This window comes from Pelophylax lessonae (assembly GCF_965119305.1).
Source record: "Pelophylax lessonae genome assembly, chromosome: 4".
In the NCBI taxonomy this organism is placed as follows: Eukaryota; Metazoa; Chordata; class Amphibia; order Anura; family Ranidae; genus Pelophylax; species Pelophylax lessonae.
Window position 1 is genome coordinate 144402358 of NC_138771.1, and position 144179 is coordinate 144546536.

General features: G+C 44.1%; 1 protein-coding gene across 1 annotated transcript; it reads left to right on the plus strand.

Moving 5' to 3' along the window:
- Nucleotides 1-36099: 36099 nt before the first annotated feature.
- On the plus strand, nucleotides 36100-117260 carry LOC309553829 (TRPM8 channel-associated factor homolog; the record flags this gene model as incomplete). Its single annotated transcript, XM_082255283.1, has 7 exons — nucleotides 36100-36716; nucleotides 40571-41490; nucleotides 41569-41663; nucleotides 80535-80748; nucleotides 86736-86975; nucleotides 94926-95263; nucleotides 116947-117260. The coding sequence occupies 7 exons, from the start codon at nucleotides 36100-36102 to the stop codon at nucleotides 117184-117186; spliced, it is 2664 nt and encodes an 887-aa protein (XP_082111409.1). The 3' UTR covers nucleotides 117187-117260.
- Nucleotides 117261-144179: the final 26919 nt, after the last annotated feature.

Sequence of the window (144179 nt, forward strand, 5' to 3'; positions counted from 1 at the left end):
GGTCAAATAATGGTAAGGCTGATGCCTTATCACGGATGTTGTCGGGGCCTTTCCAGGAAAACAACTCTGAATGCACAATCCTGCCTCAAAAGAACTTCCTAGGTGCCACAGGTTCAAAGGCATTCGTGCTCACCCCCCACAGGCGGCTGAGCGAGTGACGTACCCCTACGTCACATTGCCCAGCAGCGGCTGCCTGCCGCAGTATATCTGAGGTGGGTGGTCGTTATGTGGTTAAACAATAGGTATCATCCAGTTTTTATTCCTGATCTCCCTATTTCAACTCCAATTCCTGTTCTAGCCAACAGATTAACTATGCTGCAAGAGATTCGGGAGAAATTGAGACTTTGAAGAAGGCTCAGGAATGTTACAAGAAGGCTGCTCATAGACATCGCCGATCACTTCCTACATTTCAAGTGGGTGACAAAGTTTGGTTATCAACCAAAAATGTGAAGGTCCATGTTCCTTCTTCAAAGTTTGGACAAAAGTTTGTGGGACCCTTCCAGATTTATGCTCAGATCAACTCAGTTACTTTTCATTAAAAACTTCCTGACAGTATGAAGATTCACCCAGTTTTTCTCGTAACGCTACTCAAACCATTTAAGGAAAATCCTTTTTCTGGAAGAATTCCTCCACCTCCTCCACCTGTTGACATACAGGGTGAAGAAGAATTTGTGGTGGAGAGAATTCTTAACTCCAGGATCTTTAGTAACAAATTACATTATCTGGTTCAATGGGAAGGATATGGTCCAGAAGAAAAATCTTGGGAGCCTGAAGAAAATGTTCATGCCCCTAGATTACCAAGGGAATTCCACCAGAGGTTTCCTCTTAAACCTGGTCCTAAGACATCCAGCGGATGTCCTGGGAGGAGGGGAGTACTGTCAGGACCCGAAAGAACCTGGGCCCTCCACTGTGTCTGGCAATGACTCTGCTTACTAAGCCACCTGGAATGCTGGACAGCTCTCTGGACAAATCCTTGAATGATCCTGCCTTGAATCTTAATCACCTTGAACCTTAAGCCCTTTGCTCCTCCCATGAACTTCCTGATTTAAGCCATGTCTCTGCACTTCCTGTTTGTGCCTTAACCAGCCAAAATCTCGCTTGTCTCTCCTGCATCCGTCCGTATCTTTGCTACCATTTGTTATCGCTATTTGGCTTGTTCCTGGCTTCTGCTTATCCCAACCTGCAACTGCTGATTACCGACCTTGGCTATTCCTTGACTACGCTTCTGCTTAATAGGGATCATCGAACTTTTCAAAAGTTCGGTTCGGCCAGAATATCCGAACTTCCCGAAAGTTCGGCCCGGATTTCAGAACCCCATTGAAATCAATGGGACCCGAACTTCGGTAATCAAAAAACACAATTTTGAAGCCCTAAAACCCAATAAATTCCCCTAAAAAGTGCCTAGGGTTCTGGGTCATACCCCAGGGACTATTAATCACACAAAAAAAGTTCTTAAAAATTGTCATTTTTGATAGAGAGCCAATTATTGAAAAAATTAAAAAAAAATAAAAAAATAAAACATTTCTTTGGATTTAGTATCTGGGGGGTCTAAAAAGTGTACCTGTGAAGTTTCAGCGCTGTAGCATGTCCAGAACCATAAAAAAAAGATCGTTTGTATTAGGTGACTTATAGAACAGGTTATTGGCTTCTCTCTTTTCACACCTTGCCGGTTTAGTAGCAAGCGTTTTTTTGGGCATTTTTTGGGGTCTTTTGAGGCAGGCAAAGCATCTGAACTTGTGTATGCGGGTATATATACACACATACTTATATGTATATATACACCTAGTCATATATAGGTGTGATAGTAGCAGAAATATATGCTTGCGCTAATTAAATCATTTACACTAATATGGCTCCGCTCCTATCACACCTATATATGTCTAAGTGTAAAATACATATAAGTATGTGTGTATATATATCACTATACACAAGTTCAGATGTTTTGCCTGCCTCAAAAGAACCCAAAAAAATGCCCAAAAAAACGCTAGCGCCAAAAAAAAAAAAAACGCCCAGGTGTGTTGTTGCAGGCATTTTTTGGGGGTTTTTGGAGGCAGGCAAAACATCTGAACTTGTGCATAGTGGTATATATACACACATACTTATATGTATATATACACCTAGACATATATAGGTGTGATAGTAGCAGAAATATATGCTTGCGCTAATGAATGTGTAAGTGTAAAATACATATAAGTATGTGTGTATACCACTATACACAAGTTCAGATGTTTTGCCTGCCTCCAAAAACCCCCATAAAAAGCCTGCAACAACACACCTGGGCGTTTTTTTTTTTTTTTTTTGACGCTAGCGTTTTTTTGGGCATTTTCTTGGGTTCTTTGGAGGCAGGCAAAACATCTGAACTTGTGTATAGTGGTATATATACACACATACATATATAGGTGTTATAGGAGCTTAACTATATTGGTGTTAATTATTTCATTAGCGCAAGTAGTGTTTTCTGCTCCTTTCACACCTATATATGTGCAGGTGTATATATACATACATGGGTGTGTATATATACCCCCCTATACACATGTTCAGATGTCATGCCTGACTCCAAACATGTGCTCAAAAAATCCCTATAGACGCCTGCAGCCAAAAAGCAAGCTGACAGGGGCAAAGCCTTATTACTGCAGCGAAAGTGACTTCAGAGAAACGATCTTTTCTCTATAGCGCTCACCCTGATATCGAAGGGTTTGGTCACCCTGCCATAGCAGTCAGTGTCAGTTCACCCTACACTACATTATGGTCACCCTGATATGGAAGGGTTTGGTCACCCTGCCATAGCAGTCAGTTCACCCTACACTACATTACGGTCACCCTGACACCTCACACTTTCCCTACAGAAACAAAATTTTTGCATCTAACTAAAGTGTAAAAGAGCACCCTAACTACACTAGATATCCCTTTCCTTACACTAATAAATGCTAAATGACACTTTTAAAGTAAAATTAACAGAACTGCTTCCACTCTCTTCCATGTCCCTGTATAACAATGCTAGGAATTTGGCGGGGGCTATCTTATATACTGGGGGGGCGTATTCACTAATGATTGGACTATGGACCCCCTAGTCACTCCAATCACATTCCTAGCATTCTCCTGCCCCCTCAATTGGCTTTTGCTAATGGTTCTGGTCCAATCACAGGCTTTTAAAGCCTATTTCCTGGCCCATTGCATTTTGGTCGGTTCTGGTTGCCGAATTCCGAACTTTTTCAGCAAAAAGTTCTAAATTCGGCGAACCTCGAACACCCAATGTTCGGGTCGAACCGATGGTCGACCCGAACCGTTCGATCATTCCTACTGCTTAATTCCTACCTGCTATATCTGCTATTGGACCCTGGCTTGCTCACCTCCTGGACCGTGATCTGGTGCTAACACGCAGCAAAATCCATCTCCACCATCAGGAGCTCTGGTGAACACCGGTTTGTACTTAGATTCTGAGCCTGCGTCATCTGCCAGAGTGACCTGCCTGTGTTCCTATCCTGCTGGTTCCTGCTATAGCTACTGGTCTTGGAGCCTGACCCCTGATCATGACACATAGTGATCCTTCCTTCCTGCCTTTCATGTGCCATAGTGATCCTTCCTGCCTTCCATGTACTGTAGTGATCCTTCCTTCCTGCTTTCCATGTGCTATAGTGATCCCTTCTTACTCTCTTCCATGTGTCATTGTGATCACTTCTTCCTGCCTTCCATGTGCCATAGTGATCCTTCTTTCCATATGCCATAGTTATCCTTCTTGCCTTTCATGTGTCATAGTGATCCTTCATTCCTGCCTTTCATGTGCCATAGCGATCCTTCCTGCCTTCCATGTACTGTAGTGATCCTTCCTTCTAGCTTTCCATGTGCCATTGTGATCCTCTCTTACTGCCTTCCATGTGCCATAGTGATCCCTTCTTCATGCCTTCCATGTGCCATAGTGATCCTTCCTGCATTCCATATGCCACATTGATCCTTCTTGCCTTCCATGGTCCTTCCATGTGCCATAGTGATCCTTCCTTTCTTACATATGCCATAGTGATCCTTCCTTCCTGCCTTTCATGTGCCATAGTGATCTTTCCTGCCTTGCATGTACCGTAGTGATCCTTCCTGCCTGCCTTGCTTATGCCATAGTGATCCTTCCTTCCTGGCTTCCATGTGCCATAGTGATCCCCTTCTTACTGCTTTCCATGTGCCATAATGATCCCTTCTTACTGTCTTCCATGTGCCATAGTGATCCTTCTTGCCTTCCATGTGTCATAGTGATCCTTCTTGCCTTCCATGTGCCATAGTGATCCTTACTGCTTTCCATGTACCATAGGCATCCTTCCTTTCTGATTTCCATGTGCCATAGTAATGCTTCATGCCTTCCATGTGCCATATTAAGCCTTCCTGCCTTCTATGTGTCATAGTGATCCTTCCTGCCTTCTATATGCCACAGTGATCCTTCCTGCCTTCCATGTACAATAGAGATCCTTCCATCCTGCTTTCCATTTGCCATAGTGATCCCCTTCTTACTGTCTTCCATGTGCCATAGTGATCCTTCTTGCCTTCCATGTGTCATAGTGATCCTTCTTGCCTTCCATGTGCCATAGTGATCCTCACTGCTTTCCATGTACCATAGGCATCCTTCCTTTCTGATTTCCATGTGCCATAGTAATGCTTCAAGCCTTCCATGTGCCATATTAAGCCTTCCTGCATTTCATGTGTCATAGTGTTCCTTCCTGCATTCTATATGCCACAGTGATCCTTCCTGCCTTCCATGTACCATAGAGATCCTTCCATCCTGCTTTCCATTTGCCATAGTGATCCTTTATTTCTGCCTTTCATTTGCCATAGTGATCCTTCCTTTCTGCCTTCCATGTGCCATAGTGATCCTTCCTTCCTGCCTTCCATATGCCATAGTGATCCTTCCTGCATTCCACGTGCCATAGTCAACCTTCCTTCCTGTCTTCCATGTATCGTAATTATCCTTTATGCCTTCCATAAGCCATAGTGATCTTTCTTGCCTTTCATGTACTGTAGTGATCTTTCCTGCCTTCAATGTGCTATAGCAATCCTTCCTGCCTTCTTTGTGCTTTAGTGATCCTTCTTGCCTTTCATATGCCATAAAAATCCTTCCTGGATTCCATATACCATAGTGATCCTTTCTGCCTTTCATATACCATAGTGATCCTTTCTGCCTTCCATGTACTGTAGTGATCCTTCCTTTCATGTGCAATAGTAATCCCTCCTACCTTCCACATGCCATAGTGATCCTTGCTTCCTGCTTTCCATATGCCATAGTGATCCTTCCTTCCTGCCTTCCATGTGGCATGGTTGAGCCACGGTTTTACTACCCCTACAACTACTAATGTGAATGAGCCGTAAGTGTTATGCTGCATAGTTCTAACATTTGAGATTATATTTCCTTCTGATGTTCATTTGTTCAAGCAATGCTGCACTGTATACAGAAACTAGGCTCTGCTTCTGTTTAATTATCCCTCTTAAAGCCACTTCCATTGTTAGGTGCAGCTTAATTATGACCCTCATTTGCTACTATGTGCTTCACATACTGCAGTTCTATTTTTTTGGCTCCATCCCAGGGTCCTATGGTCCTTTATATTCCTTTATTATAAGCTCTCTGTCTATTTTCATTATATACAAAACCAGACGTATTGGAATTCTTTTCCAAATGATTGTGTTGAGGTTTATCTGTATCCCTGAGACTCCAGCTTGTGGCACAGCAATCAAAGCATCTTTTATAGGTACAAGGAAGCCCAGGTTTTGTTTACCAATGCCATTAGGCTCCTCCCACTATCATGTTTGGACACACCCACTTTTTTGCTGCAGCTCCCTATGCATGCCCGCAGGTCACTGTCTCCCTGAAATATCCCTTATTCTTAAGTTCAAACATTGGGAGGTAAGCAATAAGGTATGGAAAGGAAAAAGATTGGATAGCTGCACACCCATTTGATGCATGAAAATCATCAATAAAAACAAGGCACAATGATGGTTTTGACAAAGCACGTCTAACGTGTGAAACGCATTAACCTTCCTTATTCCCTACTGATATGCCAATTGTGCCTTGTTTGTATTGATAATTTTTTAATACATTTTTGTAATGCATCATATGGGTGTGCAGTCGTCCAATCTTTTTCCTTTCTATATGTGTCAGCAGCAGTGACAGGGCATGCAACCCATACCACAGGCTTGGTAGTAGACACTACAGCTTTGATTGATTCACCTGGAGCAGCAGGACTTCTTCTCATAAGAAATAAGGTACTTTTTATTTTCTTCATAGCTTTCATAAAAAAATGACCATAGATGATTAGCATTTTTATTTTGTTCAGCCAGTGGGCTTAATGAAAAAAGCTAATGTTTTCTACCATCCACATAAACAAGGTGGATCGAGGAATGCCCCATGCTGGGACTTTGTATTCTGACAGCAGGACTCTAAGCTGTCAGAATACACTAATCAGTGGCTGCATATACAATAGCTGCAGCCATTGATCGACAAAAGATTCCAATATTCCCATTAAAAAAGTCCAGCAGAAATATTATCAAACAGGAACGGACACACAGATTGTGGATAAACATTCATTAGACACACGCTGTACACATATGTGGGGGTCAGCTTACAAGCAAAGCAACTTCAAAAATCCCCTTTTAAATCATTTAGTTTTACAAGCTCAAGATAAGGACAATCATATCTCTATGGTCAGGCCGGTGCTAGACTATTTTGCACCCTAGGCAAGCCTCCCCCGCCCCAACAAAAAAAAAAAATATATATGCCTGTGCAGGGATGCTTTCTCAACTCCTTGCCATCATTAGCTTACCGGGGAGCTGGGAGGAAGTGATATTGTGAAAAACACGGCTTGCGCAACACCTCATTGCCTGAATATCTCTACTTCACGGATTGGCTGAAGTTTGCAGAAGACAGCTTTGTCTCCAGCTAACATCATCCAATCCTGCAGTGGTATGTGGAACGTCAGCGCTGTGTGTGGTGAACAGGACAGCCATCAGAAACTTTGGGGCCCTTTACACAGCTTTAGGCCTTGGCCTCCCGGTCCTGACCCCCTATATCAGAGTTTACCCCTTTCATTAGGGTCCCCAAAGTTCCCCCTTCTTTCATTAGTATCCCCAAAGTCATGTTCCCTTACATTAGGGTCCCAAGAGTCCCCTCTCCTTAAATCAGGGTCCCCAGAGTTCGCCCCCTACATCAGAGACCCCACTTTCATTAGGGTACCAAAAGTCTTCCCCTTACATTAGGATCCAAAAGCCCCCTTTTACATAGGGGTCCCCATAGCTCCCCTTACATCAGGGTCCCCCAGGGTCCTAGCAACCCAACCCTATCACTGAGAACAGTGGGCTGTGGTGGCATTGGATGCTGTCAGCTGCTGTACATTTAGGGACAAATCTGATTGCTGCACAGCCTGCCTTGTTGCTGAGCGGCGTGGCTGTTGCAGCAAGGATGCTGACTAGGTGTTTGGGCAGGACGCTGTGGGAGATGTTTTGACCCAGCAAGTTGGTGCTAGTTGGTTGGGGCCAAGGCCCCTCTGGATGCCTGGGCCTACTACATGTGTATGGGCTAGCCACCCTGATGGCCGTCCTGGTGGGAAACATCGGCAGACCATTAGCCGTGGCTGTGCCCTAGGCAGCTGCCTAGTTCATGTAGCGGTAGCGCCAGCCCCGACTATGGTTAACAGCAACTAATAGCTTCATCTCTGTCCAATCATCATAAGTCAATGTCCACCAAATGTCTTCCAAGATAAGGCTCTCATCTTTTTGATGTTTCTGGAAATTTTCCTTATAACTCATAAACAAGTTCATAAGTAATGAGACCATGACTGCAGTATCCTCATAAAAAACATGTTAACAAGTATGAGACATGTCCAGACATAGAGTATACCTCTATTATGAGAGTATCCCTAAAATAGCTGACACTGTCACCAAATGGTAAAAAAATATAGGGAACACATTGTGTTCACAAAATAAAAGGTTGGGACTTTAAATGAGGTGTGGCCAGTACGCACATAATGATTATTTGATAGTACATATACTTTCGCTGGTAAGCATAAAAAGGCATATGATCAACATCATGTGTTTATTAACAAATAAAATAGCAGTTAGCATAGGTACAATAGATACAATCGGTCAGGGGGGACATAAACAGTATATAATTGGGTATTATTGTAAAACCATAATAAGTAGTAATACACAGCAACAAAACTAATAATAAACCAACAGACATATAATATAATCTATATATTGATTGTATGCATGCTGAAATGGATATTGGATATACGTGGCCTATAGAGCTCGACGTGTTTCGTGAAAGAATGTATTTCACTCATCAGAAGCAGGCAGATCTAAAAAAGTAATAGGACAAAAATGACATGGCATCCAATAAAAAATATATTAGAAAAATAAGTAGGGAAGATGACTTACAATGGAGTAATGATTATCAATGAGACTGTTGGTCACCCATAAATTCGTCTGAAAGGGAACTAAGGGAGCAAATAGTACTCCGCACAGAGCCAAAGGCACAAAGTCCACAAACATAGCGTGAGTTGTAATATTGGGTCACAATTGTGTCCCCCTCCCTTCCCCATGTTTTCCTTAAATTCCCAATTCAACATATAGTCACCAAATGGTAGGTGACCAGGTGATTCAGCAAGGATCATCCTAGCCTTTCATACACAATGCCAAATCCCATATTCATTTTCACATTTTTTCACATTTGCACAACTCTTACATACCACCCCCCTCTTAACACGTATCCTTTTTCTCAGGAAAAAAGTCTTATCATGCCACTCCCTTATGGATGCTATAAAATAACCACGTTTCCTTCTGTGGCAGATCGGTCTGCATCTTTGGTAGCTCCTGCTTGGTTCCTGCTTAAAATAGGTAATCAACAAAAAAATATTCTCTTCTACTGTATATGTACCTCTGTATTGTTTGTATGTAATGCAGGCCCTTGCCATATTACTTTCTTTATACATTTGCTTTTACAATATCAAGAAAGTTAAAATATATGTAATACCTTTTGTTAGCTAACCTAGTACATTTTGTAGTGCAAGCTTATGTGAGTACACAGTTCTAAGTACAATATGCAAGATATGTGATATTAACTGTGCAATATTTAATAATCAGTCCACTAAAACCTGATATTTCAGTTTCTGGTAGATGCTGCAGAGTTACAGTCATGTGCAAAAACACTGATGGTGAATCTGTGCTTGTGTTACTGGTTCTTTACTGCTGCTCTTTACATTGCATTTCTGCTGCAACTATATGTGATTATTAGAGATGAGCAAACTTCCATGTGTTTAGTTTGAGAAGGGTTTGGTGAATTACAAAGAAATTAAAGCTGAACCCGAACTTCCTTGAAATCAATAGGAACTGAATCGGTCAAATTCCAAATTCCCATTTTCTGGGTAATATAGGCAAGGAGTTGTCCTGCCTGTGAAGAGGTGCATCTCTGATGTACAGAAAGTCTTGCAGTAGTGCTGACATGTACAAAGGAAAAAGTAATTTAAATTTCCAGTTATTTTTTTTTTTTTAAACAGTACACAGACCCCTCCAAGGGTCTGCTATGTATTTCAGGGGACCTTTGTTTTTGATGGGGTCAGTGTTTTTTTTTTTTGTTTATTTGTTGTTTGTTTGTTTAAAATGTAAAAACTTTTATCTTTGTAAATGTCAGTTTTGCTGTAGCACATCCTACAGCAAGAATGAAAAACGAAATTGTGTAGTGTCCCTCTAAAAACACATATTAGATCTCTTTGACACTGGTATAAATTTTAACCACTTGCCAACCACATTATAGCCAAACGATGGCAACAGCATGGATGTCCAGTTCTAGAAGGGCATCTAATGACATCCTCCCAAAAATGTGCCCCCTTGGTGCCAGCTATGCCGCATACATGGCACGCTCTGGAATCGCTGTGTCCTTCGTACACAACTATTTACAGAACGGGGTAAAGAGCCAATCACAGCTGATCACGATGTAAACACACTTGCCAGTTATCAGTATTCCTTTTCCCACGCTTTCACAACGTGAGGAGAGGGCCGGTAACTGGCAAGTGGGAAAGGGAACATCTACACTGATAATCAGGGCACTAATAAACAGTGTTCTGTTGATCAATGCTGCCTATCAGTGCCCTATATCAGTGCCCACTATCAGTGCTGCCTGTCAGTGCCTTTTAGTCCAGCCTGTCAGTGTCGCATATAAGTGCAGGCTCATCAGTGCCCACCAGTGCTGCCTCATCAGTGCCCATCAGTGCAGCCTATCAGTGCCCATCAGTGCAGCCTATCAGTGCCCATCAGTGCAGCCTATCAGTGCCCATCAGTGCCGCCTAATTAGTGAACATCAGAGAGAAAAATTACCTGTTTGCAAAACAGAAACTACGAAAAACACTTTTTTTTTTTCAATCTCTTTGGTCTTTTTTTGTTTAGCAAAAAAAAACAATCCAATGGTAAATAAATATGACCAAAAAAAAACTATTTGTGTGAAAAAAATTATAAAAATGTCATATGGATACAGTGCTGCATGATGGTGCAATTGTCATTCAAAGTGCAACAGCATTGAAAGCTGAAAATTGACCTGGGCAGGAAGGAGGTGAAGGTGCCCAGTAGGCAAGTGGTTAAGCCGGTACGTTATGCAAAAAAAAACAAAAAGAAAAAAAATGTGAGGTCCACAAGGAAATTCATATTAGAAACTTCACAAATTTTAAAAGGGACACCATGGTTGATAACCCCAGAATAATTCATACCAGACTCCTAGAGCATGCTGAGCATGCTCTGAGCATGCAGGAAGGGGCTGGGGGAGGAGTATGTCAATGTCATTGTCCTAATATGGCCAGTGGTCATATTTGGGCAGTGATGTCACCACTATTCCCTCCAGTTTGAGAGAGGAGACAGTGGGGACAGTGACGGAGATTCTCATGGAAGGGTGGATTGGTAGCTGCATGTTTTACTCTTATAGTGGCTGGGACCCAAAGCTAGAGCCCGCTGCGTAGCTGAACTCCCCTATAGACTGGGGCTGGATCACAAGTGTGTGAGGCCTCGCCGGGTATACAGCAATTTTTCCTCTATGTCTTTGGGTTGAAGCAGGGCCACCTGTAAATTTAACAGTGGGGCCTGGGCAACTGACATTTAGAGGGTAGGGGATCCTGAACAGGAGGGGGTGATCGGTGTGGAGGAGGGAGCTTTTACCAGAACAGATCCCTGTAGTTTCCCCCTGCAGGAGCCAAAAGCTGGCTTCTTCTTCTCTCCCTTCTGCCAGCTTTACACTGTCTGTGTTTGGGGCAATAGACCTGCACAAACATTCCTGTTAAGTTAGGACCAGCAGCTGTGTTCTTACAGCCATAATGTTCCCACAGCACAACATAGGCTGCCTGCACACATCTCCAGTCACATAGAAAAAATAAAATAAAAAATAAACCAAAAAAACACTGATGTACACTGTACAGGCCACAGACCCCATGTGAATGAACCCCAAGACCTCAGTCACACACCACACATAGCTTTATTCATTAACTTTATACAGTTTTATCTTGGTTTAATGTTTGTTTGGTGTATCTTTAGTGAAAAAAATTATATTTTTTTGCTGGGGGGGGGGGGGGGGGCACATTTTTCCAGTCATGGAGGCCTTTAAAAGTATTTTAAGTCTCTAGGCATCCCAGTTTAAGGTTTGGTTCACATTACTGCGTGTCGAGGAATGCACACAAAATCTGAGAGAAATATGCTGCTCTTTAGCAGACACGCAGGAGTATCATTGACCACTTGCCGGCCGCTTACCGCATATTTACTGCGGCAGTGTGGCTCTCCCAGGCAAACCAATGTAGGTCTACGTGGGTCACCTGGTGGCAGCTAGGGGGCGTGCTCCTGATTCCATTCCCGATCGTCAGCAGGGAAGGCGCTGCAGCGGGCAGGCAGCTCCGATTGCTGCCTGACATCCGCGATCGCTCCCCGCTGGGAGAGAAGAACGATCAGCTGTTGTAAACAGAGCTGACCGTTCTTCTCCCTGGAATGATCATAGAGCCCATGTGATCCTTCTATATATAGGATTACAGGTCTCTATCGTCATTCCACAAGCCACACCCCCCCACAGTTACAAACACGCCCCTAGGTACACATTTAACCCCTTGATCACCTATACTGTTAACCCCTTCCCTGTCAGTGTTATTATTACAGTAACAGTGCATTTTTTTAGCACTGATTACTGTAGTAATGTCACTGGTCCCCCCAAAAGTGTCAAAAATGTCAGTTAGGTGTCCGATCTGTCTGCCGCAATGTCGCAGTCCTGCTAAAAATCGCAGATCGCCGCCATTACTAGTAAAAAAATCTGCAAACTGCAGTAAACTGCGGTAATTGGAGATATATTACTGTATATAGAGAAAAGATCCAGAATTTGTAATATTACTGTATATGAGACTGTACTGCCATCACATTCAATATTCCCAGCAGCAAAATCAGTTATAACAGATCAGAGAAAAAAATACATGCACAAGGATGGCAAGGCAAAAAAATAAAGAAAAAACTAAACAGTTTGATTAATCTTAAGGATGTTTTCTTTCACTGGTCTGAGAAAGTACCAAGACATGCAAAACCCTGCCTACTAGCGGCTGATGCCTGAGGGATGCACAATTTGTATGCAAGGGTCCCTAGTGGCCCTTGGTCTGCATGTTGAGCCAGATCCTAGTGTATATAGTGTGTTATATTAATGCAGGGCTGCTCTGCACCGCTCCTCACTAGCTCTGCAGGATCAAGTTAATAATTGCCCTTACAAAATACAACCTAGTGACAGAAGGCAGTGGTAATTCTAATTTTCAAAATAAATCTTAGCTTACCTTCTTATAGTAGGTCAGACTCTGTACTTCAGGTACTTTGTGTCCTCTCGCAGCCTCTTCTGTTTTGAGTCTAATGCGGTGGGCTAGGAAAGGGAGTGAGTTTGAGTGCTAATTGGCCAAGGACAAGGCAGGAGGAGGAGCAAATGTCTGTGCAGTGTATATGCCCCTTTATGAGGTGTGACAATTTAATTACTTTAATCGAGTGTATTCTGGCATGCTCTAACTTGGACTCACCTTGGTCGCAGACCAGTTGACTCAGTCTTCACAGAGTAGTAGAAGAAATAACAAGTGTGTGTGTGGTGCTCTTTTGGTGGAAAATGAGTGTTCGGAATCTGGAGCAGTGGATTAACATCAAATTTTGTGTGAAAATTGGCAAAAGTGCAAGTAAAACTTTAGCTCTGTTACAACAGGGTTATGAAAAATAAATGAAAGAAATCAAATAATCAATAATGTATGAAGTGCGCAGCCAAAAATGTAAAATACGGATGCAAATTTCGACAGGGTGCGAACCCTCTTACACTCATGCTGATGTGTTTTTTGATCACAAGGGGATAGTTTACTATGAGTTCACAAAACATGGTACCTTGGTTAACCAACATTGTTACTTGGAAATTCTGAAAAGGCTATGGGAATCTGTTTGGAGAAAAAGACTAGAACTCACGTATGTCCACAACGGACATTCACAGACAGCTGTAGAATCATGGATTCTACGAACTGTCCATGAATTAATCGACGGTTGGCAACTCTGCTCATTACCCTGAAACCCTGGGCCGAAAATACGAGTTAGACACGTGCCCCGGGCGCCGCATTGAGGGGGGCATCAATTGTCTCATCTGATCTTCTCCCCCTTCCACTTCCCCAGCACCCAATCTCCTCCTCATCACATGTGATAGAATTTCTGAAAAGATTCATGTAACTGCATAGCACTTGTGAACGTAGAGGCAGGGGGAGAAAATCAGGTGAGACAGCCTCTCACCTGCTGTGGAGCTTGTCCCAGTAGCCAGGGATTAGTGTTGGGCAACCTGTCTGGGCTGAGCATCAGTTCGGCCCCAAACAGTGCCCATTTGGGTGTTCATAGAACACCTGAATTTGCAGGGCGCTCGGCAGGATGTTCTCCCCCACAATGCATTGCACGCTGCACAGTACATTGTAACAGCCCTAATTGACTGGTCAGGTACAAGGCTTTGCCCAATTAGGGCAGAGTATTGTGAGCCCAGAGTGGACAAAGTCATGATGATTGTGTCAGCAGCAGTCCTCAATTGTACACAGTTTATAGTGCACCAAGCACCTTATTTCATTTGTTTATGTATTTTTTTTGCCGCTTTTTTTTTTTTTTTTTAATTATTGTTGTTGTTTCCCTACCCCCTTTTTTTAAATTGTCAGCCGCAGTTTCTTACTGAGACGCTGGTGCCCCCCCTTTTTTATTTTTATATATATATATATATATATATATATATATATTGTGATATTTGGGGGCGATAGCTCCAAGGAATCACGTGCACAAGCCAGGTAAACTTAAACAAAACGTGGTTTATTTTCTTCCACAACAGAAATAAAGCTTCCAGCAGCAAACAGTTCAGAAAACACGTATAACTTAAAAGTCCACTTAACTCCAGCATAAATGGTAAATGAAAATATGATACCGGCTTTTGGCAGGGGCTTGTACCCCAAGTATGCAGTCCCAAGCAGCAGTCAAGTCTCCAGCCACCATGCAGCAAACAAACACTTGTCTTGAGCAGTTCAGTCTCCCAGGTGTATCTCCAGCTCCTTACTCTCCCACACCCCACTGACACTACTTCCTGTCTTTAAGAGCTGTTCTCTCTGGGAGAGGGCTTAACCCTTGCCTTTCTGAGATCCCATACTTCCCTTACAGGGACCACAGTCCAAATATTGGTGCAATGTAACATCCATCCAGGACCCAACCTCTATGACCTCCACAATATATATATATATATATATATATATATATATATATTAGAAAAAAATATATATATGTATATATATATATATATATATATATATATATATATATATATATATATATATATATATGTATATACATTTATACATTATCTCACAAAAGTGAATACACCCCTCACATTTCAATATACACATTTTTTTATTAATGTTTTGGCATTGTTGGGCAAGGCAGTCAGCAGCAAGGTCCATGTTACTGTTGACACATGGTCCAACAAGCATGGTCAGGGATGATATATTTTTATATTTTGTTCACAGCGCACTGGGTAACTCTGCTTACAACTACGAAGGATGCAAGACAGGGCTCAGTGCTGGAGCTTGTTTTGCCACCACATCTTCATACAGCTGGTGGTGATTATGCAAAATCTGTTAGCTCCCTCCCCTCCTCCTCCTCAATGCCCCCTTCTGCTGAATTGTCCTATGAACCACCAGTACTCCCTTAACATTCAAGGGGCTATTCAATGAGTCAGGCTAAAAGATGCTATGCAGTGCTTCAGCTGGTCTGTCTAGGGGACAGGAGCCACACCAGAGCAGAAATTCTTTCAGCTCTGCAGGGGCAGGCCCAGAGGTGGTTAACGCCATGACAGCTTGAGCCAGGAACGGTGGTGGGTGATAATGGCACTAACCTTCTGTCCACCCTTCGACAGTTAAAGTTGACACATGTACCATGCCTGGCATATGTCCTCAATTGGGTGGTGCAGCCTTTCTTAAACAGGTAGTAAAACAAAACCTCCTGCGCTCAAGTGCTGTCTGATGGAGTAGAAAGAGGTGCACTACAAACTCAGATGTAGAGAGAGCTGTTTGGTCTTGCTGCCCCCTTCAGGATCAAGGGTATCCAGAACCACTGGTAGAAAAGACAAAACAGGTACCCAGGGTTGCAAGATCTTCTAAGGCAGGCCAAAATAGTCTTTAGCCATTTCAGGTGGTCATACACAGCAATGTTAATTTTGGCAGCAATTTTCAATTTAGTTTTAGTCTTAGGACTAAAATGGCATTTTAGTTTTAGTCCCATTTTAGTCTTCTGCAAGTGTTTTAGTTTTAGTCGTATTTAGTCGACTAAAACATCTTACATTTTAGTCGACTAAAACGTCCTACATTTTAGTCGACTAAAACTAATTTTAGTCATCTATAATCGAATGGGTGTAGTACATTTGTAATTTGTAATGCATTATTTAAGCATTTCTCTACAATTTTCAAACTCATTATATACTACTGCTGGTCCTGGAGTGAAAAATCGAATATGTTATTGTAACAGACCCTTACCTTTGACAGAGAATATTTGTGCTTACCTGGTTCATGTGTGTGAAGGATTTCCCAGCAACCATTCGGTTATGTACACTCCCTGCTATCATAACTCTCTTTGCACTGTGAGCCCCAGGAAGTGACTCCTTATATGGACATTCCATGAAGTCAAGGTACGGCCAGCCTAGAGACGGAATCTCTGCTAATTAACGATGCGCTTTTGTCTACATTATGTTGATTTGGGCTGAGGCAGCTTTTGTTAAGTGTGGTAATGACCTTACCTATTTGTCTGGGTGGATGTCGGGCCATTGTTTAAGGAGTGTCTGATATACTCCTCAGGTGTATAAAAGCCTGTATTCTTGTTTCAATAAAGTGTTGTTTTTCTTGACCCTTCAAACGTAGCTTCGTCTCGTTCCTGGAGGGGGATTTTACTGCATTATTACCCGGTCGTTCAACAGCTGAACCTGACTTTCCTCTTGGGTCTTATGGTTGTGATTATACTACTCCATTACTACACAGGGACTTGCCGGGAAAAAGGACGTCCCCAACGGCTGATACCCTCTCACCACCCGGGTAGCCGTTACATTTGGTGTCAGCGGTGGGATGGTCCTTTCATCCAAAGCGCACGCTAGACTGAAGAGAACCACACTAAAGGATTTATTGGAGAATTGTGGAAGGAGGGCCAGTAACAGACCTCGGAGAGAGCTGATAGATGACCTGCTGGAGCTGGATGAAATGGATAGATCCATGGAAGCAACCGAGCCCCTAGCGCCTGTCAGCGAGGAGGAGGAGGTTACCAACATTGTACAGAGGAGATTAGCCATGTACCCAGCAACATCAGTGGAACTGATGGAGCGTCTGTTCCTTGAAGTAAGAGCAGCGATTCGGGAGAAATGTAACGGCTACCCAGGTGGTGAGAGGGTATCAGCCGTTGGGGACGTCCTTTTTACAGGAGATAATCAAACTGTGGATGGATTACAGGAGATAGTCGGAGACTGTGGACGCATTACAGGAGATAATTGGAGACTGCGGACGGATTACAGGAGATAATCAGGGATTGTGGACGGATTATAGGAGATAATCAGAGACTGCGGATGGATTACAGGAAATAAACAGAGACTGCGGATGGATTACAGGAGATAATCAGAGACTGCTGATGGACTACCCTTATTTTAGGGGCCCTACTCCCCTTACATCAATGACCCACTGCAGATTCTTTTCAGCAGATGGTAGGGCAGTCTGTCTGTATCGTGGAGCTGTCATGCACTGACCTTAATTTTCTAGTGCAGTCCAGGGCACTGAGGGTAGGAATTGATCCTCTTTTCCTCCCGCTCCCCCTCCATGCAGTATGTTTGAAATTTGTAAAAAAGACTGTCCCCGCCCGAGGCATCAGCGGACCCCCCCCCCCCCTCTCTGCCCAAGCCGAGTGGAGCCGAGATGAGATGCCAGCAGACTGCCCCATCCACCAGCTGAACCGGCATGGGCCGAGCCAAGCCGATATCTAAAGCGGTGAGGATGAAAGTGGGGGAGCATGACAGCAGCAGCAGCTGAATCAATACAGGAGCTTATATCAATATAAAGACCAGCGCAGGATCAAATACGTAGCTGCTTGAAATAAAAGAAATAAAACAAATTCTTCAATAAAATAATAAATACCAAAAAATTGTTCTTAGAAACATAATGAAAAGTTATTAGTCCATAACTGATAGAGTCCTTAACCACTTAAGCCCCGGAGGATTTGGCTGCTAAACGACCAGGGGGTATTTTGCGATTCGGCACTGCGCGACTTTAACGGACAATTGCGCGGTCGTGCGATGCTGTACCTAAACAAATTTGACGTCCTTTTTTTCCCACAAACAGAGCTTTCTTTTGGGGGTATTTGATCACCTGTGCGCTTTTTACTTTTTGCGCTATAAACAAAAAAAGAGCGTAAATTTTGCAAAAATAACAATATTTTTCACATTTTTTTATATGAAATTCCCCCCAAAAAAATGTAAAAATCAAAATTTTTTAACATTTTCGGCCAATTTGTTTTATGCTACATATTTTTGGTAAAAAAAATCGCAAAAAGCGTATTTTTATTGGTTTGCGCAAAAGTTATCGCGTTTACTAACAAAGGGAAAGATTTTTGTCATTTTTGTTGTTTTTTTTTTTACTGCGTAATGGCGGCGATCTGCGATTTTTTTTGCGGTACTGTGACATTGGGGCGGACAGATCGGACCCTTGACTGACATTTTTGACACTTTTGGGGTTACCAGTGACATTTTTACCCAAATGAAATTGACGTCCTTTTTTTCCCACAAACAGAGCTTTCTTTTGGTGGTATTTGATCTCCTGTGCGATTTTTACTTTTTGCGCTATAAACAAAAAAAGAGCGACAATTTTGAAAAAATAACAATATTTTTCAAATTTTTTTATATGAAAGTCTCAAAAAAAAAATTTCAAAATCAAATTTTTTTAACGTTTTAGGCCAATTTGTTTTCTGCTACATATTTTTGGTAAAAAAAATCACAATAAGCGTATTTTGATTGGTTTGCGCAAAAGTTATTGCGTTTACTAACTACGGGAAAGACTGCGACATTGCGGTGGACAGATCGGTCCCCTGACTGACACTTTTGACACTTTTGGGGGTACCAGTTACATTACTACAGTAATCAGTAGGGATGCACCGAAATGAAATTCTTGGCCGAAGCCGAAGCCGAGTAATAATGAAATGCTTGGCCGAAGGCCGAATACCGAACGCGGTGTTTCACATTTTTTCCATTTATTTTGCCAATTTTTAGGGGGCACGCTGATGGGCACATTTTATGTTAGGGGGCACGCTGATGGGCACATTTTATGTTAGGGGCACTCTGATGGGCAAAACAAAACATTTAAATCAGCGTTGCTCTTAACATAAAATATGCCCATTAGCGTGCCCCTTAAAATAAAATATGCCCATCAGAGTGCCCCTTAACATAAAATATGCTCATCAGAGTGCCCCTTAACATCAAATATGCTCATCAGCATGTCCCTTAGCATAAAATAAGGGGCACGCTGATGGCCACATTTTATGTCAAGGGAGCACTCTGTTGGGCACATTTTTTTTCTTTTTTTTTTTTTAAGGGGCACTTTATAGGGCACACTAATGTAATGAGCATGGCAAGTGGCAACAACATATGGCAGTCTGCACACTAATGCTTGTGCAGCTGCCAGCTACCGTATTCTCCCCCAAATGTGCTCAGCTCCACATCACATACCTGAACTGCAGCCAGAGCCAAAAGCCGCGAACAGGGGGGCGGGGCGTGGACCTAGTGTGAAGGAGCCGCAGTCAGGAGCAGGGGGCGGGACGCGCGCGTGACGTCACACCCCCTACTCGCGGCTGGACAGGACACCGGCGGCGTGTGAGAAGGGAGCCGCGAGCCGCAATGAGGAAGGTGAGCGGTCAGGGCGGAAGCTGACATTGTTCGGCTCAAAATTATTCGGCCTTTTGACTTATTCGGCCGAACGCCGAAAGTGTTATTTTCTCTATTTTCGGCCGAATAATGTTCGGCCGCCGAATATTCGGTGCATCCCTAGTAATCAGTGCTATAAATATGCACTGTTACTGTAAAAATACACTGGTAGCGAAGGGGTTAACTTTATTTGAGAGGGAGGGGCTGTGTGGGTCCCTAGGGGAGTAATTCTTACTGTGATTGGCTGTGACTTGAGGTGTAAGGACACTGATCAACGGTTCTACATAGTAGAACCGTGTGATCAGTGTTTTTACACCGAGGAGAATGACAGGTGGCTTGTTTACACAAGCTGCCTGACTTTCTCCCTCTCCCCCGACGATCGTCGAGTGACCGGCGGACATCGAGTCCGCCGGTCACACGCGCGGGGGGGTCCGTGACTGCGCGGGAGCGGGAGCGCGCCTCCGGCTGCGCGCGCTCGCTCCCCAGACCCTCCCAGGCTAGTGACGTCACTTTGCCTGTGAGGGGCTGACTGCCGCAGTAAATATACTGTGAGCAGTCGGCAAGCGGTTAAAATTGGGTAAGTCACTCACCAAAGTACCTCCAATTTCAGAAGAAAATGGCACCTGGCGGATGCACAAAATAGAGTGTACGAAAGTGTCCGACTTAACTTCAGTCTCTCTCATAAGATGACACATGAGCAAGAAGCATAAAGAATGAACATCTCATGGTGTAGTATTTAAGGGTTAAAAACGTATGCAGCAAAGAAGGGAGATCACCCGTGGTGTAATAAGGAACACAGACTCCAGTGTTCAACTCCTGTCACCCCACATGCAATGCAAACTCACCAGATAGATAATTACAAGATTCTTATCACCATAGCCATAACTCCAAGCATCCTGTCATGCGAGCAACGATGAATAACACACCTCGTTCTCTCCATATAACCATCAGAATAGAACAAGACAATATGTCACGAAATCCATTTAATGAGTAACATCCAGGTTAAAACAGATTATTATATTAACCTGGATGTTACTCACTAAATGGATTTGCTGACATATTGTCTTGTTCTATTCTGATGGTTATATGGAGAGAATGAGGTGTGTGATTCATCGTTGCTTAGGACTCGTACAACATTGTTGAGAGAGGGTTCTGTTGTTGAGAGGCAGTATTTTGTTGCAAGCGGTCTATTGTTGCTGAGGGATCTGTTATTGTTGGAGGTGATTATTATTGTGTGGGTAATCTATTTTCGCTTGGGGGGCTATTGTTGCTGGCTAAAAGGGATCCATTTTACTGCTTTTGTTATTATAATTGCCAAATTCCATACATATTACTTAGCACCACAAAATGATAATTGGTTGTTTCTCTAAAAGAGGTTTTACTGGGAGGTGGATATGGGGTGGAAACAAGGGACGGTGCTTGAAGGTGGGTAGCGGGTGGAGACAAGGGTTGACTTGGTGGAGGGAGTTTCTGCACCTCTTCTCTGACAAAAAAAGCCCTAGATGTAAAAGCGGCAACCTCAGCCTGGACTCTAGCCAGGCCACTCCCCCAACACATTTCCCTCCGCCCCTCTACTGTCCCTGGTTTTGCCCTCTAAGCTTAGTTATGGGGATCCCGAAGCGAAACATGTGTGCCGCTTACATCTATTCCAGGGACATCAAAGATGTGCGGCGGCAGGGATTCTGTGCTGTGCATAGAAAAAGTAGCTGACTCACTCTCTTATCTACAATTATGTGTCTGCATGAGATTACAAACAACTTTCCCGTGTTATCCTCCCTGTCCTGCTGTTCATAATCTCTCCTTCCTAACTGTGCTGATAGTTAAGTTTACTTTTCTTTTATGGACTCCACCCAATGTAAATACGTTTTTCCTAGACATCCCCTTACTGGAAAGCTTAATCCGGACAAGGTTTGTTGGCAACACTCTGGATTGTCTGCTTCTGCGACAGGTATGTCTGCTCTTTGGTACATTGTCTTATTGTTTTTAATTCAAAATTCTTTCATCCAACTATCTACTCATTGTACGTTTATAGTAAATCAATCCAATGTTGCTTATTTATACATATATATATATATATATATATATATATATATATACATACACTGTGTATATATATATATATATATATATATATATATATATATATATATTAGGGATGCACCGAATATTCGGCGGCCGAACATTATTCGGCCGAAAATAGAGAAAAATAGCACTTTCGGCGTTCGGCCGAAAATAAGTCAAAAGGCCGAATAATTTTGAGACGAACAATGTCAGCTTCCGCCCTGACCGCTCACCTTCCTCATTGCGGCTCGCGGCTCCCTTCTCACACGCCGCCGGTGTCCTGTCCAGCAGCGAGTAGGGGGTGTGACGTCACGCGCGCGTCCCGCCCCCTGCTCCTGACTGCGGCTCCTTCACACTAGGTCCACACCCCGCCCCCCTGTTCGTGGCTTTTGGCTCTGGCTGCAGTTCAGGTATGTGATGTGGAGCTGAGCACATTTGGGGGAGAATACGGTAGCTGGCAGCTGCACAAGCATTAGTGTGCAGACTGCCATATGTTGTTGCCACTTGCCATGCTCATTACATTAGAGTGCCCTATAAAGTGCCCCTTAAAAAAAAAAAAAGAAAAAAAATGTGCCCAACAGAGTGCTCCCTTGACATAAAATGTGGCCATCAGCGTGCCCCTTATTTTATGCTAAGGGACATGCTGATGAGCATATTTTATGTTAAGGGGCACTCTGATGAGCATATTTTATGTTAAGGGGCACTCTGATGGGCATATTTTATTTTAAGGGGCACGCTAATGGGCATATTTTATGTTAAGAGCAACGCTGATTTAAATGTTTTGTTTTGCCCATCAGAGTGCCCCCTAACATAAAATGTGCCCATCAGCGTGCCCCCTAACATAAAATGTGCCCATCAGCGTGCCCCCTAAAAATTGGCAAAATAAATGGAAAAAATGCGAAACACCCCGTTCGGTATTCGGCCTTCGGCCTTCGGCCAAGCATTTCATTATTATTCGGCTTCGGCCAAGAATTTCATTTCAGTGCATCCCTAATATATATATATATGTATATATATATATATATATATATATATATATATATATATATACACTGTATATATATATATATATATATATATATATAAACAGTGTCTCACAAAAGTGAGTACACCCCTCACATTTTTGTAAATATTTTATTATATCTTTTCATGTGACAACACTGAAGAAATTACACTTTGCTACAATGTAAAGTAGTGAGTGCACAGCTTGTATAACAGTGTAAATTTGCTGTCCCCGCAAAATAACTCAACACACAGCCATGAATGTTTAAACCACTGGCAACAAAAGTGAGTACACCCCTAAGGGAAAATGTCCAAATTGGGACCAATTAGCAATTTTTTCTCCCCGATGTCATGTGACTCGCTAGTGTTACAAGGTCTCAGGTGTGAATGGGGAGCAGGTGTGTTAAATTTGGTGTTATCGCTCTCACTCTCTTATACTGGTCACTGGAAGTTCAACATGGCACCTTATGGCAAAGAACTCTCTGACGATCTGAAAAAAAGATATGTTTCTCTACATAAAGCTGACCTAGGCTTTAAGGAAGATTGCCATACGCCGCACACTGCATCAAATTGGTCTGCATGGCTGTCGTGCCAGAAGGAATCCTCTTCTAAAGATGATCCACAAGAAAGCCCGCAAACAGTTTGCTGAAGACAAGCAGACTAAGGACGTGGATTACTGGAACCATGTCCTGTGGTCTGATGAGACCAAGATAAACGTATTTGGTTCAGATGGTGCAAGCGTGTTTGGTGGCAACCAGGTGAGGAGTAAAAAGACAAGTGTGGTGGTGCGAGTGTCATGGTCTGGGGCTGCATGAGTGCTGCCGGCACTGGGGAGCTACAGTTCCAGATAGGAACCATGAATGCCAACATGTACTGTGACATGCTGAAGCAGAGCATGATCCCCTCCCTTCGGAGACTGGGCCGCAGGGCAATATTACAACATGATAACGACCCCAAAGACACCTATAAGAAGACCACTGCCTTGCTAAAGAAGCTGAGGGTAAAGGTGATGGACAGGCCAAGCATGTCTCCAGTTCTAAACCCTATTGAGCATCTGTGGGGCATCCTCAAATCAAAGGTGGAGGAGCGCAAGGTCTCTAACATCCACCAGCTACGTGATGTCATCATGGAGGAGTGAAAGAGAACTCCAGTGGCAACCTGTGAAGCTCTGGGAAAATCAATGCCTAATAGGGTTAGGCAGTGCTGGAAAATGGTGGCCACACAAAATATTGACACTTTTGCGTCCTCAGAAAGTGTAGAACACTACTGCCAATTGGAGCATCCATTCCGAACAATCAAACTGCACAGTTGTGACATCATCATGACTAATTGCCCAGAACGTTCAACACCTTTGACCGGATTGCTGAAGTCTTGCCCCAGACTTTTTAGCACCACTGGACTGGATTACACTGACTTTTCCATCTCCCATGATGTTCTTTAACAATCAACATCCGCCTTGACACATTCCATGATGATTCAATTAAGTACTGGAGGCCTTTAAGGGACCAGAGCCACTAGGATTAAGAGTACCTGAAGCAACAGTTGGAGGGTCCCTGGTTGACAGGAGGTCTGCAGATCAAGCATATGGATGATGGTTACCCTGTGCATATTATATGCAGGAAGGTGAGAGTTTAGTGAGCACAGAGGTGACACGAGTAGATTCACTCAGGAGCAATGAGACTGACTTAGAGGTGTGGGACCCAGAGAGCACTGAAGAAAATGTTATGTATTATGGACACTTGGTCACAGATTTATTTCACTAATTTCGAGGTTCCGATTTATGTACATGATTACTTTTGTAAAAACTATTTTTATTAATGAATAGAGGTTATTCACTTTGGATTTTTTCATGAGTTTCCCAACCAAATTTGGTGGTTGGCAGCTATATTTATTTACACTGCTTCTCTGAAGGTTGTACCTAGGTTTGGTACTAATATTTTTATCTTTGGCTTTGAAAGGCATTGAAAGGCAGTACAGCACACTCCAAACCATTAATTTCTGTTACACTGTGGGAACACGTTTGTGATTGCAGCAGCACCATATATTCATTTTGTAATTTATTGTTTATGGTGCATTTTCCCACCTTCTTATTTATTCATTTGTTTATGCACAGAAAACTAGGCAGCGCAGGAATTAACTTCCTCACAGATGATCGTTTAACCACTTCCAATCTGTGCCAATTCTGACATTTCTTTCCTACAAATAAAAGTTGTTGCTAGAAAATTACTTAGAACCCCCAAATATTTTTTTTTATTTAGCAGAGGCCTAAAGAATAGAGGGTGTTGCATATATTTATGTCACACGATATATGTGCATCATTTCTTCAAGCGCAATTTTTTTTGAAAAAATTACACTTTAATGAATTTGAATGCATAAAAACACAATATAAAACCTAATTGTTTGTTAAAATATAAAAGATCATGTTACACTGAGTAAATACATACCAAACATGTCACGTTTTAAAATTGCATACACCCATGGAACAGCGCCAAACTACAGTACCTAAAAATCTCCATAGGTGACATTTTAAAACCCTTTACAGGTTACCAGTTTAGAGTTGCACACCAGGTCTGGGGCTAGAATTATCTTTCTCGCTCAGACATTTGTGGCGATACCTCTATGTGTGGTGCGATTGCTATTTACATATGCATGCAGGACCAACACACACGTTTGCATTTGTGCATGAACACAGGGGCTTTTTTAAAAAAAAAATTATTTCATGTTTATTTTATTTAAAAAAAAAGTAACACTACCTTTATTTTTTTTTTCGATTAACTTGCAAGCGATGAACAACATCCTCTGTGATATCATGGGCTGTGACTGGTTCTCATTATGGAGAGATCTGGGGTCTATAATACCCTATATCCCTCCTCTGGCCTCCAAAACATCAGAGCAAACCAAGATCGGTTTGTTCTAATGCTTTCACAAGCCAGCAATGGCTTGTTTACATGAGACTGAAACTGGAAGTGACAAAATCCACGTCCAGTTTGTAATGTCACACAGTGGGAGGAACAACATCAGTTCCTCTCACTGTGTCCAGGGAACCAGATGCCGCCGGTCGCATCCTTACTGGGCTCCCTGATTGGACGAAAGGGCCAGGTAAATGCGGAGTTGTTGGCTGGAGGGGGACCCCTTCTGCCGCCTGTAAAAGTAATCCAGTGGCTGTATATTTTTTTACTAAAAAGAGAATCAGCTGCTGAAAATAAATGGATACTGGGATCATGACCTTAGCTGCATTCATGATCCCAGTATACCCACTTCACCCTGCCACCGTTTATAAATGGCAAAGAGATGGGAAGTGGTAATATTTTTCTTCTTTTCCTAATTTTTCCATAAACTTTCTCAATGTAATTTCATCCTGAATGATGAAGATGTCATCAATGAATCTTTTATTTAGTGTTAACTTAACTGGTCTTTGGTTAAGGACCTCTTCCAATTCCCATTGGGCCATAAAAATGTTTGCCACACTGGGTGTGGGAATGACCACTCTAATATACAGTATGTAAATATATGAACTTTAAAGTTTGAGATTTATTTGATGTCATTAGAATGATTATGGGATAGGGAATGATATTTGTGGAAAAGTGTTATTTACTTTTTTTGTACATACTGTATATATGAATGGTCACACTGTAGATACTTTTATTATATAAAATGGAATAGCTCACAATTAAGCACCTAAATAGTTTGTGAGGATTATAGTTGGACATATATACATAGAACTATTTTTTTTTTATTCTTTCAACAACTATAAAATGTAGCATCTGTTTATAATTAGTAGATCCAATGTTGCCTATTTATGGGAACCTGCCAATATTGTATACAGTATCTCACAAAAGTGAGTACACCCTTCACATTTTTGTAAATATTTTATTATATCTTTTTATTTGACAACACTGAAGAAATGACACTTTGCTACAATGTAAAGTAGTGAGTGTACAGCTTGTATAACAGTGTAAATTTGCTGTCCCCTCAAAATAACTCAACACACAACCATTATTGTCTAAACCGCTGGCAACATAAGTGAGTACACCCCTAAGTGAAAATGTGTTCAAATTGGGCCCAAAGTGTCAATATTTTGTGTGGCCACCATTACTTTCCAGCAATGTCTTGGGCCTGGAGTTCACAAGAGCATCACAGGTTGCCATCGGAGTCCTCTTCCACTCCGCCATGATGACATCACGAAGCTGGTGGATGTTGGAGACCTTGCGCTCCTCCGCTTTCCATTTGAGGATGCCCAACAGATGTTCAATAAGGTTTAGGTCTGGAGATATGCTTGGCCAATCCATCACCTGTACCCTCAGCTTCTTCAGCAACACAGTGGTCATCTTGGAGGTGTGTTTGGGGTAATTATCATGGTGGAATACTGCCCTGTGGCCCAGTTTAGAAAGGGAGGGGATTATGCTCTGCTTTAATATGTCACAGTACATGTTGGCATTCATGATTCCCTCAATGAACTGTAGCTCCCCAGTGCTGGCAGCACTCATGCAGCCCCAAACCATGACACTCCCACCACCATGCTTGACTGTAGGCAAGACACACTTGTCTTTGTACTCCTCACCTGGTTGCCACCACACATGCTTGGCACCATCTGAACCAAATACGTTTATTTCAATATTTCTTTATGATTTTCAAAAATGACAATACAAAAATAACATAAAAAATAATTCATATATAATAACATCAATAATAATAACAGCATATATAGGACCAAAAGACCATAAGTCCACATAGAACTTCGATTACCCCTATAGGGGCATTAATACCATAGACTTCACTTATCGGTACCTATAGTCCATTATTGAAAATTAACATCAAAAAGACTTCCCACAATGTCTGCTTAAGTACTACAAAAACCAAACCAACAAAAAAAATAAAGGGGGGGGGTAAAGGGAAAGAGGGGAGGGAAGGAAGGGGGGGGGCAAGGATACTTCCCGTCCGAATTATCTCACCAGCAGTAAAAACCAATCACATATATTCAATCTTCGCACATAAAATAAGGTTCCTAATTTCACTTTTCCATCAATACTGTACATCTGGAATGCTTCAGCCAGGTGCTCCATCTAATATTAAATACTTTCTTTATCGAGCTTATAGTAGCCACATTTTTTTCCATCTCACACTGTTGGTTAAGCAACATAACAGTGTCAGATGGAGACGGAACATTCTGTAATTTCCATTGTCTAGTGATTGAGAGCTTTGCCGCCAACAAGAGGTATTTTATCACTACTTGAAAATTAAATGGAATCTCATCTATATTTAAATGTAATATAGCCAATTCAGGATTAGGAGCAATACCATATCCCACGATCTCTGAGATCATTGAAAATATTTTATTCCAAAACTAACTAATTGATTTACATAACCACATTATATGAAACAGTGTACCATGTTCACCACAGTTCCTCCAGCATAATGCTAAACGGGAAGGGTAAAATTTGGATAATTTAAAAGGAGTTAAAGTGGTAGTATACTCCACTTTTTACATTTTTATCTACAGGTAAGCCTATAATAAGGCTTACCTGTAGGTATAATTAATATCTCCTAAACCTGCAAGGTTTAGGAGATATTCGTCCTGCATGCAGCCGCTGAAACCAGTGGCGCATGCGCTCTGAAGGTCCGGCGGATGGCCTATCTCATTTCTTGAGGCCCTGAAATGTCAGGACAGTACAAATACCCCCCATATGACCCCTATTTGGAAAGTAGATATTCCAGGGTATTTAGTAAGAGGCATGGTGAGTTTTTTGAACTTGTAATTCTTTCCCACCATTCTTTGGAAAATAAGGAAATTATTATTATTTTTTTTTTTTACACAAAATTGTCATAATAACAGGTTATTTCTCACACACAGTATATGCATACTTGCAATTACACCCCAAAATACATTCTGCTATTGCTCCTAAGTATTACAATACCACATGGGTGAGACTTTTACACAGCCTGGCCACATACAGAGGCCCAACATGCAAGGAGCACCGTCAGGACAAGGGAATTACCCACAAAATGACCGCATTTTGAAAAGCAAACACCCCAACTATGAGGCATAATGAGTTTTTTGAACATGTCATTTTTTTCCACAAGTTTTTGGAAAATGTGGAAAGAAAATGAAAACGTATTTTTTTTTTTTTACACAAAGTTGTCAATTTATAAGATATTTCTAACACATAGCATGTACATAGCAAAAATTACACCCCAAAATACATTCTGCTACTCTTTCTGAGTATGGCGATACCACATATGTGAGACTGTGTCACGGGCAGCATATCCACATACAGAGACCCAACATGCAAGGAACACACCGTCAGGTGTTCTAGGAGCATAAATTACACATATAATTTCATTACAACCAATCACACTTTTGAAGGCCCTGGAGCACCAGGACAAAGGGAAACCCCCACAAAATCACACCATTTTGAAAATCAAACACCCCAACACATAATCTAAGAGGCATGGGCTGCAGATAGGTACTCAGGTACTCTGATGGGCTGCAGACAGGTACTCAGGTACACTGTTTGGCTTCAGAAAGGTACTCGGGTAATCTGATGGGCTTCAGAGAGGTACTTGGGTATTCTGATGGGCTCAGAGTACCCGAGCACCTGGCATCAGAATACCGAGTACCTGTCATCAGAGTACCCATGTACCTGTCCCCAGCCCATCAGAGTACTCGAGTACTTGTAAACAGCCCATCAGAGTACCTGATGGGCTGGTGACAGGTACTCGAATACTCTGATGGGCTGGTGACAGGTACTGAGATGGGCTTGTGACAGGTACTTTGATGGGCTAATGACAGGTGCTTTGATGGGCTAGTGACAGGTCCTCTTTATTGGGGGGCAATCAGTGTGTTTAGGTGCGGACTTTAATCAGTAACTAGCTGTTACCGCAATCTCCTCCTCATACAGGATCAGTGTGTGAGGAGGAGAACACGGTAACAGCTAGTTACCGTGGTTTCTGTTTACATTCTGTGACCGGCTGTGATTGGACACAGCCGGTCACTTGGTAAAGAGCCAATTTCATTGGCTCTTTACCCTGATTGGGGATGGACTGTGTCAGAGTGACACTCTCCATACCCGATCGCCGATCTGCGCGCCCCTGGGGCGCGCACGAGCAGCATGCACGAGGACAGTGCATGTGGCTGGCTGTTATTGGACACAGCCGGTCACATGGTAAAGAGCCATTTTATAACCTCCCTGGTGGTATGATTATTTCAGATTTTAGGTGCTGAAAGCGGTACCATTATTTTGCATGTAATTCTTAAGGATGAGCAGGCCAAACCAACTATTTATATATGATTTGTTTTTACTGTGCATTCTTCTTTATAACATCTCGGGTATGATAAAGTTTGAAACACAAAATCATAAATTATAATATAAAAAATAACTATAAATAATAATAAACAATAACAATAATACTTTTTATTCAATAAATTATAGTAAATAACGTAATCAAAAACACTGACATTTTTTTTGGCCAAACAAGGATGCAATATTAGTAGTCATATTGCTTCAGTAAACGTCCCGGGTATGGAAAATTTTAAAACAGGGTACATCACAAAGTCCAACGTCACAATCAGGACAATAATACCGCGTTTCTTTACGGATTTTCCTTCCAGTGTCGTCACGTTTGGAACAGCAAACCACACACATCCTTGTGGGTGCAAGCTTCTTTTCTGTTGGTGGAATGTGGTCCATAAAGTGACGACCAGTCAGGCGTTCGGGGTTCACAACACCAGCAGCACGGCGTCCGGATCTATTTACAGCCATTGGTGTTTGGTGTCTGAAAAATATCAGTTCGGCAACTTTACAAACAAAGTCCACATGAACCACAGGCCTGTCACTCTTTTTTTAGTAGAATAAATGGGTTCCACAAACATTGTTCAAGAAGATGCCTGAAGATTTTTTTGTAATATTTTTTTTGTTGTTTCCGCATTGCCGGATAAAAAGTCATGGCCTGGTCAGCTCTGTCCACACCTCCCATGGTGTTATTGTAATCCATCACCAGTTGTGGTTTCATTACGTCTTTTCCACCTTTTGTGTGTACCATGAGAGTAGAGGTGTTGTGAATTGTACTCATTAGGCACACATCTTTTTTGTCGCTCCATCTCAGTGCCATCATTCTGCCTTTCTGCCAGGCAACTATTTCTCCTGCCTTGAGCTTTTTTTGGCAAAGGTTGGCGGCATGTCACGCCGGGTTAGCTCTAACAGTCCCATACACATCCGTCTTGTTTTGAAGAAGGAACTCATAGAGTTCTGGAGACATGTAAAATTGTCTGTGGTTACACAGTACCCCTTATTCAGCAATGGCTCAATCAACGTAAGAACCAAAGCGGTTGCCATTCCATAACTGCTGAACCTTTCATTGAATTTTGTTCCTTTCTTGGTGTACAGGACCGAATTCCATATGTAACCAGTGCTGGATTCACATAGCATGAATGACTTTATGCCAAAGCGTGCTCTCTTGGACGCTATATACTGTATCCAGCTGAGTCTTCCTTTGTAGGCCATTAGACTTTCGTCGATACAAATGTCTCTATCTGGTACATAGGACTGCTGGAAATTTTTCAAAATGATTTCATAAACGTCCCAAATCTTTTTGAGTTTTGGAGCTGGATGAGAAGTCTCGTCAAATTCATCATTATTTGCAAAGTAAAAATATTTCATAATGAGCGAAAATTTGTATTCCGACATGACCGTGCCAAAAAAGGAGTGGCCAGTAATTTGTTGGTGGTCCAATACCACTTCTGCAGGGGTTTCCCCACCACTCCCTGCAGAATAATTAGGCCCAGAAACTTCCAGATGTCCGCTTTGGTCACTGGTTCCCACATCCTGCTCCTTGAAAACCTCCGATATGCTGCAGCTTGTTGCTCCTGGTACCGATACTTTTCCATAACAATCTTTTCAATAACCTCATCGGTCAAAAAGAGTTGGAGGTATGCCAAGGGGTTGTCATCCTCAACATCCACTTTGATACCAGGTGCTCCGGTAAACGGGAACCTTGGGGGGCGCTACGTGCTCCGTACCACAGTCAATCAAGCACCAAGTCCGCACATCACTGGGCACAGTCGCAGGATCATCGCTAAAATCGCTTTCTGCGTCCGATGATGAACTTCCCCACGAATTTCTATCACTCCATTCTGCAAGCGATTCTTTATCGCTGTCGCTGTTTCCCAGCAGGTCATATACCGCTTTTGAGGTGGCGCCGCGCTTTTTTGATGCCATGGTCGCTCTGCAGTTTCAAGACACAAAGTACAGGAAAAATGCAGGAAGCGCAATGGAGAAAGCACTGGGGGGCAAGCTAAGGTCAATTTATTTCACGAGCGTCACTTCGCAGGAGACGGAAGCCGGGGCACAGAGCATCGGGGTGGATGATCCGGCCCCCGCACACTGCCAGGGGATCCAGCGATGCACTCTGGCGAGTGTGGCTCGGGGTTACCGCTTATAGCACTGAAATTTCACCCTGAGCCACACTCGGGAATACTGCCAGGGAGGTTAAATGGCTCTGTACACTGATCGGGGATGGGCTGTGTCCCGACAGACACCGGGGGAGAGAGCAGCGGAAATGGGTGCCCGCCCGGGTCGAGAGAGTGTTCCTGCCGATGTAATTTTACAATGCGCCGGTAGGCAAGTGGTTAAAGGTAAATAACACACAATACATGTGTACCAGTATATTCCCATTTGAAATATCTAATTTCAATATTAAACAAATATTGTCGAGGAACAAGCCAAGGTTGGTAGCAAGTAGTAGTGACGATATGCATGGCAGTAGGAGAGACAAGAGCAAGATATTAGCTGGAGAAGAGCACAACAATCTGGCAAATAGGAAAAAGGGTTTCAATGTTCACCTGAAACAAGGCACAAGGTAGGATTGTCCCAAGGATTAGACAGGCTGCTGTCCAGCATCTCTGCTCAGCAAGAAGAGCCACTACCGGTTGCAACAGAGATTGTAAGTTCAGATTCTGGTCTTGACACTCTTGCTGTGACATAGGGCTGAAATAAAAAAACATATACTGGGAGTCTATGAGAAATGTATTAGTTGCTTATCTCTGCGTCTGGAGGCTGTTTGTGAAACACAGGCAGCTTTCTGACTCACTTATTTGAGAAGGCATAGGAAGAAATCAGAATGCCATGTGGCATGTAGGCAGCTTCTCCTGTACACATGTATGATGCACAAACTGACTTACAGTATATAGCAGTCCCATTTGGCAATCACTGAAGTATTGCTGTCTTGTAGGCTATAGGATGCTATATGGCTTGCATGCATGTACAGACTTGTGTGACAATGGCTGCACTGTCCTAATCTGCGGTATATCCTGGGTCCTTATCACTTTTATAGTATATTCCAGAGCTATGAAAGGTTTTGTGACTGTTTTGTCTCCCCCAATCTAAGCATTGTAAGTGTGATCCCTATAACTGATCCATTTGTGGTGAGATAGCTATAACTCACAATCTCAGAAGAGCAGGCAGATAGCGACTGAATCCAAATGATATTTTACAGATTGTAACAAACTTTATTCCAAAACTTGTCAGATCACGACAGATGAACATCAAATAGGTCACAAAATCATAATATGTCTAGCTCTATCAATATACATGTACCTAGGATAGAAACTAAAGACATGTTGTAGGAGGGTGGAGTTAATTATACAGAGCGTTTTCTAGCTAAGAAGTGAGGTATGGACAACATTTTTAAAGGCAAAACACAGTGCATGTGTAACATGATAAATTATAATAAGAGCTATTCTGAACTAACTTTTCATGGAATTTACCCATTTGCTACTAGTAGAAATTGTCTAAAAAAATCACACACCCCTAGATTAATAATCCTTGAATTTAACATTGTTACTCTGGAACAGTTTTATAGAGTGCGATCTGGACATAGTAATATCAATGAATGTAGCTTTCTGTTTTACTTTTTTGGTCATCCATATGTGGATTAGGAGGTAGGATGAAGTGATTCATTATTATGTTTTTATTTGAATGAATGATTGTACATTATAGGGCTCTTTACACACTGGCTATGCACTGACTATTAAGCATCTTGTAGAAGTGCTTTAACATGAGTTTGCTTAAGTGGAATAGTCCAAATTCACCACTATGGTCAACAAAAATATCCTAAAACTAAAGCTGGCCAGACATGGATCGGCATGGTTCAGCAGGGACTGGCCGAATTTCGATCAATGTGTGGTGTCCCTGTTAGACAAAAGTCAATCATTAGAATGCCTTCTTTCAAATAGGAATATTGAAAAAAGTTTGTAAATCAGCGGCTGCAGCCTCTGATCAGTTTATTCTGACAGTGAAGGAGTCCCACTGTTAGAATACAATATCCCATTGGGTAGGATTCCTCTTTCCACATCGCTTGTGTGGATGGAGGACTCTGTTAATTTTTTTTTTTTAAAAGGTGATTTCTGGCCACCCTAACCCTAACCTTGACCCTAAAAGTTTACCAAAAACCCAATTTTAACCCTGGCCTTTAAACCCGCATCTTTCAACCTTAACCCAAACCTTAAAGTAAGGGCTTGTTCCACCATTTGCATTGGGCTGGACGTGGCAGCCCTACCAAGCGCAGCCCCAATGCAAGGACAAGGCAATTTGTCTTTTTTTCTATGGTGTCAGTTCACACCAAAAAACTTTGATTTAGTTTTTGCTTTAAGACCAACCCTACAGTATCCTATAATCACCTTTCCCTTTGCTTCCCCATTATGTGAAGTGACATATCCAGTACCTCTGAGTATTAAGGGATCATTTAACTGACTCATGCTTCACATAAATCAATGGAGATTATCAGTATTAACAAGTCACATTATGATGCATATATAGCATACTTTTTTCTTTCTATGAATAAAGAAAAATATATATATTCTAATAATTTAGGATCAATTTAGAATACCACCTTATAAAGAACACAATACTGTACATCTTTGTTATAGAATGTATTTTATATTTGCAATTGTTACCTTTTTTAATATAAATTTAAGGCTCTTCTATGGGGATGTAGCTAGTCTTTACTTAAAGTGATTCTAAGGGGTTGTATTTTTTTTTAATAACAAACATGTTGTACTTACCTGCTCTGTGCAATGGGTTTGCACAGAGCAGCCCCGATCCTCTACTTTTTGGGTCCCCCATCGGCAGTCCTGGATCCTTCCCCCTGCTGAATGCCCCCAATAGCAAGCTTCTTACTATAGGGGGACTCGAGCAGGCTTGCTGCCATGCCGCGTTCCTGTGAATGGACATTACCCATTCACACACAGAGCGCAGCTTGGCCCCAACCCCCACTTTCTCCACATTAGCTCACTGGTTGTGTTTGAAAGCAGCAGGACCCAAATGGCTCCTGCTGCTGTGTGAGCCAATGAGGAGAGAGAGACCGGGGAGAGCTGCTGCTCTCATGCACATCGCTGGATTGAAATTGGGCTCAGGTAAGTATAAGGGGGGTTGGGGGGGGGGGGCTGCACCCAGAAGGTTTTTGGTAGAAGGTAAAAAACCATCTACCTTTAGAACCACTTTAAAGAGCAGCTTTACCCATAACAGCTTGATAAAAAAATACATTCTACATTAATAATTATGCTACCAAAATTAGTGTGTGCTGTAAATTGCCTCCAGCATTGTTCCTGTTTCTTCCAGAGACTACCATTTTGCTGAAGCCCAGAGCCCATAAGCAGCAGTGAATCTTTAGGTTGTCAACAGATAAGCCTCAAGTGGCTTTGATTTTTGGCACAGTGACAAAAAATAGGGTGCAATTGAGTATGTGCAGAGCAGGGTGAGACAGTGTATTACTGGATTTTAAACAGTATAGGCATATATTTATAATGTATTACATACCTGCAATATGGGGCCAGCATAAAGTTATTAAGCAGGACTTAATTTTCTGAATAAAGTTCCATTTTTATCCAGACTGACACAAACTCATTTTTAAATATGGGTGGCACAGTGGTGTAGTCGTTAGCACTTTCACCTAGCAGCAAGAGGGTCGCTGGTTCAAATCCCAACCACGACACTACCTGCCTGGAGTTTGCATGTTCTCCCTGTGCCTGCATGGGTTTCCTCCAGGTACTCCTGTTTCCTCCCACACTCCAAAGACATGCTGGTAGGTTAATTGGATCCTGTATAAAAAAAAATTGGCCCTACTGTGTATGTATGTGAGTTAGATTGTAAGCTCCTTGAGGGCAGGGACTGATGTGAATGTACAATGTATATATAAAAGTGCTGTGTAAATTGACAGTGCTATATAAGTACTTGAAATAAATAAATATATTAACACCAAAAGTGAAAATAGTCATTGTTGGGTTTTGATTGCTTTTTTAGATGATTGTAGCTGTATTACATTATATTAATGCCATATTTGTTGTTTTTTTTCCCTCAGATTATCTAATTTAACATTCTGCTAAAACTTTATGTATTAATACTGCTTGAACTTTGAGGAAGGATGTAAACCCAAAAGCTTGTCCAGAAAATTTGGATGTTAGTGCAAATAGAAAAAAAAGTATCACAGACAGCACTCATTTGTTTTTGATTGCTCTTTGAGAAATACAACTTCAAAAATGTCATTTTATTTAACTTAATCATATATTTTTTCTTGTAGGAAATATGACAGCTAAAGAAGACTACAGTTCACTGGTCCATGGCCTGTGTAGCCTGCACTTCTCTGGAGACAGCGTACCCTGTCAACTTCTGCTGACTGGTGACACAGCCTTCCCAGTGCTAGTGAGTCCAGCACAACACGTCCTCTTGGCTGCCTCTAAGTATGGAAAGGGTAAAATAGTAGTCACGAGCCATGAGGCATATTTAAATGAACCACAATTCATGGATTTCCTGAAGAACGCTATAGCCTGGCTGAAACCATCTTTGGAAGCAGTAATTGGTGTTAACAACAATCTCGGTCACCTGGCGCAGACTCTGTCCTCCTCTGGACACAGGGTGGAAAAGGTGTCTGGTCTGAAGAAAGATCTAGGGGTGTTCTGTACTACTGGATATGATGACAGCCAGGCAGAAGATATTGTTACATTCTTGAGTCAAGGTGGAGGTGTGCTTATTGGAGCCCAAGCCTGGTACTGGTCTTACTCTCACCAACAGGAAAACGTTCTGTGTCACTTTCCTGGGAACAAGATAACATCAGTCGCTGGAGTGTATTTCACTGACAAATATGGAGAGAAGGGGAACTTCTGTGTCAATGAGAACATACCATGGAGTCCAATTTATCACGAGTGAGTACCGTATGACTGATAGTCCCTGTAGCGATGGAGCTGTAATAAAGAATAAACTGGTCTCTATAGTTCAGAAAAACACATGTTACATATTAGGGTTTCTTTTATAATATCTTTATGATTATTAGGTAAATAAAAATATATAAGTGTCTCCAAAGAATAATTTTAGATTCTATTTTTGTTAACTTTGCCAAAGTGATGTGATGAAATCATCACAGGTGGTGAAGAATCAAAATAGTTCACTGTAGGAATCAGTTCAGTCAAAATATACACAGCAATGTAGGTTTCATCATTAAAGAGTGCTTTTGAGCTTCAGTAAAAGTCTTTGCCTTGGGAGAGATGATGTCATCAGTCTGCTGCAGGCTTAAGGAACCATTTTCTTAGTCTTTTCTCACATAGTAGAGAATGTGATATACTAATGTGAGTTGAAAAGGGTGTGCTGATCTGTGAAAAAGCTGCTACCAGAAAAGTAAGTAAATATATGTGAAAATATGTATGGTGCGCTAAATCGAAATAAACATATAGTGATATTCAGATAAAATGAATCTGGTGCAAAAATCATAAAGTCCAACAGTCCAAAATAAAAATCTTTCAATCTGTGATGATATGATGCAAAATCAAGGTGTGGAAAAATCAAATGATATCAAGTAGATAATGATGAAATCCCTCCACCTGGTGAATTTCCTCCTTACCCGGCGGATGAGAGGTAAGTGCAATAAAAAATTAACCAAGAAACACTCTTCATGTGACAACACCAAAGGACCGTGCTCTTCACCACTGGTGCAAAAACCACAATAGCCTCTTACCAGAAAAATATAATAACTAAGCTCTGGAACCACCTTTGTGCCGGTATTCTACTCCCTTCCCCTTCAGACTGGGTGTAGCAGGCTTTCAAAGGTATATCCTCACAAGAAGCACTTAACCACTTGCCTTCTGTGCACTTAAACACCCTTCCCATCCAGACCAATTTTTAGCTTTCAGCGCTCTCACACTTTGAATGACAATTGCGCGGTCATGCTACACTGTACCCATATGAAATTTTTATCATTTTTTTCACACAAATAGAGCTTTCTTTTGGTGGTATTTAATCATCTCTGGGTTTTTTATTTTTTACAAAAAAAAAGAAAAAAGACAGAAAAGTTTGAAAAAAAAAAAGTTTTTCTTATTTTCTGCGAGTAAATTTTGAAAATAAATAAATTTTTCTCCTTCACTGTTGTGCACTGATGAGGTGGCACTGATGGGCACTGATAGGCTGCACTGATAGGCACTGATGAGGTGGCACTTATGGGCACTGATGAGGTGGCACTTATGGGCACTGATGAGGAGGTACTAATATGCCGCACTGATGAGCACTGATAGGCGGCACTGATAGGCGGCACTGATAGGCGGCACTGATGAGCACTGATAGGCGGCACTGATGAGCACTGATAGGCGGCACTGCTGGGCACTGAGAGTTGGCACTGCTTGGCACTGAGAGGTGGCACTGCTGGGCACTGAGAGGTGGCACTGAGAGGTGGCACTGCTGGGCACTGAAAGGCGGCACTGACGGGCGGCAGTGATGGGCACTGATAGGCGGCACTGATGGGCACTGGCGGATGGCACTGATGGACACTGACGGGTGGCACTGATGAGCACTGATGGGCAGCACCATCAGTGCCCACACTCAGTGCCCATAGTGCTGCCAGTCAGTGCTCATCAGTGCCTAGATGAGCAGGCACTGATGGGCACTGACTGGCAGCACTATGGGCACTGATTGTGGGCACTGATGGGGGGGGGCACTGTAGGCGGGCACTGTGGGTAATTTGTGTATGTGTTTTACCTCTTGTAATCAGGGCACTAGTGATCGGTGCCCTGATTACATTTCTTCTGTGTCCCTGGCGCTGTGAGGCTCTCCCTCCTTCCTCACACTGCAGGCTTCGTGTGAGGAAGGAGTGCCGGCGATGAGAGATGATCTCATATGTTTACATATGAGATCATCTCTCATTGGACGGTCCGATCACGTGGTGAATGGCTGCTGTGATTGGCCATTCACCACGATCTGTGATCAGCTGTGTCCAAGGCACACGGCCGACACAGAATTTCCCCGATGCGCGCTCTCGGGAGCGCGCGGGGAGACTGCTTCCGGGAGGCCGTTTAAAAACGGCCTCCCGAAAATTCGAGTCCGCGCTGCAGCCGTATATAGGCTATAGCGCGGACCGGAAGCAGTTAAATATCAAGCGGAGGGAGACAACAGGAAGGGAAAGGAAAGCTACCCCTAGGAAGGGAAATTCACTCCTGTAAGAGCTCTCATGGGAAAAAGGTGTCTCCACTGAAGCTTTATCGCCAATCCTTGTTTCCACGACAATCCACAATTTTCAAAATCCAATTGTCACAGGGACAGAAAGTGAGGTGAAATCTTCTGACACCATTCACGATCCATTGCTGTCTGCGCCGGTAAGGAGGAAATTCACCAGGTGGAGGGATTTCATCATTATCTACTTGATATCATTTGATTTTTCCACACCTTGATTTTGCATCATATCATCACAGATTGAAAGATTTTTATTTTGGACTGTTGGACTTTATGATTTTTGCACCAGATTCATTTTATCTGAATATCACTATATGTTTATTTGGATTTAGCCCACCATACATATTTTCAAATGTGATATACTAGTAGTATATCCACCGCGCCAGTGTATCTAACTTGCACTAATAAAATGGGAAGCAGCTGCTATAGTAAAGTGCTAGTGGGATGAGTGTGAAGTAACCTTAATAGGAAAAGTTACCTATAGCGCTTGTTCAATAATAAAGTGCATGAATATTTAATGTAAACAATATGCTTCAAAATAAATAAATAAATAATAGTACTTAAAGTAAAGTGCATAGGTGTTGGTGCAAAATCAGTGTAAACAAATTAGGATCAATTCCTATAGCATACATAAGCAAAACATAATACCAATTCAGTAATTTGCACACTGTGAATAAATTATTTCAAAAGTGCAAAGTTCCAAGTTCATATATAGTGCATGAGATGTATAGTAATCTCATAAATGTTCCACACAGTTCATAAATAGAAGTGACTTCTTGTGAAAAATGTTCAAAAGAAACATGTATCTCTGTGCAGTGCAGGAGATAAAGTGCAGGTGCTCAGTGCCAGGCTTCCCAATCAGATATTGGTGTCACTTTGGTTTCCATCGTGGCTAGTAGTAAAAAGGCTCACTCACTGGCCCAATTGGGTCTTATTTGCCTTATGGCATTAAGACCACATAGGCTTAATTGGCCCCCAGGGCCAGGATGGGTCCCCTTTGGGTAGGTACATCCGCTTACTTCAGTAGTAGCTATCGCTCCTCCGCTGCCCTTATCCAGCCGGGTATGTTAAAAGAAGGGAAAGCTCCAGATAGTGCAGTATCGTTTTAAAAGATTTTATTGCACATATATAAATCCAAAAAAATATGTATATCGCACGATCGCAAGACAAGTAAAAACAAGTAAAATCGCCGTCACATATGGAGCTGTGGAGTATAGAGCAGTAACTACCGGTTTGCGTTTCACCCAGCTCCTGTGACATCACAACGTGCATTCCAGCTTACGCGTTTCATCATTTCTTAGACGTCCTCAGCTCTGAGATTCCTCCATCCACACAAACAAAAGTTTTCCAGATTGACAGACAGAAGTCAATCAAATTCATCAATTGGGTGAAAACATTGATAAAAAGACCAACTTATAATAAAAAAGAAATGAAGACTACTTTTTGTATTTGCCTTTCATGTAATACACACTTAAGTCTTACATGCTATGGTTTTGTTGAAAGGTAATTTCTTATTGTATGCAAAACTAATGCCTGCAGGCGTGTCTGATTTTGTTTTATACAGTATGAATTTTTCAGCGGATCTAAAGCATCTTATGCAAAGTGTTAATGACCTGGACATCAGTGGAGAAAGTCTTCCCTCAGATCTTCTTCTTCATGGACCTCTAACATTTCCAATTGGGCTCAGCAACAACAATCAATGCTTTTTTGGTGCTGCATACTATGGCAGAGGACGTGTTGTTGTAGGAACACATGAAGCCTACCTCTCCAAGCCAGAGCTGAAGACCTTCATTCTCAATGCTGTTTCATGGCTAGACATGGGAAGAAAGGGAAAAATTGGTGTTAAGCAACTGGGAAACGTCCTACATGTGTTACAGAATGAAGGTTTATCTTGTGTGGCTTCGGACTTGATTCCTGGTCTCAGTGTGTATTGCTGCACCTCGTACAGTGATGCAGAAGCTGAAAAGATCCATAGATTTGTAGCAGAAGGTGGAGGTCTACTCATCGCTGGCCATGCCTGGTACTGGTCTCGCTCAAACCCAAATGTGCTTTCTCAGTACCCAGGAAATAAAATCCTCAACAAGTTTGGGATTAGTATTCTAGCAGAGACAATTAAGCAAGGAGTTTATAAGGCTTTGGATCCCAAAGCAGTTGATAGTACCTACCACTTCCCTAGAGCAGTCTGCCAGCTGCTAAGGGACTTAAAAAGTGGAGTTGAGATAAAACCACCTCTCAGCTCTTGGTTGACCAAGCTCAGGCAAGATGTCTGTACGTACATGAGGCTTCCAGCCAGCCCTCTCACCTCATCACTACAGCAAGAACTGGCACATCTAGTAAAAGACTGTCACTTACCCACTGTTAGCAAAGAGCATCCTGTGAAAAACAACTCTAAAGAGGCTTTGATCATCTGTTTAGCTCAAGAAGTCAGCTGCCTTCGAATTCTGGATGACCCTGTTACAGTAAAGATTGATGCTACAAACCCAGGTAGAACATTAAAAAGTATGTTTGTTTCTCCATCTATGCAAGATGTGTGGTACATTACCTTTACTGCATTACTCCTAGGTGCTGATGCATGGAGAAGTACCGGTCTCTTTCTGCCCCCTGGAAAAACTGCAGCACTGATTTTTCCAGCATCAGCTGCTGGACAAGGTCTTCAGGTATTTATTTTATAAATGCTATTCTGAATTGTTTCCAAAACAGAACTTTGGGGTACAACACTTGCATTTAGGCTTCATTCACATGGCCACAAGAGGGCATTCAGCATGCATGGAGCATAAATTGCCAGGATAAGCGAGCCACAGGTGCAGCACACTGCCTCCCAATACAATGAATGTCTGTACGCTGCTATACAACAATCTATGCTGGCATTTGCCGTGTGCACACTGTATGCCCTCTTGCGGCCATGTGCATGAAGCCTTAGAGAAGTGACCTCCAAACAAGACCTGGATGTGGCCCTTTGCTTGCCTTTAGTTGGCCCTTGGGGCACTATCCGTCCAACTGATATGAGACACTATTCTGCCATCTGACACCGACAGTGGAGCACCATTTCTCCCACTGACACCACTAATGGGGCACTATTCCTCCCTATGATACCAACGATGGGACACTATTCTTCCCCCTAATACCAGATGTATACTCCCACTGATGCCAGGAAAATTTCCACTTCCGCTGGCCAAAGTCCGGCCGTCCTAGAGTCTGAAGGACCATAAACCGGCCCTTTGTTTAGAATGTTTGGAGACTCCTGCCTTAGAGTATGAATCCTTTCTCTTGACTCTCTAAATGAAGAGTTTGTAGATATTGTGTGAATATGTTTATCCAATTTTTAAGCCAATCTGCAGGCAAAGCTCTCCTCTTTTGAATCCCTTCCACCCCAGGCCATCCATTAGGTGGCTTACAAAAATTACCTTTAAAGGTTTTTCTTGCATACCCAGCTCTGTCACCCATGTCCATCAACTGATGCTGCTTCTTAGAGTTATGACCTGAAGATCCAGTGATATAGACTACAGTATGCTTGTGCCAACCATCAGCCTCTTTGTAATGTCATCATGCTACTGCATTCTGGACATCGTTTGATGTGTTTACTTCACCTTGGCAACAACATGGACACCAGACGAAGGACCCTCTTCCTCTGCTCTGAAGAAGATAAAAGACTCAGGACCTGAAGCATCACATGGACCGTGGATTTAGGTGAGTAAATGGGAAATTTAACTTCGTTTTTTTTCTTTAACCACTTAAGCCCCGGAAGATTTTACCCCCTTCCTGACCAGGGGGTATTTTGCGATTCGGCACTGCGTGACTTTAACGGACAATTACGCGGTCGTGTGACGCTGTACCAAAACAAATTTGACGTCCTCTTTTTCCCACAAACAGAGCTTTCTTTTGGTGGTATTTGATCACCTGTGCGATTTTTTGATCATGTGCTATAAACAAAAAAAGAGCGACAATTTTGCAAAAATAACAATATTTTTCACATTTTTTATATGAAATTCCCCAAAAAAATGTAAAAATCAAAATTTTTTAACATTTTAGGCCAATTTTTTTTTACCATATGTTTGGTAAAAAAAATTGCAAAAAGCGTATTTTGATTGGTTTGCGCAAAAGTTATTGCGTTTACTAACAAAGGGAAAGATTTTTGTCATTTTTGTTGTTTTTTTTTTAAACGCGTAATGGCGGCGATCTGCGTTTTTTTTTTTTTTTTGTGGGACTGCGACATTGCGGCAGACAGATCGGACCCTTGACTGACATTTTTGACACTTTTGGGGTTACCAGTGACATTACTACAGTAATCAGTGCTATACATATGCACTGTTACTGTAAAAATGACACTGGCAGTGAAGGGGTTAACTTTATTGGAGAGAGAGGGGTTAAGTGTGTCCCTAGGGGCGTGTTTCTAACTGTGATTGGCTGTGGCTACATGTGTAATAGCAGTGATCAACAGTCCTACATAGTAGAACCGTTTGATCACCATTCTTACACAGGGAAGACTTACAGGCGGCTTTGTTTACATTAGCCGCCTGCCTTTCTGCCGGTGTAACGGAAGATCGCGAGTGCCCGGCGGACATCGGGTCCGCCGGGCACACGCGCGGGGGGGGTCTGTGACCGAGCGGGAGCGCACCTCCGGCGGGGCGCACTCGCTCCCAAAACCCTTACAGGCTAGCGACATAGTACTACGTCGCTTTGCCTGTGAGGGGCTGACTGCCGCAGTAAATAGTCGGGCGGCGGTCGGCAAGTGGTTAAAGCAGAACTATAGGCAAAATGTTTATTTTAATTTTGGATAGAGCAGGGGAGGGTTATAACCCATTGTAGAGATTTCCCTTCACTTTCTGTCCAATAGCCAAACAGGAAGTGAATGGAAATCTCTGAAAATTAAGGGAATTCCTTGGGGACCCCCGGGTCACCAGAACTAGTGTCCCCAACTCCCCATTGGAAGATTTTCCCTCTATTACTTTCTGCAGACAACCCAAAAATTAGGATTGTCTTTTACTTTTACTTTCAATGATAATGGTTAGTAATGGGCTTTAACGTTTGAGTCGATCATAAGTTCGACTCTAACATTGGGTGTTTGTCGAACACACAAACAAATGGGGTGCTCGGCTGGAAGTTCACCTGCCAATGAGCATCCCATGATGCACTGCGCGATTGCAGTGCATTAAGTGCTTGTGATTGGCCAAAGCATGCACCTGACCTGTATGCTTTGGCCAATCACAGCACAATGTCCTGTCAGAGCCATGATTGGCCAAAGGCAGGGTGCCTTAAGGTCAATCATGGCTCAGGGGCTAAGTCCACGCCCCACACTATAGCAGCTGTGTGTAGTGTGTTAGGAGTGGAGATTAAGCAGGGTGGTTATGGATTGTGCTTTGATGTTTAATGCAGTCAGTGCAGTGTAGTGTAGGGCTGATTCATCTTGTGTAACACAGTGTAGTGCAGTCAGCTTAGTGTAGTTCTGTGCTGATTTTTGTGTAACACAATGTAGTGCAGTCAGTGTAGTGCTGGGCTGTGATTCTTGTGTAACACAGTGTAGTGGGGCCACTAAAGTGTTGGTGTATACAACACGTCTGTGTCACCCCCACTGATCCCATTTTTTTTTTCATTAATATATATATATATTTTTTTTTCTTTATAATTAATTTATTTGTTTATTTATTTTTGCAGCGTTAGGTTCTGTTGCTGCAATATTAGTACTCCCCCTTCTGTGTTTCAGGTGCTATTACTTCTGTGTCAGCAGTGATTTCTTTTTTATGTGGCGTAGCAGCACTAATTTTATTCAGGGCATAATTGCTGTCCCTCCTTTTGTGTCTCAGGCGCTATTACTTCTGCGTCAGCAGTGATTTTTTTTGTGGCGCAGCAGAACTAATTTTACTTTCAATAGTTTTTTATTAAGATTTTAAAACAAGATAACAGAAGGAAAGTGAAAGGTGTACAGTTAAGGAACATTTCACGTTGTACATTGGATGTCAGAGCATGAATAGGTAATGTATTAATTGGTTTCAAAAGGTTATGTTATAAACAAAGTAATAGGAATTGCCGGACATGGTGAGTCACTATGGAGGAAAATAGCTATTGCTAGAGGAATGGACTTTCTCGGCACAGTAGTCAACACTAATTTTATAAAAAATATATATTTATTGAAAATTCATTAAAATAAATTTATACGTGTACACATATCAAAAACTGATGCAAATTGTAGTTCAATTAAAAACAGATCATGACATTGAACTCATAGTTTTGAGAGTATCCCTCAATCACCGCTAGGTAGAAATGGTGATATTGTTTAAACCTGATACTTGATCCTAGATCCTACTAAATACAGGTATATAATTCCGGTGTTGAGGGATCCACTGTGGTAAGGATAGCCTCTACACGTTTCACGTTCAGATTAACGTTTCTTCAGGAGGATGTAGTACAGAGAAGGATAATTTTTAGAAAAATATATGTGATCTGAAGAGAACAGAAAAAATGCATGAATACCAGACAGAAATATCATACATTTTACAATGTATCATAGGGCATAGCAATTGAGCCCATTACTTTGTAGATATTTGATGTTAGATATGCTCTAATGGTATATATAAAAGGATTTTGTTTATCTTACCAATGTCTGGTGTATAAATCCCAATGACTGCAAATCACCTGGTATACTAAAATTCTAGGTCAATCGCATCTGCAGTGCTGGAGGAAAGATCCCCAAGGCTATAGGCCAGGGATCCTCAAACTACGACCCTCCAGCTGTTGCGGAACTACACATCCCATGAGACATTGTAAAACTCTGGCATTCACAGACAGGATAAGGCATGATGGGAATTGTAGTTCCTGCACAACTGGAGGGCCATAGTTTGAAGACCCCTGCTATAGGCAAAAATAGAGGCGGGAGGGCATTTAGATAAAGATATATCTGCTCTATTTAACAGTTCCAATAGATAGAAAATGTTTTGTATTTTTATATATATATATGTAACATATGCTAGGTATTCTTAAAATTGTTAATGTTTAGCTATAAATATTTGAAAATATATCTACAGAAAATAGTAGAGTATATATATGTATATCCAGGGAGCATGACTATTCTCTGCTCACTTACCTATATATATTTTATAGTTTGAAACTCAAATGCGTATGGAAAGGTTAGTTGGTTTTTGTCGACAGGTCAGAGAGTCAGGCCGTGTGTAGCATCAATAAATCCCATTCTAAAGAAAAAGAAAAGAAGGGGGGTATATATGTGATATGCTATATATAGGAGGTATAAATAGTGGCGTCCACTCATGGGGCACCGCTATAGGGTAATAAACGTTGTATAATCATAGTGTCTATCTAAACAAACCAGGCACATAAGCAATTAGCTTCAATACCTGTCAGATGTGAACTGTAGCCAATTCCATCATGTTCAGAGTATAATATATAAATATTTTGGGGAGGGTTACTGGTGAGTGAGTCACTAAGAATGGGAATATGAGCATAGAGGTACATGAGCTAAAGCCACATTATGGGTAAAGTTTCATCAGATGGGAGACGTATAGTAGTTGCTGTGAGTCCAAATGAGCCAGTCTCTATGAAATTTGGCTCCACGGGAAGCCGAGTAGGCATAGGCTATTTCCAAGGAGTATTGGAGATTGACCAGCCGCACTACTTCCAGGTGGGATGGCGCTACTGGTTGTTTCCAGTGTTTCGCGATTAGCGCTCTGGCTGCTATCAATACATGAAAATAGACCGTTCTCATAGTAGGGGGTATGACTTCTAGCCCCAACGAGAGAAGAGCCATGGCAGGGTTGGGTTTAACCAGTATACCAGTGAGGTTGGAAAGAATGTCAAATACTTTTCTCCAAAAACTGGTTAGGCCTTTGCAGGACCAGAAAACATGAATGATTGTGCCGGGTTGGTCACAGTTACGCCAGCATAATGGGCTGTGTGTAGGGTAAATTTTAGAGAGGCGGTATGGCGTTAGGTACCATCGAGTAATGAGTTTTTGTGTCTGCTCCCAATGGTTGACACATTGGGTAGTATTGTGGGATGTACAAATTGCCAATTTCCATTGTGTTTCGGAGAATGATATTTGGAATTCCCCCTCCCACTTGACCATATGTGAGGTTTTCTTGAACAGGGTTTTCTGCCCAAGGAAATTGTAGAAGAGGGAGATCCCTTTGATCGAGGTAGAGGGGTCAGTAAAGAACTTTTATATCGAGGCGGGGATATGTGTTTCGGGTGGGGGATATTAGTTCAAAAAGCTGGAGATGCTGTTGTACGTATAAATAGCTTGTGGAGGAAGTGCGAGCTCTTGTTGAAGATTTATACCGATAGAGCTGTGAGATTGTGACAATGCCCGCAGAGATGAATTGGATGATATGTGTGTATGGGAGGAGAACATTCAAAATGGATAACGGCAGAGAGAGCGGTACAGTGAGCTGAGATTGTGATAGTTGGATAATGAGAAGTCTCCAAGATTTTAGGGAGGCTCGTGTAGTAATTGGGAGAGTATGCAGGGTTAAGGGTTTCCACACATCTTTCCACACAGCAGTAGGCTGAGGTCTTGCGAGCGGGACAGCGAGGTTTCTATGGAGAGCCAAGGGAGGGATTGTGGTTGGGCGAACCAGTGTTGGAGGGGTGTTAATCTAGACGCATGGTAATAATCTAGGATGTCGGGGAGTCCCAGGCCACCGACTCGTTTATGGCGCACCATATGTGTATAGGCACATCTCGCCCATTTTTTTTTGCCAGAGAAATGTGCGGAGGAGTTTAGAGAGGGAATCTATATATTTTTTTGTGATGTGTATCGGGAGTGTACGAAAAATGTATAATATTTTTGGTAGGCATACTATTTTAAACGTGCCTATTCTGCCGGTCCAGGAGAGTTCAGATGTTTTAAGTTTGTTGACGTCTGTAGAGATGGAAGTTATGAGAGGTTTTAAGCTAGAGGGTAGCAGGCCAGAGGTTGGAAACATTAACTGGATTCCAAGGTATTGTAAGGATTGCTTGACCCAGGTGTAAGGTAGTTGTGTTTGTAGGTGCATGCATGTGGAGAGGTGGATGTTCATGTTGAGTATCACAGATTTGCTGAAATTGACCTTGTAGTAGGAAATGCGGCTGAATTCCTGTAGGATCTGGTGAGCTGCCTGGAGGGATACAATGGGATTCGTCAGGCTAAGGATCACATCATCAGCAAACAGCGTGATGACGTGGTTAGAATTTCCAAATTTGAAGCCCAAGACCAAAGGATTGGTTCTAAGTGATTCGACCAAAGGCTCAATCAGGAGGTTGAAAATAAGGGGTGACAACGGGCAGCCCTGGCGTGTACCGTTCGTTATGGAGAACGATTTAGACAGTGTGCCAGCCGATAGCACCTTAGCCGAAGATGAGGAATACAGGGCCAAAATAGCAGAAAGGATCGGGCCAGAGAACCCAAATCTTTGCAAGACCGCCCTCATGTAGCCCCAACGGATTCGGTCAAACGCCTTCTCTGCATCTATGGAAAGAAGCAGAGAATGGGGTTTTCGTGTCCTCGGCATGGTGGATCAGGTTGATTACCCGTTTTGTAGCGTCGGGTGCCTGTTGTTACCTAACGAATCCCATCTGATCACCTCCAAGCAGTGAGGGCAGGATCTGTGCTAGTCGGTTGGCTATAAGCTTAGCGTATAGTTTCACATCATTATTTAAGAGCGAGATAGGCCTGAAGTTGGCTGGTGTAGTGGGGGGCTTGCCAGGTTTAGGGAGAGTGGTTATATTTGCTTGGAGTATGGGAGGTGGCCCGTGGTTATCGCCTCTGAGAATACTTTTAAAAGGTGAGGGGAAAGTATTTCTTGAAGGGAGCAATAATATTCATTAGTCATACCGCCGGGGCCCGGGGATTTATTCAGGGGGAGGGTTTTTAATGCTTTGGCCAGCTCTTGAGGCGTGAAGGGGCTATTGAGGTGTGACAGGGATTCAACGGAAAGAGTAGGCAATCGTAGGCGTTGGAGGAAAGTTTGGATATCTGCGTCCGTAGGTTGGGGGGTATCCGGGTCTGATTGGAGGTTGTATAGGTTACTATAGTAGTCCGCAAATGCGTCCGCAATTTTCTGGGGATGTGTCAGTTTCAGGCCAGTATGCGGGTGTGTGACATGGTCAATTTTGGTTTTGGTTCTTTTTGCCTTGAGCCTGGAGGCCAAGAATTTCCCTGCTTTGTTATGGGCAGAGTAGTATTGTAGACGGAGGTCGTGCCATCAGTTTGCCATGGTTGTCAGTGAGAAGTCTATGGCGATCTGGGCGGAGAGAGGACAACTTGGAGGCTGTTGTGGGTGAGGGGGTACGTTTATTGGTATCGTCTAAGGATCAAATTTCTGCGATAAGGTCAGTAAGTTTGCTCTGGAATTTTTTCTTTAATCTATAACCTATTTGTATAAGGATGCCTCTGGCAAATGCCTTGTGGGCATTCCACAATGTGGAGGGGTTCGTATCGGGTGTGTCATTGGTGCAGAAGAATTAACGCAGTTGGGATTGTAGGGATTTAAGGGAGTCTGGATCAGAAAGGGTAGAGTTGTTACATCGCCATATAAAAGGTAGACGGGGATGTAGGTCTCGCGGAAATGGACATGTGTATAGATGCATAGTCCGACCATGTTATGGGGGAAATAGAGGTATGAAGAACATGTGGAAGAGTTTGGGCATCTACCAAGAACATGTCAATCCTAGTATATGTATTGTGGCAGGCGGAAAAGAAGGAATAGTCCCTCTCCTCCGCATGTTGGTAGCGCCATACGTCATGGAGCCCCTCCGAGTAGATGAGGGCAGCGAGAGTGGGTAGGGAGGTTTTACCTCTAGAGGAGGTGTCCATGACATGATTCGCCACCAAATTGAAATCCCCACACATGATCAATTTACCAACTTTGAGCTTGTTAACCTTACAACAAAGTTTGCGCAAAAAACGCAGTTGATGCATATTTGGAGCATAGACATTAACTATTGTATATGAACAGTTATCAATAGTACAGTTAAGAATAATATATCTCCCCTCTGTGTCCTGCACCACCCTAGAGTAGGTGAAGGACACAGAGCCTCGAATAGCCAGGAGAACACCTCTTTTATTCTCAGAAGCGGATGCCTGAAAGACATGAGGGTAATCTTGGTGGGAACATCGGGGAGCTTGTCCCTGTTTGAAGTGTGTCTCCTGGATGGCCAGAATGTCAGCCCTATGAGACGTAGCCTCCACATAGAATAGCGTTTAACCGGGTGATTTAGACCCTTAACATTTAAGGATAACAACTGTAGAAACATAGTGGCGTATAAGGGGGAATGATATCATGGATACAACTGATGGCTGATGTATAGCAGAAACCGCTCTGTGTTTGTGGGTAGGCGGCCTTGAAGCGGCCAAGCGGTACCTGAGTGGCACATAGGAACAAAGTGCCTGGTGGAGTCACGGTGTCTGAAGGCAGTCCATCCAAGAAGTGGGGAAGAAGCAGTGGTGCTCGGTACGGCTCTAAGTGCTACTTAGAGCAGGAGGTCAGATGCGTCCAGCTTAGGATCGCACAGCGGTCATCATTTGTGGCGATGGGAGGACCTGGAAGGCCTGGATACAACTTGCCGGTCCTGTTGTAGGTGGCGGGGTTGCGGTTCCATGTTGGGGTGCTGTTGGTCAGAAGGGTCAGGGATAACCAACCCCAGGATTACACTACCAAACATAATAAAAACAATAAAATGCTATGGTGAACTCTCAAACCTAAAAATCAACCAAAAAAAGTCAGAGATACTGAGTATAAATGTTAACAAGAAAGAAGAAGAGAGGTTAAAAAATGAATTCCACTTTAAATGGAGAAAAGATGAAATAAAATACCTTGGGATCAAATTAACATCAACCCCAGAGAAACTATATAAAGTTAACTTTCTCCAAATATTAAATGAAACAAGAGTAGACCTAAATAGAATATCCCTTAGGATCCCCTCGCTGATAGGGAGAATAAATACAATAAAGATGATAATCCTACCCAAAATACAATACATATTCCAATTGATCCCCATCCCGATTCCACAAGTATTTTTTAGAACGCTCAAAGCTCTGATAACCCAGTTTATATGGAAGCACAAAAAAACAAGAATCAGTTACACAATATTAAGGAAAGAAAAGGGCCACGGAGGATTGGCACTACCAGATTTTAAAATGTATTACACAGCATCAATACTTACACGGGTGATAGACTGGAGTAAACAAAATAGTAATAAAGATTGGGTTAAAATAGAAAATACACTTAGTAAAGCACACTTAGCAAAAATTATTTGGATACCCCCAAAGTTTAGAGAACTAAACAGTAATACAGACACAATAACACGACACGCCTTAAAAATTTGGGACACGACACATACAAAAGAAAATTGGAATCATAACTCACTGTTAATACCACTAGTAAATACAACATTTTTTGCACCGGGAGAAGGAAAAGAATTTGGAAACTGGATAAAAGATAGCGGAGCCCGATTAGGGGATGTAATAGAACAAGGGAGACTTATAACCCTTGAAGAATTAAAACAAAAAAAAGGGGAGTGGAAAATAAATGAATGGAGATATACGCAGCTGAGACATTTTGTTACCACACTACCTCAACCATTAAGAGACTTGAAAGATTTGAGACCTTTTGAACAGCTATGTTTCTCAGATAGAGTGGCGAATAATGTCTCAGGTGTCTATAAAATCTTGCTAAAAATAACAAAGGAGGTAGGCCCCGTATTAAAAGAGAAATGGGAAAGAGACCTTGGCCCTTGCAGCGAGGACATTAACTGGGAAAAAAGCCTACAGCTCATACACAGATCTGCGAGTGATTCTAATACCGAAGAAATGAATTATAAGTTACTCGCTAGGTGGTACATCACTCCTGATAAATTAGGTAAATTCCAAAGGGAAAGACCTAAAGATTGTTGGAGAGGATGCCAGATGATTGGAACAATATCACACATTTGGTGGGATTGCCCAAAAATCAAAATATTCTGGAAAGAAGTCTTATCCTTGATAAAAAAAATCACAAGAAAACATATTCCGGAAGATCCTTGGAAATGTCTGTTCCATGGAACTAATATGTCAGTAAAACACTATAGAAAAAGTTTAGTGCCTCATCTATTAAATGCAGCTAAAAGCCTAATACCTTTAAAATGGCAAAAAGAAGAGCCCCCATCAAGTAAAGAATGGGTGATCAGAGTTGAAAAAACAAGAAAACTAGAGTTTCTAAGGAACTGGGAGGAGGAGGAACAAAGGATTGAATTAGAAATTTGGGATGAATGGCAGAGCTTTAAAGAGACAGAAGAATATAAAGAAATATTAGAAGGATTGATAGAGGCTTAAGGGGTTTTAGGGGAAAATAAACAAGGGGGAAAATGGGTAAAGGGAAACGGGTAAAATGTTTAAATGTGTATTGTACGGACATCCCTCCAGTGATTGGAGAGATGAAGGTTTTGTTTTTGCCCTTTTAATTGGAATATGTGAATAATTTAATAAAGAAATAAAAAAAAAAAAAAAAAAAAAAAGAAGGGTCAGGGAGAATGTTCCATTGGCGGAGAAGGCGAATACCTTGGTCCATGGTGGTGATTTGGGATGTAGAGCCCTGATGGGTCACGCACAACTTAGCCGGGTATTTCCATTTATACATTATTTTGTTGTTGCGCAGGGCTTTTGTGATTGAATTGAGGTTTCTTCTCAGTTGTAGGGTATATTGGGAATAGTCAGGTAGAATTTGAAGAGATGCAGATTGTGCAGGAAGGCGATCTTTACGTCTAAAGGTGTCCAGGATCTTCTCTTTAGCCTGGAAAAAGTGTACTCTCAAAAGTACGTCTCATGGGATTTCCTGTGGGAGAAATGAGGGCTTGGGGATTCTGTGTATGCGATCTATTGTGAGATCTTCATTAGAAAGGTCTGGCACAGCTTTCCGGAATAAGTCCCGTACAAAACTGGGTAGTTGATTTGGTTGTACCGATTCCGGTATGCCGTGAATTTTGAGGTTGTTTCGCCTCAATCGATCTTCAAGATCTGCCAACTTAGCTTGGATGCGGTGTATGTCTTCCTGTTGGGACGTGTGGGAGTCCACTAAGGTGTTGTATGACACAGTGAATTCCTCCATTTTATTCTCCACTGCATTGACTCTATCCCCCATACCATGTAGCTCTTTTTGGCAGTAAGATATGGAGGCCAGAATGTTAGCCAGCATGGAGGAGTGTAGCATAGAAAGCATGTCCTTTAAAGTTGTGTCCTAGACAGGTTGCCCTGTAGTGGCAATGTTAGCAAAGGGGTCTGGCGGTGGAGAGTAGGCCCAAGCAGTGCAGGGTGGATTGTTGTCATTGCTCACCTCCATGGAGGACATCCTAAGTAACTGTGGCCTGTCTTCCCTCCTGGGGCGCGATTTGGCTGGGCTCTGGGTGGAAATAGTGGAGGGAGATGAGTCTGCAGATCGTGCAGGCCGCATCGGTGTGAGTCCTCCTAGCTGCGCAGCGGGGTTCGGCGCAGTGATGTCATCAACTTGCCACTAGAGGGCATAGCAGTGGAGGTGTGGATCGGGCTCCTCCGCCATTTTGTTGTGGACCATAGGCTGCCGGTCGGAAGAAATCTGACAATTTGTTGACCGGGGGTGCCGCGGATCGTTTCTTGGTCATCGCGGCGGGGTGCCAGGGATGTTCCCCCAGATGGATCCAGGCAGTTGTGGCGAATGAGATCGCTGTGGTGGGCCGTAGATGGTTGAAAAGCCGGACGCGCACTGGAGCTCCTAGCTTAGGCGGCCATCTTGCTCGGTGGTCGCCACGGCCCCCAGCAGGACTAATTTTATTTAGGGCATAATTTCTTTCCCCCCTTTGCGTCGTAGGTGCTATTCCTTCTGCATCAGCAGGGGTTTTCTTTTTTCTTTGGCTTTATTAAGTTTTTCTTTATTAAAAAAAAAAAACTATAATAAAACAGTTTATAGTGCACCAGGTACAAAAGTATTGCACCCAAGCACCCTATTCCCTTCCCACACTCTATAATAAAAAGCTATAAAAATCCCCCCCAAAAAATAAAAAACAATAATAAAACAGTTAATCGTGCACCAAGCACAAAAGTATTGCACCCAAACATCAGATTTCCTTCCCACATTCTATAATAAAAAGTTATAAAAACCCCTCCAAAAATCCCCATCATGTCGGAAAGGCCAACAAGGAGAAACAGACGCTCACAGGCCACTAAAAGAGGGCAAGCAGCCTCTGTGTCCACAGTGAAAAGTGGCGGTCACGGATATTGTGCATCCCCTGCAGGCGGGGCATGCTTGTCCTTTTTTTCTGATGCTGGCCGTGTTATTGAGCCACAACATGCAGAAGAATTAGTGGAGTGGATGACTAAACTATGATGTTGGTTCCCAGCACTGAATGCTCCGATGTTGGTTTCCAGTTTGAGGAAGGGAATAACGCGAGCCTTGAGAGATGGGGTGACAATGACGGACAAGAAACTAGCAGTCATGTTCCCCCAGCTGCAGCATACTGCCAAGTTTGCTCCAGTGACGAGGAGGGAGGGGATGATGAGGTCACTGACCGTACTTGGGTGCCTGAGAGAATAGAGGAGGAAAGTGAGGAGGAGGCGGCACAACTCCAATAAGGCAGGATGTCCTCCAGGGGCCAGCTTAAGAGCAGCCACCCTATTGCATCGAACTACAGAGCTCCACAGGTGCAGGGCACTGCTAACTCCCCACTGACTTCCAAAAGTTCATTGGTGTGGGCTTTTTTCAACACATGTGCAGCAGACCACAGTGTTGCTGTTTGCAATCTTTGTCTGAAGCGGATCAAGAGTGGCCAGAACACCAGCCATTTGAGCACCACATGCTTGACAAGACATATGACAATCTGCCATGCAGTTCATTGGCAACAGCACCTGAGAGACCCACATCCCTGCTCCTCATCTGGGATCTCTACTCCTACTACACCTCAAATCCTCTCAAAAACCTGCACTGAGAAGTATGATGGTAAAGCAATGGGTGCCACAGGTACTTGCAACCAATCTGTTAGCAGTACACCACCTGTTGATTTGACCAGCAGGCAAATGTTGCCACCCCCAGTTGCTGAACCATAAAAAAAATACTGTCTCAGCCATCCACATGCTCAGCACCTAAATGCTTGATTCTGCCACATCTGTTTGCTCCACCTCCTCCTCTTCTTCTTCCTCTATGGCCTCTTCTGCTTAATTGTCCTCTGAACCAGTGCTCCCTAAGCATTCAAAGGGATACGCAAGCAGTCAGGGTAAAATATGTCATGCAGTGCTTCAGTTAGTCTGTCTAGGGGACAGGAGCCATACTGGGGGCAGAGATTCTGTCAGCCCGGCAGGGGCAGGCTTAGAGGTGGTTGACACCACGGCATCTTGAGCCAGGAATGGTTGTATGTGACAATGGCACCAACCTTCAGTCTGCTCTCCGACAGGGACACTTGACACATGTTCCATGCTTGGCACATGTCCTGAATTTGATGGTGAAGCATTTCTTGAACAGGTACTGAGGCTTACAAGATCTTCTGAGGCAGGCCAGAAAAGTCTGTGGCCATTTCCAGCGGTCCTACAATGCCAGTGATCGACTGGCTGACATTCAACAGGAATTCAACCTGCCTCATTTGTGACATGCCCACCAGGTGAAACTCACCATTGCAATGCTGCAGCGGCTGCACACGCAGCAGAGGGCCATCAATGAGAACCTGTGTAAGTATGGCACAAGGACAGGCTCAGGGGAGCTTGGCTTGTTTCACCATGCCATTGGCTGCTGATAAAGGATGCATGCACTGTCCTGTCACCATTTGAGGAGTCCACATGGATGGTGAGCCACGACGATGCATGCATCAGTGACACTGTCCCTCTAATCTCCTTGCTGGAGCACATGCTTCATGGAATCATGGACAGGGCATTGAAGGCAGAACAGCGGGATGAAGAGGAGGACTTCCTTTCTCCACAAGGCCCCCTTTATACAGATAACATTCCTGTGGGGCCACAAAACACACAGGAGGAAGAGGAGGAGGGGGAGGAGGAGGAGGAGGATTATGGCAGCATGGATGTAGAGGATAACATAAAGCAGTCTTCAAGGAAGGGTTTTCATTCCCCAGAAACCCCAGGGGTTGTACGTGGCTGGGGAGAGGTTGCTCCTGACAATGTCATCCTTAGTGACCCAGAGGACTCAGAATCTCATGCCTCCTCAAACTTACGCTGCATGGGCTTCCTGATGCTGCAGAGCCTGCAAAAGGACCAGAGGATTCGTGGTATCAAGGAGAGGGATCATACTGGTTGGCAACCCTTCTTGAGCCACGTTACAAGGGTAAAGTTGCAGAGCTCATCCTGCCTTCTCAGAAGGAGCAGAGGGTGAAACATCCATTTCGTGGACACTGTGTTTCTGAGGCTTCGTTCGGTCAAAGGAGGAACCGTGGAGAAGGCGGCCGGCTGACTGATGCCTTTAACCACTTTTGGACCGAAAAATTTTCCCCCTTAATGATTAGGCCATTTTTTGCAATTTGTCACTGTGTTAGTTTAACAGACAATTACATGGTTGTGCAATGCTGTACCCAAATAAAATTTATGTCCTTCTTTCCCACAAATAGAGCTTTCTTTTGGTGGTATTTGATCACCTGTGCAATTTCTTTTTTTTTTTTTTTTTTCCCTCTCCACTCTATCCAAAACTAAAAAAAAAAAAATGTTTTTCTTTAGTTACACTTTAACCACTTGCCTACCGGGCACTTTCACCCCCTTCCTATCCAGGCCAATTTTCAGCTTTCAGCGCTCTCACACTTTGAATGACAATTGCGCGGTCATGCTACACTGTACCCATATGAAATTTTTTATCATTTTTTTCACACACATAGAGCTTTCTTTTGGTGGTATTTAATCATCTCTGGGTTTCTTAAAAAAAAAAGAAAAAAGACAGAAAATTTTGAAAAAAAAAAAGTTTTTTTTATTTTCTGTCAGTAAATTTTTAAAATAAATACATTTTTCTCCTTCACTGATGTGCGCTGATGAGGCGGCACTGATGGGCACTGATAGGCTGCACTGATGGGCACTGATGAGGTGGCACTTATGGGTACTGATGAGGTGGCACTTATGGGCACTGATTAGGGGGCACTGATAAGGAGGTACTAATATGCCGCACTGATGAGCACTGATAGGCAGCACTGATGAGCACTGATAGGCGGCACTGATGAGCACTGATTGGTGGCACTGCTGGGCACTGAGAGGTGTCACTGCTGAGCACTGAAAGGTGGCACTGCTGGGCACTGAGGGGTGGCACTGATGGGCGGCACTGATGGGCACTGAGAGGCGGCACTGCTGGACACTGATGGGTGGCACTGATGGACACTGACGGGTGGCACTGATGAGCACTGATGGGTGGCACTGATGAGCACTGATGGGCAGCACCATCAGTGCCCACACTCAGTGCCCATAGTGCTGCCAGTCAGTGCTCATCAGTGCCTAGATGAGCAGGCACTGATGGGCACTGACTGGCAGCACTATGGGCACTGATTGTGGGTACTGATGGAGGGCACTGTGGGCACTGATGGTGGGCACATTGTATTGTATTTACCTCTGTTGTAATCAGGGCACTGGTGATCAGTGCCCTGATTACATTTGTCTGTGTCCCCGAACGGCTGATCGGCTCTGCTCCTTCCTCACACTGCAGTCTCTGTGTGAGGAAGGAGAGCTGGCGATGAGAGATGATCTCATATGTTTACATATGAGATCATCTCTCATTGCATGGGCCGATCACGTGGTAAATGGCCGCTGTGATTGGCCATTTACCACGATCCGTGATTTGCTGTGTCCAAGGGACACGGCCGACACAGATTTTCCCTGATGCGCGCCTGTTTCTGGGAGGCCGTTTAAAGACGGGCTCCCGGAAATTCGAGTCCGCGCTGTAGCCGTACTTCGGCTATAGCGCGGATCTGAAGAAGTTAAATGAAAAAAAATATTAGATGGGAAGGAAGGCAAGATACAGTATCTCACAAAAGTGAGTACACCCCTAACATTTATGTAAATATTGTATTTTATCTTTTCACGTGACAACACTAAAGAAATGACACTTTGCTACAATGTAAAGTAGTGAGTGTACAGCTTGTATAACAGTGTAAATTTGCTGTCACCTCAAAATAACTCAACATACAGCCATTAATGTCTAAACCACTGGCAACAAAAGTGAATACACCCCTAACTGAAAATGTCCGAATTGGACCCAAAGTGTCAATATTTTGTGTGGCCTCCATTATTTTCCAGCACTGCCTTACCCTCTTGGGCATGGAGTTCACCAGAGCTTCACAGGTTGCCACTGGATTCTTCTTCCACTCCTCCATGATGACATCACGGAGCTGGTGGATGTTAGAGACCTTGCACTCCTCCACCTTCCGTTTTAGGATGCCCCACAGATGCTCAATAGGGTTTAGGTCTGGAGACATGCTTGGCCAGTCCATCACCTTTACCCTCAGCTTCTTTAGTAAGGCAGTGGTCGTCTTGGAGGTGTGTTTGGGGTCGTTATCATGTTGGAATACTGACCCGCTGCCCAGTCTCCAAAGGGAGGGGATCATGCTCTGCTTCAGTATGTCACAGTACATGTTGGCTTTCATGTTTCCCTCAATTAACTGTAGCTCCCCATTGCCAGCAGCACTCATGCAGTCCCAGACCGTGACACTACCACAACCATGCTTGACTGTAGGCAAGACACACTTGTCTTTTTACTCCTCACTTGGTTGCTGCCACACACACGCATGACCCCATCTTAACCAAAATTCAATTATCTTGGTCTCATCAGACCACAGGACATGGTTCCAATAAGCCATGTCCTTAGTCTTCTTGTCATCAGCAAACTGTTTGCAGGCTTTCTTGTGCATCATCTTTAGAAGAGGCTTCCTTCTGGGTGGACAGCCAAGCAGACCAATTTGATGCAGTGTGCGGCGTATGGTCTGAGCACTGGCAGGCTGACCCCCCACCACTTCAACCTCTGCAGCAATGCTGGCAGAACTCATATTTCTATTTCCCAAAGACAATCTCTGGATATGACGCTGAGCATGTGCACTCAACTTCTTTGGTCGACCATGGTGAGGCCTGTTCTGAGTGGAACCTGTCCTATTAAACCGCTGTATTGCCTTGGCCACCGTGCTGAAGCTCAGTTTCAGGGTCTTGGCAATCATCTTATAGCCTAGGCCATCTTTATGTAGAGCAACAATTCTTTTTCCAGATCCTCAGAGAGTTCTTTGCCATGAGGTGCCATGTTGAACATCCAATGACCAGTATGACAGAGTGAGAGCGATAACACCAAATTTAACAAACCTTCTCCAGATTCACATGTGAGACCTTGTAACAATAACATGACACTAGGGGAGAGAAAATGTCTAATTGGGCCCAACTTGGACATTTTCACTTAGGGGTGTACTCAATTTTGTTGCCAGCGGTTTAGACATTAATGGCTGTGTGTTGAGTTATTTTGGGGGGGACAGCAAATTTACACTGTTATACAAGTTGTACACCCACTACTTTACATTGTAGTAAAGTGTTGATTCCTCAGTGTTGTCATATGAAAAGATATAATAAAATATTTACAAAAATGTGAGGGGTGTACTCACTTTTGTCAGATACTGTATATTCTTTATTTATAGAAACATTTTTTATACAAAACCATATGTAAAAAGCACAATTGAATATAAAAACAAAGAGCAATAAACATTACACAGCTGTCATTGATCAAAGGCATACAAAAAAACACACATGAGAATAGAAGGGGCATAAGGCTACATTAAGCCAAGCCCAAATTATGATTAATATGGACAGCAAAAGGATAACAGGTTACCGTAGAAAAGAGACGATTTATATGTCATATAAAAGCAAGCTAGGTACCACAAATATGAGCAATACTGCAAAACAAATTAAAGTATCCCAAAGGGCCAGCACTCATTAGGACACATTAGGGGGGAACCCCCACCACACAATCCCAGGGCTACAATAAAGGAGAACTCTCTGGGGAGCCTCCAATACCATTCAGTCTCATATGAAGCTCTAGAACAGGGGTCTTCAAACTATGGCCCTCCAGTTGTTTGGGAACTACAATTCCCATCATGCTTTGTCATGTCTGTGAATGTCAGAGTTTTACAATGCCTCATGGGTTGTGTAGTTCAACAACAGCTGGAGGGCCGTATTTTGAGAATCCCTGCTCTAGAAGATCAATTTTCTGTGTGGCATGGTTTTGACCATCTGCTTGCTGGGTTCAGTAGTAAAGTAGATAGGATATACAAAAAAAACAAACAAAAACAAATACAGGTAGGACGCAGATCAAATACTGCAAGCAGCAGGCTATATTGCAAGGGTCACCACTTCTCAAAGTGAGCATCTCTAGGAGTGGGGCCTAGATGAGGGCTTTATTGCAAGGGTCATCACTTCTCAAAGTGAGCATCACTGATAGTGGGTCCTACATAAGGGCTATATCACAAGGGTCATCACTTCTCAAAGTGAACATCTCTGGCAGTGGGGCCTACATGAGGGCTATGTTGCAAGGGTCATCACTTCTCAAAGTGAGCATCTCTGGCAGTGGAGCCTATATGAAAGCTATTGCTCAGAGGCTGCATGGTGGAGGAAATGGAGGCGCTTGCAAAAGGGGGGGGGGGGGTGACCCCAAAGCTCATGAGCTATAGTGGATCCATATGGCCTAGAAAGAGTAGGACTTGTCCGATCTGTCCTTGCATATGGCTATCCATTCCACTGCTTCCATTTCTGTCACTAGCCGTACCGAATCCAGGCGACTAGGAACCTGTGCACTCCGCCAATAAATCGATTAGTGGGAACTTAGTACCAGCGAGTGAGCAGTTTATAGCTATTCTCCTGCATTTTTGTAAAAATTGAACTTGAGTGAGTCAGTCGGTATAAGTGCTCAAGCTATGCCTCAGAGAAGTCTCTCCCCCACTCCTATAAATGTAAGGGCTTCCTGGAGGTCTCCTCTGATTGAAGCAATTTCTGGAGCACAGAGATAGAGTGCGGGACTGGGTCACCCGCAATTTATAACTTTGCAAATGATGTGAGAGTGGTTGGTTGGTAAATTTATTAGGTAGGTCATATAGCTGTGTGCAGTATTCCCAAAAAGCAGATGCCATTTTGGAAGTGTTCAGCACTAAAGTGCCAGAGGCCATTTGTAATTTGTACACATATGTGGACGGCATTTTAGAGCTCTTGCAAGCAATTTACCACACGTGTTTTCAAATCCACAAAACGTATGTGAGACATGCCGAATTAGGACCCATATAGGCCCCTCAAGCATTTGAGACAATTTTACGTGGGGGGAGTGGAGCTCAGCAGTGGTGTGCAGGGTACCATGATGCTTATGTCTACATTCTGCACTTCAGACCTTCTCCAGGAGTTTATGCATGTCCCCATATGCTCCCTTTCCAGTCTAGCGCCCTGTGAGATTCATTTTCCCCTGACCAATGCATTGTGTCCATCCCAGACTGAAGCCACCTCTCCTACCATGTTTTCCGCAAAGCAATTGGTAATGGTGGCAGTGCCAAAGCATCATTGAGTAGGTTTTCATTTAATCACCAATTTCAGTATCTTCTGTAGCGTTGGACAACAGGGGAGTCAGAGAGAGAAGAACCAAAATTGTAGCACACCCTATTAATGCACTAGAGAGGAATTCCAGAAAGAACTGATCTATAAAAACATCAGATCAATGCATGTATGAACGCTATGAGTGGCTGAAAATAGCTAAAATCCTTAGTGGTAGAGTGGAACACACTTCAGCAGTCGATTGGTGGTGTGTTTGTAATGTTATCTGAAAGTGTTTGAGAATGGCGAATTAATGAGTTGAGTGGTCTGAGGATATATCCATTTGGTGGCCAGGGTTCACATTAAAATCCAGAATTAGCTTGCCCTCCTCAAAAACAGGGAGGGACCCCAAGACTGAGTCTATAAAAGCAAGCTGTTGAGAGTTGGGGGTGTACACAGTTGCAAGAGTGAATTTGCGGCCAAAGATGATGCCCTTAAGAAACACAAACCTGCCATTGTCATTTGCATAATGATCTATCGGGACACAAAAGGACAATGTTTGTGAATAGAAATAACTCCCCTCTTGGACTTTGGGGAATTACTAAGGTAACACTGCCTGAAATGGTGTTGGGATCCCTGGGACCAAGTCTTGGCGAAAGTGTGTCTAATGTAAAAGGAGAACATGTGCTCCTAGTGGTTTTGAGGAGGGAAAGGGAAATAGAGGAAGGGGGGGGATAGAAGAGAGGAGGGGGAAGGGGTGGAAATGAGAAGGGGAGCTAGGGGAGAGGAAAGGGAGGATAGTAAGAAAAAGTGAGGGAGGGAGGAAAAGTAGGGAGATAAGGGGGAGGATGAGAATATGGAAAGAGAAGAGGAAGGGCAGGGGAAAGAGGAGAAGGGGAATGCGGCTGAATGCCTTATCAGTACAGACAGCAATATATCCACTGAGTAGATATCACTGCCACTGAGTAGTAGAGGCAAAATGTCCAGCTCAAAAGCTAAAGAAATAAAGGACTAAAAAAGGACAATGTCACTGGTGGGCAGTGTCCAGCCATGAAGAGATTCTTAAAGGAGTACAGGGCAGGGGCGTAACTATGGGGTTCACAGGGGTCACAATTGGGACCCAGCCCCATGCTCCAGGGGGTCCATGCGGCTACCCTGTACACCTGGATAGGAGGAGTGGCCGGGGGTGACATATTGAGGAACTAATGCCCTCCATCTTCCTCCTGTAGCTGCTGAAAGCCTGCTTCTTCCTTCTTCTCCTTACCCTAATTTAGGCATTCAGCAGCTGCAATAGGAAAAGGGAGGGCATCTGTTTCTCTATATGCTGCCCCCACCGCTCCTCCTATCCTTCTGTCCCCGGGCCCTTTTGTGCTCCCCTGATTCCCTGGACAACCCTAAACAAATAAAATGGCCCCTGCCCCCACCTATAACTGGCTTACATAGAAAAAAGCTCATGGAATGGCAACGCATGTAAGACAAAAACAGAAAAAGTTCCCTGCCCAATTCACCAACCGGTTTGCTGATCAACCAAATTTACCTGTCTAACAGTATGCTTTAAAAACAGGGGTTAAGTTAGCACACATTTGCAAATGCATGTGTAAACTGCAGGGCCACTTCACGGCACCCTGTATTACTGCAGTCCTAACTCCTGTAAATAAGCAAAAAATTGGGGGAGCAAACCCTGAACATGTATATCTAAAGCCGGTGCAGCTATGGACCAAGCAACATGTATATTAAAAAAGAATAGCGCACACATCCAAAAGAAATGACTATCAAATATGGATACAATCCATAAATAAAAATGGGGATTTATTCCCACCATATGGCCATATCGTGCTCAAGCCCACCACTGCGTCAAAGTACCCCATTATCAGTGGGTCCTACACTATCCATAAAAAAGGGGTGAATCCAGCCTCTCTAACCCTTGGAGACAACACTCCTTGCTGGGATAGATGTGCTAATGCACTACAAAGGACTCCTCCTATATCTCCTTGATAGGGGACTCTGATAGAGTACAGGTGTGTGTGGGGGGTGGGATGCTCAACCCCAGAGGTCTGGTCAGACCGAATACATAATAAACAAGCAAATAATTGGGGGAGCATACCCTGAACATGTATATCTAAAGCCGGTGCAGCTATGGACCAAGCAACATGTATATTAAAAAAGAATAGCGCACACATGCAAAAGAAATGACTATCAAATATGGAGACAATCCATAAATAAAAATGGGGATTTAGTCCCACCATATGGCCATATCGTGCTCAAGCCCATCACTGCGTCAAAGTACCCCATTATCAGTGGGTCCTACACTATCCATAAAAAAGGGGTGAATCCAGCCTCTCTAACCCTTGGAGACAACACTCCTTGCTGGGATAGATGTGTTAATGCACTACAAAAGACTCCTCCTATATCTACTTGATAGGGGACTCTGATAGAGTACAGGTGTGTGTGGGGGGTGGGATGCTCAACCCCAGAAGTCTGGTCAGACCGAATAAATAATAAACAAGCAAGAAATTGGGGGAGCAAACCCTGGACATGTATATCTAAAGCCGGTGCAGCTATGGACCAAGCAACATGTATATTAAAAAAGAATAGCGCACACATGCAAAAGAAATGACTATCAAATATGGAGACAATCCATAAATAAAAATGGGGATTTAGTCCCACCATATGGCCTATATCGTGCTATCTGCTGCCATAACCCCGGTATATAGCGTCAAAGGACCGACGTAAAACTGCGGCGGGCGGTCGGAAAGTGGTTAAGTGGCCGAAAAACGAACAAACTGTCCAAATGTTCAAAGATTTTTAAACGATTTTTTGTGTAGTGTATGGCCAGCATATGTTTTATTAAAAGACACAAATTGAACTCCAAGCAGTACTGATGAGCCGAACAACCCCCCGGTTCGGTTCGCAGAAAAATTGGGCCTTGGTTGTTGGTAGTGACTGAACACCGCCACCCCTTGCAGTTACTCTTGCTGGGCGCAGGAATGGGACCTGCTGGTGGTTGGTTGTTGAGTAAATGGAGGCCGAACGGTCTCTTGAAAGACTTACATTTGTTTGGTCAGGTACTGGAAAAGGCATAGAGCAGCTTCTCCCTGGGTGTTGCCTCTCCCTTGGATGAAGAGGAATGAATCCCTGAGAGTGTTCCCCGGCCTTATATTGCGGGTCACGCATGCGCACAGCTGTGCTGCGTGACGCTGCATGACCCGATCATGACACGACCATTCCTTATTGCGCAAGCGGCGAGGGCTGTAGCGCATCTCGGATGCTGTCTGATCATGCCACGTAGACCGCCGACACATCTAAGGAGAGTCATGGTAGTCCGGAATGATCGAGATTGCAGGAGGCAATGAATGCCATCCTTTTGGCTCCGATTGCCCCAATCTTAAGATGATCTTATTATTGTGCCAGGTGCAACTAGATACAAATATAAAATTGCATGTACTTGTCATACAGGTGCCAAAAATTGAGCCTATGCTGTTGGTGGTGCTTGAACTTCATAACCAACCCCTCACAGTTACTCTTGCTGGGCGCAGGAATGGTACCTGCTCGTAAGAATTCCTTACAAATTTGAAATCGCATGTACTTGTCATACAGGTGCCAAAAATTGGACCTTTGCTGTTGGTGGTGCTTGAACTTCATAACCAACCCCTCACAGTTACTCTTGGTGGGCGCATGAATGGCACCTGCTGGTAAGAATTCCATACAAATTTGAAATCTCATGTACTTGTCATAAAGGTGCCAAAAATTAGGCCTTTGCTGTTGGTGCTGCCTGAACATTGTAACCAAGCCCTCGCAGTTAGTCTTGCTGGGCACAGGAATGGGACCTGCTGCTAAGAATTCCATACAAATTAGAAATTGCATGTACTTGTCATACAGGTGCCAAAAATTGGGCCTTTGCTGTTAGTGGGGCTTGAACACTGTAACCAACCCCTCACAGTTACTCTTGCTGGGCGCAGGAATAGGACCTGCTGGTAAGAATTCCATACAAATTTGAAATTGCATGTACTTGTCATACAGGTGTCAAAAATTGGGCCTATGTTTTAGGTTTTTTGGTGCCTCAAACCAAGTGATTGGGACTTCATGGGCAAGAGTAAGAGGAGTAGTATAAAATATAAAACAATTTATTTTGAATGTTTACAGAATGATACACAATTTGTGGTGAATGGGTGAAGGCCCATTTGTGCAAGAAGTGCAGAAGTTTTAGAAAGTAAGTGACAGGTGAAAAATAGGTGACTTTTTAGCGGACATTTAACTTTGTTGTTCCATGTGTCTTGGAACTTGGTTCAGAGGAAAAAGTCTGGTAGGTTATCCTTCGCGTTTCGGCCGTATAAGGCCTTTTTCAAGGATAGGTCACTGTATCTACAAATAACAGATAATAGAGGTAAGACACATATGCAAGAACTCAAATTGGAATTATGCAATGTGTTCCATATTTATATGTTACATACATCTTTTTTGTCCGTTCCATGTATGAGTGCTTTCCCCAGGTTTCTAGGTTGCATCAGGAACTGTGCTGTTTTTAAAATATGATGTGAGATGAGTTATTGTTATACCTCCAAATAGGAGGAAAAAGAAGAATGGATTTAGGAAATTATAAAATAATAATAGTCATAATAGATAATAAATAAAGTAAATAAACAATATATTTACTTGTAAGCTAAATCGTAAAGATTAGCCATGTTATTAGGATCCCAATAGGTTCCCTCAGGGTTATGGACCTTGGTAACTGAAAATTAAAATTTAATCCAAAAGAGGAAAAAATATATGAATGACTAGTAGAACTAGATTGAGGAAAAATAATAAAATAAAGAAAATACAATTTATCAATGTAAGAAGTTTGGTGGTAAAAAAATTATTTATTTCAGGTAAGCATGGTTGTTGGTTGTTGAGTAAATGGAGGCCGAACGGTCTCTTGAAAGACTTACATTTGTTTGGTCAGGTACTGGAAAAGGCATAGAGCAGCTTCTCCCTGGGTGTTGCCTCTCCCTTGGATGGAGAGGAATGAATCCCTGAGAGTGTTCCCCAGCCTTATATAGCGGGTTACGCATGCGCGCAGCTGTGCTGCGTGACGCTGCATGACCCGATCATGACGCGACCATTCCTTATTGCGCAAGCGGCGAGGGCTGTAGCGCATCTCGGATGCTGTCTGATCATGCCACGTAGACCGCCGACACATCTAAGGAGAGTCATGGTAGTCCCGAATGATAGGGATTGCAGGAGGCAATGAATGCCATCCTTTTGGCTCCGATTGCCCCGATCTTAAGATGATCTTATTATTGTGCCAGGTGCAACTAGATACAAATATGAAATTGCATGTACTTGTCATACAGGTGCCAAAAATTGAGCCTATGCTGTTGGTGGTGCTTGAACTTCATAACCAACCCCTCACAGTTACTCTTGCTGGGCGCAGGAATGGGACCTGCTTGTAAGAATTCCTTACAAATTTGAAATCGCATGTACTTGTCATAAAGGTGCCAAAAATTAGGCCTTTGCTGTTGGTGCTGCCTGCACATCGTAACCAAGCCCTCGCAGTTACTCTTGCTGGGTGCAGGAACGGGACCTGCTGGTAAGAATTCCATACAAATTTGAAATTGCATGTACTTGTCAAACAGGTGCAAAAATATTGGGCCTTTGGTGTTGTTGGTGCCTGAACACCGTAACCCCTCACAGTTAGCAGGGCACAGGGACAGAGCCTGCTGTTAAAAATGACATACAACTTTTAAATTGTATGCACCTGTCATACAAGTGCAGAAAAATTTGGCCTTGGGGGTTGGTAGTGACCTAAACCAAAAACATTGTTGGAAGCAAGCAGAATCAAGGTAGAGCAATAGGATAGGCAGCATATGCAGTCTTCAAGGGATGGCAGACCCCTAGCAAATTCAATCAGTTACATCAGCATCAGGAGCTTGATAGCTCTTGTTGATCAAGGACTGGTTCATTTTGATAAAAGTCAGCTGGTCAACAGAGTCTTTGGACAGATGCACTCATTTTTCCATCAGAAAACCTTCAGCAGCACTGAACGTCCATTCAGAAAGCACGCTGGAAGCAGGACAGGCCAGTAGCTCCATTCTGGCAAGTTCTGGCCAGTGGTCCATCCTCAAGACCCAGTAACCCAGTGGATGCTCAGCTGGAAAGGTCTCCTTGTCTGCTCTTGCACTTAGATAATCATGCACCATATGATGAGACGCTGCCGATGTTTTCTTAAACCTAACAGCCCTGGGTGCTGCTGAGGACTTAAGAACTGTTTAACCACTTGCCTACAGTGCACTTTCACCCCCTTCCTGCCCAGACCGATTTTCAGCTTTCAGCGCTCTCACACTTTGAATGACAATTACTCAGTCAACACTGTACCCATAAAAAATTTGTATCCTTTTCTTCACACAAATAGAGCTTTCTTTTGATGGTATTTAATCACTACTGGGTTTTTTATTTTTTTTGCTATAAATAAAAAAAGACTGAAAATATTGTGAAAAAACACATTTTTCTTTGTTTCTGTCATAATATTTTGCAAATTAGTAATTTTTTTTCACAAATTTTGGCCAAAATTTATATTGCTACTTATCTTTGGTAAAAATAACCCAAATAAGTGTATATTATTTGGTCTTTGTGAAAGTTATAGAGTCCACAAGTTATGGTGCTAATCATTGAAAATTGATCACACTTGACCACACCTGATGTACTCAAGGCCTATCTCATTTCTTGAGACACTAAAAAGTCAGGAAAGGAAAGTACAAATACCCCCCCAAATGACCCCTTTTTGGAAAGTAGACATTCCAAGGTATTTAATAAGGGGCGTGGTGAGTTTTTTGAAGTTGTATTTTTTTTCCCCACAATTCTTTACAAAATGAAGATTTTTTTTTTAATTTTTTTTTTACAAATTGACTTATTAACAGGTTATTTCTCTCACACAGCATATATATACTTGCAACTGCACCCCAAAACACATTCTACTACTCCTCCTGAGTATAGCGATACCACAAGTGTGAGACTTTTTCACAGCCTAGCCACATACAGAGGCCTAACATCCAAGTAGCACCGTCGGGCATTCTAGGAGCATAAATTTCACATATAATTTCCTGACAACCTATCGCACTTTTGAAGGCCCTGGAGCACCAGGACAATGGAAACCCCCATAAAATGACCCCATTTTGGAAAGCAAACAGCCCAACGTATAATTTTTGAGGCATAATGAGTCTTTTGAATATGTCTTTTTTTCCACAAGTTTTTGGAAAATGTGGAAAGAAAATTAAAACGCATTTTTTTTTTTTACACAAAGCTGTCTATTTATGCAATATTTCTAACACATAGCAAGTACATAGCAAAAATTGCACCCCGAAATACATTCTGCTATTCCTCCTGAGTATGGCGATACCACATGTGTAACACTTTTACACAGCTTAGCCACATACAGAGGCCTAAAATCCAAGTAGCACTTTACACAAATTTGTCCATTTATCCACTTTAAGACTGGGCCTATTTTTGACACGGGGTGTTTACAAGTTAAAATCATTTTTTTTGCTAGAAAACTATTTAGAACCCCCCAACATTATATATTTTTTTAGCAGAGACCCTAGAGAATAAAATGGAGATCGTTGCAATATTTTTTATCACACCATATTTGAAAAAAATTCAATTTTTAAAATTAAAAAATAAGAAAACAGTAAATTTAGCCCAATTTCTTTTCCATAATGTGAAAGATAATGTTACACAGAGTAATTAAAGCGGAGTTCCGGGGACAGATCAAATTTTTTGATGAACATACCCCCGGGACAGTCAGGGCTAGCACATTCCACAATGGCTAGCCTCTGATCTGTCCCGGTTCGCACTTACCTGCAAGAAGAAATACTTACTTTGAAAATTTCTTCCACAGCGTTTCCATCTCTCTTGTGGGCAGCTGAAGCCGGCGCGGTCCTCTTCGGTGTCTTCTTCCGCGTCTTCTTCTCCCAGAATGCGCCGCACCGGCCCCTCTCGTCACTTCCGGTGCGGCGCCGCATTCCTAAACAGCTTCTGGGCATGCCCAGAAGCTGTTTAGCAGAGGAATGCGGCGTCGCCCGGAAGTGACGTGCGGGGCCGGTGCCGTCGCATTGATTCCTGGGAGCGATGACATTCAGCTCCCAGGAATCATCGCGAGGCAGGAAGTGACGGGGTGAGCCTCGGCGCTGGAGGAGGAAGTACCCTGAGGTGAGTATTTATGATCTTCGATTACAAGGTGAGTGTACAAAAAAAAAAAAATAACTATCCAATTCCTTTTCAGGTTATGTGTAGCTAGCGGAGGGGCACAAAAAAAAATACCGATTTTGTGCCCGGAACTCCGCTTTAAATACCCAATATGTCATGCTTCAAAATGGCGCACGCTCACGGAATGGCGCCAAACAGTCACTGTCAGTGACTGTTTACTACTGCCGGTGACTAGCTGTGTTCCTAAGGAACACAGAGCCACCGACATGACCGCGCTGCGTGCTCCTGATCGCGCATGCGCAGTCTTCTCCTGCATTTCTCTATTGTGATTGGCTGTGTCATTGGAACACAGCCGATCACGTGGGAAACAGCCATTCCCATTGGCTGTTTCCCCCCTGCCGGTGACGGGCTGTGTCCTCGGGACCAGGGCACAGTGTATTTTTCCTTCTCCTATCACTGTAGGAGAACTGACCATAACCATAACTACTGGCGTCTGAAAAGTGATGAAGTTCTATTTTCTTGTACTCTCTGAAATCATGAGGTACAAAACATCTGGGTATCCGAACTTCTCTTAAATTCTGCAAGTCTCTTATCCAAGCCTCCCACCTTGGCCTCAAATCTTCAGGTATGGGTTCATCCCATCCCAACTTCCGTCTGCATAATTCTTGTAGTATTTCTTTTGCTTTGAGGATCACTGGGGCCAAGAATCCCAATGGATCATATATAGAAGCCACTGCGGAAAGAATGGTACGTCTAGTTGCAACTTTCTCTTCAAAGGATACTTCAAAGAAGAACTCATCATTCTCTACATTCCATCCCAATCCAAGTACATTCTGAACTGGAAGATGATCATAATTGAGATCTACATCCTTCATTGTTGATGCACGTTCAGAGTCACTGATGGATTCCAGTACCTCTCTGTTGTTTGAGATGAATTTATGAAGGCGCAGATTTCCTCTTGCGCATAACTCTTGGCTTTCTTTTACTAGTTTGATTGCAGATTCTGTGGACTCTAGACTTATAAGACCTTCATCTACATAGAAGTTTTTCTTAAGAAAATTTGCTGCTGATGGGCAATCCTCTTCATTTTTGTTGGCCAGGTACTTCATACCATAATTGGCGCAACCTGGAGACGATGCTGCTCCAAACAAGTGTACTTTCATTCTGTATTCTGCTGGCTCTGTATCTGTATCTCCGTCCTCCCACCATAGAAACCTCAGGAAGTCTCTATCTTCATTCCTCACATGAAACTGGTGGAACATCTTTTCAATGTCACACATGACCGCTACGGGATACTTTCTGAATCTAGAGAGTACTCCAGGCACAGTGTTTGTAAGGTCTGGTCCTTTTAGTAGATGATCGTTCAATGCAACACCATCATACTTTGCTGAGCAATCAAATACTACTCTAATCTTATCTGGTTTCTTTGGGTGGTAAACACCTTGATGTGGGATGTACCACACTTCTCCTTCTTTAGGTTGGTTATTCACCTTCTCTGCATGTCCTTCTTCAAGGATGCCTTCCATGAATTTAAAATAATCTTGCTTGAATTTGGGATCTCTTCCCATCTTTTTCTTCAGGCATTTCAATCTTGCTAGGGCAAGATTTCTGTTATTTGGCAGACAAGGTCGTACTCTAAAGGGTAAGGGCATTTCAAGATAGCCTTGTTGATTCTGCTGAATACTTTCTTCTAGAGTGTGTACGAACTTTATGTCTTTTTGAGATACACTCTTTTCTTCAGAACTTATGTCTGCAAAGTCAGACTCAAGGATCTTGATTACTTTTGCTGAAATTACAGTTGGTAACTCTTGGACGGATATTCGATGACACAATCCTGTCACCTGTCTTGAGTTTGCGATCTGCTGTTTTCCTCCAACAACACCCCATCCTAGATCAGTTCGAACAGCGTAGGGTTCACCCTTTCCTCCTGTGATTACCTCTCATGGTACCAAAGCTTCGGGACAATCGTAGCCTATCAACAGTCCAACACCAAACTCCTTCAGCGGGGACATTTCATGTGATATGACAGATAGGTGTTCCCATATATTGGCTGTTTCACAGGTAGGTATGCGATCTCGATCTAGAGGTATATCGTCCTTCATATAGGCTGGAGGTAGATTTAATGTGAGGTTTGAATAAAGTCCTCTAACTCTCAATCCTTTGACTCTTTGACTGTTCACTAATGTATCTCTCCCCGTCATTGTGGTGAGTTTGAGCTTCACTGGTTCTGTAGCCACTTGTAATTTCTTGCAGATTTCTTGATCAATGAAGGTAACATCGCTTTGGGCATCCAATAGTGCATAGGCATATACCTCCTTATTCTTTCTTTTAGGATTTGAAATGCACACTGGTACGACCATTGATGTGCCGTTGCTTTCTCCTTCCCTTACTCTGCAAGAGAATACCGATACTTTCTTTTCTTCCTCAGCACCTTTAGGTATTGAGGATTCATCCTTTGGACGTTCTTCATGTAGTGGTGTAGGATGGCGTCCTTTGCAAACACTACATGTGGCCCTTTTCTTACACTCCTTAGTATTATGTGCTTTTCTTGGGCATCCAAAACACAGTTGATTATCAAGTACAATTTTTTTCTTTTCATTTGAGGACTTCTCTTTCAATTGTTGGCACTTGTGTATGGAGTGGTTCTCTCCACAGAACATACACTTAAAGGTAGTCTGAGGATTTGTCAGTTCTGTCTCTCTACTGATCCCAGTAGTGACTTTGAACTTGCTCTTGTAGGTATCTAGACCTTTAGCTGCTGTGTTGGTTGCAAAGCTAGCTGCTCTTGAACATCTTATATCTCTCGCAGGCCTTTCTTCTAAGGATTTTAAGGCATAAGATGCTGTTACTGGGTTACATGCTATTCGTGCTTCCTTATTGACAAACTCAGAGAACTTTTCAAAACTTGGGAATTCCTTATTTAGATCTAACTGTTCAGTCACATAGTGATTCCACCTAGAAGCCACTCCTTCAGGTAGTTTAGCTAGCATCCTGTGGTTTTCCAGATAGTCGTTCAGTACTTCTAGTCCTCATACATGTGGGATGGCATTGCTGCGTGCTTGCAGGAAGTCACCATACTCTTGGAGTTTGAAATGTTCTTTAGGACCTATCTTAGGCCAGTTATTCAATTTCTCCCTAAAGGCTCTTTGTACTAAGAAAGGATGACCATATCTTGCATTTAACTTTTCCCAAGCTTGCTTATAGGCTTCTTCGTCTGTTCTATAGAAGTTACCTTCAAGAGCTTTCTTTGCTTCTCCACCAACATATTTCTGAAGGTAGAATAACTTGTCAACTGGCCTGGAGCAATAGTGCTCAATGATCATTTCAAAACTGCTGGGATTGTTCTCTGTCGTCTTGCTGGGACAATAGTTGCAACATTTTCCTGATCATTGCAGTGACATCTAGGAATAGGATCATCTAGTTTTATTTTCTCACCTAGTTCTGAATTAGGTAAGTCTCTCTCTTTGTCTTTCTGAGCAGGAATAGAAGGGCACTGACTTTTTTCTTCACTACATACAGGTGATTTCCTTTCATTCTCCTGGGCGTATGAAAGGAAGTAGGAGTCTGCATCTTCACTTAGTACAGATTTGGACTTATGATTACTATTCATGTCCTCTTCGTGTACTCTCAGTCTGGCTTCTATAATCTTGACTTCTTTCAGCCTTTCCAGACTTTCCATTTTAGCTTCCATTTCAGCTTTTCGTAGGCGCTGCGCCTCAATGGCAGATTCCATCTCAATTTCTGCTTTCTTGACAGCAAGTTGTTCGACCAGTTCCTTTCTTTTTGCTATTAAGGTACTTGAGGACTCTGATATGTTACTGGCACTTCTGCTAGTGAAGGAAGCCCCACTTGAGATTGTGGTTCCCCTTAAGGACCTAGCATAGTCTCTCATAAAGAGCTCGTTCATTCTCTTTCTTGCCTTAACTTCATCATAGTTAGCTTCAGATGATAGTTCTCTCATGAGCTTTACTAAATCTTTAGTGACTGCAGTACACGTGTCCATGTTCCTTACAATATCCTGGGAAGGTGTCGTGGATGACCGCAGATTGACATATGCTGCCATGAGCTCTGATTCAGATTCTTCTATCGTCTCTACAATATCACTCAAGTTTCCTTTTATACTTTCTTGCTTTAGCCTTCTACGAACATCTTTAATGTATAATTTCCACTTATCATACATTCTGGTGAACTTTTTTCCTTTTAATGCTGCTTCTTGCTCCAAATTTTCCAGCATCTTTGCGGTCGGTTTTCTGATACGTTCTGAACGTCTTAGTTCGTCTGGTTGGGATATATCAGTTTGGGTCAAGACTAATGCTGCATCTGACTCTTTTACCTCAGACAGGTTCCCTTGCTCTTCACTTTCTAACTTATCTATCCTTGTATCCTCTAACAGTCGCATAGCAATACTAGACATAGACATTTTTACTCTAAATGCTATAACACTCAATAAGAATATTAAGAAGACTTTCACTTTAAATGCAATAGCAATAGGTGCAGGCAATAAAAATGACTTTCACTTTAAGTGCAATAGCAATAGGTGCAGGCAATAAAAATGACTTTCACTTTAAGTGCAATAGCAATAGGTGCAGGCAGCAAAAAATGACATTTACTTTAAATACTTTAGAGTCTGTGTACTACAACTGCCCCTTGTTTTTTACTTACAGTCCTTTTATTCCTGAACACAAAAATGTCTCTTTCTTGTCAAGCCTATTGCAATGATAAGTAATAAAGGAAAGTTCTGACCTTATTCTGAAGAGCAGGATACTGCGATCTGTAGGTTTCTGGAACAAATATCAGTCTTAAAGGAGACTTGTCTTTTCTTGATCTGATGCTCTATGCAGACTTGCGATGCTTTGCGCTGACTTGCGATGCTCTGCGCTGACTTGTGATGCTCTGCTCTGACTTGCGATGCTCTGCTCTGACTTGCGATGCTCTGCGCTGACTTGCGATGCTTTGTGCTGCAGGCTTTGGGCCTAGTGGCGGGAAACTAGCTGGCTGCAGTACGTGGTCTCTCCGTGAGTAGCGGTGCAGGCACTCTAGCTCTGGACTTTGGCCTCCCACCATGCGTCTCTTTCTCTCTCTAGGAATCGCAGGAGGGTTGGCGCTCTTTCTGTGTCTATCTTGCCTTTGCCGTTCTGCCACTTTAAGAGTCGGCTGCAGTTTGACTAAAACCACACGTTCTATGGCCTCTATGTAGCTCCGCTGCTCAAATGCGCTTTTTACTCTGCAAGTTGAGGAGCACTATTACTTTGCCCTCAAAGGGCTAAATAGTTCCACTGTGGCAGGCGCAGCACTACAAAGTGCCTTATGCGCTGTGGCATTAGAAGAATTGGATCTCTCTGACTTCAGTCTAACCAGACTGTCTGTTACTCTATAAATTCCTCTAATACCGTTCTATGGAAAGCAGTAGGTTTAAAGAGCACACCAAACGCTTAAGATATCTTCTTTATTAACTTCAACTTTTCTTCATAGATAACAGTGACACTTTTGCAGCAGACAGTCCATGTACAACATGTGCTGAATACAGTATAACAAATGGTGGATATATTTCTCTCTCTCTATTGCTGTTTGAGTTTGTTTGCTTGAGTTTGGTTTTGAGTTGTTAGAGTTGTTTGGGTTTGTTCGATAGTTTGAATTCGATATAACCTTTGAAGTTTGATAGTTTGTTTGTATGTTTGATAGTTTGTTTGTTTGATAGTTTGGTGGAACTACAAGTGAACACATAACTAGTTCAGTATACAGCTCTAATCACATTACTAACAATAGGAACATGTATAACCGTTAACTCCTTCCCATCCGCGCTACAGCCTATATACGCCTGCAGCGCGGACTTGAATTTTCGGGAGGCCGTTTTTAAACGGCCTCACAAAAAGACTCTCCCCGCGCGCTCCCGCGAGCGCGCATCGGGGAGAATCTGTGTCGGCCGTGTCCCTTGGACACGGCCGATCACAGATCGTGGTGAATGGCCAATCACAGCGACCATTCACCACGTGATCAAGCTGTCCAATGAGAGATGATCTCATATATAAACATATGAGATCATCTCTCATCGCCGGCGCTCCTTCCTCACACAGACACTGCAGTGTGAGGAAGGAGGGGGAGCCGACAGCCGCTGGGGACACAGAGAAATGTAATCAGGGCACCGATCACCAGTGCCCTGATTACTAAAGGTAAAAAATCCACACACATTGCCCCCCCATCAGTGCCCACAGTGCCCGCCATCAGTGCCCCCATCAATGCCCACAATCAGTGCCCATAGTGCTGCCAGTCAGTGCCCATCAGTGCCTGCTCATCTAGGCACTGATGAGCACTGACTGGCAGCACTATGGGCACTGAGTGTGGGCACTGATGGTGCTGCCCATCAGTGCTCATCAGTGCCACCCATCAGTGCTCATCAGTGCCACCCGTCAGTGTCCATCAGTGCCATCCGCCAGTGCCCATCAGTGCCGCCTATCAGTGCCCATCAGTGCCGCCCGTCAGTGCCGCCTCTCAGTGCCCAGCAGTGCCACATCTCAGTGCCACCTCTCAGTGCCCAGCAGTGCCGCCTATCAGTGCTCATCAGTGCCGCCTATCAGTGCCGCCTATCAGTGCCGCCTATCAATGCCGCCTATCAGTGCTCATCAGTGCGGCATATTAGTGCCACCTCATCAGTGCCCATAAGTGCCACCTCATCAGTGCCCATAAGTGCCACCTCATCAGTGCCCATCAGTGCAGCCTATCAGTGCCCATCAGTGCCGCCTCATCAGCGCACATCAGTGAGGGAGAAAAATTTATTTTCAAAATTTACTCGCAGAAAATAAGAAAAACTTTTTTTTTTTTTCAAAATTTTCTGTCTTTTTTCTTTTTTTTTGTAAAAAATAAAAAACCCAGAGGTGATTAAATACCACCAAAAGAAAGCTCTATTTGTGTGAAAAAAATGATAAAAATTTCATATGGGTACAGTGTAGCATGACCGCGCAATTGTCATTCAAAGTGTGCGAGCGCTGAAAGCTGAAAATTGGCCTGGATGGGAAGGGTGTTTAAGTGCACAGTAGGCAAGTGGTTAATTACCTATTTTTGGCCACTTGCTTCCATAAAACTGCTCTGTGGATCTGTGTGTCTATTTAGTTCTCTTGCTCTGTAGTGGAATGAGAGGGCTGGCTAAAGCATGAGGCTTCAGAGACAAAAATGGGTGTAAGGCTGGCTGTGATTGGCCAAGACTGTTGCTGAGTGTGAGATTGGCTGTGATTGGCCACAAACTCCTTATGGGTAATAAAGTTTAACTCTGTGCTTTCTGGTTTCAACTCTGCTGTATCTGAGCTTACCTTACATGCATACAAATGAATCTTACAGGCATATTTTTCCTTTGCTTCTGTGAACACAACATACAACTGTTATGTGACATCCAAACATGAAATCACAGTAAATAACTCTGCTTTTGTCTCTCACATATAAACATATGCACTGTATTGAGGTTATTAACAGGTCTAGCTGTATATACATGTAGGTCATATTAGCAACCTAGGACAGGTTCTAGCTGGCCAGCTACATGGTGTACTGCTAGCAGATTGGGTACAAGTCTCTGTGTGCTGAGAAAAGCCCACACTAATGAACTTTTAGGAGTCCGCAGGGAGTTTGCAGCACCCTGCACCTGTGGAGCTCTGTGCTGTGACGCTACTCCTATGGCGGCCCCTGGAGCATATCCTGCCTCGTTGGAGTTGTGCCTCCTCCTCCTCTATCCTGTCAGGCACCCAAGTACAGTCAGTGATCTCATCATCCCCTCCCTCCTCGTCACTGGAGCAAACTTCGCAGTATGCTTCAGCTGTGGCAGCATAACTGCTGGTTTCTTGTCCGTCATTGTCACCTTCTTTCTCTAGGCTCATATTATTACCTTCATCAACCTGCGAACCAACATCACAGCTTTCAAATTGCTGCTCATCCTCCAGCAGCATGTCACTGACACTATGATGAAATGATAAAGAGAGGTGACCAGCGCTACGGACTTCAAAATATGAAATGGGGGGGTGAGAAAAAAACAAAAAGGTGTAAGCTGCCCCAATCAAACCTTAGGTGAAGGTGAAAGTGATAAATAAAAGTTGTGACGATTGGTGTTGGCGCTACCTTTACAAATGCCCCAAATAACGTGAGTGGGGATAAAAGGGTGTGATAACCCACAAATAGTGAAGTGTGCCAAAAATAATATGAGTGATAGTCTAAATGAATATACAAGTGTTTATTCACATAAAGATCAAAAAAATAAATCACAAACAGTGAAATGAACAAATACCGTGAGTATAATAAACCCACTACCACAAGATGTGTGAAATGAACAAATGGTAAATAAATGAACACAATGTGTGATAATAAACTGAGAAAGACTTTTTTGTGTGTAAAGTCCGTAGGTAGCCACTGGGTGGCGTTTTGTTAATACAACCTGTATGATGATGAGGGGTTCCCCTTCGTAGTGAGATGCAGTCAATAGCCGGTGGCGGATGGCCTAGATGCTCGCAGAAGAAGAAACCCCATGGTGAATAGTAGAATCATACAGATCAAAAACAAGGCGTAAATAACTCACTCGTGAGATGATCGAGATCAGAATGCAGTGTGCGCCGGGATGCTTCCGCGTTCCACGGCCGACAACCGGAAGTGACGTATGACGTCGGAGACTCCGCCCTACGCGTTTCGTCACAATGACGTCAACTGGAGCGGTTGTGAGTTATCTACGCCTTGTTTTTGATCTGTATGATTCTACTATTCACCATGGGGTTTCTTCTTCTGCGAGCATCTAGGCCACCCGCCACCGGCTATTGACTGCATCTCACTACGAAGGGGAACCCCTCATCATCATACAGGTTGTATTAACAAAACGTCACCCAGTGGCTACCTACGGACTTTACACACAAAAAAGTCTTTCTCAGTTTATTATCACACATTGTGTGGCACGTTCATTTATTTACCATTTGTTCATTTCACACATCTTGTGGTAGTGGGTTTATTATACTCACGGTATTTGTTCATTTCACTGTTTGTGATTTATTTTTTTGATCTTTATGTGAATAAACACTTGTATATTCATTTAGACTATCACTCATATTATTTTTGGCACACTTCACTATTTGTGGGTTATCACACCCTTTTATCCCCACTCACGTTATTTGGGGCATTTGTAAAGGTAGCGTCAACACCAATCGTCACAACTTTTATTTATCACTATGATCAAATACTTCAGGTGACTCCTCCATGCATGATGGTGGGACAACAGAAGGAGTAGCTGTGGAAAAGAAGCCTGTGGAAAAGGAGCCTGGCGGCTTTGGCAGCTGCGGTTGAAGGCAAACTACTGTGAGCGTGCGTGTCAGAGGACGAGGAGGATGAGGACCGCTTATTTATCCACTCCACCAAATCTTCCACATGTTGTGGCTAAATAAGATGGACAGCACCTGAAATAAAGATGGCATGCCCTGCCTGCAGAGGATGCACCATGTCGACTGTGACCACCACTTTTCACAGTGGACACAGAGGCTGCTTGCCCTCTTTTTGTGGCCTGTGAGCATCTGCCTCTCCTTGTCGATACAGGGTATACACAAGTGACCAATAAAGTACTTAATCACCTGATATGATGTAATCGATATCCCTATATATAGATAGAGATGTGATGGATATAGGGTATACGCAAGTGACCAATAAAGTACTTAATCACCTGATATGATGTAATCGATAGCCCTATATATAGATAGAGATGTGATGGGTATAGGGTATACGCAAGTGACTGATAAAGTACTTAATCAACTGATATGATGTAATCAATAGCCCCATATATAGATAGATATGTGAGGGGTATAGGGTATACGGATGACCTGATATGATGTAATCGATAGCCCCATATATATAGATAGAGATCTATGTATGGAATATGGTGTATGGTATGCACTACTGAATATACTTCACTATCTGATCTCTGAACTTGTAAAAAGCACAAATCTCTCTCCCTCCCTACACTGCTATCAAATGTTTCACTGCACTGTCTGACAAACTGCAAAAATACCCTTCTCTCCCTACATCAAACACGTTCCTCTCCCTACACTGCTAGGAATGTCTCACTGCACTGTCTGTCAAACTGCAAAAAAACGATTCTCTCCCTGTCTCAAACACGTTCCTCTACGTACACTGCTAGGAATGTCTCACTGCACTGTCTGTCAAACTGCAAAAAAACTATTCTCTCCCTGTCTCAAACACGTTCCTCTCCCTCCCTCCCTGCTAGGAATAACTCACTGCACTGTCTGACAAACTGCGAAAAAATGATTCTGTCCCTGACTCAAACACGTTCCTCTCCCTGTCTCCTTGCCCGCACAATCACACTACAAGCAGCCTTTATGTAGTGTGGGGCGCGTACTTAGCCCGAGCCATGATTGGCTAAAGGCAGCCTGTCTTTTGTCCAATCATGGCAGAGATCATTTGATTGACCAAAGCATGAGGTCAGGGTGCATGCTTTGGCCAATCACATAACGTGTTGCACGCGCCGCGCACCTGCAGTGCATTATGGGATCCCACATTTCCCACGAAGAAGCACATTTGTTCATCATTTGATGAAAGATCGAACTATCGATGTTCGAGTCGAACCTAGCTTCGACTAGAACTCGAAGCTCATTCTTACCCAGCAGGTTCCAACACAGGAAGATTACAAGACTCGGGAGTACATGACACGGATTAAAAAAAAAAAAATGTTTTCTTCCAATGGGAACTGGGTAAAAAAAAGAAAAAGGGAAACATTGGTACACAAAGTAGAGGGGTCACTTTTGGTTATTTTTAAGAAAATCCTTTAAGAAAGATTAGATTAAATGAGCAAAACAGATTAAATCTGCATTTACGATTAAATGACCCTCTTATACACATTCAAACTTACACATTTTTATTTTTCCAGGTTCAGGTTGGCTGCCACTCAGATAACTTGAGTGCAGCAGATGAGTTCTGTCGTGCTCCTGTGGTTATACATCAGAAAGATGTTCTTGGAGAAAAAGTGAAAATATCTTCCATATGGGGAGGTCTTCTATATATTATTGTTAAAGCAAAAAGCCAATTGGGTCTGATTCCAGTTAGAGTGTATGGTGCAGAACATGCTCCAACATTTATTAAGGGTAAGTATTTCAAAAAGGAATATACTGAGTAAAGAATGTTTTGCCTTTTGGCTGTTAAATACATACAGATTATAAGACAGGTATACTTTTGTTCAATATACAGCAGTTACAAAGTTTTTGCAATTTTTTTTTTTTTTTTTTGAAAATTCTTTATTTAAGAGGTACAGTATCCAACACATCATACAAAAAATGGTAGCAAATATCATTCACACTGGTAAACAAAGGCAACCTTTAGGTAATCGCATAACCAAACAAATATGAGAACTAAAAACAGTACATTATTAATGAACCAAGATATAAGCAGGGTAGTAACCCATATATGAGAGATTTGCAGTGATTCTGTTATTTAAAAGGGGTTTAAAAGGTAGAGAAATTCATGCATGGTAGATAAAAGAAATTACAAAAGTCATATTTGTTTAATACATTTGGAAGGTCATAATGTTTTTACAAAAGACTACAAAGGATAAAGAAGTCAGCAGGCTTTGATTGTTTGCAAAATCTTGCTTATCATTAGTTATGAATGGTGATGTGCATAAAGACCATGAGTATGCATAAATGTACAATTTTACTGAGTTACATTTTCATTTTGTTTTATAGAGCAGGATAGAGTTTACATTTTTGGCTGTGACTCCACTGAAGCGATTTTGCTTCACTTCCTGTCCTGTCTCTGTAAGGCTCCATTCACGTTTGGAGTTTTGGGATCTCAGTGAGAGTGGGATCAGTGACATTCTTCCCATGGATCTCAATTCGCTCTACAAATGCAAAACGCACGTTCGAGTACCATTCATTTTCATCACCACCTAAGCTCAGTTGCCTCGATTGCCACCTGATTTATTGTGTGATAATCGTAGCAAAACAACACTGCGTTTAGGAGCCATTGAAAAGGAATGGCACCTGAACATGCATTTTGCAATTATAGTGTGGTTTGAGAGCATGGGCAGAATCACAGCAATTCTGCCAGAGATCCTAAAACACAAAATGTGAATGGAGCCTAACACCAATTAAGACAGTCACAAACAGCAATAAAAAACATTATCAGAAGTTCTATCCCTCCCTAACTCTTCTAAAAATACAGTTTTGTCTTAGTCTGAACACCCATTGGACAGATTTCCCATCACTTCCTGTCCTGATCATAGAAGAAAGGACATTTTCCCAATAGGCACACCAATAGCAATAAAAATCAATAGAGGCTATAATTGTTGGGCTTTAAAATAAACATTTAGAAAACATGTAATTTTAGCATTGGTGGCGCTGGGTGGGTGCTTGGGGGTCCTGAAGCACTGCCAAAATTTTCTCCAGCACCCCCAAAAGACCACCATAAATGCACCTGACCGGATCACACACAAGGCGTTGGAAATCTGCATCAATCCACCCTGGATCGATGCAAACTTGCCAAGAAATTTGACTAAGCAGGGCCTTGCTGTGCAGGGATTCAGCCACAGGTTTCCATACGAAATGACTGCGCCAATGTCATTCTGCATAAACAGCTGCTAGCACTACAACCCGATGCCTCAGAGTATGTTGCAGTTGAGGGGACATTCATCGCTTTGCAGGCAAAGTCTGGTGGGAAGTGAGCCCCCGTGGGACCGCTGTGGATCCGGTAGATGAAGCAGGTAGAGCACAGCTCATTCACCACACTGGTGTTTTTTTTTATTGTGTTGTGCTTGGGGTTTATTACTGTGTTAGGCTGGTGGTTTATTATTGCGTTGTGATAGGGATTTATTATTGTGCAATGCTGAGAGTTAATGGTTGTGCAATGTTTAGGGTTAATTATTGTATTGTGCTGAGGGTAAAAGTATAACTAAAGGCAATTTTTTTTGTTTTGGATGGAGCGAAGATGGATTAGAACCCCTGTCAGTTTTCTATTGCTGTCTGTGTCCCCGTTAAGGAGATTCACTCTCTCTGTTTGTCCTGGTTACCGTTATCATTGAAAATGAATGCCAATTTCTGCTTTGTCCCCAGAAAAGTAATAGAGGGAAATTCTCCAGTGGGGGCACTTGTTTTGGTGACCTGGGTGTCCCTAAGGAATTCCCCTAATATGAAGGATTTTCTCCCACTTCCTGTTTGGCTATGGGGCAGGAAGTGAAGGGAAATTTCACAGATGGTGAAAAAGAATCTGACAGGGGTAATAACCCTCTCTTGCTCTATCAAAAAACGAAAGAAAAAAAATGTTTTGCCTATAGTTCTACTTTAAGTAATGAACAAGGCACTGGTTAATTACAGTGCTGTGTCCTACTGTGGGTTATTTATTGTGGTTTGCAGGGAGTTAATTGTTTTGCTGTGATACAAGCTGGGGGTTACCATTTCTGACCCCAACTGTGCCTATTTTTTCCCATACTCTCTTCAGTTCACTCCCAGGTCTTACAAAGGGAGAAAGTTTCATATTACAAGCCATAGACCATGTAGAAACACCCACTTTCTGGCCACGCCCACGCGTGGTCCACGCATGCTTTTTGGTAACACCCATAAGTGCGCTGTGGCGGTGTGCGATTAGCAACCCCACTTACACCTCCTGCACCAGTACAGGATCCCCCCCCCAAACAAATTGTCTGGAGCCGCTCCTGAATTTTAGATAGAAACCTAAATAGTAGAAAAAATAAAATAGAATCACAAGTTAAAAGCCAGCCTATATAACATTAACATTTTAGTCTTAGAAGATAAGGATGAGCTGAACACCCCCCTGTTCGGTTCCCATGCAGAACTTGAAGGTTTATATACAAGTAATTGACCATAAAAGGGGTCCTGGTACATGTATCAATAAAAAAAAAAAAATGTTTTTTCAGAAGCAGTGATTTTAATTATGCTTAAAGTGCAACGATAAAAATAAAATATTCCTTTAAATATAATGCCTGGAGGGTCCCCTTAATGTGCCTGCAAAGTGGCGTATCTGTAGCATGCATAAACAGCAAAATTGACATTTCTAAAGAAAATAAAACATGACTCACAGTTACAATTGCCGGCACCTGGCTATTGGAAAAAATAAAGAAAAAATGGCGTGGGGTCCCCCCCAAAATCCTTACCAGACCCTTTTCCGAGCATGCAGCTCGGCATGTCAGGAAGAAGGAGGGGATGAGTGAGCACCATACCAGACCACATGCCCTCAACATTAGGGGACTTATCGGAATATGGAAGCCCCCTTTTACAAGGGGGCCCCAAGATCCCAGCTCCCCCCTATGTGAATCAGGTACATCGTATTTGATTAAAAAATAAAAAAAATAGTGTCCCTCGACACGACGGGCGGTGTAATTGACGATGGATTTACATTGAGGGTCACTTGACACTTTTCTGGTGAATAGGTACCTGATACCCATTCACATGGGGGCGGAATGTGGGGGCCCCATTTTTAAAGGGGGCTTCCAGATTCTGATAAGCCCCCTGCCTGCACAGGCAGCCCAGGGTTGTCGGGCAGAACCCCTTGTCCCCAGCAACATGAGGACAAGGTGAATTGAGGTGGGGTGGGCAAAGCATGCCCCACCCATGATGAAGGCATGTGGCAGGGTATGGTTCGGGGGAGGGTGCTCCTCATCTTCTATCCTGACCTGCCAGGCTGCATGCTCGGTAATGGGTCTGGTGGGTTGGTCAAAATTTCCAAATTTTGGCATGGGGTTCCCCTTAAAATCCATACCATACTGAAAGGCCTATAATGGACTGGGGTGGGGTTTCCCTTAAAATCCATACCATACTGAAGGGCCTATAATGGACCCCACACCTTTTTTCCCTTTTTTTCCAGCATTTTTTTTTCTATTAATCTGTCAGTGGGGAAACCCATTGACAGCTGATGACTCATCAGTTGTTAAGGACGCCGCGGCCGGCTTCCCGGTGTTCTGCTGAAAACTCAAACTCACCAAAATCTTCAACCACCTCACTTTTGGTGGATTTCCAGCAGAAATAATTGGAGATTTCGATGGGTTGGTGTTTTGACAGAACAGCAGCTGCGTGTACACTACAGTACACGACCAGTTGGCTGTTTTGACAGAACACTGGGTAAGGAGGAAAAAAGTTGTTGCTGCCTTAGAGGCGGCCATGTTGTTGCTTACTAGCGGGCAGACTAACAATGTCCACCTATTATATAGTGTACCGTAGTGTATATGCTGCAGCTATTCTGTGAAAATACCAACTCGTTAATCTGCAATTACTGCTGCTGGAGAGTCACCGGAAGTGACGTGGTTGGAGATTTTGGCAAGTTGGAGTTTTTGGCAGAACACCGACCCCACTCCTTAAAATCCAACTTAAACTGCACCCTGATTGGGCAAAGCTTTGCCCAATCAGGGCACAGAATGCCTGTGAATTTGTTTGCTGAAGAAGAAGGCAGCGCCTTGGAAACACCTTGCGGCCCGCCCCGTCCTGGTTTGGTCTCTTGCTAGCTCTGTGAAAGTGGGTGTGAGAGCTGGAGACGCCGCCAGTTATCCACTTAAGCCCCAGGAAGATTATACCCCCTTCCTGACCAGGGCCTATTTTGCGATTCGGCACTGTGTGACTTTAACGGACAATTGCACGGTCGTGCGATGCTGTACCTAAACAAATTTGACAACCTTTTTTTCCCACAAACAGAGCTTTATTTTGGTGGTATTTGATCACCTGTGCAATTTATTTTGATCATGCGCTATAAACAAAAAAAGAGCGACAATTTTGCAAAAATAACAATATTTTTCACATTTTTTTATATGAAATTCCCCCAAAAAAATTTAAAAATCAAAATTTTTTAACATTTTTGGCCAATTTATGTTCTGCTACATATGCTTGGTAAAAGAAAATCACAATAAGCGTATTTTGATTGGTTTGCGCAAAAGTTATTGCGTTTACTAACCAAGGGAAAGATTTTTGTCCTTTTCGTTGTTTTTTTTTTTAACGAATAATGGCGGCGATCTGCAATTTTTTTTGCGGTACTGCGACATAGCGGCAGACAGATCGGACCCTTGACTGACATTTTTTACACTTTTGGGAGTACCAGTGACATTACTACAGTAATCAGTGCTATACATATGCACTGTTACTGTAAAAATGACACTGGGAGGGAAGGGGTTAACTTTATTGGGGAAGGAGGGGTTAAGTGTGTCCCTAGGGGCGTGTTTCTAACTGTGATTGGACATGGCTACTGGTGTAAGAACAGAGATCAACGGCCCTACATAGTAGAACCGTATGATCTCCATTTTTACACAGGGAAGAATGACAGGCGGCTTTTTTTACATTAGCCGCCTGCCTTTCTCCCTTCACGGCAGACGATCGCGAGTGACCGGCGGACATCGGGTCCGCCGGTCACACAAACAAACTTGTTAGGGAACGAGCCGGGGCGGGAGCGCGCCTCCGGGGGCGCGCGCTCGCCCGCTATTGGCTCACAAGCTAGTGACAGGCTAGTGACGTACCGATACGTAACTTTGCCTGGCCAGGGCTGACTGCCGCAGTATATGTAATTGCAGGGGTCGGCAACCGGTTATAAATCTCCATACAATGGCCTCGAGCTTATCCCCACAGCGGTCTCCTCATCCCTTGTGACGGCTGGCTGCTTGATTGGTGATCCACATCCACCCTGTGTACAGTTTGCAAGATACTTTTACAGTATGTAAGCGTATCTGAATAAAATATTACTTGTTTTTACTATCACACTGACCCAGGTGCCCTCTTTCTGGTGTTTTTTTTTTTTTTTTAATGACAGACCACTATCTGTTGTCCATAGATAAACAATATGTGAACTGAAAACAGTCTGTAGGAGGTAAACATTATAAACAAACCAAAAAAAAAAAAAATTAGCAACAACCCAGCCTAAATGAATAAATCCAGGAGGACTAGATCAATTGGGAATAATCACACCATGATATAAAGGCATATCTATCTTTCTGGTTATGTCGAACATATGCCAGTGAATTCCATTTGGAAATTGTTTAATACATTTTATACTGCGATAAATGACCATGACATTTTACCGGATTATTACATTAAAAACTTGTAGCATAAAATAGGAGAATAAGATATTTTATATTCTTGTTTAGGTCAGACTAGCCTCTCCTCATGGCAGAAAACAATTCGTAACTATCCAGCTCCTTGGGCTGAACTTATTACCGAAAATATCATTCTTACTGTGCCCTCTGATGCCATCCGCTCACTAGAAGATCCAGAAACTTTGATGTCGCTGTGGGATGAGACGATGGCAGCCATTGCTGATCTAGCAGCAATTCCCAAGAAGTTTCCTCGTCCAGAAAGAATTGTGGCCGATGTGCAGATCTCAGCTGGTAAGTTTTTAGTTTGTTGATCATTGATCATCGGGGGAGGGGCTGGGGGGAGGGGGGATTAAGACAATGTTTTTCTCTCTGGGATTATACTGTAGACTAATATTCCCTCTTTCAGTTTTTCTTGTGAAATAAGTTTAATAAATCCACTTATTAAACCTTACATTCTTCTTAACCACTTCAATACATGGCCCTTTTACCCCCTTCCTGCCCAGACCAAGTTTTAGCTTTCAGTGCACTCACACTTTGAATGACAATTACTCAGTCATGCAACATTCTGCTGTGCCTCCTGAGTACGGTGATACCACTTGTGTGAGACTTTTTTACAGTCTGACCACATACAGAGGCCCAACATCTAAGTAGCACCTCCAGACCTTCTAGGAGCATAAATTACACATCTGATTTCCTGACTAACTTTCACACCTTTGAAGGCCCTGGAGCACCAGGACAATGGAAACACCCACAAAATGACATTTTGGAAAGCAAACACCCCAACGTATATTCTATGAGGCATGGGCTGGAGACAGGTTCTCAGGTACTCTGTTGGGCTGCAGACAGGTACTTGGGTACTCTGATGGGATGCAACTAGGTACTTAGGTACTCTGATGGGTCAGAAGACAGGTATTTAGGTACTCTGATGGTCTGCAGATATATACTGGGATAGTCTGTGGGTCAGGAGACAGGTACTCATGTACTCTGATGGGCTGCCGATAGGTACTCGGGTACTCTGGGTTGGAGACAGGTACTCGGATACTTTGATGGGCTGCCGATAGGTACTTGGGTACTCTGATGGGCTGCAGATAGATACTTGGGTACTCTGATGGGCTAGAGACAGGTACTTGGGTACACTGATGAGATGCAACTAGGTACTTAGGTACTCTGATGGGTCAGAAGACAGGTACTCAGGTACTCTGATGGGCTGCAGATATATACTGGGATAGTCTGATGGGTCAGGAGACAGGTACTCGGGTACTCTGATGGGCTGCAGATAGGTACTCGGGTACTCTGGGTTGGAGACAGGTACTCGGATACTGTCACGGAACCATGAACCAGACGTACAACAACAGATAAGTGAAAATAAGAAAGCTTTATTGAAAAACAAGCTATAAAGCAAAAGTCCAAACGGATGGCGAAACCGATGCAGAGTCTTTGCGAAGCCAGGGGACAGGAACCAGCAGGGTAGTCAGACGAAGCCAGGATCAGGAACCAGCAGGGTAGTCAGACGAAGCCAGGAACAGGAACCAGAAGTAGCAGCAGTCTTAGTAGCATGTGAACACAGGAGGACCAAGCAGGGAACTGAAGCCACAGACCTCCTATATATATGAGCTAGGTATCCAGCTCCTCCCAGTGGGAAGGAGGAGCCGCAGGGTGGGAGGCTACAAGAAACCCAGAAACCAAGATGGCCGCCAGCACATGTCAAACGAAGGAGAACAGCAAGAAGGTAAGACCATGACAGTACCTCCCCCTCAAGGGCCCCTCCTCCGCGGAGTAAAGAACGGTTTCTGAGGGAAGCGTGCGTGGAAGGCTCGGAGCAAGGCAGGAGCATGGACATCTGCGGAGGGAACCCAGGAACGCTCCTCTGGACCATAACCACGCCAATGAACCAAAAACTGCACCCGACCGCGGACCAGGCGTGAGTCCAGGATATTGCTCACCTCATACTCCTCACGATTGCCCACTCGGACCGGACGAGGCCGAGGAACCGAGGAAGTGAAACGATTACACACCAGAGGCTTCAACAGGGAGACATGAAACACGTTGGAGATCCGCATGCCAGGAGAAAGCGCAAGGGCATAGGCTACCGGGTTTACCCTGCGAAGCACTCGGAAGGGACCAACAAAGCGAGGCGCCAGCTTGGGAGTGGGCACTCGAAGGTTGAGGTTGCGGGTGGACAACCATACACGGTCTCCGGCCTGGTAGGAAGGAGCAGGCGCTCGTCTGCGATCAGCCTGGAGTCTCTGGCGCTGCGCAGAGACCTCAAGGGACTTCTGGATCTGTACCCAAGAAGCACGTAGGACGGAAAGGTGATCCTCCACAGCCGGAATATCCTGGGGAGAGAATACCTCCGGTAACACGGCAGGTTGGAACCCATAGTTGGCCATGAAGGGAGACGTCCCAGAGGAAGAGTTCACCGCCGTGTTCCTGGCAAACTCAGCCCAAGGCAGGAGGTCAACCCAATTGTCTTGGTGATCGGAGACATAGCAACGAAGGAATTGCTCCAAGGCCTGATTGGAACGTTCTGCGGCCCCATTGGACTGAGGGTGGTAGGCCGAGGAGAAGGAGAGATGAATCCCCAACTGGGAGCAAAAGGCGCGCCAGAACCTGGACACAAACTGACTCCCCCGATCCGACACAATCTCCTTGGGCAAACCGTGCAACCGGAAGACCTCCCTGGCAAAAATCGAGGCCAACTCCTGTGCAGAGGGTAACTTCTTGAGAGGAACACAGTGACACATTTTGGAAAACCGATCCACAATCATGAGAATGACCGTATGGCCTCGGGATGCAGGGAGGTCCACAATGAAATCCATCCCCAGGTGTGACCATGGGCGCTCCCCGGTGGCTAAGGGTTGCAGAAGGCCCAACGGAAGGTGCCGAGGGGACTTACTCTGGGCACAAACGGAGCATGCCGCTACATATGCGGCGATGTCGGAACGTAGGGAAGGCCACCAGAACAGACGTGAAACAGCCCAGGACAGCTGATTCTTTCCAGGATGCCCCGCGGTCTTGGAGTTATGGTAGGTTCGCAACAACCGAGTGCGCAACTCCTCAGGCACAAAACATCTGCCGTTGGGTCTCCCAGAGGGAGCACCAGATTGAGCCGCCAAAATCTGCTCACCCAGGGGAGAGGTCAGGCTGGTGCGAATGGCAGCCAGGATCTGATTCGGAGGTATGACCGAAGTCGGAATCGACTCCTCCCTGGACAGGTCGGAGTACTGCCGTGATAAGGCATCAGCCCTGATGTTCTTGGAACCGGGTAGGTAGGAGACCATGTAATTAAAACGTGACAAGAACAGAGCCCATCTGGCCTGACGTGGTGTCAATCTCTTGGCCTCAGAGAGGTAGGTCAGATTCTTGTGGTCCGTCAGGATGAGGACCGGAACCACCGAACCCTCGAGCAAGTGCCTCCATTCTTTGAGAGCCTGCACGATGGCCAATAACTCCCTGTCACCAATCTGGTAGTTGCACTCCGCGGAAGACAGTTTCCGGGAGTAAAACCCACAAGGAAGCAGAGGACCCTCTGGTGTTCTACGCTGAGACAGAAGGGCGCCTACTCCCGTCTCAGACGCGTCCACCTCGAGGACAAAGGGCAACCCAGGGTTGGGATGCGACAGAATCGGAGCCGACACAAAGGCGGACTTTAGAGCCTCAAAAGCTCGGATGGCCTCGGGCGGCCAGACCTGGGAATTACTGCCCTTCCTGGTCAGATCCGTGAGAGGCTTGGCTAGCATGGAAAAGTCCCTGATGAACTTCCGATAATAATTGGCGAAGCCCAAAAAGCGCTGCAGGGAGCGAAGACCACTGGGCTGGGGCCACTGTAAGACAGCCGAAACCTTCTCAGGATCCATGGAGAACCCCTCAGCGGAAATGATGTAACCTAAGAAGGTTACCTGGGATCGGTGAAATTCGCATTTCTCAAGCTTACCGAACAGCTTGTTCTCTCGTAACCGTTGCAACACTCGTTTGACATCCAGAATGTGGGTCTCCATGGACTCAGAATATACCAAGATGTCATCCAGGTAGACCACCACACACTGCTGCAACAGGTCACGGAAAACATCGTTGATGAATTCCTGAAAGACTGCGGGCGCATTGCACAGCCCAAAGGGCATAACCAAGGATTCATAATGACCGGTCCTGGTGTTAAACGCGGTCTTCCACTCATCGCCCGCCTTGATCCTTACGAGGTTATATGCCGCCCTCAGGTCGAGTTTGGTAAAGACCGTGGCCCCTTTAAGGCGATCGAACAGCTCGGAAATCAAGGGTATCGGGTAAGCGTTCTTGATCGTGATGCGATTGAGACCCCTGTAATCGATGCAAGGCCTCAACTCACCGCCCTTCTTTTTCACAAAGAAAAATCCAGCCCCTGCCGGGGACGAGGATTTGCGAATGTGTCCACGTGAAAGCGCCTCCCTCACGTACTCCTCCATGGCCTCATTCTCCGCTACCGACAGTGGATAGACTTTGCCACGATGAGGAACGGCACCAGATTGTAACTCGATGGCACAATCGTATGGGCGGTGCGGAGGTAGGGCAACCGCGCGCACCTTATCGAATACATCCCGGTACTCCTCGTATTCAGGGGGCAACAGAGAGTCCGAGGAAGTACACAGCAACTTGACAGGCCCATGGATGCAACTAGCCCCACACTGCGGTGACCACGAGAGGATCTCGGCCGATCTCCAATCGAAAATCGGATTATGCTCCTGGAGCCAGGGGTACCCCAAGACCACCGAGTAGTGTGGAGACAAAATAACCTGGAAGCAGACCGACTCTCTGTGGACGGCACCAATGGCTAACCCCACTGGAAGGGTCTCATGAGTCACGTGTGGCGGCAGAAGGGGTCTGCCGTCTATCGCCTCAAGAGCCAGAGGAGAACCTCGAGCCTGCAGAGGAATGGAATTGGCGGCAGCGAACGCACTATCAATGAACAAACCACCAGCACCAGAGTCCACCAACGCCTGGGTCGTCACCGAGCCCCCGACCCAGGAAAGGACAACAGTGATCAGTGGTTTGTCAACACGGGAAACCGGGGACGAGGAGACTCCACCCAAGATCTGCCCCCGACAGGATCTCAGGTGCGAGCGTTTCCCTGGACGGTTCGGACATGCCAACCGAAAATGCCCACCGAGACCACAGTACATGCATCGGCCCTCGCGTCTCCGGAGTACCCTCTCCCCCTCGGACAGGCGAGCAAACCCCAGCTGCATGGGTTCACCCCCAGACAAGTCATCCCCAGGAGGCGTGGGAGGAGAGGGAGGCACGGGTGGGACAACAAAGGTAGGCGCCAATCTGTTAGGAGGCCTCCGCAGACTCTCCTTAAAGGAAGGTCTCTCCTTGAGTCTGGTGTCAATCAAAATCAGGAAAGAAATAAGAGACTCGAGCTCCACTGGTAGGTCCTTAGCTGCAACCTCATCCTTTAAGGCATCCGAGAGACCATGAGAGAAAGCAGCGACCAGAGCCTCATTATTCCAGCCCACCTCTGCTGCCAGGGTACGAAACTCAATGGCGTATTCAGCTACGGATCGTGAACCCTGTCTGATGGACATAAGGAGCTTCGCAGCAGAGGCAGCACGAGCCGGCACATCGAATACCTTCCGAAGAGAAGCAACAAAACCGGAAAACTCGGCAACCACCGGATTGTTGTTCTCCCATAAAGGGCTGGCCCAGGCCAAGGCCTTGTCTGAGAGCAGCGAGATTAAGAAGCCCACCTTTGATCTCTCAGTAGGAAAGGCATGTGGCAGCAACTCGAAATAAATGCCCACCTGGTTAAGGAAACCTCGGCACTGAGTTGGCTCTCCCCCAAAGCGCTGTGGAAGGGGGGCAGAACCGGACATACCCCGAAACACCGCAGGCGCAACAACAGGTGTCGGGGTAGACTCTGGCGCAACAACCGGAGCGGCAGTAGGAGCGGACCCAGGAGCGACAACCGACCCATCGGCAACGGGAGCGAAATGAACCGTGCGTTCAAGCAGGGTTTGCAACGCCACGGCGAACTGACCCAACAGGTGATCCTGCTGATCAAGTCTGGCAACCAGCGTGGGTAGTGAGGATGGCCCTGCACCGTCAGAATTCGTGGCCTGTGGTACCGTGCGTTCAAGCAGGGTTTGCAACGCCACGGCGAACCGACCCAACAGGTGATCCTGCTGATCAAGTCTGGCAACCAGCGTGGGTAGCGAGGATGGCCCTGTACCGTCAGAATTCATGGCTTGGTCCTAATGTCACGGAACCATGAACCAGACGTACAACAACAGATAAGTGAAAATAAGAAAGCTTTATTGAAAAACAAGCTATAAAGCAAAAGTCCAAACGGATGGCGAAACCGATGCAGAGTCTTTGCGAAGCCAGGGGACAGGAACCAGCAGGGTAGTCAGACGAAGCCAGGATCAGGAACCAGCAGGGTAGTCAGACGAAGCCAGGAACAGGAACCAGAAGTAGCAGCAGTCTTAGTAGCATGTGAACACAGGAGGACCAAGCAGGGAACTGAAGCCACAGACCTCCTATATATATGAGCTAGGTATCCAGCTCCTCCCAGTGGGAAGGAGGAGCCGCAGGGTGGGAGGCTACAAGAAACCCAGAAACCAAGATGGCCGCCAGCACATGTCAAACGAAGGGGAACAGCAAGAAGGTAAGACCATGACAGATACTCTCATGGGCTGCCGATAGGTACTCGGGTACTCTGGGCTGGAAACAGGTACTCGGGTACTCTGATGGACTGCAGATAGGTACTCAGGTACTCTGGGCTGGAGACAGGTATTCAGGTACTCTGATGAGCTAGAGATAGGTACTCTGATGGGCTAGAGACAGGTACTTGGGTACTCTGATGGGCTGCCGAAAGGTACTCGGGTACTCTGGGCTGGAAACAGGTACTCGGGTACTCTGATGGGCTGCAGATAGGTACTCAGGTACTCTGGGCTGGAGACAGGTATTCAGGTACTCGGATGAGCTAGAGATAGGTACTCTGATGGGCTGGAGACAGGTACTTGGGTACTCTGATGGGCTGCAGATAGGTCCTCAGGTACTCTTGGCTGGAGACATGTATTCAGGTGCTCTGATGGGCTGGAGATATGTACTCTGATGGGCTGCAGAGTGCAGATAGGTACTCAGGTACTTGATGGGCTTACACACAGGTACTCTTTATTACAGGGGCAATCTGGGGACTGTGCTTTACACTGTATTTGGTAACTCACTGTTACCACTATCTCCTCCACACACTGGAACAGGAACATGTTAAATCTTACACCAATATTTAGGTATACCCATGTAAAATCTTCCTAAGCACAACCCCCTCATCCTCTGAGTGGGGGTTATTTTCCTTTGTAGCTTCTGTCACATTTAAAGTGGTCACATTTACTTAGTGACATCAGATGATCACAGAGATCAAACAAATCCTCCTATATATAATTTGTACCTGTTTATCTGAGCCATCTCTCCTCTACAGTTGTTCAAAGTGCTCAGTTTATGCAGGATTTCTCATCTCTGAAAAGCAAGGGGTGGGGATCTTAAGTCCCCCACTGCAGAGCTCATTGAGTAGAACTCCGAGCCCTGAGTAGAGGGAAGGGAAACACCCCCTCTTCATAGTGCATGGAGAACATGCACAGAGAACATGCACATCTGTGGCTGTCAAACATAGACTGCTGGAACTCTCCTCCCCATCATCTTTTTTACTCTTGGTTTCGGGAAAAGCTGCCAGAAGGAATTGGACAGCAGAGAAAAATGAAACTCTTTGGATAGACACAAGTTCACAGTATAGAAAGATGTGCTTTGTTTGTGTTTCATGTCTGAGGTTTGCAACCAATTTAACCCCTTAGCATCGGCCCAGGCGCCAAAAGGACGCATATTTGCGCAAATTGCAGTTAATAGTGCTGTGCTGAGTGCGCGCCCTGTGCGCTCCCAGAATGGTGACCATTGTCTAACCAAAAGATTTCGAATCACGTGACAGCCAATTAGAGCGGTTACATTATCCTTAAGCCACACCTTGCCTCCTGGCATCCCAATCCTCTTAAAGAGCTGGGAGGCACCAGCGTGAAAAGGTTAAAATAGTTGCAGCTGTGTGGGCGTAATTTATTCACAGGAATCTGTAAAATAATAAATTACAAGTCCCGTCTGCCACCACAGCAAACATACTTGTAGTTTTCAATAGACTACAAGAGTGCTAATTAGGTAATTTTTTTATGTTTCAAGTGTTTTGTATGTTGATCTGTTTCTTAGTGAGATTACCTTGTTTTTAAGGTTGGATGCATGCTGGATACCCAATAATGTGTCATATAGAGTCAGCAAAGGAAATAGCCAATGCTGAGCATATAAAGAAAACAGGTTTCTGGGGACCTATACATGAACTTGGCCACAACGAGCAGAGGAACAATTGGGAATTTCCACCTCATACCACCGAAGCAACATGTAACCTCTGGTCAGTATATGTACATGAAACTGTCCTGCATATTCCAAGGAATCAAGCACATCCTGATCTAAAGCCAGATAACAGAAAAACTCGAATCCAGCAATATTTAAAAAATGGAGCCAAGCTGGAACAATGGAATGTGTGGACTGCTCTGGAGACCTACCTTCAGGTATTGTATATCGGATGACACTGATATCTATTAATTAATAAATTAGATCTTGCTTTTCAACTCATAAAGACATAGGGGGCCATTTATAAAGGGGCAAATGTCTGATTCACCAATGATTTGCTATATTTATTGACCTGTATTATAAAGTACAGTTATACCTTCAATGGAGATTTGTTCTTGTTTTGCTGATAAATACTAGTTTCTGTAATATTTATGTAGCACTGCCCCCTAGGGAGCTGCTGAGAACGGATTCCCCTGGGTTACCCATATCAACTGTCTGTTAATCCTAGCACTTTAAGTCCTTGGCTCAATCAACAAACAGTCCAGGGGATTTTATTGGAACTTGGATAGGAGAAGGAATGAGTGGGATACTCCAACTTGACAACTATGCACAAATCTTGAGAACTTCTAACTGTATTGAGTGCGGCAAGGCCGCTGCTTCCCCTTGCCACTGAAGTAAGAATTTTAAAGGTGAACTATTCTGTAGGTTACTCTTCAGGGTCTAACTTGGCGCCCCCTTTCTCACTTGCCATGTGTGCTAGCTTCTGTCCACTGACCTCATTGGAGTGGTCCTCTTCCTGAGCAGACCCCTGGCAAGCTCCCGGGTACTCATGGACACTGTTTTTCCTCCAGTCACTCTGCCTTCAGCTCCACTGTCAGTATCCTGGACCTCCTGGCTAAGCATCACACTCTGGCTCACTAGGCCGACTGCCTGTGACTACTTTCCTTGCTGACAGAAGGAGAGACAGCCATCACCCTCATCCTGGGACCTGTCTTTCCACCCAAAGATGCCCTGTCACATGTGCCCTTGTATTTTTTGTCCAATCCCAGGATGCACTGCGGTTGTGCCCTCCCACTGGGACTGTCACAAAAGCCTGTGTGTCACTGGCTGGGTTTCCTCCACTATCCAACAGGCTCCCCTATTGGATACAGTGGGGACACTCTCTCAGACCAAGTGAATCACACATGGACACATGCAACAGGCAAAACTAACAATCAGATTCTCCTGATGAGCAGGCAGAGCCAAAAACTAGGCTTTTACCTAGCACCTATCTAGGAGGGTGCTACATCTACCATATTTAAAAGATTGAAAATATAAATATCCTGTCACGGTTTACGATCTGGCTCAGAAACCAGTGGCTATAGCAGTAGAGAGGCTCACACGGACTAGCATTATAAGTGCACAATCAGGTCTCCATGGTGGATGAAGCAGGCTCGCCCGAGGCACAGGGTTTAAGCACTAACCATTATTTACCAGACATTCTGATGGTGGAGATGGGCTTTGCTACGTGTTAGTACCAGGCCAGGGTCCTCAGGATCGCACCCCCCCCCCCCCCCAGAGATGAGCAAGCTGTGGTCCAGTAGCAGATATAGCAGGTAGGTAGGGGTCAAGCAGAAACATAGTTAGTAAGCAAAACAAAACAAAGGTCGGTAACAAGTGGTTTCAAGTTGGGATCAAGAGGAAGCATAGTATAGAAACAAACTAAAGGTCAGTAACGTATAGTAGTGAAGATAATGACAGCTGCAGGTACGCAAAGGAGCAAGATATCAGCTGGAGAGCACATTGATCTGGCAAACACAAAGTGCAAAGGTGTGGCTCAAATAGGAAGTTAATGGGAGGAGCAAAGAGTTAAAGAGTCACAAGAAACAAGGCACAAGGTAAGATTGTCTAAGGAATCAGAAAGAGAGCTGTCCAGCCTCTTAGGTGGCTCAGCATGAAGAAATACTGCCAGACACAGCAGAGGTCCAGTGGATCAGATCCAGGTCCTGACAGCTCCTCCTAGTCAAGAGTTTAACTACAAATCATCATACCAGCTGGTCACCTCTCTCTGTGGCATGTAGCAATTTCAACTGAGACAATAATGTAACTGATCTCAAAATAAAATATGTGTAATTTAAGCCTGAACTAAATTCCCTCAATCAACAATAATTATTTTTTATCCTTATGCTGCTAGCATTAGTAAATAAATTAGAAAGTATATTGGATTTACTTGTTGTAAACTGTTTTTTATGGTACAAATATTTTTTCATGTTTTAAGAGAATAACAAGCATCCAATGCGCCTATGCAGGGGCTTGGAATGACAACAGAAAATAAAAGAGAGCTTCATGTATTGTCAAACAAAAAGTAAAAATAGCAATAATTATGTTCAAGGAGCACTAAAAATTGAACAGCAAGGTCCAGGAAGATCCCGTAAGCAGTGGTGGGATTCAGCCGGTTCGCACCGGTTTGCTTGAACCTGTTACTATCATTTTACAAGTTCCCTGAACGGGTGCAAGCCAGAGATCCAGGCGGCAATTTGAGAGGGGTGGCACTAGAGACGGCTCTTTAATTAGGCAGTTGCTTTAAACCTCGTGGCCACCTAATTAAGGAGCCGTCTCTGGGGGTGGACAGCAAAGATCCCTGCTCTACTGCACTGTCTGCTCCTAGTCTTGAATTCCCTGCCCATGTGATCAGCTGGCTCCGGGTGCCTCTCTCCTGCTTCATTCAGCGCCGCTCAGCACAGTCCCCTCCCCAGCCAGAGTCGCCCCCCCCCCTCTCCCCAGTTGGCTCCCACACCAATGAAGTTTAAGCACACAGGTGCACTATGAGAGCCGGAGGACACAGCAGGCTTGTCTGCAAGGCCAGCCCCCCTCCTCCTCGCTGTCATACACAGGTCACCCTCGCCCATCTGTCCTGCAGCTTGGTGAGTGAGATGACTCCATATCCCCCACACACCATCCCATACCCCACACTATCTCCCCTGGGGACAGGGACCCCTTCTTTCTTGGGTACAGGGACCCCTTCTCCCCTGGGGACAGGGATCCCTTCTCACCTTAAGGCTTCTCCATGGCTATCTTCCACCAGAAGCTCTTTCCCAACAGGGAGTCCCGGGGGACCTACTGCTGCCCGACGGGGATGATGAGACCCCTGAGGTGGTGAAACTGACACAAATCTAATTTTTTTCATAATTTTAAAAAAAATTGTATTCTGCTACATATTTTTGGTTAAAAAAATCACAACAACATTTTTGAATCCCACCACTGCCTGTAAGGATATCACTGGATATCAAACCTGGACAGGCTAATTCCTGTAGGTTACACTGCAGTATAGGTTACATTCTCAAAGAGCATAAAAAAGGATCAGGAAAAACAAAAGAGGGGACAAAATCCCAGGACGAGAAGACAGAAGAGAAGAACAAAAAGAAGAAAAAAAGCAGGGTGGGAGAGAGGGAAAGCCAGTAGAGGAGAAAAGAGAGGGGGGAGGGACATTAGGGATATGGACTCGGTGTTGTCAGGTGGGCTGGCATGGGCATCCAATACTAGTCAGAGGAAGGCAAGGGAAGGCATATTAAATCCAAGGTTTCTAAATCTTTAAGAATTATTTTGTGAGAGTCCTTAAGATTGCTAGACATTTGCTCATTAAGCATTAAAGCAGTCATACGGTCTCTGATGCCCTGAAAGGAAACTGAAGGCTTCCTCCAGGCCTGGGCAATTGTTCTTTTGGCCGACAAAAATAAGTAGGTTGCCAGCTTTTGCTGATCGGCATAGAGGCCTGGGATAGGGAAGTGCAGTAGGGTTAATTTAGCATCCTTTTGGATAGTTAAATTAAATAGAGTATGTAATAGGCCAAAAACTCTGGACCAAAAGCCTGTCAAACGTGGACCAGTTCACCATATATGTAAGACATCCCTGCGATGGCCACAGCCCCAGAAGCAGCGGTTGCTAGAACTAGGGTTGGCATGGGCAATACGAGCTGGGACCCAATACCAACGCCAGGACCACTTTATATGCCGCTTCTAGGGCAGCAGTGTTGAATGAGCACTTTGCTACAGAGGACTAAGCCCTGCTCCAGTCTGCTAGGATGCCAAGTCCTGTTTCCACTGAGAAAAATATGGAAGAGAGGTAAGGGAGGTTCTACAATTCAAAGATGCACAGAGGATGGAGTTGTAAACTTTTTTTATATTTCTTCTGTGGCTTCCTGGTTTCTGGCCTAGGCCAAAATTATGTCATACATCCCATAAATCTTCATGGGCATTTTTTTTCATCTGGAGGAGAGAAGCAGGGGCTCTCTCATATAAGCTCACATTTCTGCCTGCATGCCTGAGTTAAGGGCAAATGGAGTCTAGGAAGTAACTGCTACATGAATCATCTGCTGTTACTCAAGGTGGCCTCAACCAGAAATGCTGGGGGGAGGAGGAATATTTTTAAAGTGAGTGGTCCACATAATAAAGTATAGAGCCATATAGTAGATGGGTGGGTGAATTTGCTTTGAATATTAAAAATGATTTAAATAGTGTTTTCAGTTTGTGGTGCTCCGATACAGGTAAAGTGGAAGTCTGGTTTAAAACTAATCGTAAAACTGCTCCACCTTCATTCTAAGTCCTACACTAATTATCCTGTAGAAGAAAGAGGTCTATATTTACCTATTCTCAGGGCACTCCTGTCCGGTCATGTGATCACTCTCAGCACCGTTGTTCTGTCAATAGAGTCAACTCGTCAGAATCTCCAATCACGTCCCTTCCGGTGACTCTCTAGCAGCTGGAAAATGGAGATTTCGACGAGGTACCTGTTTTCACAACACCGGCAGTGTACACGCTACAGGAAGTGATGAGTTGGCTGTTTTGACAGAACACGGGGTAAGGAGGAAAAAAAGTCTTCGCTGCATTGGAGGCTGTCATGTTAGTGGTTATTAGCAGGCGGACTAAGTATGTTTACTTATTATACCGTGTACAGTAGTGTGTATGCTGCTGGTGTTTTGTGAAAACAGGTAACTCGTTGAAATCTCCAATTATTGCTGCTGGAGAGTCACTGGAAGTGACGTGTTTGGAGATTTTGACAAGTTGGCTCCTTTGGCAGAACACTGGCTTCAGGGGAGAGGAGATCAAGTGATCTTTTTTTTAGAGTATAAGTTCTTAGGGCCTTGGTGTAAATTCTAATCCATTCAACCCCTATCATCACAGCAAGCATGCGCTGAGCATTGTAGATTTATTTATTTTTTTAGAATTATAGACCTAGACTGTTTTATCAGTTTCAACACTGTGAGATTACAGCCTCAGGAAGACATAGGCAGACAGGGATGGCCAGATGCTCTTTGGGCAATAAATCTCAGATTGGGAGGGGAAGCAAAGGAGCTTTGTGGCTAATGACACCAATATCCCAAAGGCTCCTCCTGTTCACCTGATATTAGCAATTCCAAACACTTTATAGAAGATTATGGTTGTCATCAAATGCAACCACCCCAACCCTTAAACTGGCCATTCGCTGTTCAAATTTTGGCTGGTCCCTCAGAGAACCGGCCAAAATGTGCTCAGTGGGTGGTTCTTTCAGCTGTCTCCTGCCTGACATCCTTTAACCTCTTAAGCCCCCCAGAAGATTTTACCCCCTTCCTGACCAGGGGGTATTTTGCGATTCGGCACTGCGTGACTTTAACGGACAATTGCGCGGTCGTGCGATGCTGTACCCAAATGAAATTGACGTCCTTTTTTCCCCACAAACAGAGCTTTCTTTTGGTGGTATTTGATCACCTGTGAGATTTTTTGATCATACGCGATAAACAAAAAAAAAGCGACAATTTTGCAAAAATAACAATATTTTTCAAATTTTTTTAAATGACATTCCACCCAAAAAAATGTAAAAATCAAAATTTTTTTAACATTTTAGGCCTATTTGTTTTCTGCTACATAGGTTTAGTAAAAAAAAAATTGCAAAAAGCGTATTTTGATTGGTTTGCGCAAAAGCTATACATATGCACTGTTACTGTAAAAATGACACTGGCAGGGAAGGGGTTAACTTTATTGGAGAAAGAGACATCGGGTCCACCGGTCACACGTGCGGGGATCAGAGTGAGCGAGCGGGGGCGGGAGCGCGCCTCCTGCGACGCGCGCTCGCCCCCTATTGGCTCGCAGGCGATATATATATATATATATATATATATATATATATATATATATATGTAGTATTATATGTGGAGTGTTGTATTTACATTGCAAAACCAAAATACCTCGCTTGGCTGAGCTCTCTCAGATAGTAACCCTCTTTATAAAGTGTTTTGCCAGCTTTGAATTCACACTTTTTTCCCCCCTAATGTAAGCTACTAGATGGTACCATAACCCAGGGAACCACAAGCTGTTCACGCCACACAGATACACAGATATATTACATAATTTCATTCCATTTAAATGATTAGTAAGCCATAATCTTACTTAAGGTGGTAGTAAACTCAAAAAAAAATTGCTGTATTAGTATGCACAGCATACAATCACATTACAATAAACGTACTTGTCAAGCAGAGCCCTCCTGTGATGCACTGTCACTGCTGTAGGTGCTTCCATCTTCACCCGGTTTTCTTTCCAGGTTTGCACGGGAGTCACATTAACAACACGGTGCTCTCTGCATTGAGAGTGTGCTCTGAATGCAGAGCGCATGTGCAGTGATGTAATCAGCTCCCGCCGAAGTGAACATCTCCTAAATGCTGCACGTTTAAGAGATATTCACTGTACCTACAGGTAAGACTTATTATAATGCTAACAACAAAAATGGTGCGCTATTCTCAAATTATGTGATAATTAACCCAAAATGGTAATCTGTCCAAAACCCAATGTCTTAGGAAAAGCAATAAAGTGCTAATGAAAAAAGGTGTACTGTTCCTTTAAATTATACAGATGCAAAATTGATCTAACAATACACAGTTCTATATAAGACACAGTAAAGTGCAAGTGCTAATATTAGTGCAAAGTGCAACGTATAGACATTCATTTAGACATATAATTGAATATGAGTAAATTCCATTGAAGAGGTGCCAGTCTCACAAAGTGCCCAGTGCTTCAAAAACAATAAATCACTCCAAAAGGTGTTCCAGTGTGGAAAAGGCGCTCCTTAGTGACAAACAAAATGGCCTCTTACCAAAACGTATGGATCTCAATAACAGGGATTAATGACAGCCTGTGTTAAATCTCCACAGCAGAAAGCATGTCTCCATACACTAGTCACTCTTTGTATGAGAATCGCTCAAACGGCGGCAGATAAAAGATAGGGAGAAGCCTCATTGCGTCAACCAGTAAGGTATATTTATTTAGAAAACATTAACAATAAAAGATTCACTTACATTGAGGCAAATAAATCAAGCATTCTCCAATCCCAAAATATGCTATTTTTGGGGAAACGTGTCTGGTGGAGGACCCGCGTGACTTCCTAGCTGGCTAAATGGGTGACACCATGCCTGGCTTGTATTTTGAATGCTTGATTTCTTTGCATTAATATCCTCTGCCCCTAGACTAAATAGAGTGGACTTTTTTATATTCCTGGAGTTGGTATTTAAAAGAGAAGTATGGGGTTTCCTTATTTCCCCCATTTATACTTATCTAGGTGGATGCAGCATCGGTCTGATGCTGCATCTGCCCCCCGGCGCCTCTGCGCTGAGAACTGAGTGATCGAACACCGCCAGTCGCTCCGTTCTGAAAGCTCTCTGAGCAGAGAGCTGCTGCCTGTCCGTTAGCAGCTCTCTGCTCTGCCCCCTCCCCGCTCATTGGAGCACTGAGCTGTGGAGGGGCAGGGAGCAGCCGGCTCAGGCACCTGGTGGATCCCGACTTTGTGGTCGGATGACAAGGTGCCTGGACCGTCAAATGTGACGGTTCATTGCGCATGTGAAATTGAACACCTGTAAACAGGGCTTTTTTTCTCAGAGAATAGGTGCAGGAACTACCCCTTTTCAGAGTCACCCCTTGTCTCTGCCCCGTATCCACCTCCCAGCACCGTCCCTTGGTTACAACCCCTACCCACCTTTCAATACTGCCCCTTTTAGAGAACCCAAACATTTGTGGTGCTAGGTAATTTGTATGGAATTTGTCAATGATAACAAAAAAAGCAGTAAAATAGATCCCCGCCAGCCAGCAACAATAGATCCCCCCCAGCAACGATGGACCGCTTGCAACAATATACCCCCCCCCCCCAGCAACAATAGACCCCAGGCAGCAACAGCAAATATCCTCACAGCCAGCAACAATAGACTCCTACCTCAACAGTAGATTCCTCCTAGCAACAACTGACCCCACAGCAACATAAGACCCAACTGCAGTAACAATAGATCCCCCACCAGCAACAATAGACCTTGATCAATAGACCCTGCAGCACACCCCAGAACCCCTTGCCATTTCATGCATTCAGTGCTGGAGGTGCCGGAACTGCGTTCCCCCGCGTTCCCACTGAAAAAAAGCCCTGCCTGTAAATAAACAAAATGTTCTGTATAGGTCACAGAAAAAAGGAAGGTTATTTGTCAGTAGTGTTGAGCGAACACGGACTGTATTATTCGTGTTCGTACCGAATAATTGGATTTTTGTTACCCGAACACGGACACGGACACTTTACTGTATGTTCGGGTAAAAAATCCGTGTTCGGTCGTTTTATTTCCGGGTTTTGCATGTTTTGGCGCTCTTTTCATGGCGGGCTTTCAACAGCCAATCAACAATCGTTTAACTGGTGTGCCTTAAGCTATCCCAGCCATGCCTGCAAATGTATGAGTAGCTGTGATTGGCCGTCTGAAGCATGTGACCAAGTCTTTATAAGTTCGAGGCAGCCGCAGCGGCGTCACTCTGCTGCTTAGATCAGGGACAGAGCACACATACGTGCTGGCTGCTGATTAGGGAAAGACAGGCAGGGAAAACGAATTGGTGTCCGGATAGAATTTAGGGTCAGGTCAGAGTGTTTAGGCAGGGCGAGTTGTAGGCATTTTAGGGATAGAGTCTGCTGAATTATAGGGTCAGTGTGTTCTACAAACTACAATCGATATTGCTGTGTGGTGTGGGATAGGAGATAGGCAGGTGTCAGTGATCCGCATCCATTTTTCTGTGTGTGGGCTGCAGTGAACACAATCTTTTTGGGGTGCAGTGAACACAATCCTTTTGGGGTGCAGTGAACAAAATCTTTGTGGGGTACAGTGAACACAATCTTTGTGGGGTGCAGTGAAGACAATCCTTGTGGGGTGCAGTGAAGACAATCCTTGTGGGGTAAAGTGAACACAATCTTTGTGGGGTGCAGTGAAGACAATCCTTTTGGGGTGCAGTGAACACAATCTTTGTGGGGTGCAGTGAACAAAATCTTTGTGGGGTACAGTGAACACAATCTTTGTGGGGTACAGTGAACAAAATCTTTGTGGGGTACAGTGAACACAATCTTTGTGGGGTGCAGTGAAGACAATCCTTGTGGGGTGCAGTGAAGACAATCCTTGTGGGGTGCAGTGAACAAAATCTTTGGGGGGTACAGTGAACACAATCTTTGTGGGGTACAGTGAACACCATCTTTGTGGGGTGCAGTGAAGACAATCCTTCTGGGGTGCAGTGAAGACAATCCTTGTGGGGTGCAGTGAACAAAATCTTTGGGGGGTACAGTGAACACAATCTTTGTGGGGTACAGTGAACACAATCTTTGTGGGGTGCAGTGAAGACAATCCTTTTGGGGTGCAGTGAACACAATCTTTGTGGGGTACAGTGAACACAATCTTTGTGGGGTGCAGTGAAGACAATCCTTGTGGGGTGCAGTGAAGACAATCCTTGTGGGGTACAGTGAACACAATCTTTGTGGGGTGCAGTGAAGACAATCCTTTTGGGGTGCAGTGAACACAATCTTTGTGGGGTGCAGTGAACAAAATCTTTGTGGGGTACAGTGAACACAATCTTTGTGGGGTGCAGTGAAGACAATCCTTGTGGGGTGCAGTGAAGACAATCCTTGTGGGGTGCAGTGAACAAAATCTTTGGGGGGTACAGTGAACACAATCTTTGTGGGGTACAGTGAACACAATCTTTGTGGGGTGCAGTGAAGACAATCCTTGTGGGGTGCAGTGAAGACAATCCTTGTGGGGTGCAGTGAACAAAATCTTTGGGGGGTACAGTGAACACAATCTTTGTGGGGTACAGTGAACACAATCTTTGTGGGGTGCAGTGAAGACAATCCTTTTGGGGTGCAGTGAACACAATCTTTGTGGGGTACAGTGAACACAATCTTTGTGGGGTGCAGTGAAGACAATCCTTGTGGGGTACAGTGAACACAATCTTTGTGGGGTGCAGTGAAGACAATCCTTTTGGGGTGCAGTGAACACAATCTTTGTGGGGTGCAGTGAACAAAATCTTTGTGGGGTACAGTGAACACAATCTTTGTGGGGTACAGTGAACACAATCTTTGTGGGGTGCAGTGAAGACAATCCTTGTGGGGTGCAGTGAAGACAATCCTTGTGGGGTGCAGTGAACAAAATCTTTGGGGGGTACAGTGAACACAATCTTTGTGGGGTACAGTGAACACAATCTTTGTGGGGTACAGTGAAGACAATCCTTGTGGGGTGCAGTGAAGACAATCCTTGTGGGGTACAGTGAACACAATCTTTGTGGGGTGCAGTGAAGACAATCCTTTTGGGGTGCAGTGAACACAATCTTTGTGGGGTGCAGTGAACAAAATCTTTGTGGGGTACAGTGAACACAATCTTTGTGGGGTGCAGTGAAGACAATCCTTGTGGGGTGCAGTGAAGACAATCCTTGTGGGGTGCAGTGAACAAAATCTTTGGGGGGTACAGTGAACACAATCTTTGTGGGGTACAGTGAGCACAATCTTTGTGGGGTGCAGTGAAGACAATCCTTGTGGGGTACAGTGAACACAATCTTTGTGGGGTGCAGTGAAGACAATCCTTTTGGGGTGCAGTGAACACAATCTTTGTGGGGTGCAGTGAACAAAATCTTTGTGGGGTACAGTGAACACAATCTTTGTGGGGTACAGTGAACAAAATCTTTGTGGGGTACAGTGAACACAATCTTTGTGGGGTGCAGTGAAGACAATCCTTGCGGGGTGCAGTGAAGACAATCCTTGTGGGGTGCAGTGAACAAAATCTTTGGGGGGTACAGTGAACACAATCTTTGTGGGGTACAGTGAACACAATATTTGTGGGGTACAGTGAACACAATCTTTGTGGGGTGCAGTGAAGAAAATCCTTTTGGGGTGCAGTGAACACAATCTTTGTGGGGTACAGTGAACACAATCTTTGTGGGGTGCAGTGAAGACAATCCTTGTGGGGTGCAGTGAAGGCAATCCTTGTGGGGTGCAGTGAACACAATCTTTGTGGGGTACAGTGAACACAATCTTTGTGGATTACAGTGAACACAATCTTTGTGGGGTGCAGTGAAGACAATCCTTTTGGGGTGCAGTGAACACAATCTTTGTGGGGTACAGTGAACACAATCTTTGTGGGGTGCAGTGAAGACAATCCTTGTGGGGTGCAGTGAAGACAATCCTTGTGGGGTGCAGTGATCAAAATCTTTGTGGGGTACAGTGAACACAATCTTTGTGGGGTACAGTGAACACAATCTTTGTGGGGTGCAGTGAACAAAATCTTTGTGGGGTACAGTGAACACAATCTTTGTGGGGTGCAGTGAAGACAATCCTTTTGGGGTGCAGTGAACACAATCTTTGTGGGGTACAGTGAACACAATCTTTGTGGGGTGCAGTGAACAAAATCTTTGTGGGGTACAGTGAACACAATATTTGTGGGGTGTAGTGAAGACAATCCTTTTGTGGTGCAGTGAACACAATCTTTGTGGGATACAGTGAACACAATCTTTGTGGGGTGCAGTGAAGACAATCCTTGTGGGGTGCAGTGAAGACAATCCTTGTGGGGTACAGTGAACACAATCTTTGTGGGGTGCAGTGAAGACAATCCTTTTGGGGTGCAGTGAACACAATCTTTGTGGGGTACAGTGAACACAATCTTTGTGGGGTGTAGTGAAGACAATCCTTGTGGGGTGCAGTGAAGACAATCCTTGTGGGGTGCAGTGAACAAAATCTTTGGGGGGTACAGTGAGCACAATCTTTGTGGGGTACAGTGAACACAATCTTTGTGGGGTGCAGTGAAGACAATCCTTTTGGGGTGCAGTGAACACAATCTTTGTGGGGTACAGTGAACACAATCTTTGTGGGGTGCAGTGAAGACAATCCTTGTGGGGTGCAGTGAAGACAATCCTTGTGGGGTGCAGTGAACAAAATCTTTGTGGGGTACAGTGAACACAATCTTTGTGGGGTGCAGTGAAGACAATCCTTGTGGGGTGTGTGAAGACAATCCTTGTGGGGTACAGTGAACACAATCTTTGTGGGGTGCAGTGAAGACAATCCTTTTGGGGTGCAGTGAACACAATCTTTGTGGGGTACAGTGAACACAATCTTTGTGGGGTGCAGTGAAGACAATCCTTGTGGGGTGCAGTGAAGACAATCCTTGTGGGGTGCAGTGAACAAAATCTTTGGGGGGTACAGTGAGCACAATCTTTGTGGGGTACAGTGAACACAATCTTTGTGGGGTGCAGTGAAGACAATCCTTTTGGGGTGCAGTGAACACAATCTTTGTGAGGTACAGTGAACACAATCTTTGTGGGGTGCAGTGAAGACAATCCTTGTGGGGTGCAGTGAAGACAATCCTTGTGGGGTGCAGTGAACAAAATCTTTGTGGGGTACAGTGAACACAATCTTTGTGGGGTGCAGTGAACAAAATCTTTGGGGGGTACAGTGAACACAATCTTTGTGGATTACAGTGAACACAATCTTTGTGGGGTGCAGTGAAGACAATCCTTTTGGGGTGCAGTGAACACAATCTTTGTGGGGTACAGTGAACACAATCTCATACTTCTGAAGATTTGAGGGTGCTGCCTGTTTCATCCTCCTCCTCCTCATCCATCCTTTTAGGGGTACAAACAATAGTAATTGGGGCCTAGTGTGCTTCTGTACGTGTGAAAAACATACACTTTTTTTTTATCATATTTCCTATTCCGCTATTCAATAAAAACCTTTGGGGATCAATTAAATTGCGGGATAGTCTGTGTCGGTACGTGTGAGATCCACCTTTCCAAGTTTTTGGGGTTCATCTCATACTTCTGAAGCTTTGAGGGTGCTGCCTGTTCCATACTCCTCCTCCTCCATCCTTTTAGGTGTACAAACAATAGTAATTGGGGCCTAGTGTGCTTCTGTACGTGTGAGATACATACACTTTTTTTGATCATATTTCCTATTCCGCTATTCAATAAAAACCTTTGGGGATCGATTAAATTGCGGAATAGTCTGTGTCGGTACGTGTGAGATCCACCTTTCCAAGTTTTTGAGGTTCATCTCATACTTCTGAAGATTTGAGGGTGCTGCCTGTTCCATACTCCTCCTCCTCCTCATCCATCCTTTTAGGTGTACAAACAATAGTAATTGGGGCCTAGTGTGCTTCTGTACGTGTGAGATACATACACTTTTTTTGATCATATTTCCCATTCCGCTATTCAATTAAAACCTTTGGGGATCAATTAAATTGCGGAATAGTCTGTGTCGGTATGTGTGAGATCCACCTTTCCAAGTTTTTGAGGTTCATCTCATACTTCTGAAGATTTGAGGGTGCTGCCTGTTCCATACTCCTCTTCCTCATCCTCCCTTTAGGGTAGGAAAAAATTTAATCGGGCCTAGTCTGTGTTTGTACGTGTGAGATACACAGTTTTTTATCCTATTCCGCTATTCAATACACACCCTTTTGGTGTAAAAAACATTAAATTGCGGCATAGTTTGCATATTTGACTGTGAGATACACCCGTGCGATACTGTTGTTCTTTTGTTCTGCTATTCAATAAAGACCTTTCTAGGGCAAGATCTTAAATTTCAGAAATATGAGGAGAGCGTCAAATAGGGGCCGTGGCCGGGGTCGTGGTGCTGCTGCTAGAGCTCCTGTTGCAAGGAGAGGACGTGGTCGATCTGTGCCAGCTACACGCACAAGTGAAACACCTTCCTCAAGTGTGAGTAGGCGACAGAACCTGCAGCAGTATTTGGTAGGGCATCATACGCCTCTAGAAGTGATGAGGCCAGAACACAGAGAGGCGATAGTAGATTGGTTTGCTGCTGACAGTGCCTCCAGTTCCTTCACATTGTCTCCCACCCAGTCTACTGCAGAAAGGTCAGAGTTGGCACCTGCAGCCAATGTCCAACCGTCTTTCACCTCACCCCCTTGCAAATCAGGCAAGCAGTCTGAGCCCCAAGCCATACAGCAGTCTCTTATTCTTTTTGAGGACTCTGTCAGCAGGGTTTCCCAGGGCCATCCACCTAGCCCTGCCCCAGAAGTGGAAGAGATTGAGTGCAGCGATGCCCAACCACTTATTTCTCAAGACGAGTACATGGAAGGACCATCACAGCATGTCTCCGATGATGACGAAACGCAGGTGCCAACTGCTGCGGCGTTCAGCATTGTGGAGACCGACAGGGAGGGCAGGGGTTAAGACTGGGTGGAAGATGATGTGGAGGAAGATGAGGTCCTCGACCCCACATGGAATGAAGGTCATGCAGGTGACCTGAGTATTTTGGAGGAAGAGGCGGTGGTCGCACAGAGCCACCAGCACAGCAGAAGAGGGAGCAGGGTGCAGAAGCGGAGCGGCCGTGCCCTAGACACTACGCCTGCTACTGCCCAACGCAGCAAGGGAACGAGCGCACCAAAGTCAGCTCAAAAGAGTTCTCTAGCGTGGAAGTTCTTTAGAAAATGTGCTGATGACAGGACACGAGTGGTTTGCACCCTGTGCAATCAGAGCCTGAAGCGAGGCATAAACCTTCTCAACCTGAGCACAACCTGCATGATCAGGCATCTAAGTGCAAAGCACGAGCTGCAGTGGAGTACACACCTTCAAAACCAAGAAACGTCTCTGGCTCATCCTGCTTCCTCTTCTGCTGCAGTCTCGGCCGCTCCAGCCACCTCTGTAGTCATACCGGCACCAGCAACACCACCACCTGGGTCACCAACAACCATCTCCACAATGTCCCGTGGAAGTGTTCAGCTTTCCATCTCCCAAACACTTGAGAGGAAGAGGAAGTACCCCCCTACCCACCCGCGATCCCTGGCCCTGAATGCCAGCATTTCACAATTATTGGCCTTTGAAATGCTGTCATTCCGTCTGGTGGAGACGCCTAGTTTTAAAAAGCTTATGTCGGTGGCTGTCCCACAGTACGTCGTGCCCAGCCGCCACTACTTTTCCAGGCAAGCCATCCCTTCCCTGCACAACCAAGTGGGGGAAAAAATCAGGTGTGCACTGCGCAACGCCATCTGTGCCAAGGTCCACCTAACTACCGATACGTGGACCAGTAAGCACGGTCAGGGGCGTTATATCTCCCTAACGGCACACTGGGTAAATGCAGTGGCGGATGGGCCTGAGGCGGATAGCAATTTGGCGCATGTCCTTCCACCACCGAGGATTGCAGGGCGCTTCAGTTTGCCTCCTGTTCCTAACTCATCCTACTCCGCTACCTCATCCTCTACCGCCTCCTCATCCGGACAGCGTAATACCTTCACCACCAACTTCAGCACGGCCAGGGCTAAACGACAGCAGGCAGTTTTACAACGTGCCTGTTTGGGGGACAAACCACACACCGCGCAGGAGTTGTGGAGGAGCATGGAACAGCAGACAAATGAGTGGTTGCTGCCAGCGAGCCTCAAGCCCGGCCTGGTGGTGTGCGATAATGGGCGAAATCTCATAGCAGCTCTGGGCCTAGCCGGTTTGACGCACATCCCTTGCCTGGCGCATGTGCTGAATTTGGTGGTGCAGAGGTTCCTTAAAAACTACCCCGATATGTCAGAGCTGCTGCAGAAAGTGCGGGCCGTCTGTGCGCACTTTCGGCGTTCTCACCCTGCTGCTGCTCGCCTGGCAGCGCTGCAGCGTAACTTCGGCCTTCCCGCTCACCGCCTCATATTTGACGTGCCCACAAGGTGGAACTCCACCTTGCACATGCTGCAAAGACTGTGCGAGCAGCAGCAGGCCATAGTGGAGTTTCAGCTGCAGCACGCACGCGTGAGTCGCTCTGCGGAACAGCACCACTTCACCACCAATAACTGGGCCTCCATGCGAGACCTGTGTGCCTTGTTACACTGTTTTGAGTACTCCACCAACATGGCCAGTGGCAATGACGCCGTTCTCAGCTTAACTATCCCACTTCTATGCCTCCTTGAAAAAACAATTCGGGCGATGATGGAAGAGGATGTGGCACAGGATGAGGAGGAGGAGGATGAAGAGGTAACATTTCAAAGGCTTTCAGGGCAGTCATTCGCAAGGGGCTCCGAGGGTGGGTTCCTGCACACACAAATGCCAGGGGCACAATTGTCCAGCAGGGGCACAGTTCTGGAGGATGAGGAGGAGGAGGAGCTGGAGGAGGAGCTGGAGGAGGAGATGGAACCATGTTCACAGCAGGGTGGCACCCAGGCCAGCTCATGGCCATCACTGGTGCGTGGCTGGGGGGATACAGAGGACACGGACGATACACCTCCCACAGAGGACAGCCTTTCATCGCCTCTGGGCAGCCTGGCACACATGAGCGATTACATGCTGCAGTGTCTCCACAACGACCGCCGAGTTGCCCACATTCTAACTTGTGCTGATTACTGGGTGGCCACGCTGCTGGATCCCCGTTACAAGGACAACGTACCGTCCTTAATTCACTCACTGGAGCGCGATCGCAAGATGCGCGAGTACAAGCGCACGCTGGTAGATGCGATGCTGCTGGCATTCCCATCTGACAGCGGGGCCACAGTGGAAGCACAAGGCAGAGGAGGAGGAGGAGGAGGAGGTCGCCAACGCAACCATGGATCCCACGGGACTTTTCCGTACCTTGTGCAGAATAGCAATGGATACCGACCTTACCCACCCATTGTTCCATTTTTGCTCTTTCTCACTCTTTTGGGGTGTACCCTCATTTAAAATTTGTGAAAAGAAGCAGTGTTGGCTACCTCGTCCTCCTCCTCAGGGCCAGATTAACATAGGGGCTATTGGAGCTGCAGCTCCAGGCCCCTACCTTTTATATAGGCCCCGGGTTGGCCATATTCACTGTGACCGCTCTTCTGTCACTTGTAAACACAGAAGTCTGGCTTCTATGCTCGCTTCCCCAGGCAGCACCCTCAGAACCTCCCCACACAGCGCGAAGGCCTGACAAGGAGGGACAGTTGCCGATGCATGGATGTGTTTATGGGCTTCAGAGACAGCATCCCATGTTGAATTAGGCATGCATGGCTGCACCCTTCCTCCTTTGGGTGCACGCCAAGGCACGGCCCTTAAGGCCTTTCAAAATCCTCAGCACCAAGACCATGATGCTCTTAATCCGGCCCTGGTCCTCCTCCACCGCCGCTTCCACCTACACCGCCCATAGGTGTGCGCAGCCTATTGCATTAGGGTGTGCACCCCAAAGTTGAAATACACATGCATGTGTTTGCCTACATGTACATGGCCCCGATACATTACTCTCCCTGCTGGCAAAGAGAAATAGAGCAGAGCAGGTCCGAGGGAGATCTTTCCCATCTCCTCACTGGCAAACAGAGCGATAATGCTATGTGCCCTAGGTGATTAGGGTGTGCCCAGGTACACCCGGCACACCCTGTGCGCACGCCTATGACACCGCCACATCCACCACCACCTCAACCTCCCTCCTACTCCATATGGGCCTCCTCCTTCAGAGATGAAGAACATTGTTTTATTTTTCTGTTTTTTTTTTTGTTGTTTTAAGATTTCCCTATCCACATTTGTTTGCAGAGCACTTGCCATGCTCTTAACTACGTTTTGCTGCCATTTGCAGCACTCTAGCCCTTTCCATTGGTGTTTTAGAGCCATTTTAGTGCCTTAAAGTTCGGGTCCCCATTGACTTCAATGGGGTTCGGTGTCCGGGAAAAGTTCGGTAAAAGTCCGGGACACGGACCCGGACTTTTTTTTAAAGTTCGGCCGAACCCGTCGAACACGGACATCTAGGTGTCCGCTCAACCCTATTTGTCAGCAATAACATAGCGGGCTCTAGGTCAGCAATAACATAGCGGGCTCTAGGTAAAGTGAACATATTTATTTATTAACATTTATTGGTAAAAAATTTCTTAGGGTGTAATAACAACCATGCAAAGTAAAATGTTGGTGAGTACAATCAGTACAAAGGCAAGAAACAAGACATACATAACATTTAAACATACAGTGACAAAAACCGGCCGGCAGATAAATTAAACTTCAAGAATCTTAATAGATATGTATTCAATCAAATGCAAATTGCAGTAATAATGTTCTTGAAGGGGCTCCTTGAGGGGCAGTGGGTCGCCACTAGGTTAGGTAACTATATTGTGTCGTTAATGTCAGGTGTTAAATCCAGTGAGATCACTCAACATGGTGCTGTTGGTATGCTTTAGTTTTTGGGGAGAGGGTTGGGGAGTACCTCAATCCTAGAGGCAGTTTGGTGAGACAGCATAACCGTTTAAGGTTGTTGCCGTATGATGATACATCAATCGTGGGCTGGTGTGGCTTGACGGGGACTATGCAGAGATCTGACAAGGATGTCTTGATCGCTGACGGTGTATTACCGTTTCTTCACCCCTATTGGTGGCAAGGTGTTGCTCGTGGTTACAGCTAATTATCTTGTATTAATTGTGTGGGGGTATGGGGTAGTGCAGGGGATTTAAGCAGAGCCTGCAACGATCTGGTATGTACCTCCGATTCCCGCTGACCGAATGTAAAGTATGGCGGTTCAATGCGGTGAAGTAAATGTTTGTCCCGCTTGCTCTGACGGCTTAGAGCCGTTTCTTCACCCCTGCTGGGCAAGTACCCGTTACCTTGTCAATGATCCGTGGAGCGAATACACCTGCCTTTCCGCCACCGGTCTCCGTATGTGCCGCCTTCGGCTTCCGCTCTCCCTGGCAGTCCTGGCAGTCCGTTGCCTTTTTGGGAGTGATGAGAGGATGTGCCGCCGGGCTATGACGTTGACGCGTTTCACTTCCTATTGCGTAGCTTCGTCTGGACCTGTCAGCCTTAGGAGGAGGTGCATCCGTATAAATGGAGATACATGGAAAATGGCATTTGAGCCTCTGAAGCAGCCAGGATACTCGGCGAAACCGCTTAGGCGGGAAGCAGCCTGACCATTGGTCTCCCCCCTCCCTTTCCCCAGTAAGGACTTATTCAGAACTTCTATGCACCAGTGGTACCTTGTGGAAACTGTTCTTCCAAAGTATCCATCAGAAATGAGCCCCTTTGAATGATAAGTACTGTTTCAATATTTCAACTGTGCATTATAGCTCAATATATGGATATTCACAGTTTTATATACTGACTGACTGTATTCCTCCTTGAGGAGGCTGTACCCAGGATGTATGTTTATGGGAGTATTATAACAATGAGACAATGAACTTCCTGGAAGAAGGGGTACACCAGTGTGATACACCATGCACAATTGCAGGACAACTGAGGCAACACCATTCTCTATGTTGCAATTGTTTGCCTTGATGGAGGCATTTACACAAATAAATGGAAGTCTGTAAGCTTTAAGGATTTGAACTATAAACACAAATTATATATCCGTGTGAGGGAGATGGAGGCACTACCTAGTTGGCATACCGGTGGACACGGCTGTGTCTCAATGTCTCCTCTAGACCATGAAATTTGAATTTGTCAATTCACTCCCTTATGCCCTTTTTTCTCTCTGTTTCGCATGTATTAGCATGGACATTCATCCACCAGTAAGCAGTATCCTTGCCTTTACCAATAGAACCATTCAAGTTTCAGGATTAAATTTATTTTTCAGATAATCTTTCAGCATGGCACCCTTAGTCCACTGATCCACTATTGAGTGATCATAATCCTACAAAGGATAGAAATTGTCCTTTACAATCTGGGGTTAAAGGGCGCCACTGGCGGGCATGTGTTTTTAACAATATACGTTGTGGAGTGTGAATGTTTGTCAATGTTTTTAAAATGTATATGCAATTAAAGATGATGATTTACGTATAAGAATTGAATTACAAGCACTACTCTGCTTATTGATAAGGTATATGACAATTGTGATTAAGTATGACTTATTCAGTATAGTTGCCATTTCGGGAGAGGGTTGAGCTCCAACCCATAGGGTGGTGTATGTTTTATTCTCATCTGTGACATCAGCAGAGACAGAGAGCGGACTTCAGCCTGCTCTCTGTTGAAAATGGGTCACAAGAGTATAGAACAAACTACACTCCTGTGATCCATAAATGTACAGCCAATCAAGCTTTGACTGTACATCTCCTTTAAACCTTTATAATAAAAAAGAAAGTCAGAGAAGGCAGCTGGGTCAGCAGCAGGTAAATATATGGGTGGTTTTATTTATATATGTCAGTGTTTGATGCAATGTGTGTGCATATACGAGTACATACCTGTAGGCGTGAAATGCCTCATACGGGTACATTTGACTCCTGCATATTGTATATTACATACCTGCACTCTGTATGTTATCTGCTCCTGACTCCTGCACTTTTTGCATTATTTTGCGACCCTCTCAACACTTGCACTTTGTAATTTATCCAAATAAGTCATCTGAACTCTATAAGTAGATATAATGATCAAGTGTGGTTTTAAGGTGTGGGTAGGATGATTGGTCATGCTCAACATGGGGGGGCACAATTTGGCATGTTCGCCCTTGTCCCATCACTGGTCCTTATCTTATTCCTGTTCAGGAACAGGCTAAAGATTAAGCAGGACAGCCAGAAAACTAGCACTTTAGAAATTATCAATGGCAGCTAGTGATGACCCGAACACCCCCCTGTTTGGTTCGCACCAGGACACCGCGAACAGGGGAAAAGTTTGTTGGAACAATTGAACTCCATTGAAGTCTATGGGACTCGAATGTCAAAAATCAAAGTCCTAATTTGAAAGGCTTAAATGCAAGTTATTGCCCAAAAAAAGTGGATGGGGTTCCGGGTACTAACCTGGGGGACATGTACCAATGCAAAAATATTTTTTAAAAACAATAGTTTTTAAAGGAGCAGTGATTTTAATGATGCTTAAAGTGAAACAATAAAAATGAAAAATTCCTTTAAATATCGTGCCTGGGGGGTCCCCTTAATGTTCCTGTAAATTGGCGCATGTATGTAGCCTTTTGCAGAAATACTGACATTTCTGAAGGAAAAAATTTAATTTAAACTTGCTCCCGGCTGTAATGTATTGTCGGCTGCCAGCAATACAGATAAAAAAAATGAAAAAAAAAAAGCGTGGGGTCCCCCCCCCCTAGTCCATAACCATGACAAAAAAATAAAAAAATAAAAAATAAAAAGCAGGAACGAGCCATGCTGTAAAAAATTAGATTTGAAATTGCATGTACTTGTCATACAGGTGCAGGAAAATTGGGCCTTTGGTGTTGGTGGTTCCTAAACATCGTAAACCCTCACAGTTACTCTTGCTGGGCGTAGGGCACAGGGACAGGGCCTGCTGTTAAAAATTACATACAAAATTTTAATTGTATGCACCTGTCAAACAAGTGCAGAAAAATTAGGCCTTGGGTGTTGGTGGTGACCTAAACCAAAAACATTGTTGGAAGCTAGCAGAATCAAGATTGAGGAATAGGATAGGCAGCATATGCAGTCTTCAAGGGATGGCAGACCCCTAGCAAATTCAATCAGTCCTTCTTTTCATGCTACAATGTGTATGGGCAAAGCGGAAGGCAACTTAGAGATAGGGTAAGACATAGACCAGTAAATATGTACATCTGAGATTGGATTTATTTTGGGTTCCAACTGCAGTACAATGAAAATTAGACCAATTTAGGAAAGTTAAATTTATAGTAATTGTGTTTGACTGGAGTTTACTTTTAATAAACATGCAACATACATTACAATACTGCATATATGATAAGCTGTGTGTAGTGAGCTTTTATTAGCAAACTAACCAACCTTTTTAATTTTTAGTTACAAGAAGGATTCGGATGGGATCCCTTCAAGCATCTTTTTGCAGAGTACCAGAAACTGCCAAATGTCAGTGGAAACATTACGGATAAAATGAATCTCTGGGCAGAGAAGTTCTCCCTAGTTGTCAATAGGAACCTAACTCCATTCTTCAAGTCCTGGGGGTGGCCCATTGAAGAGAAAACCAGCCAGAAGTTATCCACATTGCCTGTGTGGGAGGAGGATCCTATGAAAAAGTACTAGTTTTGAGTAGAGGCAATTACAGAAACCGCACTGTCCTACTGCATTCCTATCGTAATGAGCAGAAATATGAAACAAATCACACCAAAATATTATTCTATTTGTTGGAAGTATTCAATGGTTTCTTTTTGAGATTTATACAGAATATTTCAGGAATGAAATACATATATTGTCCCAAATCACATAAACGCTTTCAATATATCCAATGCACGTAAAAACATATATAACCTCGTACAAACGTATACACAATGCATAAGATACACACACACTCAGTCTTAATAATCTTAGTACCCCTCCCAGAGTTCACAAATTGTATGGCCTGGAGGAAGAAACTCGGCCTGGTGGTGCAGGAGGCAATACTCTGAAACCGCCTACTAGAAGGTAATATTTTAATTAAAGCATTGCCCGGGAGAGAGCTCTCTGGCGGCATCCCCTTTTCCCCAGTTCCTCAATACTAGGTAGATGTACAGTACACCTGTAATGATTTTCTGCACCATTTTGTTCACCCTCTGTAAGGTGCTTATATTGTGGGCTGTGCATGATCCTTGCCTCAGAGAAATGTGGTAAGTCAACACACTCTCTATGGAAGCCATAAAAAATCTGAGAGGGTCCCTACTCATAAAAAACAGTCTTAAGAAAATATAACCTCTGGTGTGCCTAACGAGGCGAAATTTGTGCCCTGACCACAATAATTCCTCGTTCAGGGTTGTTCCTAAAAAAAAAACCTGAACTAATACATCCTGTCTACCTCTCTCCACAAATGACATTAACCTCTTCAGCCCCGGAAGGTTTACCCCCCTTCATGACCAGGCCAAATTTTTTTTTTTTTTTGCAATATGGCACTGAGTTACTTTGACAATTGCGCGGTTGTGCGACACTGTTTATTTTTTCCCCACAAAAATATTTTTTGCACTATATACAAAAAAAAGACAGAAATTTAAAAAAAGACAAAAAAAACAATATTTTTTACTTTATGCTATAAAACATACCCAATAAAACAAAAATGTAAAAAAACAATTTTTTTCATCAGTGTAGGCCAATATGTATTCTGCTACATGTTTTTGGTAAAAAAAAAATACCAATAAGCATATATTGATTGGTTTGCGCAAAAGTTATAGCGTTAACAAACTATGGGATATATTTATAGAATTTTACATTTTTTAAATTGTTTTTACTGGTAATGGCAGCAATCAGCAATTTTTAGCGGGGCTGCGACATTGCTAAGAACAAATCTGATACCAAGTGACACTTTTTGGGGACCAGTGACACCAATACAGTATTCAGTGCTAAAAAAAAATGCACTGTCATTTTATTAATGTAACTGGCAGAGAAGAGGTTAACATCAGGGGTGATCATATAGTTAAATGTGCTTATAGGGACTGCTTTCTAACTGTGTGGGGGACGCTTTGACTGGGGGAAGACAGAGATCAGTGTTCCTGCTTAGCAGGAGCACAAGATCGCCATCTACCTCTCTCAGAGAATGGTGGTCTGCCTTGTCTAATCACAGAGGGAGTGGGTCACTGGCAGCATGCGCCCCAGACACAGTGCAAGAAATCACATACAGATATGACAGATATATACAAGAGGAACACCCTGCCACAGTATATCTGTGTGGGGCGGTCCAGAAAGGGTTAATAAGAATGTAAAATCCTGGCTCTGGCAAGTGTATTTCTCAAGCCCTCCACAGAGCCCAATTGGTGGACGTTTGGCAATTGTTTTGCTCCGGGGAAAGAGATTACACATTTTATTCTCCATCGCATAAGTTGTATTCACACATTGACTTTTTCTTGATCCCACACCGACAACTTCAGGGAGTTATGGCCACCTCCTTAGGGAACATTACATGGTTAGACCATGCTCTAGTCACCTTGTGGTATTCCCTGGTCGCTGCTCCCTCTGCTAAGAGATCTTTATGAAGACTTAATGAGAGTCTTCTTCAGGATCCCACAGTACTAGCGGATGTAGAGACCGAACTTCAATCGAATTTTCAATTAAATTGCACCTTGGATTGTAATCCTGGAGTGATTTGGGAGGCACACAAAGCCATCATTAGAGGGGTCCTAATCAGGTATGGTGCTCGGATCAAAAAAAAAACAGGTGACATGACTGTTCACACTCCTAGCTGATATACATAGGCTGGCATGTCATCATAAGCACACCCCATCTCAAGCTATAGAGCAGGAACAACTGCATCTATGCAAACAGGTCACGGAATTTTGAGGTTCTGGGACAAGGCCACGCTCTAATCCTGTCGTCGTGTTTATTATGAATCTGGTAGTAAGTGTGGTCGACTACTAGCTAGGTCTTCGCAGGATCAACAGGTGGCAACCTACATTCCAAAAATTTCTCATTCTGGGTGGCCGATCGTCCACTCTTCCCAGCCACATTGGGGAGTTTTACTTCTTCTTAGAAAATGTTCATACTACACTTTTCTCACAAGAACACTTGGAGGAGTATGTGACATCCTCTCGTATGCCTAGACTTCCTTCCTCCATCCGACAGGAGTTGGAGGCTTCGATTACCATTGAAGAGCTACAGTTAGCGATTCGCACAACCAAATCTGGCAAAGCTCCAGGTTTGGATGGGCTTACTTTGCAATATTAAAGACTCTCGCTGCCTCACATGAACCACATATGGTCAACCTGTTTAATGCAAAAATCTATCCTCTTGCAGCAGTTTTAGGCCAATATCTTTTATAAATATTGATTTGAAACTCTTTACAAAGATAGTGGCCACGAGTCTTCAGCAACATTTACCACTTTTAATCCATCTAGATCAAGTATGGTTTATTCTGACCCAAGAAGCTTGTGACAATACTATTAAGGTACCTAACTTGCTCCATGTGGCTAATCTGACCAATGCCTCTTGCGTGTTTCTGGGAATGCATGCGGAAAAGGCCTTTGACCAGGTAAATTGGTGATTTATGTCAGCAGTTCATCACCATATTGGTCTAAGGGATAAAATGTTTAACTGGATTTCTAGTGTCTACATGGTACTAATGGCATCAGTTAAGGCTAACCACATTCTCTTATATCTTTTCCCTATTTCAAATGGCACCAGGAAGGGCTGTCCGCATTCACCTGTACTTTTTGCCCTTACTTTTGGAACTTTTTTTCTTGGGCATGGTTCGGCAAAACCCTGACATTCAAGGGTTGAATTAGAGGGATGCTCAACATAAGGTTTTGTTATACACCAATGAAAAGCTGTTCACCCTGACTAGCCCCATAATCTCCATTCCCAGCCATCTTAAAGAGTTTGAAATATACAGGACCATATCGAATCTTAAAATAGATTCCACCAATTCGGAGGCAGTGGGTGTAGGGATATCCTAATCTCTTGTCAACTCCCTGCTATTGAACTTTATATTTAAATGAACCTCTAAGGCTTTGAAATATCTGGGCACCCGCATCCCTTCACAAATTTCTCATTTTTTTGCCCTGAATTTCCAACCACTCCTACCTAAGGTACAGTACATACCCTTTTGGCTAATTGACATCATGGACTTCATTCTTGGTTCGGGTGCAGTAATATTATTAAAATTTGTATCCTGTCAAAATGTCTATATCTATTCCAAGCCCTACCTATCCATATCCCCGCAGTATTTTTCAAACATGCACATTCTCTTTTTTGGATTTTATTTTGGTGAGTGGGAGGCCTCGGATTCGTAATTGTCTTCTTTCTCTGCCTAAACATCTAGGCGTATTAGCTGTCCCAGATCTGCAAAAATACTTTTAAGAAACTAAAAAGTGAGAGTTCCACCGGTTTCTAGATAATGGCATGCCTTTTTTGCGCTGGCTGCATTGTAATCAATCGTTCCACCCCCCCCCCTTCCCCCACCCCATTCCTTTTCTTCCTGTTTTACTTCTTCCCTCCCACTTCTTTTCCCATCCTCTTTACCCTTTTTCTCCCCCCCCCCCCCTTTTTTCTCCATCTCTCATTTTCCCCCCTCTTTCTCTTTTTGATTTAATCTACGAACAATGAAAAAATAGTACAGCAGTGCCCTTCACTGTCCACGATCACTGTGAAGCTCTCAACATGGTGTTGCTTTGATGAGCCCACGGCCTTAGGGGAGACAGGTGGAAAGCTTACTGCCTCCTAAAAAGCAATCCAGCATGCATCGGTTTGCAGAGGGTGGTATAGCAGCGGCTGACAGTTATTCGGCTCGTGGTTGCAATGTGGCCTTATTGATCTCAGTGAGTGAGTTTGACAAGCAGTGTCACCTGTCAAACTCAGCAGCCTGAGTTAAAAATATGCCGCCAAAGCATGTGTGCAGCCCTGTCAGACTGTAATATTAGATTTCAGGTAGGCAGCCATGGGATGGTAAAACTGCAGATTAAATGACTGTCCTTCCCACCCCCCTGCGGCCCGTGTGAAAGAGCCCTTAGTGTTCCAAGTTATTAGAGACTGTAAGGAATCGATTGCATGAAATTAAGCTAATCATATGTAATGATTTAAATGTGGTGATTGCAAATTTTTATTTTTTAAACTATTTATGAATTGATAAGACTTACATTAATCAGATCATTTTCTCATATACATATAAAACATTTAAAATACTTAAATTCCCCTTTTACCTTACTGTAGGAATATCTTTAACTTTTATCTTTGCTGAAGTATGAAGAAACAATTACAACAAATCAGGCAGGATATGTAGTTATATAAAAGAGCAAGAAAGAACCAGTAATTTTAGGTTATTTAAGTTGCATATGTATGCTACATAATAGATAACTTAAACAAGGAGGTTGGGTTGAATGCATAAGTTTTCTGCTGTAAACAACTGTTCCATCTGTAGATCACATTTTTTTTCTAGTAATATACTTTGATTGTATGCAGATTGTCAATTTAATAATGTATTAATAATGAAATCTGAATCAATAAAGAGCTTTTAAATGGAATCAGTTGTCCATCCTTGATGTCCTTGATCTTCTTAGTGTGGTCAGTTTTTAATGGAAAAGCAGATGGACTGGCAGGAACACCAGGGGTTTCACACAAAGGAAGCAATACAAAGATTACCAGATACATGGTACAGCAGGTACATATCAGGAATATGAAATGTTGGGTTTACATATTCTGTAAAGCCTAAAAAAACAAAACAAAATCGGCACAAGACATTACAGTCTGTCTCCCTTGTGCTTGTGTGTGTGGGTGTGTGTGGGTGTGTGGGTGTGTGTTTTGTATGTATATACAATATCTCATGAAAGTGAGTACACCCCTCACATTTTTGTAAATATTTTATTATATCTTTTCATGTGACAACACTGAAGAAATTACACTTTACTACAATGTAAAGTAGTGAGTGCACAGCTTGTATAACAGTGTAAATTTGCTGGCCCCTCAAAATAACTCACCACACAGCCATTAATGTCTAAACCGCTGGCAACAAAAGTGAGTACACCCCTAAATGAAGATGTCCAAATTGAGCCGAATTATCCATTTCATTAGTGTTACAAGGTTTCAGGTGTGAATGGAGAGAATGTGTGTTGAATTTGGTGTTATCGCCCTCTCTCTCATGCTGGTCACTGGAAGTTCAACATGGCACCTCATGGCAAAGAACTCTCTTAGGATCTGGAAAAAAGAATTGTTTCTCTACATAAAGATGGCCTAGGCTATAAGAAGATTGGCAAGACCCTGAAACTGAGCTGCAGCATGGTGACCAAGACCATACAGCGGTTTAACAGGACAGGCCTCGCCATGTTCGACCAAAGCAGTTGAGTCCACGTGCTCAGCGTCATATCCAGAGGTTGTCTTTGGGAAATAGATGTATGAGTGCTGCCAGCATTGCTGCAGAGGTTGAAGGGGTGGGGGGGGGGGGTCAGCCTGTCAGTGCTCAGACCATACGCCGCACACTGCATCAAATTGATCTGCATGGCTGTCGTCCCAGAAGGAAGACTCTTCAAGTGCACAAGAAAGCCCGCAAACAGTTTGCTGAAGACCAGCAGACTAAGGCCATGGATTACTGGAACCATGTCCTGTGGTCTGATGACACCAAAATAAACTTATTTGGTTCAGATGGTGTCAAGCATGTGTGGAAGCAACCAGATGAGGATTAGAAAGACAAGTGTGTCTTGCCTACAGTCAAGCATGGTGGTGTCAGTGTCATGGTCTGGGGCTGCATGAGTGCTGCTGGCACTGGGGAGCTACAGTTCATTGAGTGAACCATGAATGCCAACGTACTGTGACATACTGAAGCAGAGCATGATCCCCTCCCTTTGGAGACTGGGCTGCAGGGCAGTATTCCAAAATAATGACCCCAAACACACCTCCAAGATGACCACTGCCTTGCTAAAGAAGCTGAGAGTACAGGTGATGGATTGGCCAAGCATGCCTCCAGACCTAAACCCTATTGAGCATCTGTGGGGCATCCTCAAACAGAAGGTGGAGGAGTGAAAGGCGTCTAACATCCACCAGCTCTGTGATGTCATCATGTCATCATGGAGGTGTGGAAGAGGACTCCAGTGGCAACCTGTGTATTCACTTTTGTTGGCAGTGGTTTAGACATTAATGGCTGTGTGTTGAGTTATTTTGAGAGGACAGCAAATTTACAGTTATACACGCTGTACTCTCACTACTTAACATTGTAGCAAAGATTCATTTCTTCAGTGTTGTCACATAAAAAGATATTATAAAATATTTACAAAAATGTGAGGGGTGAACCTACTTTTGTGAGATACTGTGTGTGTGTGTGTGTGTATATATATATATATATATATATATATATATGCAGTGGGGAAAATCATTTTTTGATCCCTGCAGATTTTGTAAGTTTGCCCACTTACAAACAAATGAAGGGTCTATAATTTTTTAACATAGGTGTATTTTAAATGATAGAGACAGAATATCAAACATTTTGATGATTTTCATGATTTTTTGCCCGTAAAAAATTGGTGCCGTTTGCAAATTTTGGCGTCCTGCCAGTAAATTTCACTTCAGGGGGTTGGCAACACTGATGCCTCTCAGTAAATAGCTTGGGGTGTCTACTTTCCAAAATGTGGTCATTTGGGGAGTTTTGTGCTATCTTGGAATTTTAGGGCCTCAGAAACTGTGACAGGTAGTGCAGAGGTGAAATGCACAATTTACGCCATTAGAAAACCTGAGAGTGTTGATTGGTTCTCGCGGTCCTGTACACAGCTAGGCTCCCAAAAAGTCTCACACATGTGGTATCCCTGTACTCAGGGGAAGCAGTAGAATGTATTTTGGGGTGTCATTCCACATATACCCATGGCATGTGTGAGCAATTTATCATTTAGTGACAACTTTGTGTTAAAAAAAAAAAATTTATTTTCCCGAAACTTGTGGCAAAATATAAAATATTCCATGGACTCACCATGCCTCTCAGCAAATAGCTTGGGGTGTCTACTTTCAAAAATGGGGTCATTTGGGGAGGTTTTGTGCTATATTGAAATTTCAGGGCCTCCGAAACTGTGATGGGTAGTGAGGAGTAAAATCAAAAATTTACGCCATTAGAAAACCTGAAGATGGTGATTGATTTTCGGGGTCCCGTACACAGCTAGGCTCCCAAAAAGTCTCACACATGGGGTATCCCCATACTCAGGAGAAGCGGCAGAATGTATTTTTGGGTGTCATTCCACATATACCCATGTCAGGTGTGAGAAATGTATCTTTTAGTGACAACTTTGTGTTAAAAAAAATTGTAATTTTCCCAAAACTTGTGGCAAAATATAAACTATTCCATGGACTCACCATGCCTCAGCAAACAGCTTGGGGTGTCTTCTTTCCAAAATGGGGTCATTTGGGGGGGGGGGGGGGTTTGTGGTATCTTGACATTTCAGGGCCTCCTAAACCGTTATAGGTAGTGAGAAAATGCAATGAAAAATGTACGCCCTTTGAAATTCTGATGGTGGGGATTGGTTTTCGGTGTCCCGTACACAGATAGGCTCCCAAAAAAGTCTCACATATGTGGTATCCCTGTACTCAGAAGAAGCAGCAGAATATATTTTGGGGTGTAATTACACATATACCCATGGCATGTGTGAGCAATATATAATTTCAATGACAACTTTGTATAAAAAAGAAAAAAATTAAATATTCAATGAGCTCAACATGCCTCTCAGGACATTCCTTAGGATGTCTACTTTCCAAAAAGTGGTAGTTTGGGGGGGTTTTGTACTGCCCTGCCATTTTAGTACTTCATGAAATGAGATAGGCAGTCAGAAATTAAAGCTGCGTAAATTTCAGTATTTACACCATAGTTTGTAGATGCTATAACTTTTGCGCAAACCAATAAAAATACGCTCATTTAAATTTTTTTGTCAAAGATATGTAGCTACATACATTTTGGCCAAAAAATATGACATAAATTGAGTATATTGGATATTTTTTAAAAGACAAAGTTGAAAATGTAATTTTTTCTCAAACTTTTCACTCTTTTTTTATTAATATCACAAAAAATAAAAAGCACAGAGGTGATCAAATACCACCAAAAGAAAGCTCTGTTTGTGGTAAAAAAAAAAAAGGACGTCAATTTCATTTGTGTAAAGCATTGCATGACCACGCAATTGTCAGTTAAAGTCACGAAGTGCCAAGTTGAAAAAAGGGGTCTGGTCAGGAAGGGGGTAAAATCTTCCGGGGCTTAAGTGGTTAAACTTCTCCAGAACTGTATCCCTGACCTGTCTGGTGTGTTTCTTGGCATTCATGATGCTGTTTGTTTACTAAGGAGCACTGGTAGGGCAAACGCAGATCAAAAAAGCAAGGAGATTTCCAGTCACTACTTACCAACCAGCCAGCGACCAACCAAATTAACCTGTCTAACAGTATGCGTTAAAAGCAGGGGTTTAGTTGCACACAATTGCAAATACATGCGTTAGCTGCAGGCCACGGCAAGGCACCCTGATATCTGCAGACCCTAACTCTACCTTTAAAGAGTCTCCACAATGGGAGCACATGCATTCTGATGAGATAGATGGAGGACAGGTGACTGGAGGGAGCCCACCCCACCTTAAAGGCGCAGGGTCACACTGAACACCCAGCACATTGCACAATGGCAGCAAAGGTGTCAGTGCGTTGCCTGACCAATATAAATGATATTGCAAAAAGTGGTGACCTCCCCCACCTATAACTGGTCTTAACAGTAAGGAGCACTGGAAGGGCAAACGTAGATCAAAAAAGCAAGGGGATTTCCAGTCACTACTTACCAACCAGCCAGCAACCAACCAAATTAACCTGTCTAACAGTATGTGTTAAAAGCAGGGGTTTAGATGCACACATTTGCAAATACATGCATAAGCTGCAGGCCCGGCAAGGCCCCCTGATATCTGCAGACCCTAACTCCAGTGTTGGGGTAGTTACTCAAAAAATGTAACTAGTTACTAGTTACTAGTTACTTCTGTAAATTGTAATGAGATTACTTTACTAGTTACTGCATTTGAAAAGTAACTTCACTACTTATTACTTTACTTTCCTCTTTCTTAATTGACCGTGTAGAAGAAGATACATGACACTCTTTCTACATAGAGTTTATTGTATAAACACAGGCTTTGGGAAACATGAGAACAAAACCTGAAAAAACAGAATAAAACATAAAGTGCAACAAAAAGTCATAAACTTCATCCCTCTCTATTCTTCCAAATAACGATTGTATCGCACGGCTTGGGTAACGCAGGAAAGCGCGTTTCTATAGCCTAGTAAAGTAGTTTAGTTACCTCCTATAGCCTAGTAAAGTAGTGTAGTTACCTCCTATAGCCTAGTAAAGTAGTGTAGTTACCAATATTAGTATTGTTACTAGTTACTTTACTTAGTTACCAAAAAAAGTAATGTAGTTACTGTAATTAGTTACTTTGTAACTAGTTACCCCCAACACTGCCTAACTCTACCTTTAAAGAGTCTCCACAATGGGAGCACATGCATTCTAATGCATCCTCGTAGCACCTCGGTCCTTGGAGGTACACAGACCTTGCACAGTTTGACTGTCTGATGCTGTAAGCCTGCACTGCTCAAGTGCATGAGAATGTAAGTGGATTTTTATCTATTGAACCAAATAAAGCATTGAAAAGCAGAGAGCACTAGATACCTTCTTCCATTTTATTTCATACTGAGTTCCTGGCCCACGTGGAGTGTCAGCCGGAGCAGAGGAAAAGGGGAGACCAAGCTGGTATCCATATACATCCCAAAGCATGTATGACTCTTATGAGTCTATCCCTAAGGTGAGCTGCTAATCTTGCACTAACCACTGGGAGCACTGGAGTGAAGCATGGAGCACTTTACACTGTTTTAATCACGGATGAAGATTGGTTTCTTTATTTGATTTTATTGATCACTCATAATTCTTCACCATTGGGACTTTATGTATCACTGTTTTACACTAGGATTGTTGTATGATTTATATATATAAGCATTAGGTTGCTTTCTGATTATGAGTTTTATATGTACACTGTATTATTATTTTGATTAATTCACTTGGCGCAGCAATAATTTTATTTATCTACACAGCTAAGTGGCCCATTATTCAAATGGCACATTGCAAAAAGTTTTACAGAAAATTGCATGGGACTCAGAAAAGGCGAAGGTATAAATCATGAAAAAATCATGAAAAAATACATGAATCGTGCAAATAATAACTTAAAGCGGACCTTCAGTCATTTTTGTTCATCTTTCCATCTATTAAATCTTCTGCCCTTGTTGTTTTAACTTTGGATAGAAAAACATTTTTTTTTTCTGCCAGTAAATACCTAATACAGCCCACTTCCTCTTTCTAGTCTGGTAATTAGCCTAGGCTAATGTCAGCATGCACAGCTCTCTCTGTTTGCCATCAAGGGAGGAGGGATGCATCATAGAAGAGCTATGGAGAGCTGCAGAGCTGGAGAGGGCATAGATAACAGGAGACTGCAGAGATCCATGTGTAGTCATCAGAGAAGAAATGTGCAGGCAAGCAGTGGTGTGAGTGTGTCTGTCTGTTTGTCTGTCTGTATATATGTGTATGTGTGTGTGTCTATGTGCCTATGTGTGTCTGTGTAAATCCAGGAAGTGAACAGACAACAGCTTCAGCTTCCCACAGTTAAAATGGCTGTAGCCAGACTTAGTGGGGGGCAGAGATGTATAGTAACAAAGTAGAACTACTTAAGTACTGTACTTAAGTACCGAAATGCGGTATCTGTACTTTCCTAGAGTAGAATTTTTTTCTCCTACTTCTACTTTTACTTCACTACATTTTTTCGATGATTTCGATACTTCTACTCCGATATTTTTTTTTTTTGTGCTGCATCGTTACTCGTTACTTTTCTCTGCCTTTCCCTTTTTCTTTTTTGTTTGGTTTCCCTCCTTACTGCTCTCTCCTACTCTTTCAATTATCCTCCCTATTCTGCTTTCCCCTCCCCTTTTCTATAGGAAGGCAAAGGTAAAGATACCCCCCTTTTTAATGGGTACCTGGTCTCTGGCCATTTGGGTAGCGTTGTTCCACTCCAGGCTTCTGCTGGGCCGGCGTGGAGTGCTCCCACATGCGCCTCTCGGCGCTCTGACATGTGTGGCGGCCTTCGGCCACTCCGCTCCTCCCCTCCTTGTCTCCATTCGCTGACGTCTCAGCGCTGGGAGGCGGGGATTCCGACGGCCGCCCAGTAGAGGCACGTGCGCATGCGCAGTGCGATCGAGGCACTGGCGGCCATCTTGGTTAAGGGAAACATGGGGGGGTCTCTGATGTAAGGGGGGACTTTGTGTGGGCGGTCTCTGATGTAAGGGGGCTCTGTGTGGGGGGGTCTCTGATGTAAGGGGGGTCTCTGATGTAAGGGGGGCTCTGTGTGGGAGGGCTCTGATGTAAGGGGAGTTCTGTGTGGAGGGGCTCTGATGTAGGGGGAGCTCTGTGGGGGGCTCTATGGGGGGGGCTCTGATGTAAGGGGGGCTCTGTGGGGATGGTCTCTGATGTAAGGGGGCTCTGTGTTGGGGTCTCTGGATGTAAGGGGGGCTTTGTGTGAGGGGTCTCTAAAGTAAGGGGGCTTTGTGTGGGGGTCTCTGATGTAAGGGGGGCTCTGTGTGGGGGGTCTCTGATGTAAAGGGGGCTTTGTGTGGGGGGTCTTTGATGTAAGGGGGCTCTGTGTGGGGGTCTCTGATGTAAGGGGGCGCTGTGTGGGGGGTCTTTGATGTAAGGGGGCTCTGTGTGGGGGGTCTCTGGTGTAAGGGGGCTCTGTGTGGGGGGTCTCTGATGTAAGGGGGCTCTGTGTGGGGGTCTCTGATGTAAGGGGTCTCTGTGTGGGGGGTCTCTGATGTGTGGGGGTCTCTGATGTAAGGGGGCTCTGTGTGGGGGGGTCTCTGATGTAAGGGGGACTCTGTGTGGGAGGGCTCTGATGTGGGGGGGCTCTGATGTAAGGGGAGCTCTGTGTGGAGGGGCTCGGATGTAAGGGGAGCTCTGTGGGGGGCTCTATGGGGGGGCTCTGATGTAAGGGGGGCTCTGTGGGGATGGTCTCTGATGTAAGGGGGCTCTGTGTTGGGGTCTCTGATGTAAGGGGGGCTTTGTGTGAGGGGTCTCTAAAGTAAGGGGGCTTTGTGTGGGGATGGTCTCTGATGTAAGGGGGCTCTGTGTTGGGGTCTCTGATGTAAGGGGGGCTTTGTGTGGGGGGCTCTGATGTAAGGGGGCTCTGTGGGGGGTCTCTGATGTAAGGGGAGCTCTGTGTGGGGGGGTCTCTGATGTAAAGGGGGCTCTGTATGGGGGTCTCTGATGTAAGGGGGCTCTGTGTGGGGGGTCTTTGATGTAAGGGGGCTCTGTGTGGGGGGTCTCTGATGTAAAGGGGGCTCTTTGTGGGGGCTGGGGGGTCTCTGCTGTAAGGGTGCTCTGTGTGGGGGGTCTCTGATGTAAGTGGGGCCTCTGTGGGGGGTTTCTGTTGTAAGGGGGCTCCGTTGGGGGGTTTCTGTTGTAAGGGGGGCTCCGTTGGGGGGTTTCTGTTGTAAGGGGGCTCTGTTGGGGGGTCTCTGATGTAAGGGGGGTCTCTAATGTAAGGGGGGCTAAGTTTGTAGTGATCATAAAAAAGAAAAGTCAAATGAAGTGCAAAAAAAGTGCAAGAAAAAATGTGCAGGGCGCTGGTGGGGACGCCACAGGATCAGCTCGCACAGGGTGCTTGAACACCTAAGGCCGGCCCTGGTTGGGAGGTTCTTTCCCATTAACAGCAGATATGAAATTATATTCATCTTGTTTTGTCACATATATATATTTGAAGATTCACAATATTTTGAACTTTTTATTGACTTAGATTTCATACACTCTTCCTTTATTTCATTATTGGAATATATTGTTGTATATCACATTGGTTTATATATGATTTTGCGCACCAATAAGCTGTGGAGAAAAAAAAACAGGCAGGGAAGAGAAGGAGGGGGAAGGGAGGGACATACTTTATCTGTTTTTTGTTTACAAAAAGTTACAGCCTAAGGAATTGTGATTGTCCTTTAGGTTAATCATTTGAATAAATCATTTGAAATAAATTCAAATAATAAAAAACAATATGATGTTCAAACTTTTGACTTCTTTCTTTAGTAACTACATAACACAGTACTTGTACTTTTACTTTCAGTACTTGAGTAGAATTTTTTTTTTTCAAAACTACTGGTACTTTTTACTTTTAGTACTTAAGTAGCAATTTTTTTGAAAAAACTACTTGCAATACTTAAGTAAAAAAAATGTTGAATACTTTAGTACTTCCACTTAAGTAACTTTTTCTGCGAGCACTTCCACTTCTACTTAAGTCACTTTTTGATCGAGCACTTGTACTTTTACTCAAGTAGAAATTTCGAGTACTTTATACAAGTCTGGTGGGGGGAGATTTCTGCAGCATATTTGGCAAGTACAGAATCACAGTATACAGTGCCTTGAAAAAGTATTTAATAATATTAGTTTTTTCGGAGTTGTTGATCTTTTTTTGTTTATAGCACAAAAAATAAATATTGCAGAGGTGATCAAATACCACCAAAAGAAAACTCAATTATTATTATTTGGATACAGCATTGCACGACCGCACAATTGTCAGTTAAAATAACGCAGTGCTGTATCGCAAAAAATGGCCAGGTCATTAAGGGGGTAAAACCTTCCAGTCCAGAAGTGGTTAAAGTGTAAGTTCACCCTGTGAGAAAAAATGAAAAGATGAAATAATACCCACCATCCCAGTCCACGCTGTACTGTCAGATGAGTTGTCAGTGCCCATGCAGCCGGTGTAGTGGTCCAGGCATTTGAAATCCCTGTTCTTCTTCCCCTTTTTTCTGTAGGGCTTCTGAGATGGATTAGAGAGATTATGAATAATAAAAGCAGTCACGTGCCAATCAGAATTTCTCTGATCCATCCCTGAAGCCCAAAAGAAAGAAGAAGAGGAAGGCTTTAAAATCCCTGTACTGCTAAATCTGCTGCATGGGCACTAACAGCTCATTGACCATGGAGATAAGTACAGTAGGGACCAGGGAAGAGGAGGGTGTTAGGTGTTCTCCATTTATATACTTCTGCTGCAATACACCCAATCCTACGTATGTGCAACGCAAGTAAGTGCAGTTATTTCTAGCAAACTTGTTGGTAGGGATGCAGCGTGGTGCAGCAGCAATAACACAAACAGTCCCAGTGAGATGAAAGAACTTCTATTAAAATAAAGCAAAGACAGTTCACAAATAACCAGGTGGGAAAGCATTCCATCCGGGAACACTCACAGGATAAACAGCGTGTAGAATGCAGAATTCAGCCAAACTGACAGCACCTACTGAGAGGGGCAGAATGCGGCCTGGCCGTCTTGTGCCCAAGTTGGAAGATGTCCAGATAAGTTGCGAGCCCTATGCTTTGCCTCCTGGTCAGGAACCTTTCCCTGCAGCTAGTTCTTTCCCTTCCAGGCGGGATACCTGTCCCTACTATACCAACTCATAAAATGTGCTCCAAACCTGGGAGCCAGGACCTTAAAAAGGTTCTGCCTGACCCAAGATGGCTGCTAGAGCCACATGGGGGGGTGTCAGTATCCAATGGGATAGCTTACCTAGGGACCCAGGAAACCATGTTCACACATAACATTCCAGGAAAAGTGATAAATTATATTCTGCTCCTACAGTAGTGTTCATGTTCCATGCAAAAACTCACTAAGGGGATTATTTACTAAAACCGAAGAGTGCAAAATCTGGCGCACCTCTGCATGGAAACCAATCAGCTTCCAGGTTTTATTGTCAATGCTTAATTGAACAAGCTAGAGTTAGAAGTTGATTGGCTACCTTGCACAGCTGCACCAGATCCTGAGTGCACCAGTTTTAGTAAATCTATCCCTAGGTGTGGATTATAATTTAGTACTTTCTTGGAATGTTATGTGTACACATTAAGGAGATAGGCAGTGATGGCAAACCTTGGCACCCAAGATGTTTTGGAACTACATTTTCCATGATGCTCATGCACTCTGCAGTGTATGTGAGCATCATGGGAAATGTAGTTCCAAAACATCTGGGGTGCCAAGGTTCGCCATCACTAGTATATTGTGTTAGTTCACCTTTAATTTTTTTCTGAAAAGATGAACTAACCCTTAAAGGGCTCGTTCACATTTGCAGCACACAGGAAGGCACCACATGCTACTACACAGCATTGTAATGCAACGTTCTTCTGTGCAGTGACATGAATAAGGTGTCACTTTGTGTACTTCAAATAAAGTTTACAAAAAAAAAAAGAGAAAAAACGGAGCTGTGTGAAGTAGTAAAACATACATTACACTGCCCCCTCACCGCGACTCACTGCAGCCAAAACAGTCAACTGCCTGCACACTAAATTGCTCCAGTTTATTGTGCAGTGTGAAAGGCCCTAGAGCATATTGACTCAACTTGATAAATTATTAAAGATGAAGTCTGAGATAAACAAATATTGTCTAAATACAAGAGGTATGTGTACTATTAATAATGTGACTTAATAAATCATTAAAACTGAAGTCTGGGAAAAGCAAATATTGACAAAATACAAGAGAAATGTGTACTGTTATTGTTGTGACTTGAAAAATTATTAAAGTAGAATTCCAGACTAAATCCAACTAGTCTTAAAAATGCTCCCTCCCCCTCCTGAAACCTATGATAGTGAACTTATGCAAGAAAGATGTATATATATTTACCTATTTTTAGCCTACTCCAGTCCGGTCACGTGATCTTGCTCCCCAGTGTCAGTGTCACATACCTGGTTGGAAGTCAGAGAGGGGGGAGAGGGCTTCCCTTCCTTCGAGCATCCCTGGCGGTGGAGTGCCAGGCTCAAAGAAGTAAGGGATGCCTCCTGAAAACTGCTCATGGTGATGTCTGGCTGGAGGATTGCTGAACATGGTGTGCAGGTAGTCAGCTGTAGTACTGGAACTCCTAGTGGTGAGGGAGGCCCAGGACAGCAGCAGAAAGTCGGTATTAGCTGTGACAGGCAGCAGGTCAGAATGGCAGAGAAGAACTGTAGCAGTGGAGTAAGGACCAAAGCCAGTGTCATACTCAGAGGATCAAGCAGATGAAGTGGCAGGAGTGTAATCGAGACAGAGCCAAGGTCATACACAGCCAGAACTGTGGTCAAGAGAATGGTCAAAAGAGCAGGCCAGGGTCCTATACAGGTGATCAGAGTAGGCAGAGTCAGTAAGAATAAGCTGTAGTCAGAAGCAGGAATCAGGCAAAAGGCAGGTTCATAAGCGAGCCGGGTCAGTAATGGGAAGGAACGAGAACACCGGGGACCTGAAAATTATCCAGCACTCTCTAAATGTTGCTATTCACCTTATAATGGGCGTTTGGCGACAACCTTGGATGTGGGGTGCGCTAGTGTGCATCCCTGTGATGGTGCACACCGGTGCATTCTTAATGCATCTGTGCACATTCCCAATGTATCTGCGTGCATTCCTGTAGAGACAATTGCAGCCCTGCAGTATACTGGCAATGGTGCCAGGTCATTGTTTCAGCACACGCGTGCCTTTGATCTGAGAAACATTTTAACAGCACTCCTTAGGTCTGGTATGGATCTTGAAGGGAATTCCATGGCAAAATTAAAAAACAAATGGCATTGGGTCTCCCCAAAAATCCATACTGGACATTTATCCGAGCATGCAGCCTTGCAGACCAGGAAAGGGGGAGGATGAGCAAGCTGAGGGGAAGATACCCTTGTCCCCAACTTTGTCGGCATGGCGGTTCCCCTTAAAATCTATACCAGACTTAAGGAGCTGGTATGGTTTGGGGGGGGGGGGGAACTATGCCATTTATTTCACATTTTTGTATTGCCAGCCATGTGATTTTGAGGATTCATCTGTTGTTAAGGATGCGATGGCCGGCTTCCTGGCCCGCTCCTTAACAACCAGCTATTCACTGGTTGTTAAGGACGCCAGCGGCCCCTCTCCTTAATGCTGAAACTGCAAAACATAGCTTACACACTAGGCTAAACACTGCTAAACATCGGTAAATTCTAAAACATTAGTATTTTGTGTCCAGCATTTTCTAAAGCAGTTTTTAGCTTTCTAGGGTTCATGAAGCCTTTTCCAGTAAAAAACATTTTTTTTTCCTAAATCAGCCAGAACTGACAGCAGCCGGTAAATACATGTCAAATACATATAGGGTCCATTCACACATCTGTAAAATGGGTCCGCATCCATACCACAATTTAGCAGAAGGTTTACAGACCCATTGATTTTCAATTCCAGTCTGAAAAATAAGGGCATTCACAGGATAAAGAAGTAAGTGTCGGCCATTCCAGGTCCCAAAAATTAGCCCACATGTGTTTACCTGATAGCTAAGAACATTGTATTCTGTGGCTGAAGGTACATTAGGCATTCACAGGATACAGAAGTAAATGTCGGCCATAAAAGGCCCCAAAAATTAGCCCACATGGGTTTACCTGACAGCTAAGAACGTTGTATTCTGTGGCTGAAGGTACATTAGGCATTCACAGGATACAGAAGTAAGTGTTGGCCATAAAAGGCCCCAAAAATTAGCCCACATGAGAACATTGTATTCTGTGGCTGAAGGTACATTAGGCATTCACAGGATAAATAAGTAAGTGTCGGCCATAAAAGGCCCCAAAAATTAGCCCACATGGGTTTACCTGACAGCTAAGAACGTTGTATTCTGTGGCTGAAGGTACATTAGGCATTCACAGGATACAGAAGTAAGTGTTGGCCATAAAAGGCCCCAAAAATTAGCCCACATGAGAACATTGTATTCTGTGGCTGAAGGTACATTAGGCATTCACAGGATAAATAAGTAAGTGTCGGCCATAAAAGGCCCCAAAAATTAGCCCACATGGGTTTACCTGACAGGTAAGAACGTTGTATTCTGTGGCTGAAGGTACATTAGGCATTCAAAGGATACAGAAGTAAGTGTCGGCCATAAAAGGCCCGAAAAATAAGCCCATATGGGTTTACCTGACAGCTAAGAACTTTATATTCTGTGGTTGGAGGTACATTAGGCATTGACAGAAAAAATAATTGTTGGCCATGAAAGGCCCCAAAAATTAGGCATTCAATGCACATGAAATGCCTTTTATGCCGCTGTATTTACTGAAGACAAGGACCATGAATTGTTGTGGGTGGATGGCGGTCTGGCGGATATTTGTGGCCTGTAATGAGAAATTTAAATGAAACATGGTCTACTGGTCACATGTGTTGAATTCCTCAGAGATCCATGCCTCATTCATTTTTATAAATGTGAGGTAGTCAACACTGTCATGAGCTAGGCGAGTGCGCTTATCGGTCACGATCCCCCCTGCTGCGCTGAACGTCCTTTCAGACAGGACACTGGACGGGGGGGGAAAGTCAACAGTTCCATTGCAAATTGTGCAAGCTCTGGCCAGAGGTCAAGCCTGCCCACCCAGTAGTCCAGAGGTTCATCACTCCTCAGAGCGTCCACATTGGCCGTTAACCCGATGTAGTCGGACACCTGTTGGTCTAGGCATTCCCTGATGCTGGATCCGGAGTACAGCTGTCGATGGGCTGGCTAAAAGAAGGATCTCATATCTGAAGTGACCAACACATCTTCAAACCGCCCTTTTCGTGCAGGCACTGTTGGATTGCTACCCGCAACTGTTTCTCTGTGAGTGGAAAATCCTCTGCCAGCGCATGCAAAAGCAGAATGCAGCATTTCTCGCAGCAAGGCCTGGAAGTGCTGCATTCTGACCGCCCTCTGTGATGGTGGTAACATTTCCGGCATTTTTTGTTTGTACCGTGGGTCTAAGTATGTTGCCACCCAGTACTGGTTCTTTCCCCCTTTCCCCTGCTTTTTATACGGGGTCCCCCTTAAAACGCTGGAGCATGAAGGCCCCTATTCGCACTAAACTGGACGCGGTGTAGTGGCCTGGCTCCAGCTCATCATCCAGGATAATCTCGTCCTCGTTCTCCTTCCCCCATCCACGGACAACACCAGGGATCCCAGACAGGTTTAAAGCATGCTCTTCTTGCTCCTCCTCATCTGCCCCGGCACCATCCTCCTCTGACTCCTCTTCAGACTCCTGTTGTTGACTTGTCTCAGATGGAGTAGCACCTCCTGGGAATTCATCCAACATTGCGACTTCCTCATTTTCCTTCTCCTGCTCCTCGACAGCTTGATCAATGACACGAAGCAATGCACGCTCCAGAAAGAAGGCGTAAGGTACGATGTCACTGATGGCGCCCTGGCCGTGACTGACCAGTTTGGTGATCTCATTAAATGGCCGCAGAAGTCTGCATGCGTTGCGCATGAGCAGCCACCATCGATGTGAAAAAACCCAAGCTCCCCAGAACCTGCCCTGCCGCAGAGTTTGTACAGGTAGTCGTTAACTGCACGTTTCTGCTGGAGCAGCCTATCAAGCATATGCAACGTTGAGTTCCATCGCGTCGGGCAGTCACAAATAAGACGCCTGATGGGTAGGTTGTGTCGCCGCTGAATGTCAGCAAGGTGAGCCAAGATCTTCTGAAATGGCCCGATATTTTCCTGGCCTGCCGCAAGACGTCCTGGACCACAGGGTATTTGGCAACGAATCGTTGCACGACCAAGTTCAGGACGTGTGCCATGCATGGCACGTGTGTAATTTTGCCCTGTTTCAGCGCGCTCAGCAGATTGGCACCGTTGTCGGACACCACTTTACCAACTGTCAAATTGAGCGGTGTCAGCCACTGATCTGCCTGTGAACACAAAGCTGAAAGGAATGCAGGACCAGTGTGGCTCTTGGCTTCCAGCACAACAGACGCAGCACAGCATGGCAACATCTCAGCTGGCATGTGGAATAGGTTCTGGAGATCTTGGGCGGCGCAGCAGAAGAGACGGTAGCAGTGGAAAAGGAGGAGTCATCCGAGGAGGAGAAGGAGGATGGAGTAGGAGGAGGAGAAGAAGAGGCAGGCCTGCATGCAATCCGTGGTGGTAAAACCAAATCTACATGGGTGCCACGGTTTACATGCTGGACGGCCGTCAGAAGGTTCACCCAGTGGGCAGTAAAAGTTATATACCTTCCCTGCCCCTGTTTGCTAGACCATGTGTCTGTGGTCAGATGTAACTTGGCACCAACACTATGTGCCAGAGATACATTCACTTGCCGCTGAACATGGCCATACAGCTCTGGAATGCCCTTCTGCGAGAAATATTTCCTGCCCGGGACCTTCCAATGGCCAAGAATTTCCGAAAGGCCTCTGAGTCGACCAGGTGATATGGCAGTAGTTGGCGGGCTATCATTTCCGACAAGCCAGCAGTCAAACATTGGGCTAGAGGGTTATCCGTTGTCATCATTTTTTTACGCACCAACATTTGGACCACGGAAGCCTGCCTTTTTCCAGAACAACGAGAGTATGGCATGATGGAAGGTGGAGTGGAGGACAATTGTGAGGAGAGAGGAGAAGGATAAGAGGCTGGACAGTGAGAGCCTGGAGTGTGGCTTTGTGGGTTCTGACAGCGTTGCTCCCACTGGGCTCGGTGATGGGAGTTCAGGTGCCTTCTTAAGGTGGTCGTCCCTAGGTGAGTGATGGGCTTACCGCGACTTATGCGTTGACTGCAAAGGCTGCAGATGGCAACACTGTTGTCAGCAGCGGACACACACTGCGGAGCCATGTGCCGGCATCCTGGGAGCACCAGATGTGACCGTACATGGTTGATGGCTCGCTCCTGATACATTTGCAGTCTGCTGTGTCCCTCCTGTGCAATGCAAGTTCCGCCTGCTTCTCCTCCCTATGTGCTGGTCCGTCTCTCCCTCTGAACTCCTCTCCTCTTCCTCTCTTGTGGCCACCCATGTGACGTCCATAGATGCGTCATCATCCACGTCACCTTCCCCACCATTAACATTCGAGATCTCGGAGTAAGCAGCAACAGCGGGGACCAACCTCCTTGGGCTGATCTGGGTACTGTCGTCAGACTGCTGAGTGGTGGCTGTTGCTACCTCCTCTTCCTGATCCGATGCTAAGAATGGCTGCACATCGCAAATGTCTTGTGATGGATCGTAAAATAATTCCAGTGACTCAAGCAGAGGGTATATGATGGTGGTGGTGGTGTTGGTGGTGGTGTCTTTAGGGGTGCACACAGCAGAGAGGGAAGAGGGTGCAGATAGAGGGGATGAGGAGGGTGCAGAAGAGGAAGGCTGGATGAGCCACTTAACCAAGTCTGGTGTGGGGGGCGTGGCCGGATGTGATCGAGGCAAGTCGTGCTTCAGAGGAGCTCCCGCAGTATCCCGATAATTACCTTATTTGGGGCTATTCTCCTGCCTATCTGCGGGTCACCTACGGTGGGGGAGTCCTGGTACACCTCGGGGATGCCCACTTCGGCTTCTAAACCGCAGCGCGGAAAGCAATCGGGCCAGAGACAGACCCGCTCCGCTCGCGGCCCGGGACAAGGCTCCGCCTCCGCCATCCTGGATTCATCATCCGTCCCTCGGCGTGCTTCTGGAGCGGGCGCGAAAATGGATGCGGCACAGCAGGGAGCTGCCTCTTCTCCGACTATCCAGGTACCCGTCTCCTTGCCTTCTACACCGCTGCAGGAGCTGGACCAGAGCGCCATCACGGCCCCCATCCTGGCAGCCATAGACAGTAGCAAAGCGGCGCTCATGGTTAAGATCGACCACCTTGCCTCCGAGTGCACGCTGATCAGGCATGACCTGGACAAAATGCGAGACCGCATTACTTCTGCAGAGGACCGCATTTCTGAGGTGGAAGACAGTACCCACGCTCATGCCTCCCAGCTGGCGGACCTACAGCACCTGGTCAAATCCTTGCAACACAGAGCTGACGACGATGAGGACCGCCAACGCCGTAATAATGTCCGGGTGGTGGGACTCCCGGAGGGGGCAGAGGGGACCAAGCCGGCCATCTTTGCTGAGCAGTTCTTTAAACAACTCCTGTCGCTTACTGATCTCCCTCCTACATATGTAGTGGAGCGAGCCCACCGTGTCCCGATGGGAGCTCGGCCACCTGGTACCCCACCGTGGCCTTTCCTGGTTAAATTCCTGAATTATAGGGACCGGGACATGCTGCTATCGGAGGCCAGGAAACACCAGGATCTGCACTTTGAAAATACCCGGATTATGCTCTTCCCTGACTTCTCGGCTGAAACCCAAAGGAAACGTCGATCGTTCACTGAGGTGCGCAAACGACTCAGGGATAAGGAGATTAAGTACAGTATGTTGTACCCCAGTCGGCTCCGGATCCAGTACAATGGCGCGGTTAAATTTTACGAATCGCCGCAGGAGGTTTCTGACTGGCTGGATGGTCTGTGCTGAGGTGCCGATTCGTCTGCTCGTCTATTCCCCTAGCTGGATCGTGCTTGTGGTTCCATGTTAGCCGTACGTTTGCCTGTGCCTTTTCTCTGCTGTGATCACAATCCCCATTTGTTTCCTAAAATGCCCCTTGGCTGCCCTGTTGGTTCCGGGGGCTCCTTTGGAGTCTTTTCATTCGTCATCACCTAAGAGACTGCCGAACTTTGATCGCATTTGACACTCGTCCACAGTTCCAGATGTTGGGGAGTTACCGGCTGGATAGTTGCTAGTTTTTTTTGTTTTTTGGTTGCTGGTATAAGGGCATTGGGAACTCGACCCTCTATTATTTCAGCCTCAGTTGTCTTGGATAATTTTGCTGCTAATTGCTCTCAGTTCACATCTTTATTTTTGTCTCGGGTGGAACTTTTCATTTTTTGGAATCCTGCTGACATTTTTTATAGATGCCCATGGCTGATGCTGTACGCTTCCTCTCTTGGAATGTGAGAGGTCTGAACAATAAATATAAACGGGCCAGTGTCTTCCAATGTTTAAAACAGGCGAAGCCGCATGTCCTCCTCCTGCAAGAGACTCACCTGGATGGTAAACTGGTGCTCGCTCTAAAGAAACCATGGATTCAAAAGGCGTTTCATGCCACGTATTCCACTTATGCCAGAGGTGTATCGGTTCTTATCTGTAAATCTATTCCATGTTCCGTCCACCAGGTGATCTCAGACCCGGGGGACGATATGTGGCTGTGGTGTTGGAATTGTATTCATTCAAATTTGTTTTGGTCGCTGTTTATGTGCCTCCTCCCTTTAATGTTCAGATGCTGTATGACCTGCCTGCTAAGCTCTCTGCATATGCCTCCCTGCCTATGTTATTAATGGGTTATTTTAATGCAATTTTGGATGGGGCGTTGGATACTTCCAACCCCACCCGACAGGCCTCAGTGGACCTTGTTGCCTGGGCGGCTGCTCTGGGCCTTGTTGAGCTATGGCGTTGGAAGCATCCGGATAGAAAGGAGTACTCCCACCTGTCCACTACACACCGCTCGGCAGCCAGGATAGACCTGGCCTTTGGCAGTGCTCGTTTTCAGTCCCTCATGGCCGCTGCTGATTACCTGGCCGGGGGGGTGTCTGATCACAACCCCCTTCTCTTGACACAATTTTGGTTGATTCTGAAAATCTTTCAAATCCAACATGGCCAAATTTACTGGCGATGATTGGACTACATTAATGTCAAAATACCTTGCTGATTATGAACAGAGGGATTTCATAGAAACTGACATCTTTTCACTATTTTTCCAACTATCAAAAAATCTTGAAAAGAAGTCAGCGCATTTTTGGCACGTTAAATCTTTTCGTGAATATATAGACAAGAAAATTAATCCCTTTGGACTTAGAGTCCAGGTTTTTCCTCTTCTTGAGGATTTAGACCGGGACTTTAAAGCCAAATGGGAAAAAACTCTCAATAAATGTTCAGCTTCTCTCATGACCCTTTTGATAGATGAACACACTGCACGGGCGGCTAAATTAGATGTTGAAATTGAGCTGATCTGTGAAAAGATCCAAAAATATAAAACTCACAAATTGTTTCAAGAAAAAGAAAAACAATTGAAGGAACATTTGGAGGTCTTTAATAGAAACATTCTAATTAAAAAACAAAAAAAGCTCAATCGAGACATTCATGCTTTTCAACAAAATAAAGCATATAAATGGAATTCCAATAAACCCACTTACCCCATGGCATCCAATCAACCTCCACATGACACTTCAACACACCCCTCATTTAGAAATGTTTCACACCCCCCGCCCAATATCACTAAACCCAAAACCTCGGATCGAGGTAAACGCACATACCAAGGTGACTCCACTAATCAACAATCCACAAAAAAATCAAACACACAACAGCTTCCCAAAACTAATCTTTCCTTATTTAAACCACAAAACCCTTCAACTAGACCACTTAATATGGATGAACCAATAGAAGGTTCTCATACTAACACCCATGCACCCATTTCCTCTCACCCTCCACCATCTCTTCTATCTACCTTGAATCTGCAGGATTCCATTTTTTTAGAGGCACTCCACCAACGAGCCCCAAGCTTCACTCCAACCCCTGCACCATCACCTTAACTAACACTGATACAAATATGTCCCCTATCATTTCCAATCCCTCAGAGCCCTCCGATTTGTCTATTGTTAATCTTTCAAATTATAAACTATCTACAGATGAAACTGAAGTGCTATCGAAAGGCCTCAGCTTTTGCCCCAATACCAAACTGGATAAGTTTGATTTCATAAAGGACTTGAACCTTTTTGCCCGTAAACTTAATCTTAAGGTGTTGTTTGACAAACAAGATTCCACACAAACGTCTGTAACCAAAAAAGATCCAGCTCTTGAAATCTTGATTTCCTTACTTGATGAAAATGAGGACTTGATAGACAGGATAGATCTAAAGGCACTATTAGTAGATGTAAACACTGATGAGCCTGCCCTCAACGCGCAAACATCTTTGCTGAAGAAAAAATCTGACAAGTATCCCAATACCTCTAATGCCAACATTGCCGCCTTTGTCAAGCTAGTCTCTAAAGAGGTGGAAAAAATTCGTATACACCCCTCTTCCAAACAAAATATTACATTTCAACAAAGACAGGCTATAAAAAAACTAGCGGACAATCACCTTATCACAATCAAACAGGCTGACAAAGGCGGCAATGTTGTCATTATGAACAGTGACCATTACATTCTGATGTGTCAAAACATTTTGAAAAATCACAATTGGTACCGTAAAATTCCTTCAGACCTTGTGGTCAAATACCAACAAACCTTTTATCAGCTCATAGACTCGGCATATCTTAATGGTATAATCCCCAAACAAACATGGGATTTTATTCGGATTACTTTTCCAGTTACCCCGACCCTTTACGCCCTTCCCAAGATTCATAAGCATGCCACTAATCCACCAGGGCGACCTATTATTTCGGGAAGAGGATCGATATCAGACAACGCGAGCAAACTAGTGGATACTTATTTAAAACCTTTTGTTACTGCGTTACCGTCACACGTACGTGACACAATTCATTTTTTGCAAAAAATTGATAACATCATTACCCCTGATGATTGTCTATTAGTCACCATAGACGTGGAAACTTTATATAGTTCAATCCCACACGATCGGGGTTTATCCGCCATCCGACACACACTAACAAAGAGTGGCAAATTCGATGCATATGGTGAATTTGTATTATCCATTTTACATTACATACTGCATCATAATGTATTTACTTTCAACGGTTCCCATTTCCTCCAGGTGCAGGGCGTAGCGATGGGCACATGCTGTGCCCCATCCTACGCCAACTTGTACCTGGGGGAATGGGAACAAGCCTTCTTGCATGATGAATCAACATCCATCTATACGGACCACATTATTATGTGGGTCCGCTATATTGACGATGTTTTCATGCTATGGCAAGGCTCAATTGACTTGCTACAGAACTGTTTATCTAGAATGAATAAAAATGACTTTAACCTTACGTTTACAATGAACTTCCATGAAAATCACATTACCTTTTTGGATGTGGAGGTACACAGGGGCATCGATGGTGCTCTCCGCAGTGGTCTCCATCGCAAGCCCACTGCGGGGAACACCATCCTACATGCCTCGAGCTTCCACCCTGACACCCTTGTTCGCTCGATCCCCTTTGGTCAATACCTCAGGATCAGGCGTAATTGCAATGACCTACAAACTTTTCAGCTTGCAGCAAACGATCTTAGAGATAGACTCCGTTTGAGAGGTTATACTAAAACCACTCTTAAAAAAGCATACAAAAAAGCGCTTGCATGTGATAGAAAGACTTTACTAGTCCCCAAGGCTCCAAAAGAACCTGACCATGCCTTAAGAATTATCACTAAATACTCTGAACAACATGAAAACATCAGACATATTATCTCTAAATATTGGCATGTTTTGACCCTTGATCCCACGGTGGGCAAACATGTACCAGACCGTCCTCAATTTACCCTCAAAAAAGTACCAGCGTTGAGGGACAAGCTCACTCAAAGTGAATTTAAAACTTTTAAAAATAAAGATCCCTGTAAACTCAAGGGCACATTTATTTGCGGTAATTGCAATTATTGCAGATACATGCTAACCACCAAAAACCCTACATTACCCAATGGTCAGACCTTTTTTCCTAGACACTTTGCCAACTGCCGCACCCACGGAGTCGTTTATTTACTCCTCTGTGGGTGCGGCTGTTTTTATGTTGGCAAAACTAAACTGCCATTTTTCAAAAGGGCCAATAGACATGTCAAAAGCATGCAAGTCTGTAATCCAGATTTACCTTTAGGACGACATACTAGATTGGTACATGCAGGAAAATTTCCGAAATTAAAATTC